At 41.6% G+C, this 144,179-nt stretch overlaps 2 protein-coding genes across 4 annotated transcripts; one reads left to right on the top strand and one right to left on the bottom strand.

Annotated features, from left to right (window-relative positions):
* Positions 1–31,348: 31,348 nt before the first annotated feature.
* On the top strand, positions 31,349–94,053 carry UXS1 (UDP-glucuronate decarboxylase 1). 2 transcript variants are annotated; one of them, XM_051638069.1, is made up of 15 exons: positions 31,349–31,531; positions 46,098–46,125; positions 48,786–48,834; positions 50,885–50,928; positions 54,750–54,810; positions 58,746–58,926; positions 71,381–71,485; positions 72,352–72,411; positions 75,010–75,131; positions 81,293–81,412; positions 86,518–86,561; positions 87,750–87,810; positions 89,240–89,297; positions 91,311–91,414; positions 93,217–94,053. In XM_051638069.1, exons 1-15 carry the CDS (start codon positions 31,435–31,437, stop codon positions 93,346–93,348), a joined length of 1,266 nt encoding a protein of 421 aa, XP_051494029.1. In that variant the 5' UTR covers positions 31,349–31,434; the 3' UTR covers positions 93,349–94,053. The 2 variants fall into 2 exon arrangements, with proteins under 2 accessions (XP_051494029.1, XP_051494038.1); XM_051638078.1 differs by lacking the exon at positions 31,349–31,531 and adding an exon at positions 32,063–32,176.
* Positions 94,054–101,755: 7,702 nt separating this feature from the next.
* On the bottom strand, positions 101,756–121,466 carry ECRG4 (ECRG4 augurin precursor). Of its 2 annotated transcripts, none has more exons than XM_051608278.1 (5): positions 121,296–121,466; positions 107,200–107,308; positions 106,429–106,476; positions 104,049–104,206; positions 101,756–102,154 (listed from the first exon to the last, which is right to left on the bottom strand). In XM_051608278.1, the coding sequence occupies exons 2-5, from the start codon at positions 107,285–107,287 to the stop codon at positions 101,993–101,995; spliced, it is 456 nt and encodes a 151-aa protein (XP_051464238.1). In that variant the 5' UTR covers positions 107,288–107,308; positions 121,296–121,466; the 3' UTR covers positions 101,756–101,992. The 2 variants fall into 2 exon arrangements, with proteins under 2 accessions (XP_051464238.1, XP_051464240.1); XM_051608280.1 differs by lacking the exon at positions 121,296–121,466 and adding an exon at positions 120,970–121,031.
* Between the last annotated feature and the right edge of the window lie 22,713 nt (positions 121,467–144,179).

A 144,179-nucleotide genomic window follows, 5' to 3' on the forward strand; every position in this document is an offset into this window, starting at 1 on the left:
GCTGAACTAACAACTCACCAAGCTTTCTTGCAACCTGAGCAGTTCCATGACTTAATGCTCCGGATTATTAGATTTCTTCTCTTGCAATATACATAATATCTGGAGACTTGAAAGGCTATGCATTCCCATATAGAAAATAAGCTCTTTTTGCAGCTTTTTTGTATATTTCTTACTTTATCTGTAACTCTGCTGAATCCAAAGGAGCAATAAATATTCTTATTTGAAAGTGGAAATGCACCCAGAAATTAATTTCTGTTCATTCTTTTCCTCCAGAGTGTCAGCAAAAGATGAATAAAATCTAATGTTTTCAGTTTGTGAAACCTGCCAAAATGGAAGATGGGAAAATATTTCAAAGCATTATCCTGTAGGATCTGAATGTCCTCTGTGTGTCACAGAATTAGTCCCTTTCCTACTGATTTTCTCTACAGGCTTTGGTACTCAAAGAATTAGGTTCATCTTCCCTTGTACCTCCAAAGTAAAGAAAATACGGAATAGCTCCAGAAAGACAGCTTATAACACCTGTGCTTCCTTAAATATATTTGCTTTCTGGATAATAATTTTTCAAAGATGGAATGCAAAATTTCACATCATACTAAAGACTTTGTGAAGCAAACACAAGTGTAAAGCTTTTAACAATTGAGAGGAATAGGAAGCAATTCTCTATGGAGAATAAGGTGTTACAGGATAAGAAAAGCTTTTATGATTCAATCCAAATCCAATCCACATCCACTTCAATTCAAACTTAACTAACATCAGTCTTTCTTCCCAGTGTTTTGCAGAGCTTTAAAAACAGAAGAATAATTTTAGTACAGAGTAAACTCTGGGACTTTGGTTTGGAATCAAAATAACATCACTTTTTAAATCAACTTTTTAACTTCATCTGTCAAAAGTGAAGTTTGCAAAGAACGTTCCTATGAAAGTCTCCATGTTGGTGCTCATGTTACCCTGTGAGACATCTGGTTCATTTGGTCACTCTGTGTGTGTCAATGTTTATGCCACAGGCAGTGTCTGTGTGTACATGCCAAAGCCAGGGCAGCCTGAGAGGGACGTCTGTCCCAGGAACACAGAAAAGGGCAAACTTATTTACAGAATAAAATCTTCCTCCTTAATCTGTGTTTGCTCAAGGGGCTCGGAAGGGAGGATTCTCCGTTTCACCTTTCATTGAAAACAGTATTTTTTTTCCAATAAGCCTATGAGGCAGAGCCACCACCCTGGCACTCTGCCCTGGCACCATGATGCCACCTTCATACAACAGTTTGTGTCTGTGCTGGGGTGCCCCAGCAAGGCCATGGACCTAAGGCCTTTCCTCAGGGGAAGAAGACATCTCAGGACCCAAGCCCCTGGTTTTCCTGTGTCAGAGATCAGGAAGGTGAACAGTTCCAAATACTTAACAAACAGGAACAAACAGGTTCCAAAGGGGAAATGCAAAGAGACAGATTTTAAAAGCAGTTTGCAAAGTCTCTCTCTTCTTACTTATTTATATCCAGGATGGCAGAGGCCAGAGATTGAAAGAGGGAAGTGTCATCAGGGAGTGACTGGAGACCAACAAATATTCTGCATTAGAAAGCAAGCAAGCCAAAACAAGGTGCTTTTTACTCTGTGAATATTCCCTGTAGGTCTCATTAACTGTTGGAAATTAAGCCAAGATATAAACATTTTCCACAGTGGCTCCTGTTGCTGGGAGCTTTCACATCGATGCCACTGTTTCTAAAGTGATTCAGAGCAACTTGCAGGCAGCAGTTGGATGAACTTTCCACTGACTGACTGCTGTCATTTTACATTTTAATTATATTCCCTGTTCTGCAGCAGTTCTCAGCCTGTGTGACCTTCCTGGTACCAAAGTGGCAGACAGAAAAACCCAGGTATGGCTTTTATGTTTGTTTTTCATGAGTTCTCATGGTGACCTTGCTCACCTTGGGGAGAAATGGGCCAAAAGTTGCTCTTTGTTGTTTCTGTTCTTTAAACTCCATCTCTGCTCACAGCTTTGGGAACTCTCAGGTTGACAGCTATTTGGCGTAGGACTGCATCATCCTTTTTTTCAGCTCAGCATTTCTGGCACTGGGGTAAGGGGATTGTTCTGCTGGAACATCTCTTCTGTTTCATATTCCATGCCTCTGAGACTCAGCTACTCAAAGGTACATCAGTAGCTACTGCAGCCCCAGCAGACACCCTGGCAGTCCCAGGATATGCCCAAACATTTTTAAAAATCCAAATAAACTACAGAAGGTGAAGACACACAAGCCAAGTTGAACAGAGATATGACTACAGGAATCTATCCTCTTATACTTTCAGTCCCCTTGCACTTACAGTATAAATACTCAACATAATCAAGGGGCAACCTGCTTACCTAAGAAAAAACTCAACAACTATGTTCTTCATGGCATTCAGCTCTTCTGTTTCTCACTGTACCCAGCATTTCTGCTCCCTAGGGAAGTTGATCATGAATAGTTTTCACCAGTGAAAACAGAAAAGCAAGATGAGGAACAAAGGCATAGAGTCACTGTGGATAAGATTAAACCAAACAAGTTAGTTGTTGATTTGCCATTTCTCAACTTGTTTCAAAAATTAGTAATATGACCAATCTACAGATTTTTAAAAGGAAATAAAATGTATCCTCTGAATTAAATGAGTGTGACAATAGCCCAATTCATACGCCATCTCTGCTGTGTCAATCTATCTATTATAACAACAGAAAAAATTATCTTTCTGAAAAATATAGTTAAGTCTATCAATGAATTTTCATCACAGAGCTCAAAGATCCTATTAAACAAGACAAAAGCTGAATCTAGAAAAGTCTGCCCTTCTTTTGATCTAGGCACCATGCTCTCATCAAGCCTAAGGAGAACTGCATGCTGCTGATAGCTTGGCTTCCTTTAAGATTTACCATTATGTCATATTGTCAATATCAGTTATTCTTCTGTGAAAGAATAATTTCACAAACTTTCTGTAATTTGCTTTTAATTTGAAAGAGGATACCTGAGTATAGCTGCAAGCAGGAGTTTAGAGCAAATACCAAAAGAAACCAACAACTTTGCCTGTGATCTCCATTAGAATTTGGTCTTGGTTTGGTCTGTTTACAGCAATGAAAAAATGAGCAGCAAGAATTTTCCTAACACCTTAAAATCTAAAAGAAGTTTGCAGTCAATTTTTTTTTTCAAGAATCTGAGTCAGAGCTTTGTAAAGCCCTATAGTGGGGCTCTAGTATGGCTTTATAAATAATAGAGCTTTAAAAGCCCTATAAGCTCCATTCTATAATAACTTGATGTTATCTCTTTCAGAACTGAACCTAATTGGATATGCCAGATGTTCCCTCAGCATTTACTCCAGCACATTTAAACAGGTAAGAAAAAAATGTGTGGTCAGCAGCTTCAAGCAAAATTAGTAAGATTACTGCAAATTTGAACATAGAGTTTAATCTGGTCACTCTTTTTGTTGCACCAATTATCAAACAGAAAAAGACCTCAGAGTCAAGTAGGAAATCCCATGTTGTGGTTGGAAGAAATCCAGGCATGTGGAGTTTACCTACATATAGCTTGTATAAAATGAAATTTAATCCATTATCACTGCCCAGCTTTGTATATACCAAACAGATGAGTTTTAAGATACCAGTCAATTCGTGGAAACCACCCATCAGTCACCTCATCCAATATGGCTATACACAGTTCCATTCTCACTACATACAGATTAATGAGAAAGGTTGCTCATTATACCCTTTGTAATTAAGTAATTCTATATAGGTTCAGGAACATATATCTTAAAATTGCAAAGTTGTAGGGCTTTGGGATTTTCTTAGGGGTTGTAGTGGAGATGGTCGTGATGAAATTCAGTGGTAAGAAAATGGATCTCACCATATATTACCTCACATAAGTAACAGGGTATTGGTAGGGAAAGCAGCCTGTGCTACCTTAATTATGAAAAACACAGTGCTGGGTACTGTGAGCTGAAAGTGAGAATCATGATTATGTAGGTTGTCACGTAGGATGATGATGCTATGCATTATGAGACAAGCTTTTTACAGATCTTGTTCCTTACAAAGCATTCTGCTTTGACTGTGAAATCTTAACTGTTCCCATTAACCATTTGTGCTAGACAGTTCATTACTTTATGGTATTACCCTAACAGCCATTCAAGACAGAAATGGCACAGGTGCTTTATTCTGTATTATAATAATCTTACCATTCCAGATGTCAAAACCAACCATTCATGTGTACAGTGAGTGATTGCAACTGATCGACTGAGGTAGGGATTTTGAAAATGAGCTCAAGACCTCAGTCAAAAATAGATTTTGATGATACGTTGGTGGTTTATAAAAAGTACTTATCAAAGCTTTCAGGATGCTGTGCAAATACCTTAGAGTAATACACATTCAAATCAACTATAAATATTTAAGTTTCACCCTACAGACAGTAATCTGATTCATTTGGAAAAATAAACAAACCAGAAATTATCATCAAGAGAAAACAAAAACATTTAGCCAAAATTCACTCTGGCACTTCTGCAACAGAATTGCATAGGATTGATTTAAGTAACTTCAGGGCAGTATGAATTACTATGTGTACCAGGCAGACTGTAGTGGCTGATGCTGAAGACTGAACACTATCTTGGGAACAGCTCGTACAGGGTTTACAGTTCCCATCTTCATGGGAACATTCTGGATTAAGAGCATGTGACACTTTTCATCCACTCTGCACTTTTATAAACTTCATGCAAGTTTTGGTCCAAGTCTGACACAAAATTTCTGCTTCCTGTGCAGCTGCTCTGATCTGCATTTTCTCTGTTGGCAAAAGGGACTGGATAGGAAATGGACAGTATCATGACAATCCTTGGACTTCCGTGAAAGATGGCATTTGGACTTATGTCTTATGCTTGTGAATGAATTAATACAGATTTCCTCCCATGATTCACAAAACAGTTTTAGTTAGGATAGCAGCATAAGCAGTGAATTTGCAAGAAGTAAGGACTGCAAAAGTCTCATATAATGAAATGCAGCAAAGTACAGCAAAATACCAGGCCATACACACTGGACATGCTAAGTGAGGTGAAAGAATAAACCTCGTAAAGCATAACCACAAACATTCTGTCTCTGATCTTGTAGAAAATTATCTCTTGCCTTCTCCCTTTGGACCTTTGTCTAGCAGTATATACTATGCAAAACTTGCAATAAAAGATACTGTACAAAAGATCATGCTCCAGTGAAGCACACAAATTTTGACATTAATAAACTATGTGAAGTGAATCAAATGGAAAACAAATTAAAACAAATTATTTCAGCACACTGATGATTTCATACATTTCCTTTGTGAATTATGCTGAGAAACCTTCGTTTGCAAATTCTATTTGTCTCTATGTTTAGATCTTTTTTTGGTTTCACCATATATGATTTTTTTCACAGGGAGAAAGAAATACGGCAACTGCATCTCTTGAGAGTTTTAATTTTGTATTGTAAGTATACATTAAACCATAACAAATTGCTGTGACATGGCTCAGAGATGTTTAATTGCACTAGAAGGTTAGAATTTTGTAACCAAGGCCATGTGTGCAGAGGTCTGCTCATTTTAGGTTCCCTGAGGGGTTGAGTACTTAATTATCCAGTCTCAGCAAGATCAGGAATAAAACCAAAATGAAATGTACAATGAGATAAATTGTAAGGTCTTCAGGCAGGTGAACTGCCACCTGAAGCTGCCTTCAAATAGAAACACAATGCTAGTCTTCCACTGTTGTATATGCGTAGAGATTAATGTTTCTAGAGTATTTCTTGCTCCCCCATGGCTCCTCTTGGTAATAGCATGTAATCAACTGTTTAAACCAGGAAAAGACCAATTTCTAGTCTGGTTGTCTAAAGCAATAAAGCTTGTGGAGTGACATTGTGTGTTTGGTGTTCCCCATAAAGGAGCAGTTTTCCTTTCCATTAGAGACCAAAAATTCCCCTTGAAGGGGTGAGGAAGCAGGGAAAAAATCATAGAATCATAGAATCATTAAGGTTGGAAGGGACCTTAGAGATCATCAAGTTCCAACCACCCTGCCATGAGCAGGGAAGCCTACCACTAGACCAGGTTGCACAAAACCTCATCCAACCTGGCCTTAAAAACCTCCAGGGATGGGGCATGTCTTCCTATTAATTCCAGGAACACTTACCTGCTTCTGGTTGCATGGCAGCTCTTGCAAATCCCAAACAACTTCTACTCAAAAACACAGGAATTAACCTGCCACTCTTCTGGGTACCATTCCCAGGCAGTAATTCCCCATCTACAAATGCCAAATCTGTACAGAAGACCCAGAAAGGCAAATGGGACAGCATCAATATGTGAAAAGTCATATGCTACCTACAAAGAAGCAATAAATAACGCTCTCAACTTTACGGTAACCTTGACTCAGTCCCTTGCCTGTTGCAAAGAAAGGAAACACCCTTTCAGCACATCACCACTCAGCCCCATTTTCTCTCTCACTTGTCTGCCCTTTTGACTTTAGTGCTGTTAGCTTTGGTAGAGGTAGGCGTTCAGATCGAGCCACCTCCATCTCCTAACATGAGCCGGAACAGCGCTGTCCCTCCCCATTCAGGAGTGGCAGCTGGCAGAGGGAATGACACGTCTGGTGACATGTAAGGCATTGAGAGGAACACACGGCTTGCTTACCCCTTTGGTCAGACCCATGTGAGAGAGGGAAGCAAGTACATTGAAGTAACTGCTCCATTACTTTGTTGCCATTCCAGCTCTGTTAAATGAAATATGCATATATACAAAAATATATTAAAAAATATCCTACAGCCACTACTGATTTATAATTACCAGATAAAGCATTCATTTGTTCATGATGTAGATAATGTATATACATGTGTGTGGTTTTTACATGCACATAGGTAAATACAATATGTAAATGAACTACGTTGTCCAATTTAGTAATTGAATTGGATTTGTCTCATTACAGAAAAAATGAGATTTGATAAGAATAGAGCACAGGAACCATTAACAATAGTAACAATACAGAATAATAGCTAAGCCTTCTGCATCTCTAGAAAACACTGATGTCAAAGTGAGCATTTGATTGCTTTCAACTAGAACTGGCTCCAACCCACACCAGTCACTTGCACTCCAAGGAGTCATGTTCTTTAAAAAAAAAATCCCCCTTATTAAAAAAAAAAATAAACAATAAATCAGATTACAACTTAGATTTAGATTTAAATTTAGATTTAGATTAGTCCAAGGAGCAAAAGTGAACAAATAGCAAAAGCCAGAGGAGACATAATGAAAATAAAGTGCAAAATACAGCAACATTCTGCTTTTCAAAAATAACACCAAAATGTTGTGTTAGACAACTAATTACCATTTCATTTTTTCCTGAAGTGTTTTCTTACTCACTTTGTCCATTTGTTCTATTTAAGTTACTACTTCAAATCCATTCAGTTATATTACTGCATTTGTAACACATATAGTAATGCGGTTGGCATTGAAGGGAAAATCATGTTTGGAATGAAAGTTTTAATAGATCCAAATATAGCATTACAGCACCACTTTTGAATCAGCAAAGGTTAATTGTCAATATAACACTGAGGTGATTAAAGGGAATAAATATGTCACGTTGACTCGGTTCAGAAAAACCAATCAAGTAAATCCCAAATTATTGCACTCATTCTAAATCAGCCTGGTTATTGAAAGTAGGTTCTTAAAACACTATGATGAAATTATCTGCTTCTATACTGGAGATTATGGTAATGTTGTTCTACAAAATTGGAATACTGAACACTCGAATAAGTTGTCAGTATGTGAAGGTATTGCACTGATTTAGCAAAATGCTTGCTAGGTTGGGAAATCCCATGTGTTTCAAGCTCTTTTTGAGGCATTTTTTTACATGAGGACAACTTACTCAATCTGCCACAGAGCTGAGTCCTAAAACTCTTGACTGTGTTTAATTTGGATGTGGATGTTGTATCACTGAACTCAACTATTTTTTCAAAGAGAATATGAAATTACACCTTGTGTTGCTGAGATGACAGAAATTGCTGTTTCCAAATATTCATATTTGGAACTTAGCAGCCGATTCTCAGGCTCTTGAACTGGCACCACACTTGCTGCTGTGTCTAAACTGAGCACCCAAAATGAGGGATGGAACTGCAGGTACATAGCCAACACCTCAATAATATCAGGGTTGTCCGAGGCACCTCTAGAATACAGTTGACTTTAACTATTGCCCCTCCCAACATTGTGAGGGTGAGCATTTCTCCCGTTGTTGGCTTGAGAGCAGCCTGGCAGAGAGGGACCTGGGGGTACTGGTTGACAACCGGTTGAACATGAGTCAGCAGTGTGCCCAGGTGGTCCGGAAGGCCAATGGCATCCTGGCTTGTATCAGGAATAGTCTGGCCAGCAGGAGCAGGAATGTAATTCTCCCCCTGTACCCAGCACTGGTGAGGCCTCACCTCAAGTGTTGCGCACAGTTCTGGGCCCCTCACTTCAAGGATATTGAGGTGCTGGAGCAGGTCCAGAGGAGAGCAACAAGGCTGGTGAAGGAACTAGAGGGAAAGTTTTCTAGGAACAGGCTGAGGGAGCTGGGGTTGTTTAGCCCAGAGAAGGGGAGACTTAGGGGGGACCTTATCACTCTTCACTCACCTTATCACCTCTTCAACTACCTGAAGGGAGGTTGTAGTCAGGTGGGGTCTGGGCTCTTTTTCTACGTAACTAGTAACAAGGCAAGAGGACATGGCCCCAAGCTGCTCCAGGGGAGATTTAGGTTGGATATCAGGAAGCTTTTCCTCACAGACAGGGTGATTAGACATTGGAATGGACTGCCCAGGGAAGTGGTGAAGGCACCATCCCTGGATGCGTTCAAGGAAAAGCTGATGTGGCACTTGGTGCCATGGTCTAGCTGGTGTGGTGGTGTTAGGCTGGACTTGATGATCTTAAAGGTCTTTTCCAGCCTTGGTGATTCTGTGATTTCTTAAGCCTGGTGGTCTGCCCTTCACATCCCCTTTGTGCAAGTAGAGGGAAAGAGGTGCTTGCAGGTGGAATACATCCACAGGTAAAAATCTTGTTCTGTGGCCTATAAGAGACACTTGGAAGAAAGACTAGAGGTTTCACTTGTGGATTGCTAAAGTTAGCTGAGAAGATTGCTGCTTTATAGGTCTAACTGGGTCTAATGTTGTTCTTTTAACTCACATTAAGAGCAGTCTGATGTCAGATCAGTGTACCCTGTAGAGGCAGGCAGTACTCTTGGGAATTCTTTTTGTTCCTTTCTGGTGCTCAGAGACATAGGCAGGCACTTGGTAAAGCCACTGGCTGGCTAAAGCTGCCATCCCAACGTCTTCACTCAGGGCTGCAGGTTCCCACTTCCCCAGAAGCAAAGCCCTAAGGACCAAACAATGGAAAGGACACAGCTCTCCTTCAATAATTCTGTATGGCTTTGTAGCCAGTATTTTTAGATTGTTCTTGCACTAAAAATAGTTAGTGTTTTGGGTTTCTTTAAGGGTTTTGTTGATGTGTTTTTTCTGCGCTCAAAACAGCAGCAGTGAATAGTTTTCTTCCAGCTTTACCACATTTCTTAATTCCTAGAGCAAGGAGGCCCCTGTGTGTCTGAAAATACACTCCTCTCTTTCCAGCTATTGCTGTCAAAACAATCTAAAACAAAATCAAAGCAGTCTTAACATTATTAGGTGCAACCTGCCTGTCATAGGGCTGTACCAGTACCTGAATCTGCCATATCTGATACCACTATATACTCATTATATACAAAACCGCAACTTTTCCATATTTACAAAATACAAGAGCTCCAGAGCATCTGAGGGAAAAGCAGTGACAAGAAATTAAAAAGCAGCCATACAACACATAATTTTAAAAGCTGGCATCCACTGCTAAAAGCAGGCCACCTCCTTCTATCCAAGAACCACCTCTTCTTGAAAAGGAATTTCTTATCTGATTCTAAAGATGTGAGGGAAGGGTTTCCCTAGAGATATTCTGAAGGGTGGAAAAGGACTAAAAATGTCCCTGGATCACTTTGTGAGGAAGCAGAAGCTCAGAAGCAATGAAGTGGTCCTGGGTGAGGAGAAGCAGATTTCTGAAAGTGGATAAAAGCAGGCTGAGCAGGTATAATGCCTCTCCCAACTATCACTCCACATCCTGTATTTTGCATTTGTCTTCTGGCAATTTGTCCAGCCCTCTCTTGAACCCATGTAAATCTCTAACACCTAATGACATTGTGCAATAACCTAAAAAGGGTAGTGTGGAACGGAGATTGAAGCAAAACCACTACAAAAGGTCTAAGAACAAATGTTACACACAAACTATAGCCATGTATGAGTGACATATTAAAAAAATCCAGTCAAGGGCAAAGATGAAGGTTTGCTGCGGTGTTACTTCAAGCCTATTAATATTTAATAACATTTCCTGAAATACGCCTTTGTTATGCTTGTCCTATACTGTAATATGTAATATGTTAAGCTCCATGAGTAATCCACTGAAAGCCCCTTTTAATAATGTTCCAAATGAATTTTTGAACATCAACTATTGCAAAATGTATTAGAAATGTAAGTCAAGAGAAGAAGGTAATTTATGAGCAAGTGGCTTCCTAATTTTGTGCCAGTCCATTTAACAGGGAAATGGGCATTTCAAAGACACAAAAGTGATAAGCAAAACCCTCCAGGAAGGATAAAAAATAAAAAAGGAAAGTGATAAATTATGTTTAGACAGCACATGGTGAACTGGAAACTGGATAACTTGTTTGGGCCGCTGGTTTGTTCCTGTGCTGGTTTGGTGGGTTTTTTGGTAGTCGGGAAGGGGCCCCATGGGTGGCTCTGGCACTAAGCTGGAACGCTCCCTCAGCTCCAAAATCAGGTGGCCAAGGTCAGAGCCATTAGAGAGACAATAGATGCCCCTCTGTGATTAACATGCAAAATAATTGGTGTAAGACCTGAGCACAGAGCAAGAAGAGCTGTGCTGGAGAGGTGGAAGGCAGTGCCAGGGAGGAGATCCTGAGATTGGTGAGGAAGAAGGGGGAAAAGGTGGCTTTGCAGAAGTCTCCTTGCAGCTCATGGGCAGATGGCAGGCTGTCCCCTTGCATTCATGGAGGAACATTGGGTTTCAATATTTGTTGACATGTATACTACATTTCCTGTCAGTTATGGCCACAAAGGAGAAGACATCTGCTGTGGGAAGTGCTTCATAGTGGAGAAAAAGTGGTGGACAATATAGAAATGAATGTATCTGTTCAACATTTGATTGTTATGCTCTCCATCATTTTCAACTGACCTCATCCATTCATTCATCCTAAAATTTGATAAGTTCTGAGAAATACAAAGCTGCAACCAGTGAAACAGATGTATGCTTCCCTGTGCTGATAAAATGTGTTAAAAAATAACCTCTGTTCTCTTTTTAAAGAACTAGCAAATGCCTCTGGTAAAGAAATTGAAATATCAAACTGATAAAGAATTGCTGTATACCACCTCATTCTGAAAAACAACAAAGTTTACTCAAGTGCCACCCAGCTGTGAATATTTCTCTAGACTGTAATGCCTGGACAAAGTCACTAAATAAGAAGTAATTGCCAAGCTGCAGTTATATGCAGCTGCTTGTGTTTTGCCTGTCTTAGAGAGAGGGTATTTCTAAATTGCCCATGAGAATATGAAGAGATTGCCTAGCAACAGCTTTTGGTACTTTCTTTGCAGCAAAACTTGGATAGGTTTGAAAGAGAACAGTTCCTCCTCTCTGGAATTCTTGCCACTAAAGACTTGCAGGATGTGTTATTTTTACTTCTTCTTGCAAAAGTTTCTAGCAGCCCATAAGATGCTGTGAGGTTAGTTATGCTGTCATAGTGAGGGTCATTTCCTGCTGATGGATTTCTTGCCACTCCTGAAGCTTCTGAATCAATATTTCCTCCCTAAAATAGTAATCTTGGATGGAAGGCAGTTGGTTCAAGAGAAACAATGGTCTTCCTGATGTAATGTGGTCTAGAATTATGAAGTGTTTTGAAGAAGCAAATGTACTTGAAATAGGTTTTCCACTTCCATTAGAGTAATGGGACTAGTGCAACACTTCAGTACATTGCCTAAGAGTTCAACATCCCCATTAGGTGCTCAGCAAATAATTCCCAGGAATGCTGGGTGGGAGAAATGAGTAGGTGAATCCTGAAGGCTTCTTTTGACTCCTTTTGCCATGCTACTTTGATGGCAATCCAGCATTCTCTATTTCATAGTAGATCTGGAACTTTTGGTAATCTTTAGGAGACTGTTCTTCCCTGTTTGATTGTCATCTGAAGCCATCAGTACTGCAATTAATCTTACTTCAGAAATTACTGCTATTCCAAAATTTTCATCTGCTCCTATGCCAGCACTCTGGAATGTTTCAGCAGAGGAGCCATTATCAAACCAGCAACATCACCATCACAACAGGAATCAGCATGTTCAATTAGTCTTAATGTACTGAATTTGTGTTCCTAATTGAATAGCCTTGCAACCCTTCCTGCAGCAGCTGTTGGCTGCAGCAAGGTCATAAACTCTTTCAGTAGTGCTGAAGAGCAGAGAGAATTGGCAACATGCAGAGTCTACTCAAAAGACTCTGTTTTCCTGAGCTTTTTTACCATAGATAGCACTGCTTTCCTAGAGTCACTCTGTCCTTCAGTGGGATTGGAGATGGGTTAATAAATGACAGTTCTTCAAAGTACACTAATTTCAAAGATAGGAAATTCAGTGACGGAAGGACTATAGGCAAAAAAAACCAAGTCTGAGATGTGTAAATCTTCAAGGTGCCAGAGGTGCAGGCAGGGATCACTTCTGAAGCTTCTAATTAGCTTTGTTAGAATTCAGTTGCCCATAAGAAATTCTTGAAAGAAGTGCAAAATAAACTAGTTAGGTCAATTAAAATATCTAAAGCAGCAGCACAGGCAGAATAATCCAGAAGAAAACATGTATCTTCTCCAGACCAATTGGACATTGGTCATCTAAACTGAGATTTGTCATAGTTAGGTAGTAATTTATTAATTCTAATTGTTCAATATATAGATATAGAAACATAGATAGAATGAAAATCATGGAACAGTGGAAGTTCACAATCCTGACACACCCATAGGTTTTAAATAGATATTTTTATAAATATGGTCTGTTTGCTGAAATGCTATATAGAAAAATAACAATAGAAAGCAGATGAATTAGCACAACTGATACTGCTGTGGTTGTGGCTATCCCTGGAAGCTGTTGCAGGATCCTGAAACTGAAGCCATCACTTAACTGGTAAAGCCTGCAGAAGGCAGCCCCTCCAGCAAAAATAATCACACCAGCTGTCTGCCAACCCCCAGACTTCAAAACCTACTAAAAAAAGAGTGCATTTTCACCAGACCAGTTCCCAGTCTGGTACACTGCAGATGTATGAAAGGCAGGATCGCTTCCCTGAGCACATGTATAGTGCCTTAGAGTACACACCTAAACCAAAACAGCTCAGTTCTCCAAAGCTAGGTAGGCCACTTATAGCCATGCTCTGTCTCCCTTCCTTGAGACCAGTACCCAGTGAATAGTCAGGAAGAACCACTATGGAAGGAACTATCCTGCTACACCCCAATCAACTTCAATGAGATGCCTGCTAATATTGATTCCTGTGCATTTTTTATCTAGGTAGAGTGATCTTTACACACAGTGACTGCCTGATAAAAGCAGATGTTGTGCTTGTTAAAAACACTTTTAGCCAGGACAGGTCCCATTCCAAAACAGATATCCTGTGGTATAAGAACAATGATGAATAGAGTCAAACTCTCCATCTAGCAAAATGCAGAAGCACACACACCACCACCATCAAACACCGAGTTCTCTCAGGGCGAAAGTACTACTGATTTTTCTTTCTGTAACTGTGAAAACCTTGAGTCTTAGGAGAATACGAAATATAAGAGGAGCAATTACTTATTCAGTGTTCAAGACTACTCTCAGAAACATTGGATACAGTGACTGTATAATTGTTCCATGTGCCATGTTTACTCATCCCAGGTCCTTTATCTTGATTGCATAGGTATTGCCCAGAAAAGGTGGTTGTGAAAAAACCTCCCAATTTCTGCTCTTGTGAATTAAGTTTCTGTACTTCAAGTAGAGGCAGCTGATGATGATCCCTTCAAGCTGGCATCATTTCTGAAGGGGAAGGTTATATTATAGGGAGGTTGATGATCTGAAAGACTTCCTCTGGGGAAAAAAAAAGCACAAACACAAAACCAAACCAAACCAAACAAACAAACAAAAAAAACAACAACCACCAAACCCCAGGATTTTAGTTTTAAATAAGTAGGTTGTAAAAAAGAAACACTTTCAGGGCTTGTTCTCCCCTGAGAGCCAGAAAAATTGCAGGGCTATAATACGACACATACCAACAAACTGGTCAAATAAAGCAAATAAGAACTTCATTTAGACTGTTTGAAACACCTCATTTGTGCAATCTGCCACTTGACTACTGCTAGTTTACATTAATTTAATTTCACTATCTGAAAGCAATGCGTGAATCACTCAACACTTCTGTTAACTAAATGCTGAACAAATCTTTCAGCAAAAGCATAAGACAACATATCTAGTCCTGATATTTCTACCATTAGAAAGAGAAACAGGTAGAAAGTCCAGGAAGTGTTGCTCATTCTCCAACTCCCTTCTTTTGTGGTTCTGCACTTTGTTTTCTTGTTGTTTTTTAAAGAAATCCCATAAACATTTTTCTCCTTTGCAGATAACTTGCAGTGAAATAGGTACATGCTGACTCACTGATCCGACACCAACTGAATTTGGACCAAGACCAGAGCACTACATTATTTTCTCTCTGTACAGCCACACAGGAGGTATTTGGCATGTTGAGACTGAGTGCCACAGTCCAATTCTGTTGATTAACCTATCTGAAACAATGGATACATCAGTTCTTTCCAGCCATTTGATTAAAACCAAATATTTTACTGTGTTCAGATCAAGTTAAAGCTGGGGGGGGGTTAAAAATTTCTTAGTTTCCCTAATCTTAAACACATTTTATTTCATAGAACCATAGAATTATTTGGCTTGGATGGGACCTTAAAGATCATAATTTCTGTGGTACAGAAAAAAACTAGGAGAAGAGAAGAGAAGAGAAGAGAAGAGAAGAGAAGAGAAGAGAAGAGAAGAGAAGAGAAGAGAAGAGAAGAGAAGAGAAGAGAAGAGAAGAGAAGAGAAGAGAAGAGAAGAGAAGAGAAGAGAGAAGAGAGCAAAAGAACTACAATGAGTTTTCATAACATGCTTATATGTGTGCTTATCACATATTCTTTTACACCCATTAATACTCTGCAAAGCACCTACAGAAGTAACAGCCTCAGTGTTTGCAAATGCATTAAATGAACATGCAGGGAAACTGAAAGTTGATACTACTAATTCTCCAGTTCCAAACCCTGTATTACTGGGCTTGTACTTTGCTGAATTTCTCCTATGTTCTGCATTTTTCATGTGTTTCTGTTCCATCTCTATGACACCGACAGAAAATACAGATGGCCAGCAGGTGACACCAATCACCTGGTTAAGTGGTGGTATAATACCAGTAAAACACATCAAAAAGGATAATATACTTACAGTGACACTTTTATGCTTAGCAACCAAAAAAAAAAAAAAAAAAAAAAGAGGCAGAGTCAGAGAAGTCAGCTCACTGCACTCTACAAAGCACTTGCTGGTTGGCAGACTGAATTCCTTAATGATGTTCATAATAAGCTCTTGCTGCCAAGTGCTTTTTCCTTTTGCTGTCAGAAGTGTGTGCATTAATAATGAGCAAGTGCTTGGAAGCTACTTACATAAAGCATTGTTTTCATGTCACTGACATAGACAGCATCTCTGGGTAGATGAGAGAGCACCTTATGAACAAGTTCATTAAGAGTCCCTTTTAAAGCACTTAGCCTGGGGCAGCATTTCTATGGACACAGTCACATTGGTCTGGATTGCAGTATCTCATGGATGAAGACCTCTAGACCTAATGTACTCTTCACACAGAATCACAGAATGTTAGGGATAGGAAGGGACCTCTGGAGATCATCTAGTCCAACCTCTCTGCCGGAGCAGATTCACACAGAGCAGGTTGTGCAGAAGGGTGTTGTCACCGTTTGACTCAGGTCCAACAACAATGCTCTCGATCCCCTCCCCCCCCCACCCAGGTAGGGAAGGAGAGAGAGAAAAAGAGAGAGACTTGGCTGGATTGAAAACTAAACTACACAGCTTTAATTAAAACACTAATGAATCATACAAGAAAATATATACAATTATATACAGATATATTCAGATATGGGCAAAAGCCTCTTGCCTCCCCCCACCCCCAGCAACTCCCACAGCACTCCCCTGAACTGGGAAGAGTCCCGAGAAATCCCGGAGCCGCTGCTGGAGAAAGCAGAGAGTTATGAGGGTCAGGAGAGCTCGAGCCTAAGGGTCGGCGGTGATGGATGGACGGAGTCCTCCCCGGATTCCGGCCATGGACGGAAGAGAGGGCGAGAAGAAGAAGGAAGCTGTCTTCTATGATCTCTGACCTTCCTTTGAGCTTACGTAGATATATGGAATGGAATATCTTTGGCCAATTTTGCTGTCTGTCAAACTCAGCCTCCCACGGGGGGGTCAGAGATCTCCCCATAGTGTCTGAGCCGGCAGAGTGAAGGTGTAACCTTGAAACCTCAGTAGTTAGAAAAACATTCCACTGTCTTATCAGCCTAGCAGAACACACAGTTGCTAGTTAAAAGAAAGCTTACTGAAGAAAAAAAAATCAGTGAAAAGAAAAATTGGCTTAATCCTGGCTCAAACCAGGACAAGTGTCCATGCAGATTTTGAGTGTCTCCAGAGACAGAGACTCCATAACCACTCCGGGCAGCCTGTTCCAGTGCTCTGCTACCCTCACAGTAAAGTTTTTCCTCTTCATGTGAATGGTATGGTATTGTACCTTCATTATGTTTGAAACTGAGTTAACTGTGCTGCTGTAGTAGTTACAAGAGCAGGGAGCTGATGTAAACATGAGAGACCCTCCAGAAAAATGTAAATACACTGAGTAAGTCAATGTCCTTGTGTAATGAGGTCCCAGAGTTAAAAGCCTCTAGGCAGATGGAGAAGGATTGCAACACGTAAGTGAGCTTTCTGGGTAGTCTTGTAAAATCTTGCAAAAATTACACTGTTTCCAGAACAAATAAGCCAAAAAAGATGCCCCTTTCCTTTTACCCATTGCCATTTCTATATTTCTGCTTTTTCCTCTGTTGCTGTGTTGCTGCTTTTTACTCTGGTCAACACCAGCTCTGTATCCAGAACATATAAAGAATATATAATTTAGAGATAATGTCTCACAGCAAAATTTCTACTGTGGAGCTGATTTGCTCACAGCAATTTGTTACTGTGATGATGTTGTCTGTGTGCGTTCTGGATATTGCCGGGAAGTTGCTAGCAGTAAAACTCTCTCTTTGTGAATAATCTTTTCTGTAAATGTAAATGCCATAACTATTGATAGATCACTAACATGTCTTCTCCAGATAAGGTCAGATGCAGATTTAGTTCTAGGTAGCTAAATTGTTTTTGAAAATGGCAATCTAGCCTTTTAAGAGTGAGCAGTACATAGCGTGTGTTAGAGTCCTCAGCTGTAGCAAGGCATTACCAATAACAAGTTTTTAAAAGTGGAAAAACCATGTAGTTGTAATGAGAATTTAAAAGGAAGAAAAGCTATAGGAAAAGCCTGAAAAGGAGAGAATATCAGTCTCAACATGGTATAGTCAAGGTCACACACTAGCTGTGCAAAAGGTCAGAAAAGACCTTTGCCGGCTGAAGTAAAGCTGCAAATATTTTCTCATGCTCGTTATCCACACTTGGCCCCCCAGCACACTGGCTCCCATGTGATTTTTTCACCTGCCTGTTAGGTAGCTGTATTCATTGAGAGCAAAGACTAGCATGACAGAAACCTGCTGAGAGAGACAAAAACAAGATCCTGGAGGTACTTCCAAACACCTTTGCATAATGTATATAGGACAAACTTTCAGACCTCCTAGGATTTCACTTTACTGGAAAGGAGCACAAAACATTGTTTTGGTAACTCAAAATAGCAGCAAAACCACACAAAAATTACCAATTGGAGCTTAAAATATATTTAAATTTTACTACTTCAACTATGGGTGAGAGGGTATATGCTGTTTTGGTTTGGGTTGGGTTTTTTTACAGGTTAGTTAGTTATAGGTGCCATTTATTTCATACAGTCCGGAATACGTCCCTCAGCTTATCATGATAAGCCCAGTAGTAACATCACTGTGCCCCTGTGAGTGTCTTTCCTGACCCCAAAGCTGAAGGTATACCCCTGTGCCTTGAGTTCTTTACATAAGATATTAGAAGAATCAGCTATCTCAGGGAAAAATCCTTCTGAACAATGAACGATAAATTTTCTCCTGTGGTCCTGGCATCAGGTATGTCATGTTCCCAGAAGATTCAAGATTTTCAAGCGGTTCCCCTATATCATACTAAGTGGTTTGCTATAATGCTGTTGGGTGGGTGAAGATTCCACTCAAATTTTTTCTATTTATTGGGTGCCACTCAATCCTGCAACACAATTATAGCTAAAGTAGGGTCACAAAAATATGATACTATTTTAAGACATGCCTACATATGAATTGCAAATACAGCTTTTAGCAAATAGGATACAACTAGCATCCAGCAAACCAGTTATTCAGTAGAAAGTACATGTCCTGGCTTGAGCTACGATGAAGCCAATTTTCTTTTTACTGATTTTTTTTCCTTCAGTAAGCTGTCTTTTAACTAGCAGCAAGTTTTCCAGCTAATGGACTGATACCACTGGAATGTTTATGCTACTGCCAGGACTTTAAGGACACTTTGTTCTGCTTAAGATAGTAAAGGAGCAGAAAAGTCATATCTGAAACCCCCCCATAGGGAGGAGTGGGCTAGATAGTGGACAGCAAATTTGGCCAGAGATATTCCATTTATTTATTTATTTATTTATTTATTTATATGCATACGTAAGAATTGGTGTAAAGTCAGGGATCATGGCAGTCAAGCACTTCTCTTCCTGCTTTTTCTTCCCTTCTCTTCCATCCATGGCTGGCATCCAGGGAGGACTCACTCTCTCCATCACTGTTGATCACCAGGCTGGTCCATTCCTGACCCTCATCACTCTCCCCTCAGCTCCTGTCTGCTCTTCTGCTCTCTCTGGCAGCACTTGGGACATGTCGGAACTGCTCACAGCTCAGGAGAGTGCTGGGGATGGGGGGAGGCAATGGGAGGTTTGCACATATTTGTATATAAATGTACATATATTCTTATCATTGGTATTTAACTAAAGCTGTTGAGTTTAGTTTTCAACCCAGAAAGTCTCCCTCCTTTTTCTCTCTCCTTTCCCTACCTGGGTGGGAAGGGGAGGGGATTGAGACCATTGTTGTCGCTGGTTTAATTGCCGATCCTGAGTCAAACAGTAACAGTACAAAAGGCTAGGTCTTCCTGGGATTCAGGTTTTTGTAGTGGGATTAGCATTTGGAATTAGTGTTTTAATGTTTATTAAAAAAATAATAATAATAAAAAAATGGGAAAAGACTGCACAGAAGAGATACAATTTCCCTTAGAACAGCCAGACAAGATTCTGCTTCAGAATTCATGGATCAGTTGCTCTCAAATCCCAGTGCAAAATTTAGTCTGGGATCTGCACCGGTTCATTTGATCACTAAACACGTGGCTTAAAACAGTTTGTAATAGATCATTCTTAATGATTCACTCTTGAAATTTACTTTCTTTGCTTTTAACTTGTATCTTCAGGAATTCTCTTGATTTCTTGTATGAGGCTCTTTACTGACTTGGCAGTGACCAACATTCATAAAAGGTATGGTTTTTTATGTGCACCTCCCATTAAATTCACAGGAACTGCTAACATTCAAAGACTGTTGAAAAGTTTACTGTGGAAGAGGGGCAACATATTGAAGAGTCTGATTGAATAGCAGCCCTTAGGTCCTGTCTTCCCTCCCCCTGAGTTAGCTTGCTCCTGTAGGACTGGAGGGAGATAGTGCTAATATAAATAAAAATTATTCTTCTATCCAAACCAAGCAGCTAGTAGGCAGATGACAAATAAGATCTTTCTTAATTTTATCAGATTGAAGTAGAATTATAGAAACTATATGATCACTTCTGCTGATGGAAGAAATTTAAAATAACATTTCTCCAGGTCTTATTTGGAAAACTGGATGGCCCAATGATAATTACCCTATTTCCATTTCTAAGTTATTGCCAGAGGAGGCTCAGCTATTGCAATCTAGCAGAAATTAACATCTCTTCAGGCTCAAGAGGCAATTAAACTACTGGAGTCTTAAAAAAAAAAAAAAATGCAGGCATGAACACTTTTTCAGTAACTAATTGTTCTAAAGGCTTTACTTACCTTCTGAAAATTGTCTCATCTGTAAACTGGGAAGGTCTTTTGCACGATGATCATGGAAGTACCATTATACATCAAAAGGATGAAAGAATTCCCCTAACTGTCTCACTTCTAGTGATTGATTTCAAATAGTAAACCTGAGCTGGTTCAAGGCAAAGTATTTACTGAGCTGTAGACTGAGGGCTTTCTCTGGCTTTACTGCAGAGCTCTACTTTTCCACACTGTCCAGGGGTATAAAAAGGAAAGGCCTTTGAGGAAGGAAGTGGATGTGAGTTTGGGGGAAAATTAACTCCTGAAAAGCTGAAGAGTTAAAAAAAAAAAAAAAGATATAATTTCAAGCAGAAGCAATACCCAGGGACAGGCTTGGTTCCGAAAGTAGCATTTCACAAAGTCATTGAAAATACAAATTAGACAGTATAAAAAGCCATAACACCAAAATACTTCTAGCACCTTCGCCCTCTCCTTTCAGCTTGCATTTTTCCTACTTGACTACTGAATATCAACAGCCTTCTGGGAAGCATTTGCAAGAGCAGTTAGTCACTTCATGCAGGTGTACAGAAAGCCTGGCCAGACCCCTGCCTCTACTCAGATGTTGTAGCCATGTCTGCATGTCTGTGTACAAGCCCCAGCTGGAAAGCCTCATTCAGGATGACCTGAGCATCCATTTGGAGCTCCTTTCCCTTGGTGGTCTAGTGACATCTACACACAGCACAAAACATGCTGGGACATGATGGCTACACTGCAAACCCAATCATTACCTTGCACCTTTCCAGGGCCCTTCTCTCCTCACTTGTTAGCACATTTATTTTGTCTGGGATAGAGTTAACTTTCTTCATAACAGCTGGTACAGTGCTGTGTTTTGGATTTGTGATTAAAACAGTGTTGATAACGTAGGGATGTCTAAGCTATTGCTGAGCAGTTCTTGTGCAGTGTCAATTCTCATGCTATCCCAACAGTGAGGAGGCTAGGGGTGCACAAGAAGCTGGGAAGGGACACACCTGGGACAGTTGGCCCCAGCTGACCAAAGGGATATTCCATACCATAAGATGTTGTGCCCAGCAATAAAAGCTGGAAGAAGGAGGTACAGGGTAATATGACCTTCATATATGATGAAGCCTGGCTTTCCTGGAGATGGCTGAACACCTGCCTCCTGATGGGAAGCAGTGAATTAATTTCTTACTTTGCTTGCACAAGCAGCTTTTGCTTTTCCTATTTCAGTGTCTTATCTCAACCCACGATTTTCCCACTTTCATCTCTCTGATTCTCTTGCCCCGTCCCATCATGGGGAAGTGAGTGAGTGGATGCATGGGGCTAAGCTGCCTGCTGGGATTAACCCAAAACAACACACTAGCTCTGTATCTCTCTCTTATATAAAGAGCCTTTCTTTTTACTCACCTATTTCCAACACCTTAGTGTAGCTGTATATAGGGAAGATGAAAATTTAGGCCTGGTGTCCACATGACTGGACTACTGTCATTACCTCCTGCTTGACTATGCACGTGGCAGCCCCCAGGTGAAGCTATGAGCATTTGAACCCATGGAGTTATCAAGCTCAGCAGTGGGAGGTACTGGATGGCACAGGAAAGCTGGGAAATGCAAATATTTTTGTGCTGTTGTATCAGTTGTTGCACTCTAATGGTGCTTTTATGTGTGGTCTAATACCAAAGCAGTGAAGAACATCAGGAATTTGGTATTAGGGTGTCCTTCAGCTCCCAGTGAAGGACAATGATTCTATAGATAGCAGCTTAACTAATTGCAGGATGCAATATAGGTATCAACTGCTGCTGCTAGAAAGAGAGATTTCTTTATTCCTGTTAATAAACTGTAACTATTTCCCAAGCCTGGAGAAGAGGAGGCTGAGGGGAGACCTCATTGCTCTCTACTACTACCTGAAAGGAGGTTGTAGTGAGGTGGGTGTTGGCCTCTTCTTCCTAGTGACCAGCAATAGGACTAGAGGAAATGAGATCAAGTTGCACCAAGGGAGGTTCAGATTGGATATTAGGAAAAATTTATTCACAGAAAGAGAAGTGAGGCATTGGAACAGGCTGCTCAGGGAGGTGGTGAAGGCACCGTCCCTGGAGGTGGTAAAAAAAATGGGTAGATGTGGTGCTAAAGGAGATGGTTTAGTGGTCACGGAGGTGCAGGGATGATGTTTGGACTTGATGATCTTGAAGATCTTTTCCAGCCTTAATGATTCTGATTCTAAACTGCATGACCATGTTGAAGTCACTGCTGAGGTCTTTAATGGCTGAGTTTTTAATACAGTTCTTGTTCAGCCATAGCTATTTCTATTCAGTGACCACACAGAGGACCTTAGCCCATGAATGTATGAGCACAGTCTTTACTAAAGCTAGACAAATCTGAAAGGTGCCACCTGTAAGAGTATTACAGATTTTATGGTCTCACAAGATTAATTTAGGTGCTGTAAAATGTAAGTCTACATGGCTGTAAATATCAAGATAAATAATATAGGTATTCATTAATTTATTTTTGGAACTTCTGTACAAGAGCACACTAATGTCTAGACAAAGCTTGCTGATGTAGTCTTTCTGTATGGTCATTTTCTTTAAAAAAGCAAAAATGGAAAATTATGCCTGTCAAATGGATTTTCTTCTGAAGTGCTCACTGACACATGACAAAACCACTCAGAAGACAATGGCCTGGCAGATGGTGTACAAAACTGGTTTTACTTGCACTTGATCTCCAGTTGGTTGGATTTGGCAAATAAAGGCTGCAGGAGATGCGTGAGTAATTGGAGTGTCTACATTCGAGAGGGTTTTGGGTGAGAGAGGGTGGGCTAAGCCAAGGCTCACTACCCCAGTGCCATTCACAGGGATGACATCCTTCCTTCTTCTCATGCAACCTCTTCTTTTTGTAAAAGCCATGGAGTACTTGGGTGTGGGATGAAAAACAGATCAGAAATCTACTTTAGATTGTTATCACCTGGCGTTGTTCTCAGCCTTTTTGAGAGAAACATGGATAATTAAAGTTTCTGCTTCAAGATATTTGGGCACAGATTCTTAGTTTCAACTGACAAGTTTCTTTTCCATTCTCCTTTCCATACTACTTTTCATCTTCTCTTGTAGATTTCTCTGTTCCTGGGGCCCCATTCACTTCTCCAAGTAAGCTGGCACTGCAGGCTTTGCTCTTAAGTTTTCTTACAACTCCAGGAACAGAAGAGCTAATGAAGCCTGGTTTCCAAGGAATTTGTTTCTTGTGGTTGGATTGTTTCATATCTGAGAAATTGTGAGCTCTGATGGAATTTCTCATAGTCACAGTGTTCAAAGGTCTTTTTCCTGCATGGAGTCTTTGCTTCTTAATAAGCTTAAGCATAACTTATATATATATTCCATCCAACTACCAAAAATAAATGTATAGTGAAATTAACATCTCTGAGATCTATGATTTTTCAGATGAAACCATCTGGTAATTAAAGAACTACTGAGGAACCAGAGAGACAGGAGAGCAGGGAGAGATACATAAAGGGACACAGGAATGTGTACACACATTTCTAGAGGTATGTACCCAGGGTAAAAAAATCACAGCCATTGCCAGCACAGACATTAGAGCGAAATACCTACTAACAACTCATCTTGCTGATGTTGCTTGATTCTTTTTATAATCTATGTGGGCACATTTGTGCTATCCAGAAGTAAATCCTGTACAAATAGGTTGGGAAATGCTTCACTGTGTAGGGTAGACAAGCTCCTGAGACACATATTTGTTGAATTTATCAGTAAGTTGAATCAACACAATTATTTTACTTTTAACAGGCACAAGAGCTTGAGATCCTGTCCCTACCTCGTCAGCCTATCATGTATGCACAGAAGAAAGGTTTCCAAACCTTTTTGATCTACAGCCTCCCCCAGACTTCAGATCTGGGTCTCCTGATAGTAGGATTACTATTTTTAAGAACCTTTTGTAGAAGGTTTCAAAGCAGTCCACGTGTTGAGACTTTGGGATCTAGGAATACTGCCCAGATGTAGTTCAGGTGGATGTTCCAGCTTTGTCTTCACAGCATTTATTTCTCAATTCACTATTCACCTTGCAGTATTGTTTCCATAGCTAAAAATAAAATAAAATAAAATAAAAATAATAAAAAAAAGGTTGCACGAGCAAGTAGGGTCATATGGTATTGTCCAGAAATGGCCTAATCAACTTAGCTTAAATTCCTAGTGTAAAACCCATGACAAAGGTAAACTTGCTTGTTTATGAAACCTTCCCATGGAAGCACTGGCATAAGACAGAAAGATGCATTTCTGATAATTATTTTTTACCTAATAATGCAAATGCCATACACATTATACACTGTCTTTTGTTGGTTGCTTTTAATTAGCAATGCAGCAATAAATCTTCAGTGCTAATAAGAGGCACAAAGTAAAAGTGTGCACAGAAGAATTGTCACAATTTTTTCTGCTAATAAGTTTCGTATTCAAAAGTTCACATTGCTTTTACATAATATGGAAATTTATAGTGTATTGCTTTTTCTAGCAGTCAGTTTACACTCTGTATAACAAGAAAATCCAAGGGTTCTTTTGTTAGGTTTGGTTGGTTGGTTGTTGGGCTCCAACACAATTTCCAAATTCACTAGGGGAATTTACTGTTTATGTAAGACCGTAATTTAACTTTGGAAGTCAGCAATGAAAGTTTATTTGGTTAAATTTCATTAGCTACTGGAAAACTTATCTGGAAATTCCTAATCCTCCTTACTTCAAAACAGAAATTTGATACTGTAAATTACCTTGACCATAGGCTATAATTCTAAAGCCTGTAATTGCAAAAGAGAGTTTGGTTACACAGTTCATTAGTGTCTTTACTCACAGGAATATTTCTATTGAGGAAACTAAAGCAAATTTATACAAAGGTAATTGCACTTGCCTGGTTTTGTATCTATTCAGCTGTATCCAGGAAAAGAACAAAGCTAAGTGAAATTTATGTGGATTGTGCTTTTGTTTGCTTTGTAAACACAGAATCACAGAATGGTTGATGTTGGCAGGCACCTCTGGAGGTTCTTCTGGTCCAAAACCCCCGCTCAGGCAGAGCCACTTAGAGCCAGTTGCCCAGAACCATGTTCAGATGGCTTTTGAGTATCTCCAGGGATGGAGACTCCACCACCTCTTCTCAGGCAACCTGTGCCAATGCCAGGTCACCCTCAGGGGAAAGAAGTGTCTCCTGACGTTCAGAGGGAACCTCTCATATTTCAGGTTGTGCCCATTGCTTCTGTTCCTGCCACTGGGAATCACTGAAAAAAAAGCCTGGTTCTGTCCTCTTAATACCCTCCCTTTTAGGTATTTCTACACCTGGATGAGATCCCTCCTGAGTCTTCTCTTCTCTGGCAGAACAGTCCCAGCTCCCTCTGCTTATCTCATAGGAGAGGTGCTTCAGTCTATTCATCATCTTAGTAGCCATTCACTGTACTTTCCCCAGTATGTTTTGTACTGAGAAGCCCAGAACTGGACCTGGCACTGCAGGTGTGGCCTCACCAGGGCTGGGTAGAGGGTAAGAATCACCTCTCTCACTTACTAGCAGCACTTCTCCTAATGCAGCCCAAGATACCATTAGCCTTCTCCATAAGGGCACATGGCTGGCTTTTGTTCAACTTGGTGTCCAGGACCTCCAAGTCCTTTCCAGCTGGTTGGCCCCCAGTATGGGAGGGTACCTTGGAGCTGTTCTTCCCCAGCTGCAAGGGTTTGCCCTTCTCCTTGTTGAACTTTGTGAGGTCTCTGTCAGTCCATTTCTCCAGCCTTTCAATGTCCCTTTGAATGGTAGCACAGCCACACCTGCCAGTTTTGTGTCATCTGCAAGCTTGCTGGAGGTACACTCTGCCCCATCATTCAGATAAGGCTGCTACATGAGGCTCTTCTGTTTGCAGCTGTCCCAGATCCCTATTCATAATGCCATGGACCATCATAGCTATGGATCACATAAACTTAATAATGCTTCTGTTATGCTTCCAGAACTGTGTGAGTGTATGTGTTTTCTCTGTCATTCATCTAACCTCTCTGACACTATAGCTAGGGAAATCTGTGGAAAAGAAATAATATCAAACATCAGTAGGAATTTGTGCATTCCAAATACATTTCAGCTGGGCTGTGATACAGACTCTTCTTAGTAGCGTCCTTCTATAAATTCAGCCACACAAGTTCTCTAACACCTTTAATTACCTTGTTTACTTTCTGCTTTATTGACAGTATTAGAGTACTTGAACAGCACTAAGAATAATTTCTGCCTCGGAGGAAAAAACACCAATAGATATAACTTGACTGCAGAGCAGATGTACTCTCCTTGCAGTCCTGCTCCTCCAGTTACCTAGAGCATCAGCCCCTTATTTACAATTAGGCTAATAATCCTCACACTGGTGTAACATAGGGACATTATCACTGAGGTGGCTTATAAACCATCTGCCTGACGCTTTCACAAGGAAAAGAGAAGCAGAACTTTTATACAGCATACTGCTAAAATGGCTAATGTCACATCCAGCTACCAGTACTGCAAGTAAAGATGCAAAAGAAATACAGCTCCTCTGTTCCTAGTGCTGCAGTGGCCAGCACAAACTTCCAGCATATGCACAAAGTGGGTTATCTTAACAAAGAGCAGTTCTCAGCCACAACATCACATGTATTTTACATGCATGTACATCCTTGGCCCACCCCAATACAGGTTTATTATTGTTCATTTTCTGGGGCAGTGATATACTGGGGAACAGAGGCATACAACTGCTCAGTACCGTATCATACAAAAAAGCTAGGGGCTTCTTTGGTACTAATTCCAGCATGATCTGGACTGAATCCAACCCAAAATAGATCCATTCAAAGTCACTACTTCCCAAGTGCTGTAGGGTAGAACGATGCCAATTAAAAAGCTCCAAAGGGCTAGGGGAAATTATGAAATGTAGAACAGCAGTGAATGAGTAACTTGCTGAGCTAGCCTAATAAACTAGCTTCTTTGATGGATGATAAAAGAACTTTGGGGGACAGTGGTTTTAACTGCTTACAAGCTTTTACAATCAGCAATTTAGCCACAATCTCTGCTATTTCATTCTGACCCAATTACCACAGAATCTTGCACAGGGCCTCCTGTGCTTTCAGAATAGATATGGCACCTTAAAATATTTCTCCAACTTTGAAAATGTACAGGGCTGTCTTCAGTTACCTAGGGGGGAAAATGTGTTATGCCAAACAAGTACTATATGTAGGTAATGCTACCAGTCAATTTAGGAATGCTGTTTGACATTTTTTTAATCTAGTCAGTATATCAATTTCAAGAGCCTGAAGCAACTTTTCTGAGGGAAGTTGTGTGCTTGATGTAAAAAGGAGCCTCAGCTTTTACAGAATGAAATCTTGGGACTACACCCACATAATACTTAGTGAAACTGGTTAACAAAACAGGTGGACTGCACTATAGTTTGAAATATAATTATTTAATTAGGTGCTATGATTGTATTCTTTGCAAATAGCTGTGTAAATAATTGAACGATTCATGTAATTTCTGCAAATCTGTATTTAAGTAGTCATTTTCATATTATGCTTTGTCACCTGCTTGTTTGTTTGTTCACATTCACTGGATGATCTGTCTCTTAATTTGTATGTTTACAAAGTCTGGGATTGTCTCAATTCTGCATTCATGGAAGACTGGGGACAGTTGTGAACCAGTTGTATTTGAAGCTGTTTATTGCTGTCACCATCCAAATAATAAATAACTGTCTGAAGCACTTAGCAGTTTCCTTTGTATTTTGAGATGTCAATGTTAAAAAAAAATGATTCTGTTCCCAGAACTGCATGTTCTCTATTCATTAGTCTTGTAAAAAACACACAAACTCTCCAACTTCTAACTTTCCCTGAAAAGAAACACTGCTAGTTTTCACTCATTTTGTCCGAGGTCCCCTTCCCACTATGATCTATCATTAAAAGTAGAATTAACAACAAAAAAAGACACATTCCAATCTTTTTAAAAATAAATAAATAAAAACACTTTTGCTATCTGTGCATCCATGAATGCCATTAGTTTCTCAGGATTATCTACAGCTTTGTAGGACTGAGTTGGTATGCCTATGCAGTACAACAGTGTTACTCCACAGAATCATCTGTAGATTTACTAGAGAAGGATAAGGGTTTCAGAACAATTTCTCCCATGCAAGCATCACTAGCTGTAGGACGCAGCTGAATGCCGAGGAACTCCATGCATAGCTGTGCAACTCTGTGTTACTTTCTTAGCTACATTCAAGCTTTTGTTTTTTTGCATTTTTTCAGTGCTTTGCAACTCATTTCCTTATCTCATCCACAGCAGCTCTCTATGCTCAGGTCCCAGTGCTCCAGGTCCACTTCTGTCTGCCCAGACCATACTTTGGAATGTCTTTTCTTGCAGAAACATGACTGGGACATAAAGTCAAGATCTTCCCTGTATTTTCACATGCCAGAAGAGTCTCTCTCATGTGGCATCATGTGGAAATCATGCAAATTGTGACAGTTTTGTTTTGGTTTGGGTTTTTTTTCCCTGCCCTTGGAATGGCAGCTCGGTAATTGCCTGGTTCGGATCAGGTATCAAGGAAAAGTTTGTTGCAGGGCTGCTGTGAATTTTAAGTTCATACTCGCCATTCAAGTAGATAGAACTGCACGTTCATATCTTAAATCATTTTTTAAAGCCATAAAAAATGCCATCATTAAAAAAAAAAATCCCACCATTTTATAGGCTGTGGCTTAGTGAAAGAAAAGAAAACTGCTCTCATAAAACACTTGGAGAACTGAAGTTGAAAACCACAGTACGGGAGACAGGGAATATTGCCTGCAAACCAACCCAGAGAGGATTGCCATTAGCTGAGCTCACGCTACCAGACAGATTCAGATAATGACCTGAAGGCAGATGGATGGCTGCTTCCTGATCTATAGCGCGCTCCTAAGAGTCAGCACTCAAAACTGTATCGTACCTCCATCTTTCTCTTGGCACATTTAGCAGCCTCTACATACTAGAACCTCTGCTGTTGTTGCCAGTCCTCGGCACGAGGTTGTGAATGTGACCAGCAATATCCTGAAATAAGTGTCCCTGTTGTTGGCCATCAGGAGGATGTGGCTGGACAACTGTATACTGCTTACAAGGTACATGGCCATAGTTACATTTGAGATAGGATGAACTTATGCTCACCCCCCTGCAGTGAAGTTAGATGTGTTCTGGCTCACTCAGAGACTGACAAGGACACAGCTGGCCCTCATGTCATGCATGACAATCAGCTGGCCCTGTAGACAGCATGGTCAGGCTGCCTCTCACAGAGTTCAAGTCCCCTCAAGTTCCCTATAGCATTCTGCTCTCTTTGCTCTCCTTTTCCCATCTTCACAGATTGCAGCCTGTCTCAGCATGCTTCTGCTGCAAAAATTGGCCTGAACAACTGAGCATGGTGCCAAGGAAGGTGTCTTACGCAGGCAGCTTGATCGAGTCAAGGATTATGCAGTCTAGCTTAGGGCAGGGCAACTTCTAAAAGTGTCTTGCCTACCCCTAAAGGCTTGTGGAATCAGTGTTGTGCATGCAGATACCATTATGAAAATCCTGACTGGAAACAATACGAGTTTGAGATGCAGGGAGGGAGTAATATTCTCTAGCTTTCATGCAGTGCTTTTCAGCTACAGTTTTTTGATGGCCAAATTTATTCCTGGTACAAAATTCAGTTACCGTTTGAGTGATTACTAAGCAGACAAATTCGGTGCTAGATTGTGTTTTAAATGGTGATAGTTTTGTTCCCTTTTCTCCACATAGCTACAAACAGTGGAATTAACAGGCAAGTAAAGTACATAAAATACAATTCAAAGGAAACAGAGGTCCAGAGGAAAGGAGTGGCCCTATAATCAAAGCACAGGGTTGGAAGATAGGAAATTTCAGTTGTCAAGGCTTCCTGAATAAAGTCACTTTGCCTCTCTGGGCAGCAGGGGGATATTCTTAATCACTCTGAACAGCATGTTACACGTTTGCCTGACTGTACTCCTCGCAATAAGGAGGCATTAACTCTTGTTAACTGTGTGGGTCTCTGTTTGACTGAGGTCAGCTCCTTGATGTAAACAAGCTGTATTTCTATACTGAAATTAAATTATCAAATCTATTAACTTAATTCAAGAACATCTGTTCTCCTCCCTGTGGGAGAGGAGTGCAGGAAAGAACATCCCTTAGAACCTGTGTGAAGGCCATACTACTTAGAGAGAAGGTTGGATTGCGGAGAGAGATTTCTCTCCAGATTAAGTGGGAGTTATTTCTACCGCCAGGAGAACGCATTTTGACACGTGAGGCAGGTGCCTACCATTCCAGGCAAATGTGAATCTGCAGTTTGCAGCAGGCCACAAGGACTTTGGACGGAAGCTTGATGCAGAAATGTAAATCATGTTAGAGTAACTCGTTACCATAAACTGAGGCAAATTAATAAACTATTACTTTAGGGGGAATTAAAAAAAAAAAAAAAAGACAAATCCCAAAATTTTTCATTTACCATGGCAAAGAGATGCGTGCAGATTCGGAAAGCAGGTTTGGTGCATGCTGATGCAAACTGAGCCCTTTGAGGGGAACGGTGCTTTCAAAACACGGGGGACCGCAGATGTCAGCGTAACACGTATCGTGTCCCCGTGTGCGCCCACGCCCGCCTGTCCTGGCAGGCACCACCAGGGGCCACCGCCGCAAGCGACCTCCGAGAGCCCAGGCCAGGGGCACGGGGAAGCCGCGGGTGCCCTTCCCTTCCCTCAGGCACGCTCCGTGCGAGGCGGGCGCCCTCCAGGCGGCCTCTAACCGAGAGCCCCTCTGCTCGTTGGGAAGGAAGGAAGGGAGCCCGGCTCGCCTGGGCGCCAACACCCGCACGCCTCACCCCCCGGCCGGGCCGCCGGCAGAGGCGGGGGCCGCCCGGCTGCTGCCGCTCCGCGCATGCGCCAGCCCCGCTCCGGCCGCCGCTGCAGCGGAGGAGAGGGAGGGAGGGAGGAGGGCAGAGCGGGGGGGCGCTGTTGCGCCTGCGCGGGCGTTTCCCGGGCAGCCCCGGGCGGGGGGAGCCGAGCCGAGCCGAGCCGAGCCGAGCCGAGCCCGGGGTGGCGTGGCCGGCCGTGCAGGCGCCCGGCGCTGTGTGCCGCTGCCGCTGGGCATGGTGAGCAAGGGGCCGCTGCTGCGCCTGCTGACCGCCATCAACCGGAGGAGGATGAAGCTGCTCGTGGGGCTTGCCTTCGTCGCCTATGTCGCCTGTGAGTGAGCGGGGGTTGGGCAGGTCCCGGCTCGGCCGTTCATTGCCCACCGCCCGGGCGCCCCCGGACCCCCGTGCCCGCCGCCGGGGTGGGGAGAAGGCAGCGGCGGCTCCTGCTCCCGCGCCCCGTCGCGCTGCCCGGTGGCGAGGCGCCGCGGCACGGCTGCTCCGGCCCTGGCGGGCAAGGGGGTTCCCCGCGGCCCCCCCGGCGTCTCCGGGCAGGGGCGCCGAGGGGTTCCCTCTTCTCCCCGCTCCGTTGAGACTTCGCCAGGTCCGTCGGGCGAGGCCGTGGCGGAGGAGGGCCAAGCCGGGGGTCCCTGTCAGGCAGCTTTTCTCTCAGGACCCCCCCGCCGTGCTCCCGGGGCGGCCGTTGGGGGCGGCCGTTGCGGGGGTGTTGGCGCGGCGGGCGGCTCCCTGTGGGGGCAGGCAGCCGCGCTTCCCCCCGGTGCCCCCGGGACGGGGCTCCCCGGGGCCGGGGCAGCCGGCCGGCCCTCGGGCCGAGCCCCGGCGGGAGGTGGGGCTGCCCGGTCCGAGCGGCTGAAGGGGAGCGGGGCGAGCGAGACGTGGCTCCAGGAGTGAGCGTTTCCGCAGCCGCTCCTCAGACCGTTCTTTGTCCGCCTTGGTTTTGACCTGGTAGCTGTATGAGGTGAGGCTGCAAGGAAGTTTTCCAGGGCAGGCCTCGCGTCTGCTTTTTTTTTTGTGAAATCCTCTGGTGTTCTTTTGGCGGCTAAATAAGTGTTTGTTTGCTTGTTTATTAGCTCAGCACGTAGCTGGAGTCTTACGAGTCTGAAGAGAGGCCCAGAGGTATTTGGGAAAATCTTAGAATAAGCACTGACAAGGGTCTTTATGATTTCAGTTAGTGGGCGTGAGTCAAATAGACCTTCAGATTTATAACACTGTTCTGTCAGCTCTCTTCCCTTTCTGGTCCGGATTTTTCTGTTGCATGCTTAATAGTTTATTTTACGTTCGCCTGTTCTGGTTTTAGGCTTCGGTAGATTTTATGTAGCTGGAACACCATAAGGAAGGATCTTTGCAGCCTTGTCAGCTTAGCTAGGAACAAGTGATTCTCTTGATGCTTCAAAACATACAAAGGTGAGCTAGCTTCAGGGATGGGTGTGCATCAGATGTCAAATTTTGCCTTTGCATTTGGGAGGGTGGAGAGGTGTAACTCAGGTATTTTGGCAGGAAGTGTGGTGTTTTCTACCCCAGAAACACGACGTTGGAATTCCCTCTGCTGCCATATGTCACTGTTTTTGCAGGACATCATTATTTAGGTACAGCTGTTATTGTTGAAGTTACATGCCAGCTCTGACTCTTAGGACAGTTTGTCCAAGTGACTTCAGGTTCTGTGCATACTGAAGCAGGACAGCTTAATGTCTGTTCTTATTTTGAAAGGGCTTGGTGTTTTGCCAAAGGTTATATTTAATTCTGAAAACAAAGTTACTAGGCTGCTGTTAAAATACTGGAATTGAATGGAAATTGTCATGGTCATTGGCACCTGGCTGTTGATTAGGTTCTACGGACAGTATTTGGTGTTTGCTGTCTAGCTTTGTGGATGAGTCTTAAGGAAGGGAAAGACTGCCACATGATTTTTGCTGTCTGGGCTGAAGTCTTTTCACTGCTTGCTTCTGGTTGTTCTTTGAGATTCAGAAAAAACAGAGGAGAGGTACTGAAGATCAATGTGGCAGAAAGTATCTTAAAAGGGAATCGGTTGGTACCTGATGGGAATATATTTTTTGCAAATCTAATGTGTCGGGTTGCTGTGCTTTTCAGTCTTTTGACTTGTAGTCAAAATTAGTGTAATCATTAATTATGGCTCTGGTGTCTTCAGTATAGTATGACATGCCAGCAAATGCCACTAGTCTAATAGATTCTGGAGTATTTTTGTTTTCTATGGAAGTGATTATGATCCCATTCCCCTATCCTAAAAGTGCACTCCTGCAATATTACCAAATCATCACTGTGCTCTGGTTGCAGTCAGATAATACCAGACTAAAATAGCATCAAATCTGAGAAAAGTGAGCTGCTGGTGTAGGTATATGTGCTGGCACTTCTTACATTCCTTCTTTCTCATGTGCTCTCCAAATGACTAAGTGTTTTCAGGCTGTACACCTCCTTTCCATGGTTTTCCATTTAATGTTAGTACATGGGGAATCAGATTAGGAGCACATTGTTTTAGGGAGTGAAATACTTGGCACGTGGATGATATTTTATAAGTAGGAGATAAGATTTTTTTGGTAGTGCCATTTTGTCAGTTTGCCTGTGAAACCCTGAGAGAGCATTTAGGGAGTATCTTTTAATAAAAAAACTTAATCCTTTGAATGAAAATTTGTTACGATTGCCTGAAAAGCTTCTTTATGAGAGTTTGCAAACTAGAGGAAGAGCTTATTACAGGTGGTTGAATGTCACTCCACTCAGGAGTCTCTGAGTGGGTCTCTTGGTAGTTTCACAGTGCAAGGTGTTCAATGGCTAAGCTGACTTAGGTATCCTTGCTCCACATCTCCCATTTCCCACCATCATCCAGGAAGTACAAGGACTTAAATTTCTGCGCTGTGCACCGGGTAATGGAACTGATCTGGACCAAGATCACCTTTCCAGGCTATAACCATTTGGCAGTGTGGTTATTCAGACTGCTGTTTTGGCCCAGCTGAGGAAGCCATGCAGTGGTGATGCTGTTGACAGCATTGCCATCACACTTTGCAGGTCTACAGTTAATGTCTCGCCTAAGGAGTCTTGTTGATGTTAGCTAAGTATGACCATGACATGAAGTGCACAGCCAGGCTCGCATTAAAGAACTCTTTTTATGGACTTCAGTGATTTCCTTCAGGGCACTTAAAGTAAGAAGGATCCTTACTTTACCTCTTGTTTTGAATTAAAGGAATGTAAATCCAATTGTTATTAATTTAAAAAAATAGTCACTTGAAACATTGTTTGTGTATAGCTTGTGTATATAAAAATGTAACCCTGAAGGAGCATTCCTATGCAGCAGGTAGTTAAAAGCTGTTCTAAAGTAAGCAAAGGTTCTCTGGCAAAAAAGTGTGAAAGGAGTGATTTTGTTCACCATTACTCAGGTGATGAACCTGGAGTTAGCGCAGCTAGTGAGCTGTCAAAATCATGCTGTAATCCAGTAGCATGCTACTCTGTTTAAAAAAATATATATTTTTCAGTATTAGCTTAGTTGACTCACTTGCAGTGCTGTCTCCTTCTGTGAACATTCTGTGGCTATACTGTGCTACATATAATGGGAAGCCTTGCCCAAAGATAGAATTTTCATTGCCTTTTTAAAGGGACAAGAGCATTTCTCTGATTTAACTCCCAGAAGGGTACTGCAGGGGTGCCAGTGCTAACCAACAGATGGGGGGGAGGGAGAGGGGGCTTGGGGCATGTGGAGGTGGACTAAAATAAATCCTTTCAGTCATAGTTTGCACTTGCATCATCTTGAAGCTGTTGTAAAACCACAGCTTAAGGACAAGAGGTGATTATAAACACAAGTGAAGTGGATTTAATAGACTTTTTTTGTCTGTAATGGGAAGTGTAGACATAGCCTAAAACAGCAACTGATGAAATAGATATTGTTAAAAAATTATCCAGTGTCACCACAGTGTAATGTATATGCAGGCTGAGAGTTCTGTTTTGTTTTTTAAAAGCCCACCTGTTTGTGGGTTGATATGTGAATATATAGACGCATTAAACTCATTTCCTTTGAAGTTTTAAATATTTTTTTCAGCTTTATATGGACATACTGGGATGCTACAATGAGGTTGTCTTTGTAGAATCAGGACCTTATTTAAATTGTTTGTAATACACAGTAAAATCGTGGAGCCAGGATTTATAGACAGAGCTTATCGATCTGTGTGGTTTGCTTTCATCTTGATGCTATTGTAAATAATTTACTGATGCCTTTGTATAATGAGGGAGTTGCATGTTATTAATGAAAATAAAGTTAAGAGCTCTATTTCTGTTACACTAGAACAGTTCTCTTTGCTCACTTGTAGATCGGACTGTTCACAGGAAGTACGTCAGTAGTGTCTCTCCTTTCCAAGGGAAAAAAGAAGACCTAATACGGTGTTGTGATGAGATCCAAGCTTAAGACCTTGTTACATTTATAATATAAATGTATATATAATATAAATATTTCATTAGCATAACTAATGAAACAATGTAAAAATAATGTCAGAGAAGTACATCCTGCGGTGTAATGGGCTGACTTCACTCAGCATTGTTAGTTTCCTTGGTTTTTATCCTTTGCTTTACAAGGTTAGCCATTTGTTTTTGTCAGATTTCCATCATCTAGGAAGAATGTAATGTGCTCTTCTCTGAATACCAAGGTGTGACTAAGCTTTTTGGTTTTACCAGCCCTTTGCACATTGCTTGTCTTGCATCTCTTCAGATCAAAGATTAAATGCTACTTAATGTTGTTTTGGATAGGCTGTTACTTTCATTTTTCATAGTAGAAAAGTAGCTGCTAATTTGGATCTGTCTTGTTGGCTCAGGCTGTCTGTCTGAAAGTTATTCAGCACTGATGTGGAGGATACCAGGTGTCTTCCTTCCTCAGCTGTTTTAGAACTTAACAGCAGGATTGACTGGCTATGGAAGAGTTAGAAATGGTCTGATGTGACATCATGCTCGCCTGCTTTTTGTGTCAGCATGCCATGGATTCTCCACCAGAAAAAAACAAACCAAAACCATTTGCTTGCTGTCTTCATGTGCTGCAGAGCTGCCTTTCGTCAGTGGGTTTATGCAAATAAGTTTACTGTCTTCAACAGCTTCCAGTTCCCTGCTCATCAGGCTTCCAGCTATACATATCTGTCACTTGTGAAAATTTGTTCATGCTTTAGTTGACTTTGTCAGGCATAGATGAACTCCAACTCTAGTCTGCTAGCCTTGATATTTTAAATCAATTTTTTAGCATCCTGAAGAAATTCACCCTTAACAGTTCCCATCTTATCTCCATTTAATGTTTGTCTTTAATATTTTATCTCCACTTTGTATTTGTCTGTTCTTTGGCATATGCAGGAGGTGGTGCTGTCATCATTCCACTCAAGGACAGACATTCTTAGAGTTGAAATTTACTTTCCCCTCTGTGTTTTTGCAAAGGTGAAATGTTTCCCTGTCATTTATAATGCTTGTTTCTTTTTTGCAAAGTTGGTTGACCAAAGCAGAGTTTAGTTGAAACTGGTAGTTTTTATCTTCTTTTTTGTGGACCCTAGGGAAGGAGAGGTGGGAGTTACTACACCGACTTAGCTGAAGAGTTTTGTAAAAGGTAACTGGGAAAAGTGGGTTTGTTTCAGTTACAGTGCTAACCATTGGAGCATGCTGTGAGTCTGCTGAAAATGATCTTAGCAGTCAACAAGCTGAAAATGCTGAAAGTTACTTATTTGGGTAATAACCCCTCATTTGATTGTCTCCCTGTTTTGGCTTATGTTACCTTGGGTAGTTTCTCCCTTTCTGGGGTTTGATGTGCGTGCTGGTGTATCATTACCTTGGGAGTGTAGGATACTCGCTGCCTCTTGAGCTTCTTGAAAAATGTGCCACAGTTCTGCTATTCATGTCTGGGGAAAAAAAAAAAAAAAGGAAGGTCGAGGGCTAAATTAAAAAAGACAGCACCCCCTCTCTCCCCCCCCTCCCCCCTTTTTTTTTTTTATGACATTTGAAAAATCAGGACTTGCTGTCTAGATTGGGGAAGGCAGGATTACTGTAAAACAACATGTTGCACCCAGGAGTGTTGAGAGAGCTGGCTGATGTTATTGCCCTACAACTATCCATCATTTTCAAAAGATCACTGCAAACAGGAGAGCTGCCTGAGGACTGGAGGAAGGCAGATGTCACTCCAGTCTTCAAAAAGGGCAAGAAGGAAGATCCAGGTAATTACAGACAAGTCAGCCTCATCTCCATTCCTGGAAAAATGATGGAGCAGCTCATTTTGGAGGTTATATCTAAGCACATGGAAGAGAAGAAGGTTATCAGGAGTAGTCAGCATGGATTTACCAAGGGGAAATCATGCTTGACTAATCTGATAGCCTTTTGTTATGTTGTGACTGAATGGGTAGATGCAGGGAGAGCAGTTAATGTAGTTTACCTTGACCTTAGCAAGGCTTTTGACACTGTCTCCCATAATGTCCTTGTGAGCAAGCTCAGAATATGTGGGATAACAGAATGGGTAATGAGATGGATTGAGAACTGGCTACACAATACAACCCAAAGAGTGGTGATCAATGGTGCAGAGTCCAGCTGGAGACCTGTAACTAGTGGAGTCCCTCAGGGATCAGTGCTGGGTCCAGTCCTGTTCAACATCCTTATCGATGACCTTGATGACAAGACAGAGTGTCTTCTCAGCAAGTTTGCTGATGACACAAAGCTGGGAGGATTGGCTGATTCACCTAAAGGCTGTGCAGCCATTCAGCGAGATTTGGACAGGCTGGAGGGCTGGGCAAAGAGGAACCTAATGAGATTCAACAAGAGCAAGTGCAGAGTCCTGCACCTGGGAAGGAACAACAAAATGCACCATTACAGGCTAAGAGGTGATCTGCTAGAGAGCAACTCTGGAGAAGGACCTTGGAGTCCTGGTAGACAACAAGTTATCCAAGGGACAACAATGTGCCCTTGTGGCCAAGAGGGCCAATGGTATCTTGGGGTGCAGTAGGAGGAGTGTGTCTAGCAGATCAAGGGAGGTTCTCCTACCCCTCTACTCAGCCCTGGTGAAACCTCACTTGGAGTATTGTGTCCAGTTTTGGGCTCCCCAGTTCACAAGGGACAGGGATCTACTTGAGAGAGTTCAGCAGAGGGCTACAAGGATGGTTAAGGGACTGGAACACCTACCTGATGAGGAAAGGCTGAGAGATCTGGGTCTTTTCAGTCTAGAGAGGAGAAGACTGAGGGGGGATCTAATTAATGTCTATAAATACATGAGGGCTGGGCATCAAGAAGGCAGGGACAAGCTCTTCACTTGTGCCCTGTGATAGGATGAGGGGCAATGGACTCAAACTTGAGCACAGGAACTTCCACCTCAACATGAGGAAGAACTTCTTTACTGTGAGGGTTACAGAGCACTGGAACAGGCTCCCCAGACAGGTTGTGAAGTCTCCTTCTCTGGAGACTTTCAAGACCTGTCTGGATGCCTTTCTGAGTGATCTTCCCTAGGGTTTTTTGGGGGGCTTTTTTTTGGGTTGTTTTTTTGTTATTGTTTTTGTCCTTCTCTGGCAGGGGGATTGGACTTGATCTCCGGAGGTCCCTTCCAACGCCTAATATTCTGTGATTCTGTGAAGTGCAAGGTCCTGCATCTGGGCTGGGGCAACCGCAGGCACAAATACAGGTTGGGTGGAGAATGAATTGAAAACAGTTTGGAGGAGAAGGACTTGGGAGTGATGGTGGATGAAAAGCTCAGTATGAGCCAGCAACATGTGCTTGCAGCCCAGAAATTCAACCGTGGCCTGGGCTGTATCAAAAGAAGTGTGGCTAGCAGGTCAAGGCAGGTGATTCTACCCCTCCAGTCCACACTCATGAGACCCCACCTGGAGTACTGTGTCCAGTTATGGAGGCCTCAACACAAGAAAGTCATAGATCTCTTGGAGCAAGTCCAGAAGAGGGCCATGAAGATGATGAGAGGGCTGGAACACCTCTCCTATGAAGACAGGCTGAGATCGTTTGGGCTATTCAGCCTGGAGAAGAGAAGGCTTTGAGGAGACCTTATAGCAGCCTTCAGGTACCTGAAGGGGACTACAGGAAAGCTGGGGAGGGACTTTTTTCCAGGTTGTGGTAGTGATAGGACAAGGGGTAATGGTTTTAAGCTGGAAGAGGGTAGATTTAGGTTGGACTTTAGGACAAAATTCTTTACTGTAAGGGTGGTGAGACACTGGCACAGATTGCCTAGGGAGGTTGTGGATACCCCCTCCCTGCAAGTGTTCATAGACAGGTTTGATGGGGCTCTGAGCAATCTGATGTAGTGGAGGGTTTCCCTGCCCATGCAGGAGGATTGGATCTAGATGATCTTTAAGGTCCCTTCCAAGCCAAATCATTCTATGATTCTATTATTTGAATTGTGTAGATAAAATTTATCTGTGTATAGATGTTAGTTCATAGCTTTTTTTATCATCTGCTGCTGTTTTAGGAAAGACAGGGTGTTCAGTTCAATTTCAATTTCTTACTTTCACATTGCCAAAACATTTTTTTCCCCATTCAGAATGTAATTTTTACATAATACTCAATTTGGGTAGAGGATAAAGTCCTTCTGTTCTCTCCCTTGGGAATTCAAACTTTTTGTAGACAGTCAACTTATTTGCAAACCACTCTGTTGTTTCAAGCCAGTAGATTCAAAGCTGTAAAGTTTCATGATGTCCGGGCACACTTGAGTATATGTGGTGATGAAAAACAAAGATCCTGTTTGACCTCATAACTGTGATGAGTTCATAGGAGAGGTGTTCTATCCCTCTGATAATTTTTGTGACCCTCCTTTGGACCTGCTCCCACAGGTCCATGTCTTTCTGGTACTGGAGACCCCAGAGCTGAACACCGTAGTCCAGGTGGGGTCTCACAAGAGCAGAGTAAAGGGGGAGACTCACCTCCCTCAACCTGTTGTTCACACTTCTTTTTATGCAGTCTGGGATATTGTTGGCTTTCTGGGCTGCAAACACACATGGCCAGCTCACATTCAACTTTCCCTGTAGCAGTATCCCCAAGTCCTTCTTTGCAGAGTGGCTCTCAGTCCATTCATAACCCAGTCTGTATTGAAACTTGTGATTGCCCTGACCTATATGCAGTACCTTGAACTTGGCCTTGTTGAAGTTTGTGAGGTTCGTATTAGCCAACTACTTAAGCCTATCGAAGTTCCTCTGAAAGGTATCCCTTCCTTAAATGGCATTACTGAGCTAGGTATTATCTGCAAACTTGCTGACAGTGTGCTCATTGCCACTGTTGTGTCCTTAATAAAGATACCGAAAAGTACCAGTCACAGTACGGCCCCTGAGGGACACCGTTTCATACCAATTGCCCTTTGGATTTTGAACCCTTGACCCAGCTTTTTGGGTTCGGCCACCTAGCCAATTCTTTATCCATTGAGTAGTACATCTGTCCAACTCTTATCTTTCCAATTTAGCAACAATAATGTCGTGTGGGAAATAATAGTTTCCTAAAGGAAGTTATAGTTGTCTTTACATTATTACATATCTAATTGAGATCTGCAAAGTGGGTGGGCATCATGATCATACTTTAAAACACCTGATTTAAAATGTATGTGATGCTGAAACCAATATTGTCACTAATAATTTCAGATTGTGTTTACAGTCAGTGACTTGTGATAGCCTATGACTTGATGTTAATGTAATTTAAAGAGACACGGAGAAGCAGGATCATCCTAGGTTAAAGGTACAAACTTCCTTTGAGATTTTCCTCCCACCTTCAGATTCTGATAGTGATATTTTTCTCATTCCCCAGCCTATTGTGGATGAGATAATTAAGGCATGCAAGGTTCCTGGAGTGCTCATCTGTGGTTTATAGAAACCTATGCAGTAAGTACTACTGCAGATGAGAGACTCAGAGGACATTCAGCTGAAAACCTACATCTTGTTCCTGTATTTTGGAGATCTAGAAAAATAACTTGCCTGCTTTCAAGTGCATCTGGTCAGAGCTAAAAGTCTGACTAGAATAATAGAAAAGATTGAAAAAGACTTCTAAGGTCATCAAGTCCAACTGTTAACCCAACACCACCACACTCGTTAAACCACATCCAGAAGTGCTGTGTCTACACATTTATTTAACACCTCCAAGGATGGTGACTCCACCACTTCCCTGGACAGCCTGTTCCAATGCTTGATGACTCTTTTAGTAAATATTTTTTTCCTGTAAATTCTTAACAACAAATTGTTTGGGATTTCTGTTCTCCTTCTTTGAGTATGCCTTAACAGATTTTGTAGTTGGTTTGGTTTTGTGGCTGGTTTTATTTACTTCATGCAGGGAGGGTTGGCTTGTGTCCAGAGGATAGCTTTTGGAGTATTCCCTTGCTGAAAATAGCTCCGTTGTTGCACTGCTTTGCATCCAGCATTATTTCAGAAAGGGTATTCTCTAGAAAAACTAGTTAGAAAAACTAACTAAACCTTTACATTTCCAGGATTATAAAGGTATTCAGTGGAAAGAAAACCATTCTTTACTCCTGTGCAATTTATTGGCTTTTGTTTAAGGCAGTTTTGACAAGTCTTTGAAATCTACAAGAATTTTACCATAAGGCTGTGTTTGCCCAATAGTTATAGCTTTATCTTTCAAGGGCTGGAGAGGAAAAAAAACAAACATCAAACAAAAAAGTGGATTGGGGTTTTCTGAAAGCCTTGAGTGATTAATGTTTAGTTGGCAAAATGTAAATACCTCTTTAAGAGTAATACTGTGATTAAGGCTTTAAGAAATAAATCTCCTCTTTTCTAAAAGTACAGCTCTTTATCACTTCATCCAAGGCATGTCATTCTTCTTCTCTGGAAGCTGCCACTTCTAAGTGTGATGTCTGTGGGAGTGATTAATGCCTCTGATGTATTTTTAATCTTCATGGTACTTGTGATTAATCCATGCAAAAATACTACTATAAAAATGTTTTTTCTCATTATTTTATGGAAGAGATCCAGTGGGAAAAAAACATCCCAGAACAGATGGAGTCAAAATAGGACTACACCTTTCTCCTACGGGCTATTAAACCAGGCTTTCATGTGTCTCAAAACAATTCAGGTATTCTCTTTTCCTTATTGGTAACTTATTCTTAAATTAATTGGTCACTGGGTGAGGTTTACAGTCTTTGAGAGAATAAACAGAGGGTCTATTTCTTCTCCCTTGTAGATGAGTATCTTAATTGTTTGATTCCAAAATCATTCTTTTGTCTTTGTAGTCCAATTAATCATGAATTCTTCCCTTGTGTCGAGTTTCACTAGAGGGCAGAGATGCCCTCTAGTTGGATGAACAGGAACTTCTTTAAAGAGTATATACTGTGTGTTGCTGTGACGGTCAAGGTGTTAAATCTTTGAGAATTGTTGTAGAACTATTATTGTGGATTAATAGCTCTTGCAATTTTTTTAAGGTTGGCTTTTACAGTCAGGTGCTCAAATTGGGGACATTAGGAGTCTGATGCTTTTGAAAACTGGGTTTGTGGGTAGTGCCTGATGCATGACCATGCTGGTATGGAAGATTTTATAACGGTCCACATGTTTGTAGCTTTTGGTGCCTGAACTTGATGGGCGAGGGTTTTTTTGATGCCTGTGAAGGGTCTTCATCTTGGATTTGAGCTTGTAATTCTGCATCATTCTGCTGGTGGACTTGGGTCCACTTCATAGAATCATAAAATGGTTTGGGTTGGCAGGGACCTTAAAGGTCATCTAGATCCAATGCCCCTGCATGGAGAAGTACACCTCCCACTAGATCAGGTTGCTCAGAGCCCCATCCAACCTGGCCTTGAACACTTTCAGGGAGGGGGGCATCCACAGGTTCTCTGGGCAACCTGTGCATGTGTCTCACCACCCTTTTGGTGAAGAATTTCCTCCTAATGTCTAACCTAAATCTCCCCTCTTTCAGTTTTAATCCATACCCTCTTCCTCTTGCTATAAGACCTAGTAAAAAGTCCCTCCTCAGCTTTCCTGTATCCCCTTCAGATATTGGAAGGCTTCTATGAGGTCTCCTTGGACCCTTCTCTCTCCAGGCTGAACAACCCCAGCTCTCTCAGCCTGTCTTCATAGGAGAGGTGCTCCAACCTTATCATCATCTTTGTGGCACGCCTCTGGACTCTCTCCAGCAGCTCCATGTCCTTCTTATGTTGAAGGCTCCAGAACTGGACACAGTGCTTCAGGTGGGGTCTCACGAGAGCAGAGTAGAGGGGGAGAATCACCTACCTTGACCTCCTGGACACACTTCTTTTGAAGCAGCCGAGGACACGTTTGGATTTCTGGACTGGAAGTGCACATTGCCAACTGGCCTTGGTATGTTTCTGTCATTCTTCCCTGAATGTCAAACTGGCCTTGGCTCATAGCCTTTAGGGCAACAAAGCAACAAGTCAAGGAAATCTTTTGTAAGCTAGAGCCATGCTGCTCATTATGCAGCTGTGTAAGCTTGCTATATAAACAACTGTGGTATGCATTTAGAAAAAAAATGCACAAAACCTTAATTCCACTGTAGGGCAAAACCTTACCTTTGATCCCCTCAACACTGAGATAACCTGTATATGAGCACACCTCCTTTGACCTGTGCATTCACATTCTTTGATAGGGCAGTATGTTCAGGTGAGTTTCTGCATCTCTCTGCATCTGAGTGAGACTTCAGGTCTTCACATCCCTCCATATGGTATTATTTATGTTGTTCAATTTGCAGTTTCATTTTTTTTTCAGTGGTATAAAATATGATTCCGAGAAGTTTAATTGAAGGTCATTTACGCCTACAGAACTGGGATATCAAGCATAGCATTTCTGGAAGTACTTTAATGCCTTTTTGAGCTCCTTATTCCCTGCCGTGGACACGCTATTAAAATGTTTTCTGTAGGAAGCCATGTTCTTGTATGCAGTGTAGATGCACTGTCTTTGTGACAGAACGGACAGGGTGGTATTTGTGGTGCAGCTGGCAACTCATTTTTTCATCAATTTCTTCTTCAGCAACGAAGCCCAGATGTTTTCTGCCACTGTGCAAACAATACGTTATGTTATTTGTATGAGTTTCTGTAGCTGAGAAAAATAACTGATAGTAATTATGGCTGAGTAATGTATAACTTGAGAATTCTGTAGTTGCCAAATGGTCATCTTCACTTCCATTGATGTTAATATAAATAATTATAAAATCTTAGCCAGAAGGTAAATAACTTGAACTTAACTTCGTGTTCAATGATGTATCTCTTTTCCCCACAGAGAATGACTTTACCTATTTAACATAAAATCCACAGTATTTTTAAAATTCAGTTGGCTTTTATTGCTTGTATGTTTTAAATGTAAAGCTTCCTTATCTTCAGAAGGTGACGGGGTTTATGGTACCACCACAGATAACACAGTGCCCTCCTACAGTTTTTTTTTTTATAGTCTATCGTGGATTCATTTTGAGTTACTCTTTGAATTACTCAGCACCACTCAGTAGTTGAGAACAATTTAGCAGCTTTGCCATCCCCCTAAAGGGTGAAACAGTGACTGTATTACTGCATCTCTGCTTGTGTGTCCTCCTGGCTCTTCTTTCCTGGGTATGTTTCCTTTCTTCTCTTGCGTGGAAGGTGGCTGTGACTACCAGCATTTTTTTTATTTCTGTAATGCCTCATTGTCTGCTTGAGATCAGGAACTAATAATCATGAAAATACATATGCAAAGCCTGAATCTAGGCAAAATACTTAATTAGCTGTTACTTGAGATCTGAAGCAGAGCTTAAAAAAGCTGAGGACACTTCAAAAGCTTTCTATATGTATATCAATATTCCATACAAGCTACTCCTCTTTCTTAAGAGCAAGTGTAATTTGGATCCTTAGTTTGAACCTTGTCTCTTAAAGATCAATTGCAGAATGATTTTCTGGTGATAATCCAAATGTATTTCCTCTGTTGCTTATTGTTGCAGAGTTCCTTATGTAAGTGTTCCATATTAACCTTGTTTGTCTTGATAATTTGAAGTTTTCAACTTTGTAGTGTAGCCTGGTTTATGGCTTCTCATTTTTTCACTTAAGACTGCATTCTGCGTCCTGATTGAAAGTCAAAAGGGAAATCAGTGGTCTGATAGTCTTTGTGTAGTCACTTAAACTCTGAATAGTTTCAGAAGTTTTTTTGCTAGTAGATTTTCTAGTGAATTGCACAGATTAATCTTTTTGTGAACACAGAGAAATGGCTGATAACAGCTGATACACGTTTGTGCTATTTTATACTTCGATTTGACTTCCTTAAAACTTTTTTTCCATACAAAGTGTGTAATAAATGATCTTTGTTTGCTTCATGAGGCATGTAGCTGCATTGCTTAGGTACCTTTTCTATCTACATCACCGTATGTGCATATTTAGAGATAATATTTACATGACAGGACTGTTGTGGCATAATCTGGACTGGTTCAGCTATTACCTGTAGTGGCCAGTCTTTTTACTTGTCAGTCTGCAGTTTTCAGTTTCTGTGATTCATGTCTACAGAACTACTTTCTTGCTCTTGGCATTTTTTTCAATATCCCTGATGAACAAGTCCAGAGCTCTGGTTTGTTCCATCTGTGTACAGTGTCGAATTATAGTTCAGAGTCTTGTTGTATGTTTTGTTTATGTAATACAGTGTGGGGAATAATGATCAGATAAGGACATCTGCTGAGTTACTGGTCAGATAATTCCGGGTGTGTACTGAAATAGTCCTTTTTTATTGAATTACTCTATTTTCCTTCTTTTTTATAGTCTCATGTAATTTTACCAGAATTCCCTTCCAAACTGTTCTAGTCACTTGATGTGTTTAAATATATATAAATATATGTATAAATGTGTAACTTATGTAGATACTTTGTGATTATACTTAATATTGTTTTAAATACCTTCTGATGATAATAGAAAAAAAATACTTCCTATACTGTTATATGACACTGTAATGTTCTCTTTTTTTTTTTTTATTTTCCAGCTGTATGGGGAAACTTTGTCAATATGAGGTAATGTATATGATTTTTGTTTTGAATGTTCTTACCTGAAATAAATTTAACTTCTCTTTTCCATTAACATGTGTCACTGTATATCAAGTAGGGAGAAAATAGAACAGCAGCTCAAACTGTTGTGTGGATGGTTGCTAAGCAGCTGATACCATTTTTTTTAAGTACAAGGTGCTTAGTCTCAAAAGGGGTTGCATGTTTGCTGCAAATCTCACCCAGGATCTTACTCTCACTTCAGCATCTGCCTGTCTTGACACAGATTCCTCTTCTGGCTTTGGAGATGTTTTCAGGCATGTTGGTTAGCATAGCTGTGCACATAAGCTTGGATTCTGCTTTTCGTCAGTACAGATCTGACCATATCTCAGTGACAATACAGGCTTAAACACTGAAGAGCAGCAGATCCTCCGCTACTTGTCATAATTATATTTCCATAGCTAAATTAGAATTGTGGTTTTGAGGATTTTTCCTCCTCCACAATTAGTTGGGAGAGAATCTGACTGTTTAACTGCTGAAAAACAAACAAAAAAATCCTGTACTGTCCTCTCAGAATTTTTGCAGTTAGAAATAGGAAGGCATGCAGAACATGCAGATTTTCACACTTCTGCTTGTATATGAGTGTTAGTCCAATGGGAAAATTCACCAGAAAGACACAACTGACAAAGAAGGTGAAGAGAGTATTGGGACAGTCTGTTTCTTAGAGGACAGAGCATTTCACCATGTTGTTTTGCTAGTGAAGGATTTTGGTAGTCTGTTGCCAGGCTTAGCAGCACAGACTCAAGAAAACTTGAGGCAAAGTAAGAAAATTACTGGCTTATCTGTGGGCTGATTCACCCGGGACAGCTAACCCTGGGATCTGTTCCTGTCCCAAGCTGTCTGCTTTAATTTTCTTGGAGTTTTCCCTCCCTTGCTACAAAGTATTCAGCTGTTAGGCAAACAGCTGCTGAGCTGCTGCAGCTTGCAAATTAAAATATTGTTTAGATTATCGTGTTATTGTGACCAGCAAACTATGGCAGTTTAGCAGCTCTTAAATAAGGAGCTGAGCATTTCCAAAGGAAGAACAGGAACCTCAGAGAGAAATTTAAGGAGGGCTGTTGGGCATGGGATCCAGTGTGTTCATTCTTTAATAATCTGTCATTAACTGTATCAGACTACTTGAGGCATTCATTATAGAGCTATCAGGGGGTGAAACTTTGTTTTTGAAGGTCTGATGTTGGTCCTCAGCCAGTAAGATTGTTTTTGTTAGGAAGAAGACCTCATTAAAAACTAAATTGCAGAGTGCCAGTCCCTAAGTTTCAGGATTTGTGAATAAACAGCAGTAGGAGAGAAACTTTTCATGTTCTGAGGGGTTTTCCAAATTTTCCTCGCTCATTTAGCACAGAGGAAAGGCTACGTGTTCCACAGATTGTTCACATAGCTTTTTGTAGATGTGTTATTTGGGAAAACATTTGAAAAATTCACAAGAATTACTTAATATTGTTTCCTTGTAGTAAATTCATACCATGTTAACTTGAGGTTCACGGGCTGTGTGTTGTAGTCTAGGAATTTACTGCACTCTGTGCTAATATGACAAAATTATTCTGATAAGTACAGTTTTTGCCTTAGTAATAGACTGACCTGACTTTTTAGTAAGAGAGTTTTACAGAGGGATATGAAAGGAATCATTGCTCTGACTTCTAGCAGTGTGGCATATGTATATCTGCTTAACAAAGGATCTTCTGTTTCCCTAGGTGTAATGACTTCAGGTCCCAAGTAAAGGAGCTCTGTTTTATTTGAAAGAACTCCATTTTATTTTGGACACCCATGAATCCTCTAGTATGCAAAAAATTACTACTGTGACATAAATAATTCCCCTTTCAGAAGATTTAATTGGAAAAAAATATGCATACTTAAGGAAAATTGCATATACTAGATGCCAGAGGTGAAATTTAAAAATTAAACACTCTATACCTGTAGAAGTTTACTCAAAGAATGAACACAGCTAATGGGGATACTTTAAACATTTAGATGCTAAATAAGATGACACAGATTTGTGCAGGAAAACAAATTCTTAGTACCATTTTCACAGTCCTTCACCCTTCAGTGTATTATAAGCTTGGCTTAATTTCAAACAAGTATCATTTGTGTGCTAAGTCAGTACTGCCACTTGTCACTTAAGACAAACTTTGGTATACGGTTTTGTCAAACCAGGGCAGGTTTCATTGTTTTTGTAAAAGTTCAGTCAAAGGTAAGACACATTTGCCTTTCTCTGTTTTTTATTGAAATTACAGTTACAGTTGTGGTATTAAGGGAAAATGTTTTGTTGGCATACTTGTAGCATACAATAAACAGAGACCTTCAAAATAGACATCTAAGGCATAATAAAGCTACATTCAAAAACATTTCTACCGTAGTGCAACTATTAGACACTTTTCTGTAATGAAGTTAATGTTTTCTGTAGAAATAATGTTTTTTGTTATCTTCATTGTTATTACTCTTTCCTGTGGTCTTAGCTCAGTTTTTGCCAAACTAGAATTAGACCATCTGCTGGAATTTGCTCTGTCTTTGAAATAATACAAACTTGGCGTTCTTGGAAGATACTCTTTTAACAGGAAAAGCATGATGCAGGTGCAGTGCAGCAACCATTGCTTAGATATGGATTATGTTTTTTCTTTTCTTATCAACAGGTCTCTTCAGGAAAATGGGGACCAGAAGGTGGAAAGTAAAATAGAGGAGGTGAGTTTGCTAATAGTTGTAGTCTGTTTTGTTTTGAGGACTCCATTTCACTCATTTCATATTGAAAGAATGTATTTAGTTCTATGTCATTACTCTCCATTCCACTAAAATAATTCAAAACATAGAGTTTGCATCTGTATATAAATTTTTGGACTATTATTCACTATAGCAGAGTTTCTGAAACAGATTTGTGACTCATCTTCTAATTTTTTCCCTCTAAAACTTTTTTCTTTTAAGTTTTCTTCTTTTCTACTGTCTCCTATGCTGCAGAGACTGTGATAAGAGTCCTCCTGAGAACTGTTTTTGTCACTGAAAGATATATACATTTTTTTCCTCTGTCACTCTCACAAAATGTCCAGCATATCTAAGTTTCATTAGCAATTTGAAACCTCCCAAAAATGTTTTGCTTTGTTCTTAACTAATGAATAAAGGTACCAGTGTTTGTGGTTGGGAATGGTGTGCAGTACCAACACTTGTAAGCAGAAGTCTTGGCACTTTCTGGAGTAGACATGAGTAATTGAACACACCAGTGGTTCTGAACTTCTACACCGGTACCTCTGAATTTTCATTTCAAACTCAGTTCATTGTGAAATATTAAGAATGTGTGCAACGAATGTTTCTCCAGATGTTTTTAGACTTTCAGTGTGATAAAAGTAAATAATTTAACAGATAAGTCTTTCAGGTCGATACCCCTGCCCCTTGTGTGTATGACTGTACTGGTCTAGTCTGGTCTGCCTAGGGTCTTATATTCCAACATGTGTATTTATAGCAGTTGTTCCTCTGGACACAGCAAGAAGCCCACTGAAATTGCTTAAAAATCAATTGGAAGATGATGTTTTAATTGTCTTTTTGCATTACTTTCTCTTTCATCCTTTACAACAAGTATTCTGAAAATTCCAGTTGCTTAAAAATGATCAAATGAATGAAATTCAGCTAGTAGATCAGAGTTACTGTAAGGTATGAAGTCGATCATTTTTTTTAAAGCTTTAGTTATACAATATCTTGAACCATCTGAATAATTTTTTCAAGAACTATTTGGTGCTCCACAGAGCTAGATATTTAATGAATATAAATTACAGTACTGTATTTTCTCTTAACATGAATATGCAGCCACTTCAGTTCATTAAGTTCCTGAATTGTCTAGCTCTAACCAGCAGTATTTATACAAAGCAGATTAATGCTGGTTGGTGATGTGTTGCTATATAGTACCATTTCAAGTGATAACCTTCTGAGAGTTTTGAGCTTTTTTATGGCCCTAGATGGTAAATTTTGTGAGAAGGTTTTAGTAAACTTAAAGAGTTCGGGGACTTGTTGAAAATTGACAGGACTGTTAGAAATTTTGGTCCTGTGATAGAGACCCTGAAACTGATGCTGGCTTAAGTGATTATCTTTTTCAAAGCAATGAAAAAGCAAACAGAAGCCTGGTTGGTGAACTATATTTTCCAATAAATTTCCTTTTAACCTTTTTTTAAAGCCTAGTTATCCTCAAATCATGATGTAAAATGTATCTTAGATTTTTGAACATGTTTCTTTAAATTGACAAACCATGTTCTGAGAGAATTACAGCCTTTGTACTGGAGCTGATGCCTCTATTTCTGTGTTTGTGTACTCTTAATTTTGTGTTTCTGCTGTCCATTGAAATGTTTGAGGTTTTACTGAATGTCCTGTTGTGCTGTGGCTTAATATAGGTTGCCTTTGACAACCTCAGACAAGTCACTTGTGACTTCACTTTGTCAAATAGGAATTAAAATATTGGATGTTCTTATAAACAAGGTTATGGTAATAATAGCCTTGAAGTGTTTTGTTTTCAGTGATAAACTAAGGGACTTCACACTCTACTAGGTGATTTGATTTTTGGTGTAAAAGGTTCTAGGACTTTTTGACATGAAAGGTGCTTTAAGATGCAAGCTTCTTGGAGTGTCTTCAATGAAGCTCTTCATAGGAGACTGTTTACCATGGGTTTTGCTCTCAAGTGACTTCCTAAATGCATGTTTTGGGATGTGGATCTTGTTCTATTCTTCAGAGATTAAATATTATTCTTTTATTTTAGGCTGTTGCACCTCTAAGGGAGAAAATCAAAGATCTAGAGAAAAGGTACGTCTTTTTTTGCTAAATTTGGGAAGCAGATAAAAAGCACAGTTTCTGTTCTCTAGTGGTCAGTTCTGTAGTTGTAGGCTTGAGATAAATGTTTTGCTTATGCTTTCAGTTGCTTTGGATTTTTGTCATATTCAAGTGAGGGTAGGGCCTTGAATGCTCCACGACATTAATGCTTAAGGTATTCAGATTGATTAATCCCACTAAAGGAAACTGGGAGTGCTAGTTTTTTGTAAAGGTCAAATCCAGTGGAGGAATTTGCTGGTTTGAGTCCTGCTGGTGAACAGATTACTACAGTTTAGTAAGTCCAACCTAGGTGTGTGCTAAAACATTGTTTTCAGCTTCGAGAGACTGAAAATATATTTTACATCACATTTCCCAGACTTGTGATCAGTACCATGGTTCAGCTAAGGTACAGTGATTTGTTTGTGAATCTTAGCCTGTTCATGTGCTTTGGATAAACCCAACTGACTCACTCTCAGGGTTTATAACGGAATGTGATGTGTTCAATTAAACTGGATCATGCAATTAAGGAAAAGCAGACAAGCTTTTTGATCAGCTGCAGATATATTTAATATATGCTGTAGTTCCACAAGCACCTTAAATTGACATAGTTATTAAAAAAAAAAAAAATCCAGGCCTGATCCATTTCTGCTTGGCTGCTTGTGTCTGTCCTGCAGCGTTTCGTTGCTTTAAAGCCAGCAGAACCATTTGAGTGCTGATAGTAAGGTGGATGTGGAAACTAGGCATTTCAGTCTCCCTTTGCAAATAATTTCCTTGATCCCCATGATGGTTGTCTTTCTGCCAGATGAGTTCTTCCATCTGAGAGTTCTCATGGGCAGATGCTTTTCATCACAAAATGAAGTCTGGAATAGGAGTGGGAATCATCAGCTCTGACAACGACACTGCTGCTTTTGACGGTGATACTGTTTCAGAGGTGGTACTGTTGATGTCCCAAGCAAACTGCTAGCCAAGAATGCTGTATTACAAAGGGCCAAGTCAACTTAGCCAAGCAGTACCAGTAAGCCTGAATGGTTAGTAATGGCATACAGGTGGCTGTGTGCTATTTCTCTGGAGAGGGACACAGAATCCTTTTGCTCTTATCCAGTGGTATGTTCAACACCTGCAGTATTTTGGTATAAAAGTTGTCAGTTCTGTTTTTTCTAATTGATTTGAAAGATTCAGTGACCTGCCACATGCAATTTATTTTGGTGATCTGATTGCTCATCTCTCAATAGAAGCATGAAATTCATGAATCGAACTAGGCAATGTATTGGCAACATGAAACCAGTTGCAGGCTGCATCACCTGTAGTAGCTGTGTGTCATACCGTACCAATTATAGCTGTCAAATTAGAGAACAAATCTTACATGTTTAGATGAAATCGTTTACATCCTGTCTTGGTTCAATTGAAATATTTAATCTTTATTGATAACCCAGTATATCTTCAGCTTCAGTTGCTGGCAATTCAGGTATTTCCTCCTGCCATTCACAGAGGGCCTTTGTGTGAGAGTATTCTGCTTGGCTCTTTTTAAATAATTATCTTTTTTCAAATGAGCAGTGGGGTTTTGGGTGGAACCATTCAGTTAAAACTTTTCCCAGGAACCATCAAAATGCCCTTTTAATTTTGAGGAGTGGTTTCAGTGTATTGATGAACCTTGTTACAAATGTCTAGCAGTGAGAAGAAAGAACTAAAATATTTCTTTACCTCTGTATGAGCTGATCTGGGAACTCTACTTTCACAGAATGTGGGCTTATGGGCTCCTTGGCCCATACAAAAATATGGGCTCTTATGGTTGTTGAGTTTTTTTCAAATAGTGTGACCACTTATCTCTCCTGGTTCAACTGCATGTGGATTGTTGCAATTAATATTTTTTAATTTTATACCTATGTAAAGTGACAGTAAATAACTACTCAATGTCAGATGCCTGAAGGCTGTTCCTGTTTGCAAAGCTTGCTCTCTGGGGTAAAGTTTGGTGGTGTTTTTACCTCATAAGCTGATAAAACCTGAAAGCAAGCACCATTGTGCTTTTGGGAAGCAGGATAGACAAGAATTCCTTAATACTGGTCTCATGACCAGAGGTTGTTTAACTGAAGCTGAAGGTTGAAAGTTTTTTTGATAATTCGCACAGCAAAACTATTGCTGTGTAAGTCATCAAAGCAAGCATTAGGTCAAGATAAACTCAACGTTGCTGCCAAAAGATGAATGTGAAAGCTAGATCAGTTCCTAACTCCTGCCTGCTATATCTAAATTAGTACTGTTGTAATGGAAGGAGCAAAAATGGTAGGGAAGTCTCTCTGACAGCATTATTACTCCATGCTGGAATAACTTGAGCTTAAAATACTGGTCTTAAAAATGGAGGAAACTAACTTTCACCTTCTACCGCGTTATTTGACACTTCACTTTTTTTAAACTACATAAGCCTCTTGTTGGTGGTGGATTTGCCTTTCTCTCACAGGAAGGCTGTTCTACATGTCTGCATTATATTTATGCACTGCTATTTCTATTGCTTCTCAGCTTAAATCAAAGAAACAGCTTTACCCTTAGTGACCCACATGGTGATTTAAGACAAGTCTAGGTATCTTCTTATTTCAGTCTTCCTGTATGGATAACACTGGAAGATTCTGCTGCCATATTCCCTTATCCAGGAAGCTGAAAATGGCTTTCACTCAGGGGTGGAAAGTTGACATGAGTACAGAAGCATCTCTGCTTTGCCTCTGGAGAATTCCTATTGAGCCAGTACTGCAAGAGGCATAGTGTCAGTTCAGTCAGAGTCTACTTGTGAATAGATGAAAATGGACCCTCAGTGTGAAGTCTTGGCATACATACCTCCTATGTGCTACATCCAATTGTATCTCCAAAATGTGGACCTACCAGAGGAGAAGAGTAACCATAGTTTGATTTCTGTCCAACGTCACACTGATAATTTGGTAAGAAAGACCTGAGCTACAATGCTAATTACTGAAATAAATATTTAAAGTCTACACCTTTCTCACCTTCCTTTGAAGGAGTTTTCTGAATGTAGAATGCATGCCAGTAGAGGGAGAAAGAAGTTAGCTCATTCCGTGTCCATGAAATCATCCAAGGTTCTAAGAATCAATATTAAGCTTGAGAGAGCACCTAGGATTTGTATCTCACATAATTTATTTTAGGATGTTTAGTTTTTACTAAGTTCCTCTAAAGAAGGTGCAAAAAAAAATGAAGTACCTTGAAGATGGTGAAAAGTGTGTCAGTTTCACTATTTCTGAGAAGAAAATTAGTTTTCGTACTAAATAAACGCTCTGGTAAAAAAAAATTTGAAGTATCTTCAAAAGACTTTCTCCAACATTCTGATTGTAAACTTTCATTGATTACTCTGAAACTCTTAAGGACAATTAAAACTTTATATCCTAAACTTCACATTGAAGCTTTAAGGAGACATGTTTGAAATCAATGCGGTAAAGCAAAGCAACTTTATTTCTTTTCCAGAAGTTTGATGAAGGTTGTTAGCTTTTTTAAACTTAAAAGTCCAGTTGCTGCTTGTGTTTTGTTGGTTTGTTCTTTTGTGATGTTGTACCTACCACCAGTTCTGCTCTTAAAATATAGAAGTCAAGTAATTCATTCTAGAAAGTCATTAGGCAGAAATTTTGAAAGCACTTTTTACAGACCAATTTTAGTATTTCTCACAGGGGTTTTACAAAGCATAGGCATTTTCTCGTGTTGAACTTGAAGAATGGGAGGTTGTCAGAGTAGTGTTTCAAATTTCAAAAGCAGGTATGTGAAAAAAGAAGCAAGGCTGAAACTTACATGGTTTTTCTTCTTTGTTTTCAAATGTTCTGTAGTTTCACCCAGAAATACCCACCAGTGAAATTTTTATCAGAAAAGGATCGTAAAAGAATCCTGGTAAGTTGGTATTTCCTCAGGGGTTGTTTTTGGGAAATTAAAAAAAAAATTAAAAATTGTGGCATGTGATCAGTCTTGTGGAATTAGACACGAGCAGGAATAAAGTAAATAAGCTTGTATGTCATGTGCTGCATGGAGTTTAGAGTAGTACTTCACTTTGTGTTGATGTTCTTGAATTCAACACATAGATAATACATTTGGGTTCTGGTTTGAAGATTTGGTTCTGGTTTGCCGTTTAAGCTTCTGCTTGTAGCACCTCAGGACTGCATTGCCAAGGGGTCTTTCACCTTGTGCTCCCAGATGGCTTAAACTTGTAGAGAATGGAAAACAGGCTATGGAGCTCTTAATATTAAATTTTTAAAACTTAACATCTTCAAAATACTGGATATTTTTATGAAGTCTGTTGCTTCAACAGTGATAGCAAGTAGTTGGAATAGACGTGGTTTTTGGTGACCTGGAGATGAATAGTGTTTCAGTGTGCAAGTACTTTGTAGAGTTTAAAATACTAAAGAGAGAGAAGGCCAAAACTATCAGTGAGTTGCTTTGTTGTTACTTCTCTGTTGTGATTGGGGACTAGTTCAGTGAGAACTCGCATGGGATTTCATAAGCCTCCTGCCCACCTGGACAGTTCCATTCTGTTAGAATGTTGCTGTCATAATCTTACAGGAAGAATGTTCTTTGAGTAGCTGAAGTCAGCTAATTGAGGACTCCTATAGACTTTGCATGACACTTGAAAGTTTCTCAGGAGTCAAAACAAGCATCAGCAAGCCGAGTGAACTTTGCTAGATGATTTGCTTCATATTTCATTTATGCTGCATCCTTTCCTGGTATCCATTCTAAATTCTGATTTTTCTCTGAATGCAGTATCCAGAGCACTGACCTGAACAAACAACAGCTCTAGCAGTTATTTTTTATTATACTGCATCTATTTGGAGATGGTTGCTAGAATGGGTGGCACTTCAGCTAGGACTGTATACTCTGGCACTTCTATCCCAAAGAGCTGAAGTCTGCATTGTGTTGTGCGGGATTTATCTACTTGCTCAGTTCTCTGCAGTGACTAGGACACAGGCTTTCATATGCAAGAGAGGGAATTCTGTTAATATTATATAGTGTTGACATTGGTCCAATCTGTTGTGTGGGTTTTTTTCTGAATAGACTATGGTAAACTAATTACAGCATATAAGCAAAAAAAAAGTAGTTATTTCCATATGGGACATTAAGTGTTTTGAATCTGGCACAGAGGAAACTACCAGTAATATTTGTGTGTTTCAGCAGAAGCAGAAGTTACCAAGCATATTTGTACTACCAAGTAATTAAATATTTGTATTAATAGTGTCTTGTTAAAGGCTGTCTACTTAAGCCCCAGGTGCTGGTGCTTCAATTCTCATGTGGAAAAGATTCGTGTACAGTTTATGATGATGTATATCAATATGTCGTTGTGATTTGCAGGAAGTCATGTTTAGAAATTAAGTATATTGACCTTGGTTTTTTGCGTGATTGTGGGAAGGTTATACAGAGAGCTTCAGTTATATATATATTTTTTTTAATATAGCCTCAAGTAATGATAAAATTAATATATAAAATTGTTTACTTTTCCAGGGGAAATTCAGCTCCTTTTCCAAGTAATTCTGTATCTAATACTTATGGAAGTAGTATGTTAAAAAAAGCTGTCATAGATTTATCATGAAAGCTACTTACAGTCTTAAAGTAATTGGAAACTTCTTTCCAGACATAATTGGCTTGTGCTCTTTTTTCCTTTTTTTTTTTTTTTTTTTAAATTGCTTGCATATAGCATAGAAGAGTTCTGTAAGCAGTGCTTGGTTTGTGTTTTTTTTCCTAAAAGAGAGATGGGGAAGAAGACACCTTCTTTTACTGCACCAAAGATATTGCAAGTATTGAGTTTGTCTTCTCTGGAATGATGGAAATAGAAATGGCAGCAGGGGATTTCCTTGGCCATCCGTTAAATGAATAAGTTCTGTTCATGAACAGGAAAGTTTGGTCCTGGTCATCACAAAAGGACAAAACCCTTGAAATATTTGGCAAGGCTGCATCTCACTTCCAAGTCAGAATAAGCTCATGGGAGAAGGTCTTCTATGCATATTCTTTTTTTCTTGGGAGGTGGTGGCACCTGGCAGAGGCCTGTTCTCACTCAGTGACTTCCCTTCTTCCATTGTTCACAGCATTTTGCCAGAAACCGCTTCTTTCCTTCTGTCTGTTCTGGGATAATGGGAGCCTTGAGTTTATTTCTTTTTTTCAAAGAGGACTTCTTCTAAATCCTCTTTCTCCTTCAGATTTGTTAAGGATGAATCACAACTTAATCACTTATTGAATATGCCACAAGGAAGTCCTGATAAACCCAAAAGAATACTAGATAGACCAATTGAATTATTATTTTATTAACTGGTACTTAAAATGTCTTTTACACACTGAGGGCCCTGAATTTTTTAAGAAGAAAAACAAGTGTGAGAATATAGGAAGTGGACATTCAAGTTTGTACAGAAGAGAACATGTAGTTGTCTTTTGTGCCTTACAGTTTTTGTTAGCTTTCTATTTGCCTTTGTCTTTCCTGTTTCTTTTTGATTGCTGTTGTTAATTTGTTTTTCATTTGTTGTTTTTTTTTAATACATTATTTTATAGTCTGGCCTTTTTCAATCGTGGATGGGGGGTAGTTTGCAGGATAAATGCTCAGACTTTGACTAGCACAAAAAGAAAGAACTTCAGGCATCTACATCCTTTTCCACACAGCACTTCAGTCATTGCAGCCCAACATCCATTCATTAGATTCCTGCTTGATGATTTCACAATGTCTTTTTGTTGTTTGGTTAGTTTTATGCAGCTGAAGAATGGAGATTAACAGTTGAATCATTTTCAAAATGTGAATATGATCACGTAGTCATCTAGTGTAGCTGATGCCATACAGGGATTTTACAATTCTCTTCATTCTTTGTGAGTGGTGATGTGTCATATCTGTGTGTGTTCTTGAAAACAACTTATGAAGTGCAGGGAGAAGAATTGCTTCCATAGATGTCTGTCTGGATGTGTCACACAACTTGCAGTTTTAATAATTGCTGCGTTGACTGCTTTGATACTGAGTTAGTGTTTTGTTTGTTTACTGTTAAAGACTGAGGTGCAGAAAGGGAAAAAATAACTTCCTTGCTTCTACATCTGCAATGGAACAAGAGTACAAGTCCTAAAGTATTTTATTTCTGCTTATTTCTTTGCAGTAAAACATCATAAAGTTCCAAGACAGGGAAATGGTGGATGTCAGGACTAATGATATGCAAGGCTGGAAACAGGATGATAGGATGTGGGCTATGTATACATTAAAACACAAAAGGAATAATTTCAGAATTATTTTGGTTTTAGCAAATGCTTCAAATGAGAACTTCAAGAACTTGTTCTCATTAAACAATACGCATCCTTCCTTCCTACTATGAAGATGAAAGAATCCGTAGTACTTCGAACACCTATCATCTCTTCCACTAAAACCAGGCAAAAGCTGGTTTTGACATTTCTGATACTATAATTCTTCAGCAAAAATAACCTGGCGTTTTGTTGTCTCTTATATGAGAAATGAGAATCGCAGTGAATTCTGCTCTTGCGTTTTTGCATCTTTTTAGACTTTGCTGTCACATAAAAGGGCACAATTCAATTTTCAGGAAAAAAGGGAAAAAGTAATCTGAAGAAGAGATTTTGTTGATGTGAATAGTTAGCTGAACCTCTAGTCCGACAGTGACGAAATGTGTCAAGCATCTCTCTTGAAATTTTAAATGTTGCAAATATTGGATAAAAATATTTAAGCATGGAAATGGAGTTGTTTCCTCTGGGGTAAGCAAAAACCTGAAAGCTACTATTCTTCTGTCTTCATGTTTGTAGACTTTGTCTGGTGTTTCTGTAAAAAGAAAAAGAAATTTATACCAACTGTCCTAACGCAGATAACTGGAGGAGCAGGGTTTGTGGGTTCTCATCTTACTGACAAACTAATGATGGATGGCCATGAGGTTACAGTTGTGGACAACTTCTTTACGGGCAGGAAAAGAAATGTGGAACACTGGATTGGTCATGAGAACTTCGAACTGATAAATCACGATGTCGTTGAGCCCCTGTACATTGAAGGTGAGTACTCCCTGCTTTAGTATCTGCACCTTGTTGCAGATCTACCCTCATTAAGTATGTATGTCTGTAAAGAAATTAAATGTATGCACTGATTTCTAGATTGGTCTAATACCTGTGTGCTTTGTTTCTTATTAGCCTGATTTTTGTGACCAGTATGGAGTTAGAGGTTCACAGTGCTTTTGACTTTGAAATCAGTTCTTGCTTTCTGAGTGGACAGGAGGAACGATTCTTTAGAACATCCTAATATGACTGATTCTGTGAGAAGTCAAGATGGCAATGACTCAGTCTGTCCCATCTTTTGTCTCGCATGCCTGTGTGCCTGCAATAGCTTTCTATACACACAGAATCTGTTGTCTAGATGTGTCACGAACTGAGAAGTTTATTAATTCAGGGCTGCATTTATGTTAAGACAGTGTCCGTATGTCCCGCAGCTGTGTATGGTGAGTGGAGAGGAGAACAAAGTCTTTCAGAGGACAAGTCAGCTCACTTTCCTTAATTGCCTTGTGTGGAAAACATTGCTGTTTAAGTGGAAGCATTCTACAGCTGTAGAACAGGAAAACAGCAGTGTTTCCCAAATTTTCAACAAATAAATGGGAAAAAACCCTAAACAAAGAAAGAAACATTTGTCTTTGAAAAAGTGAAAGTTACTCGACATCTAAACTACTGTAAACCCTAACTATTGTACCCGATTGTAAGATAGCATTAACATAGCCATATTTGAGATAGATGTATTTATACGCTTCTTTAGGAGTGTGTAAGCATTGTAGTGTATCAATGAAAATGTTACTCAATTTCACTGTGGTTCTGGTGGGTTTGCTCCATCACTCTGAAACTTTGTAGCGATGTAGCTGTTTCACTTATTTAAACACAAATAAATCTGTGATTTTGTTTTTTGTTGTTGATGAACTCTAGTGGTTGGAATTTCACAGGGAAAATCTCTAGCAATTGCATGACTTGTATTATTGCTTGTGATGAATTCCTGACAACGCTATTGACATATGCTCCTTCTCTGCTCGGTCGACTGCAACGGGCAGTTACTGCCTGTTATTTTACTTCTAACTCCTACTTCCACTGACAGGATAGTGGAACTTGGATCTTAATTGACTCAAGGTGCTGGTAGCTTACACCTCAGTCAGTTTAGTTTTTCTAATCTTGTCTAATTTTACCCTGCATTACCTTCTTTCTTTCAGACTGATTGCACTTGAGACCTTCTCAAAGAATTCTCATCATTGCTAATACTGTTGCCCAGTTAGTAGGCACTAATGAATGAGAATTCTGAGATCCTTCAGCTGCCTCTTCCATCTTCTGCATAATTAAGTCACCAGTTCCCCATTTTGTGCTAATGACAAATTACAACATGTTGTTCAGTGAGCACATTGAATGTCTTCTCATCCTCCAACAGCATCAATTAAAGCTGACATGACTAGATGTTACAATAAAATCAACTTGGATATACTGGTAAATTAACATGCTAAAATTTCATTTCAATGCAGAGTTTATGATCCCACATAAGAAAAATTGAAAAAAAACCCGACAAAACAAAGATAAGGCAGTGACGGATAGTTATTGTAAAAAATTAAAAAGCTGGTATATGGATCAGTACTTCTTAGTCCTAGTTTCTTCTTTTTACTTTGAAATAGAAATTGGAGTGACTGTCAAGTCATGACAAAGGATTTGTATCTAAAAAATTGTTGTTCATTTGCCATCCTGTTTAAACCAGGTCATATAAGGATGCTTGATACTGAAATTCCAGAGAGAGCAATCAGTAATTTATTTCTGAAGGAGACCTTATTTCTGATGTAGAAAGAACGATGTTTGCACTTTTGATATGGAAAGTGAGTTTAGTTCAGGGTGCTTAAGATTCACTGAATCTCTGGATGTTTGGGGTTTTTTTTATGTATAATCATCACTATGAAGCTAAAATCTGCTTTACCTGAATCATTATCTTTGATACATGACATGAAGTGTCAGTTGACATCCTTGGATCTTGATCTGGATTGGCCAGAAACAGTAATAGATCACCTAAACACATTTTATTTCTCAGCCCTGGGGTACCTATAGTGCTGAATGACTTTAATCTCCTCCACTAGGATTTCCTTTGCTTTAGCATTTGGAGAAGATGTCAGTAGAAAGAAAGAACATACAGCTTTCACTTAGGCTTTTTTGAACAGAAAAACAAAGGTACAAAATAGTGTTAAAAAAAAAAAAAAGTCTGGAAGTAAAGTTTTCCAAACATTGCATGATAGTTTTATTTTGTTGCAGTTGACTTCTATGTTTTTAAAGTACTTGGGATTTTTAAAGATATTTTCATTTCAGCCTAACCCTTATGTTGAGTTTTAATCCACTAATAAGGGGAGTGGTACAGGAAGACAGTGTGCTTTTCAGGAGGGTGGTACATAAAAGGATCTTATTACTGTTTTCTGTGTTATTTGCAAAAAAGCTGTAGAAATTTACCTTCACTTCTTTTCTGCCTCTAGTTCTCTACATTCTTCGAGGTTACAAGCACCCTAATATTGTTACTCGAGGGCACTGTAGCACGTGTTCCTGCAAACTTCAGTGTAAAGACACACAGTTTATTATTAGTTGTAGAATAAATAAAAAAAGCTCGATCTGGTGTTACTGTGATGTATCCCACTTCAAGGGGTAATAGATAGAATTGAATTTAAAACTACCAAATGAAATTTTATGTTAAATAAATGTAGGACAGAAGTAATTTACTTAGTTTGCATAGTGACTTGAGGGTTTATGTTGTCTTGTTTATACCCACCTTCTCATCATAATTGATTGCGGTTTTAGTTCTTATTTTTTAACACTTTTAAGCCACTGAAGTCTGTACTTCTGCTGTGAACTATTAAATATGTATTTAAAACAAAAAAATCCTGGAAACCAAGCAACAGCAAACAAACAGAAAACTACCAACAATCTCAAAAACCCAACCTCCCAGAAAAACTCCAAACCGTACACCTCACCAGACTCACAAAACCAGACACAATAAAATAAAATCTAATGTCAAGATGACGTCATGACAAACTCCTAAAAAAATAAAATAATACCTATCGCTTTTGAGGTCCTGTTATCAACTGTCATTAAGTTCACGCACCTTCTTGTCCACAGTAGCAGCAGCAGTTGAATAAAACTGGAAGACAATGTCAGACAGGCATGCACATCCCCTATCCTTCTTCCACTGGCATTTCTTCTTCTTACTTTTTCAGCAAACTTTGGAAGCCTTAAAACAATCTTTATGAGGTGATATATGCATGTTCCTTTTGCCCCCAGCCATCTCTTCGATCTGAAAGATGTCCCTCTCAGTTGACTCGTTTCGCACTTCACATTTAGGCCTTCAGTTTTGCTTTGGTTGATTGTAAGGTTTTTGGGTTTTACCACTCCTTTCACAAATTTGAAACAAAACCAAGCCTAAAAATGCCACAGGTTTCCAATGCTTTGTCAACAGCAATTCAGTTGAACAGATTTCATTTCCCTAATGACAGATGCACAATATGTTTGGAATGCTTTTACCATTATAACAAAAATGGTATAGCTTAAAGATCCTCTTCGCTTGAAAAGATGATCATGGTAGTCCTCAAGGCTTATGCTTTTAGGAGATTTTTCTTTTTCTTTCCAACTTAGATTACACTGCCCACTTTGGTTTTGAACCATAAGAGCACAGTTGCAAAGTAGGAATTTTGCTGATGGCCACCAATGCTTCACGGCTTACACAGGAACCCTTGCTAAAATGTTTCTGCAATACTTCTAAAATTGCAGTCTGTGGCAGCTGAAGATTAAATACTTTTTTTTTTTTTTTTTGGTCAGGGTACTGAAGAGTAGTTCTATTCTGATGCTCAGAGACAGACAAATATAAGTGCACTGCCTAGCTATTGAAGTGAGAAAAAAAGTTTGTAAGTGGTAGATAAAAAAAAATTATTTCATCACTTCCTTCCTGAGATGAATAGAAATAAATGATGTGAAGATGAGTTAAATAAAGTTGATTTTTATTATTATTATTTATTATTTTTCTTTATACCAGCAATGCAGTTTCTAGCAAATAATTTTTTAAATGTCAGCTGTTTTCAGTGACTGTTGCGAATGCAAAGGCAGTTTGGGTTTTATATTGGAGCCTTCTGACTTTCACTAAGGAACATTAAAAATTACAGAATAAAAACATTCTGCAAGTTGAGAGAACTGCTGCAAGCACGTGACTTACGCTGTGACAAGGAGATTGGCTTTCAGAGTTTTCATTAGGTATGAAGTTATTACTAACATGCACATATGTATAGAAAATATTATTTTTAGACCTGTAATAGATCATGGGCTTGACTGGGACTGAAAATGCTTGTGGGACTTCACTGGCTTGTGGGTCTGAGTTGACTTTAAGGCTAAAACCAGCAGTCTCACGAAATTGGCCAAAAGAATTGACTGTAGCCTTTCGTGTGAATAACAACCTTCCAGAAGTCAAGATTGTAATAACATTTTACTGGACATTGTTCTGCGGTATCCCAGAATTGTTCCATCTTCAAGTCATTTCACAGGTAACTTAAGGCACACAGCTCTTTTTTGTGTGTGTGCGTGTTAATGTGAGTGTCTTTAGTACATTGTTGTGGGTTGTTTGTTTTTTTTTTGCTTCAGTACTTTCCAACACAGATTTTTCTCCCCCTAGTCTTCATCCCCTCTGCCAGATACTTAAATATATTCAACTTGATGGTTTTAGTCCAGAGCCAAGTGCAGTGGTACCTGGGCTTCTGGTGAAGCTCTCCAAAACTGCTCCAATACGAGCAATATGGTAAATCTTTATAAAGTTATTCTAGATGTCCCCAAGTTACAGGCAATATTTTTAACATTAGAATGTTGAATTTGTATTTGAAGTCCTTTTTAGTGCAGTACAATAGTATCTTTGTTTAGTCTGTCCCAGTGAAACCAGGACAAGTACGAATGTCTCATTTCACTGTGTCAGCTTCTCTGGCCTGACCTGCAGTAATGGAGTTGGCATAGCTGTTCTTTGCAAGAAAAGTTCATATATTGAAGCTGTAGAAACTTTTTTCTATGCTTCTGATCAAAGCTTTTCTGCCTAGTAGTTCCTGACTAGCAAGTACCGTGATGGATGCAGGTGCTTAGTGGAGTTAGTGACCCATTTAGACCTTTCTAGAACCATGACACATGTTGAAGGCAGAAATTGAAGATGAAAATCAGTCCTTCATATGAATAAATGTCATTTGCTGTCATGGGAAAAGTGGTAGATTCTACCCTTACTATTCACTTAGAACAAAAACACATACAGTGATACAGCTGGGAAATGATAGGTCACATAAAGGAAGGTAGTTTTATTGCAGTATTTTGTAAAAGTTAATATTTATATTGATGATATTTGTTTAGCATTAAGGAAAACTTAAGACCAAACATTTGTGTCTGGATTTAGGCATTACAGAATCTATGCATACAAAATTAGTGAGTTTTGAGTCTTTCACATAGAAAAGGGCACAATTGGCAAATTTTAGTTGCTACTGACCTAGCAACATGTTACTGAAACTTTATGTTGATTGTATATTTCTGTATTTGTCAATGGGTACCTGATGGCTTGAATGTTCATGCCAGGTTCTATGTTTGTGGTACTTAGGGATTTTCTTTCTTTCTTTTTTTCCAGCAAAATTTTGACATGATTATTTTTTTTTAATGTTTCTTTGTTTTGTCACCAGTCTACCATCCTTTGCTAGGTAGACTACTTCTTGCTGCTGTGCTAACAGAGACTTATAGAGTTGCAGGCCCTGATATGAGTTACATACAAAACTTGCAGACCTTTATTGTTATTGTTTGTTCTTTCATGATCCTTACCTATCTACATAAAGTTTTGCACAACCTTTCATACAGTCATTTTCAGTTAATTGCACTATGGCTTAATTGCAAAGCTAGCTCAAGGCTTCTTATCAGGAACAATTAAATGTTCTGAAACTTTTTTTCTTTACCATATATAAAAGGAAGGGGTGTGGAGGTCAAGTACAAGATGTATTTGTTCCTATTCTCCAGTAGGCACTATTACAGTCACCCAAACTGTTCATCCTGTAGGATAGTTTTTCACAGTTCTGGCTTGAGGAGAGTTGCCCGCTGTATTAAATAACCAGCAGTTTTGAGCTAGAGCAGACAGGGTTGTCAGCCAAGCAAAGTAGATGGCTTTGTCCATGTGTCTGCCTGGCCTGATGACATTCTGAGACAAAAAAGCATACATTTTTTAGTTCTGACAGTTGAAAGACAGGAAGTGGAAGAGCATCCTCAGCTTGTTGTCTGAAATGTGACCAGATTCAGGAAGAAACCTTTCCCCCCTTCTGAAATCCAACACTCTAAATGTTTTGGAAAACAAGCAATGTTTTTAATTGGTGTAAAACTCAATACTCTAAAGATTCCTTCCTTGGCAGAGGGGAAAGATCCTGGAGCTGCCTTGCTGCCCGTCCCACACTATCTCACACTTGGCAAATGCCCCATCTTCCAACCATCTGCTGGCTCTGCTCTTGCTGAACCTTTTCATCACAGGGGTTTATTTTTGCCTTGGTGCATATAGGAGGAAGTGTGTTGAGGCAAACCAGACTCAGACAGTCAAGACCATGTCTCTGGCAAGGAAAACCTTTGTTGTCTCACATCTATCTCCTCTTTGTCACATTTAAAGCAATTGCCACTCAGGAAACAAAGTGAGGAAGAAGGACTTGGAGAAGAAGAAATGTTCTCTCTTTTTTCCCTTTCTCTTTTTTCCCTTTCTCTTTTTTCCCTTTCTCTTTTTTCCCTTTCTCTTTTTTCCCTTTCTCTTTTTTCCCTTTCTCTTTTTTCCCTTTCTCCTTTTTCCCTTCCTCTTTTTTCCCTTCCTCTTTTTTCCCTTCCTCTTTTTTCCCTTCCTCTTTTTTCCCTTCCTCTTTTTTCCCTTCCTCTTTTTTCCCTTCCTCTTTTTTCCCTTTCTCTTTTTTCCCTTTCTCTTTTTTCCCTTTCTCTTTTTTCCCTTTCTCTTTTTTCCCTTTCTCTTTTTTCCCTTTCTCTTTTTTCCCTTTCTCTTTTTTCCCTTTCTCTTTTTTCCCTTTCTCTTTTTTCTCTTTCTCTTTTTTCCCTTCCTCTTTTTTCCCTTCCTCTTTTTTTGTTTCTTTCTTCTCTTGTCCATTTTTCCTTTCTTTCCTTCTTTTTTCCTTTCTTTTTATTTGAGCATTGTCCATTACACTTCTTGCTTAAAAATAAATAAAGTTTATAAGGAACCTTGGGGGTTTTGTATTTTGTTTGCATTTCTTTCTAGCTAACAATTACACTGCTATTTGGATAATCCCAGGCCTCGCTGTATCTCAATGCAGCAAAAAGAAAGGTAGTTTTTTACTCTGTTCATCTGAATTGCCACGTGCTCTTAAAGGACCTGTCTGTAGGAACTGCTGTGTGTCAAAAACTTGGCAAGTATTCAAAAAACAACAAAAATTAAAGGCAGGAAAGGGTTCATTTTGGTTTTGACAGACTAGGATTGGGCAGTGAGTTACTGACACAACAATGCTTTTGGATTGACATTTTCACTCTGCAAAAATTCCATCACAGCCTGTTGAAAACTAGATTTAGAAAGGGTTGTGGAAGAATAGATAGGCAGAAAAAGCATGAAACTCGTGTCAGAGTTCAACTCTGTGTTGGCTGCAGGTGGCTTTAGCTCATACTTCGTTCATTTTTCTGAGCCACTGTGCTTCAATTACCTGCTGCCTACGAACAGCTGTCAGCAGCTTCTCTGAGCATTCCTTTTGTCAGCTTCCTGTCTACCTCTTCTTTGGTTTTGAGGCAGTACCATGTGGTGGGAAGGGGATGCTTGCATTCAGAGGCGTAACTTGAGGCAGTCTTGTGTTTAATTTATATTCATGGCTCATCTGTAGGAGGCATATCAGAGTTCAAAAGACCAATTAAACTTTTCCCCATGCTACATCTTTGCATTATTGCCCAAATGCAAGAAATCCTGTGGAATAATTAGTTTAAATTTTATTCACTACTGAAGCTTACAATATCAACAGCGACCAAATAAGGAGAAATTATTCCACATCACAATTCCTCACACAGAACAATTACCTGTTTTCATGTAACAGACAGAATCTGAAAAGTTTCATTGCATTATCGATGCAGGCTGGGCTTTGAATAGAGTCTGAGCTGGGAGCTCACTTCCTCCAGCACTCATGGTGTCAGACCATCTTTGAAGACTAAATCCATTGCTACAATAGGTCACCTACTGTGAAAAGCTCTCTTTTGATGCTGTACTGGAATTCATAGTGGATGGAAATACCGGTTTCCATTGATATGGGAGCAAACAGCAGAGCAGTCAGCTGAATGAAATTGTATGGCTCTGCAGCTTTTTATGTGTGAGAGTAAATCCTCGCCAATGTGACACATCCCAAAATTGTATCTCTAGCTTTCTGGGCTGTTTAGACTTTATGTAGACAGCTGGTCATCTCAGCTCCTGAGATTATCCACTGTAGACCACAGAGATCATAGCCACGTATAAGAAATAGATAAATTTTGTGGCATCTGCTTGATCATTATAACTGTCAAATATCATTATTCTGTCAAGACAGTAAAACTTGAAGGTGAGGGAGTCATCCAGATTGCCATAGAAACTGATCTTGTGTTTATGCTGTTAGTTAATTTTTCTGTGTGATGAGATTTGACTTGAAGTGTTTTCTCCTTATTAGGTTCACTATTGACATTGTAAGCTTAAGCAGTGAATAGAATTGAATAATAAAGTATATTGCAGGATTTCTTGTGTTGGGGCAATAATGCAAACATGAAGCACAGGGTTAACTTTGACATGCCTCCCACAGGTGAGCTAGTATGCACTCAAGAGCTATGAATTTGCTCAGTAGACTTTAAAACAACAGTTAATCTAAAAAAAAAGTGATTCTGTGTGTGAGCACACTTCACTAAGGATTCAGAAATAAAGTAGGTTGAGTATTTTACCTTGCTAATTTGCCAGTATGTTTTTACATGTTATTTGCAGAATATGTGCTTGTCTTTAAAAGGCTGTTGTTTTTTTTAGTACAAAGAGAGGCTTGTGTTTTGAAGGGTTTTAAGTATTTTTAATTTTTTCATTTCTTGAACGATTGTTGAAGATCGATAGGTATGTTCCACTTACACTGTCACCCCAACCACTCTGCTTTTTTACATTAGAGAGAGAGAAGGAAGCAAGGATTGTGTGCTTACTTTGTCAAATGAAATTCAAGAATCAGGGAAGGAAGGGAAGGGAAGGGAAGGGAAGGGAAGGGAAGGGAAGGGAAGGGAAGGGAAGGGAAGGGAAGAAGGAAGGAAACTAGTTGAGAGTAGGTAGAAACTTCTTATTTCACTTTTTTCCCCAACTGGGTGTATCTCATATACAGCCTCTGCTGTTTAAGCAAGTATAGTTATATTCAATAGAGAAAAAGACAAACTGGAGCAAGTTTGAATTTTACTTGGTAATTTGAAAGTCAAAGATGTTTCTACCCTGTTTTTGGTAGAAGAATTAAATTAAAACTGGAGGAAAAATGTTCATTACATCACAGATACTGTTAAAGTTCAACCCAATAGATGGCTAATAATAATCAATACAGTGTCAAAATGCACCTTTATTTTATATTGCTGTCATTTACTACTGCTGGTTAATTATAAAACAACTGAGAAAATAGTTAAACAAAAATGTTTGCGTGTCATTTGACCAACAGTGTTCTGTTCCTAGGGCAAGACAGCCTTATACTGTGCAATACTGTCTTCTGTCAGAATAGCAGCTAGCCTTGATTTTTCCAGATTTTTCCAGGTTCACTGCTAAGTCTTAAAAGTCCCAAACTTTCCTTCAGTAACATAAAGAAATTACTTTTCCTTTTTCCACCTTACCATTCTAATTACATCACTTTTGAATACATTTTTTGGAGGACCATTTAGGGGATTTGTTCTATTTCTTTTTAAAATGTCACTGTCTCTCACTTGATCTTATGTTTACATTTTTTGGCGTATGCTTATCCATGTTATTTTTTAAGGAGTTCTGGTTAACTGTGATTCATCATACACAGAAGACAGAGAGACATTTTTGTATTTACAATAGCTCTGTTGTGAAAGGCTTGCCAGATTGAGCTTTTTGAATATCATATGCTGCTTGTGAAAATGAATCTGTTTTTTATTGGTTTGTTTTTATTACAATTTAACAAAAAAACCTTTTTTTCCCTCTGGTGCCTCCAACCTTTGTATTCTTATCCCATGCAACGCATTTTGCAACCCTCATACAGTGAAACTGGTTTAAAATTAGGATTTGCCCAAGATTTTCATTATTACTAACGTTAATCAACTAATATCTTGGGATTCTTTTACATTCCGTGTTTCATATTCTGGTATATGGCACAGCTTATTTAGGTTTATTCCAGTTCTTTAAATTTGCTGAGGTAAGCTGAGCTCTGAAGTTCTGAAGCACAGACATAGCAATTTTTCTGATGGCCTGTTACAAAACCAAAGTTGATGAAAGTCCATGTGCTTGTTTTCCTTGTATCAAATACCATTTATGATACCTATATGTCTCTTCTGAACAACATTCATAGAAATTACTTCCATGCTTGTTCTGAAGTAGACTATTTTGTGAAAATAATAGTTGAAAACAAAGAAGTAAGCCAGACTACTGGATGAATAGACAGCAAAGCATGATTTATTTAGCTTAAGATAGAATTAAATCAAAGTAGAAGTTCAAGAGAGAAAAAAGTCCTGATTGATTATACATTTGGCATTTGGACTTTAAACCTGCTTATATATTTGGCCTTTCAACTTTAAACCTGCTACAGCCTTTATTCTTTTTTCTCTCTCTGCTCTCTTGTGCTAGGAATAATCGTTAGATGAAGAACCTCCGAATCATAGAATGGTTTGGATTGAAAGGGACCTAAATGGTCATCTAGTTTCAAGCCCCCTGCATGGGCAGGAACACCTTCTACTTGACTAGGTTCCTCAAAGCCCCACCCAGGCCAGCCTTGAACTCTTCCAGGGAAGGGGCAGCCACAGCTTCTTTGGGCAACCTGTTCCAGTGTCTCACCACCCTCACAGTGATAGATTTCTTCCTTATACCCACTCTAAATCTACCCTCTTTCCATTTGAAACCATTCCACTTGTTCTTTTGCTATGTGCCCTGGTAAAAAAATCCTTCCCCAGCTTTCCTGTATGCCCCTTCAGGTACTGAAAGGCTGCTGTAAGGTCTCCTCAGAGCCATCTCTTCTCCAGGCTGCACATGAGCTGCTGGCTCATGTTGAGATTCTCATCAACACCCCCAACTCCTTCTCCAACAGACTGCTCTCAGTCCACTGATTGCATAGCCTGTATTTGCCCTTGCCCTAACCCAAATGCAGGACCTTGCACTTGGCCTTGTTGAACTTGAGGTTCGCGCAGGTCTGAGTCTATACTCACAACAGAGGTGTAACTGTTCAGGTTTTTTGTACTAGGCCCTTTTTTTCCATTGTGTGGAATATGTATTTCCTGTGGGTGTTTTGAATCTTTAGGTTTGTTTACACTGTCATTACAGAAATGCAGGAAATTTAATTAGTTAAGATTGGGTAAGCTGTTGCCAGTAGTCAACTACGTTATTTTAAATTAGATTAGTCATCAGTATACCTTCATTGATTGCGAAGTATGGTTTACTGTGTTGGTGAATTACATGTCATAACCGGGGAGGCTTGAATCTCTGTACTGGAGAGGTTTTGTCTGGGGTTTTTTATGAAGCTAAAATGCTGTATTATCCAAAGTGCAGCATAGAACCCCAGTGCAGTAAAGGCAATAGATAAGGAGAAGAGGGACAAAAGTTACAAGCCCTGTCTTGGCATATATATTTAAAATATAAATATGATATTAATCCCATTAATATTTCTTTATCAAGTGACTTACAAATAAAAATATAATATTTGGGTTTTTTCCCAAAAGATTCCTCCTGGCTTTTAAAAATGTTTCTGCCCTCTTTGTTTGGGATTCCATTCAAGAAAAAGGTTCTGAAGCTGGTAGTCGCTTTAAAACTTGAGGGTGATAGAGTGTTGCATATACTTTTGCAGCTTCCAAACATCTCTGAAGTACTCATAACTGAAGTTTTTCAAGTGAAAAATCTCAACACCCAGACTTCTCTGTCTGTGTCAATACAGTTGATATATACTATCCTTTAGTTTTTGTTTTACTAAAAAGTGAGTCTTGCTTTGTGTTACAAAAGGTTTGCATACATACATGTTTTTTGTAGGAAGCAATATAGGAAATGCCAAGTTCCAATGTTAGGAAATGCAGAAAGAAGTACTTTTTTCTTGACCCTGATGTTTTCTCATTTAACTTGTTACATATTAATGTAACAACAACAATAAAAACAGCGATGATGATGATGATGATGATGATGATGATAATAATAATAATAATAATAATAATAATAATAATAATAATAATAATAATAATAATAATAATGCTTTCTTTCCCCCCCATCCCTGCTTTTCTGTAGTGGACCAGATCTATCATTTAGCATCTCCTGCTTCTCCTCCAAATTACATGTATAATCCTATAAAAACCTTAAAGACCAACACTATTGGGACACTGAACATGTTGGGTAAGTGAAAATTTTTTTCTTACTTAACTTTGTTAGGCATCATATAACCTCAGCAGAGTTACTGGAGGGAGAGGATGATGGAGTATGTTAGTTTAACATTTTAAAAAGCTGATTCTTTAAGAAAAATAAGGAGATTTTCCCCCTCTTTGAAGATTTTTGTACTTTTCCTTGAATTATGTCTGCAGATGAATTCTGACAATGTGCAAGCTCAGCTATCAGAGCACAAGAAATTGGAGTGTCAGTGATCATAAGAGTTATTAGGAGGCAAAATAACTGCTGCATTGACTCAGATCAGTTTCTCATCTGAATGATACTCCAGTGAGTGCCATTCAGAGAATTAAGACAGTTGTATGGCACAGATGAGAGATTTCTTTGATTTGCAATGCCAGTTTGAAGGCCAGAAAGTCGTTGCAATGGAATGCAGAATAATTGTGAGTGGTGGGTAGGATCATCCAAGCTGTTTAAGGGGCATTATAAAAGGATGAATACTGACTTTGTCCTATAATGTGTTATTCTGCATCTGCTTGTCTTTAAATTTTGGTAATCCTAATACAGTGTGTTGTTTCAAGAATCTAATTTCATAACTGGGATGGTTTATTCTTACTTGCCCTTTATTTAGGGTCTAATATATTAAGTTCTTGGATGTTGGTTCAGTGTAACTTTTAGTCCCAGAAACAAACAAATCACACGTGGGTGCTGCTCTGCCATTTCTCAGGTCTTCCAGCTTGAAAGTGAGAGCTATGGATGTGATTTACAGCTAGATTTATCTAATGAGAAAAGCCTAATTCTCTTTTAAAAAGCAGTTAATGTGACTGAAAGATTCTTGAACTTGATCTAATTATCTTCTTTCCCTGCCCAAAATTTAGGATTAGCCAAACGTGTTGGAGCACGGCTACTGCTGGCCTCTACATCAGAGGTTTATGGAGGTAAGAAGGATAAAACTGTCTAGAGCTCGTTATATGTGACTATGTAAAAAGGCGTTTACATGTGAGATAATTGATAGATTTTAATCACTGTCTTAGCTTGGTTTCTTTATCAGATGTACTTCTCACAGCTTAAAATGTTGGCATTAGTACTTGCTTTAAATCTCTAGTCAGAGTGGTGGAAGGAGGCTCCTCAGGCTTTGTAACGTTCCTGTGTCTCAGTTTATGGCTCTTTTTCAAAAGGGCTTGTGGGGGAATTTTGTACGTTGAACTCTGATTAAAATCCATATGCCAAACCTGTGAAGAAAGATAATTTCAGTGGCAAATCTGCTTCTGTCTTCCCCCGTTGTATTATTGCAATCTAGCAATCGCTCTAGTGTGAGCAGCACAGTACAAGAGACAAGGATATAACCTCCAAGCTAAGGAAATAGTGATTGTGCCTGCATGCCATTGCAATGTCTCTTAAAACATTAGGTTAGACATTAGAAAGAAATTATTTGGTGTGAGGGTGGTAAGATACTGGCACAGGTTGCCCAGGGAAGCTTTGGCTGCCCCATCACTGGAAGTGTTCAAGGCCAGGTTGGATGGGGCTTTGAGCAGCCTGGTCTAGTGGGAAGTGTCCTTGCCCATGCAGGAGGCTTGTAACTAATCTTTAAGGTTTCTTCCAACCCAAACTATTCTGTGATTCAATAAAAGAGAACCATAATATTGAGTAATGGTACTCTATCTCTTCTCCTTCCTGTTGCTGTTACTAAGAAGTGAAGTAGTGAGAGAATGACGGATAGAACTGCTAGCTGGGTGCAGCAAGAATCTGCAGTGCTTCTTGGGGTGTGTGACAGACAGTTTGGTTTGCCTACTATTTGCTGTTACGAACTCTTCCGTAATTGGTAATAGCAGTGCTGCAAGGTTAATGGAGATACGCAAGCACAGTTACCTTCTCAACATTAGTAGTCATGATAGTCTAAGCTTCAAAAAAAAACCAAAACAAAACAAACAGGCAAACAGAAAATAATCATCTCTAGCCAGATGTAAAGCTTTATGAGGAAGGACAAAAAGCATACCTCAAGGAGTACACTTTTGGTGGAATAACTTCAGTCAGGAAGATGTAAAGCAAATACCCAAGCAAGAAAACCACTAAGATGACCGTGCAACCAAGTAAGTTGCTTGAGCATGTGCATCTTTCCAGCTGCCTCCCTTTACTTTGTTTATCCACAGTCAGGTTCCACAGAGAAAAGTGGTAGCCCCAGGGACTCTTATTTAATTGAATAAGCTCCCTTCTGGAACAGGAGATGAATAGGTAAAAAAAAACAACACAAGTTTTGGAGCCTCGTTGCTCTGCTATAATCTGCCTGCTGAAGCGGGGAACTTGAAACTCCCATGATGAGGCTCTTTATTTTTGAGTAAAGCCCTTGGAGTCTACTCATACTCCAACTAAACAGACAAAATCATTTTGCTGAAAAGTAAAGGACAAAAAATAAAGTTACGAAGTGTCTTAGCTGGCTCCACAGGTGTTCTCAAAGCAGTCTTGTTCAGAGAGCTTCCAAGTGCTTCATAAGGCTGCCTCTGCCAGAAACAAGACAGAAATTGAAGTGGCCTTCCAGATCACAGCACTTCTAGTGCCTTTTTATGAGTGCTATAAGCTTTTGTAGTTGTGTAAAACCTCTGCATTTGTACTTGCTCTGTGGCTCTCATGTAGCAGCAATTTAATCTGTAATCACATCAGTAAGCAGCATAAAAACTGAAGGGTTCGTTGGAATGGGGCATCAAGGTGTTTTTAAAAATGAAACTGTAGCACTTAAAAGTTAGTAAGTAATATGTATGCGAACTTCAAACCTGGTGTGGAGGATAAGGCAGCATAGGAGCAAACTGGGGAAATGTAACAAAGTGATTGTATTGTTTCAAGCATATAGAGCAAACAAGAACACACAGAACTTCCTAGGAGATATTTTTTGTTGTTGGTTTATTTTGTAATCAAGAGACTCTGTACTGGATCAAAGCAAAGGATTTTCTAATCTGATTGTTTGTGCTCAGTGATAGCTAGTAAAAATGCTTAGGATAAAACATAGCAAGTACATTGTGGTAGAGCACTCCAATTTCTTCTCTAAGAAAAACAGTACTAAATTTTATCCATTTCTCTTCAATTATTTCTTACTTTATAAAACTGGAAGATGTTTTACTTCTTTTCTAAATACGGTAAAGTTCTGCCTACATAATCTATAGTATTTCCCCTTAATTACATTAGATGGGAGTCTTATTTGTTCCCTTGAATGTAGTCTGTCTTTGCAGGCTAGAGTTGACTTTAATCCTCTGTTCACCCACTCTTGTAGGGGAAAGCAGACGATGGCTGTTGTTTGCTTATTACTCGGTTAAACTTACTTGCGGTCTCAGATATCTTACTTCTAGTCTCATATCTTTTGTAACTGTCATTTTAATGGTTCTAGTGAAAATGTTTTTAAGGAATGATGTTGAAGCTTTTAAATGCATAGTTCGAAGAGAAGCTGCTAAACTCTATATGATACCTGTGATCTACTGAAAGATTCATTATATATAGTCACCTTTTTGATAGAAGATCGTCTAAGGTGTTGGTTTTTTTCCCGTTAGATCCTGAAGTTCACCCTCAAAATGAAGATTACTGGGGCCATGTGAATCCAATAGGTCCAAGAGCCTGCTATGATGAAGGAAAGCGGGTTGCAGAGACCATGTGCTATGCGTACATGAAGCAGGTATTAAACTTGTATCAGATTCAGTGGATTTTCTGTCACTGTAAAGGCCAGATGTGTGGCAAAACTGAAATATGTGGATTTGGGGGTAGGAGGGCAAAAAGGAATGTCTTGAGTAGGAGCTTTCATACTGTAGCTGCAAAATCTGTTTTTTTTTAATCTAAAGTTTTATTCCCACCTGTTGTGTTTTTTCAGAAGAGCAGTGTTCTTCAAGAAAATGTGCTTTAGTGTTCTTGATAGACATATTATGCCTTTCAGTAATGTAAACAGTTCTTAGATTATACTGAGGTGACCTTAATAATTTGGAAGCCAGATAACAGTGGTTTTTTAAGTTGGTCCTGTGCTGGAAGGTGCTTTATTGGTAAATGTGGAATGAGCAGAATTGAAATTAGAACATACAGGTAAAAATGAAGAAGTTCTTTAATGAGTACCCATATAGTAGCAAGGTATTTTAAATCACTTCAGAAGTCTTTTAAAATTATTGTAGGTGTAAGTACAACCCTTAATGAAAGATACTAATACTCAGCTATGTAATGCACCTTTGCAGAGAAATACAGTAACATAAGGATAAAAATGAAAATATTTTTTTTAAATTATACTTGCTAGTTCCTATGGGGTTTTAAATCCTCAAGTAGAAACTCATGATTAACTAACCCAAGAGAGACTCATTACATGCATTTGACTCTTATTTAATTGCTGTTCAGCTAGTTTCTGGGAGGCAATTTGATTAGAACATGTAGCACACTAAAAACTATTGTATCACTGATTCTTGGTGTTTACAGCCTTTGTACAGAAAGGTATAAATCAAGCAAATGTATATTCTGTAGAATTTTAAACCTTTAAATGATAAAATACTAAGGCCTTTTAAAAGCCTTTAAAACTGAATTAAACTTAAATGGTAAGACTTTAGGCATTGTATTTTGGTTCAGGGGTTGTAGTAGTTTTCTCTTGTCTCTTCTGCCAGACTGAGAAAGCAGAGGTTTGTGTCTTTTTTGTTCTCTTTTACATCATGTAAGGTGCACTGTGCGGGTACTGCACTTGTTCAGAATGATGTCTTCCAAACTTCACTGTAGCAAAATATTCCTTGTGGGTCTGGAAAATTTTTATGAGAAATTCTTGTGCTGTAGGGTATTGAATTTTTTGCAAATTTGTGGTACACACTGCAGTATGACTTTAGAATGGCAAGACTGTAGGACATTTTGAAAATCTCAAGCTGTGTCTTAAAGCCACAGGATAAGTTATGATACTATGCCATAAATGTTATGCAAGATTTACAAAGGATAGTGAAGATTTGTAAGGTGAAACTGCTGCGCATACATGGATGAAGTGAAAACTCATTATGCAAATGAGTTGTAGGGGCAGCTCTGTGAGGTATTTCTTGTGTTTTATTATGGTCTAGTCTACCCAAGCTTTTCCCACATTCAGGTGTATTCTGCAACACTGTTGAGCTAGGGTTTTTTTAGAGGAAAAATTATCTTTTGCTAGTGGAAAGGTCTGACATCTGCTATGAAGGTAAGTCTTGTGCTTTTGAGAGGGTTTTCAGACAGGAATGACCTAGCCCACAACAATTGGATGTACAGGATTTAAGGCTAAAATATTTCCCAAAGCTTCTCAACTACAATCAAAAGAAGAAACAACCAAACTTATTTCTGCTTTTCTTTTCTCATTTCTTCCAAATATTTCTATCCTCATGCACATTGTTAGGTACCTTAAACACCTAATCTTGTTTCCAAAAAAATAAATAAAAAAATAACTTCTATATTATACTTCCAGACACACTGTTTTGAATCAGTTCTTGAATAACAGTTCTTCAATCTAGTCAAAGATAACTGACTCTTAATTCACAGTTGTCAGAGTTCCTCAGTAGCCTGTCCTGACCAAGACTTTTTTGGTCCACTCTTTTCTGCTGGCAGTGTTCTTTTGTTTACATATTTTGATCCTATGAATTAAGAATTTCTTGACTTCATCTCCTCTTTACAACTGCTATCTTTGAAAAAGCCCGGCAGTACTTCCTTATCAAAGAGCCCAAGGGCAGTAGTAGCATTCAGTCATATATAAGCATCTGCTTGAAAGGAGGGGTGGGGAGTGTAATATTTGCTGGATAAATGCAGTGCTCTCATATTCAGAGCATGTACACAAGTTCACCTTCATCTTTTTTTTTCATACAAACAGTAAGACTGTAGGCTCTAGTGGTAGCAAATGGGCTACCATTTCAAATTGCCTTAGGTCTTCAAATTAAGAATTCCATTGGATGCCTTTTTAAAGCATATAGGGGTGAACTGAGGAATCATAATCAGATATTAAGTATAACCTTCTTTTAAGTGGACAAGTATGCATTACAGCATATTCTCTAATCAGGACTGTGAAGACTCAAGGTGCCAAAAAAAATCTTAATAGGCAACAAAAGAAAGGAAAGACATGTTAGAGATTACATATTTTATTAACATGAGATAATAACAACTGCAAACTGATGTTGAAATTTGTTAAATATAGAATTGCATTGCAATTGCACCATGAGATTGATTTTCTGTTTTATAGCGAGTTGTACTTTTCCCATAATCTTTAATTCACAAGTTGAGTTGGCTTCAGTAATCATAAAAAGCCTTGATGTAAAATGTAGGAGTAATGAAAACTGTTGATTGAATTGCAACTGGAAAGGCCTTGAATAATGAATAACCAGGTAGATATTGAGTAACTAGATAGAAAAAAAAATAGCTATGTTGAATTAAAGCAGTTTACTTGAATGTCTGTTGGGAGTTTGTCCTGCATTTTCTAATTATTGCTCGTTATCTTTCCTGATATTCAATATAGATTCTTTTTAAGCATGTAGCACTCCTTTTTTGGCATTGTCACCTGAAGCTTGCTAGCAGTTTGCTCAAGAAAAGATACAGAATTTATGCTTTTTGTGTGAGAATGGAATGGAATTTAATGCTGCAGGCATTCAGGCACCTTGGTCCCTGCCTCTAAGGTAGAGCTGAGATGCTACAGCCTCTCTCACTGCTGACTGAAAGACCTCAAAGAGATATTGTACCTTCTCTAGTCTGGGAAGTTAAGCTGTAAGCATGGTAATATTCCAACAATAAGATAAGGGTACTTGACACGTGCCTTGTTTGTGTTCAGGGACCAGCATTATGCTGAAGGTAGAGTCAGATGATTGTGATTGTCATTCCTAGCTTGTTTAGGAGCTTCACTTTTCATGAAATTCGTATCTTAGCATTACTATTTTTGCAAAACAGTTTTAAAACTCTGTTGATAACCAGGAATTAATCTCATTTTGTTTATACAATAGACTATATATATATATATATATATATAAAATGTATATATATATATATATATATATATATATATATATATATGTAAAAAATATCTTGGGGTAAGCCTCTGTGTAGACTATCATAGCTTAAGCATGCTATGGATCCTGGTGAACACTGTGCTGTGATTACAATTCAGGGTTTTGGGAACAATTTTAAGAGTTAGTTAATGATCTCTGAAACACATGGAAAAGAATATGAATCAGTAAGAAAGTGAGTAATAAAGCAAGGAATGCAGGCAACAATCTGAGTAATTTTAGCTGAAACATTGATAAAGACTGATACTAGATCAGTGTCCCAACAACTGTCTGGGCTTTCCTTGACAGATCTTTTGTTTTGTTGGTGAATCCAGCTGTTTGCCAAAGACCAGACAAGTGCAGCTTTCCCTTTCCTGATTTTGTATGCAGGGAGGTCTAATTCATCCTCATTGTTTCAATAGACCCACAGAGTTTCAAAAGGAGGAAGCAAATTAGTAAAAAATTAGTAAGACAGGCTTGCCTGATATATTTATGAATTACACAGCATCTGTTCAAGCTGTTTTCTATATTGATCTGTATTGATCTATTTTCTGAGGCAGTCAACACAGGGAGATAGATTTTCTTTAAAATCTTATAATACTAAAATATATATTTTTAAATTAAGTTGTTATCATAGCATAATTGATAGCTTGATACTTTCTAGACCAGGGATCGCTAGAACTAAGTGGCACAGACTCATGCTGAAAGCCATGGACAAGTGTGTTTTGCAGGGGAGACCAGATAACTGGTGCTACATTTTACTGACGACTATAGAATAGTCTGAGTGTATTATTCAGAGGACGTATCTCCATAAGCCTTAACAATCTTTCTTGCATCTTTTCTGGCTTCTATCTCCTTTTATACAGGCACGGTCTCTGAACGTGTCCATACTGGTAAATAATAGAATGAGCTGAAGTGGTTTTATACCTCACAGTGCTGCATTTTACTAGCTTGCTCCCAAGCTCTTTTTTGGATTGCTGAAGGCACTTGCTGCTTGATTAATCTGCTGCAGGAAGGCATAGTCTTAAGCCATGGGGACAGAAGCCAGTTGATCACATTTTATCTCAGCATCAGGGGTTAGTCTCAAACTCTCTTTTGTTCAGCAGTATAAATGTGGGGCAAATAATTTTTTTCTCCCTTTCCTAGGATGTAGGAAGTTTGTGTACATGACTTACTGCCTCAAATCTGGGGATGTAATTGGCTTTGCTGATGAGAAAACAGTGGAGGTAGTCAGTCATAATTAGTATGTTGTAGTACAATAGAGAGTAACAGTACATAGGTAAGAGTGCAACATAAATATTTGTAGACTTTTAATGCAAAAAGGAGTAGAGAGTACTCGATATGCAAAAAGGAACACTTCAAAGGAGGTGTTTGTGAAATGGCTAAAGTAAATTTAGGAAATTTTTTAAAATAACTAGCTCCAAAATCTCTTCCTCTGAGGAAGAGTTTTTCACTGAGTAGATACCAATTTTACAGGCACAAATTAAAATTCAGCTGCATAGAAGATAGATTTGCAGAGCTGTAGGCTGCAGGGAAAAGATTTCCTAGATCAGAGTGGTTTGGGTTGGAAGGGACCTTAAAAATCATGTAGTTCCAACCCCACTGCATGAGCAGTGAAACCTCCCACTAGGCCAGGTGGCTCAAAGCCCCATCCAACCTGCCCTTGAACACTTACAGGGAGGGGGCAACCACAGCCTTCCTGGGCAACCTGTGCCAGTGTCTCATCACCCTCACAGGAAAGAGTTTCTTCCTAATATCTTATCCAAATCTCCCCTCTTCCAGTTTAAAACCATTACCCCTCATCCTATCACTACGAGCCCTTGCAATCCTGTAGGCCCCTTCAGCTACTGGAAGGCTGCTATAAGGCCTTCCCAGTGCCTTCTCTTCTCCAGGCTGAACAACCCCAGCTCTCCCAGCTTGTCTTCATAGGAGAGGTGTTCCAGCCGTCTAAACATATTTGTGGCCCTCTACTGAACTCCCTCCAATAACTCCACATCCTTCATATGTTGATGACCCTAGTGCTGGACACAGTACTCCCAGTGGGGTCTCATGAGAGCAGAGTAGAGAGAGAGAATCCCCTCCCTTGACCTACTAGCCATGTTTCTTTTGATCCAGGACACGATTTGCTTTCCAGGCTGCAAGCAAACATTGCTGACTCATGTTGAGATTCACATCAACCAACATCCCTAAGTCATTTCCTCAGGGCTGCTCTCAATCCATTCTCTGCCCAGCCTGTATTTGTGCTTGGGACTGCCCTGACCCAGGTGCAGGACCTGGTTGAACTTAATGAAGTTTGCAGAGGCCCACCTCTTAAGCCTGTCAAGGTCCCTTGGGATGGCCTCCCTTCCCTCCAGCGTGTTGACCACACCACACAGCTTGGTGTCGTCAGCAGACTTGCTGAGGGTGCTCTCAGTGACTCTGCCCATGTCACCAACAAAGATGTTAAACAGCACCAGTCCCAGTACTGACCGTTGGGCAAAGCCACTCATCACTGGTCTCCATCTGGACATTGGAAAAGTACTGTTGAAAAATCTTAAATTACTTGTTTGAAGAATATCAAATCTGTGTGCTGAAATCATCAGCTGTTCTGGCACATATTTAGAATTTGCATTACAAATGCTGAGAACTAGTATAAATGACCTTGCTGTATGCAGTAGGGTTTCCAGTGGCATTGAGGAGAGCTTAGAAGTGTTTCATGGTGAGAAAACAATGCTTGTAAAAGCTGTAAGAGGGATTCTTAAAAAAGTTTTTGTACAGGGGAGAGTTAATTTGCACTTCCAGCAACAAAGACACTCTTATTAAGGTAGTAACAATTATTTTTTCTTTGCTACAGGAAGGAGTTGAAGTGAGGGTTGCCAGAATATTCAATACCTTTGGTCCTCGAATGCATATGAATGATGGTAGAGTTGTCAGTAATTTTATCCTGCAAGCTCTCCAGGGAGAACCATTAACAGTAAGTAATGACCTCAGTGATGTGAAGAACTGTTCATCTCTATATGCTGTCCTCATGTGTTATGAAAGATGATGGATTTTAGACAATACTGAGGTTTTTCCCCCACCTCTAAAAATCTCATCAAGCTCAAATGTATGGAATTATACATCCAAAGATGTGCTCTGTCAATGTTACTAGTGTTCGTTTCCCAGAGAGAAACAAGGCTACTAGTTTTGATCTGAGAAAGTAAGTCATCCTGAACTTGAATCTCCGTCTTTCACAGCTCTTCTATGGCGACAAGGCACAAGGCTTACAGAATTATGTGTTGATACTTACTCCTATTGAGGAACTTTCTCAGAACCCTTTTTGGAAGTTAGACATGTAAATGTCTTTTTGCAAACTTGGAGGTCAACCTAAATTTTCCACGTATAATGTAACGTTAAAGATCTTCAGGCTACATTACATATTAGGAAGTAAAGGAAATCTTCGTACTTTATGGTTATAAAACAAATGAGGAGACATCCTGAAACAGGAAGAAGTAGTTTAGAATCTAGGATCAGTTGCAAGCTCATGGAAACACAGTTTATGTGACATACAACAGAAATTTTATACAAACATTTGTTAATATTGCCTAGATTAGAAGAGTACAGTGCCAGGAAATCACTCAATGGCTTCTACTGAATAACTAAAAATGTTGCTAAAGTGCCTCCACAGGGCAGATATTTTGAGATTAACACAGCATTCCTTCTGCTGGAGACTGTAAAATCCAAGGCAAGAATTCCTCTAGGAAGTAGCAGACAATCCAAGGAGAAAAATAATGAAAATTTTGTGGCAACTCCCACTACTTGGATTCTTGTTGAGGAAAATCTGAAACTGGACAGAGCACTGAAGAGTCTAGACCAGGGAGTAAGTCATGTCCTGACAACATTAAGCTTGGTGTCCTGTGATACATCTCCCCTAACTTTACTCTTTTTCAAATAATATGCCAAATTATGGTTACCCTTTTGCCTGACATCACTGATCTGTAAGGAGTAACTGTCTGTCATGGAAAATTACTGAATATGAGAAAAGAACTATGGAGTGAGTTGTTTAGCTGACCAGGCCAAATAAAATGAATTATCAGCAATAAGCAGTAGTTGGGACCCCAAAAAAATTTAACCATTGTATCATCACAGAACTTGGCTGACAGGAATACCAAGTGCTGACCTTTTTAGAAGATGAATGTATTCAGTCTCTTGGTTCAAAACAGTTGTTCAAATGGAGTAAATAATGTCTTGCAACTACGGTCTCTTTAGTTTGAAGAAGTTGTAGCCTGTGCAAACATGACCATTGCTGCTTTTTATTATTGTAAAGGAAGGGTTTATTAAGAGGAACTGGGATGTGTGAAGAGAAATTAGGAGGAAACTGCACTGTGTTCTCCAGCCACTGCCTACACATAGGAAAGGAAGCCACATGGATGATACTTCAGAAGTCATGCATTAATGAGTTAGTTCTGTAAAACTTAGCCCACAAGCTAAAAGGAGACAAGCAGGAAGCTCTGTATAAAAGCATAAAATCTGCTTCCTGTTTGTTCTGGGAGTCCATCAGGCTGTCATGTGCTTTCCTGGAGCATTCCTCTCAGAATCAGGCATTGCGTAAACTCTTAAGCCCCTGATCTTATCCAGTGCTTACTGAAACGTGAACTCTTTCGGTTGAGGGTTGGCCTCAGAGAGCAGCACATTTACCAAGTGACAGGTGATGGCATGTGTAACCATTGTATTGTTTTTCCTAACCCCTAGGAAAAAAACATGCTTCCTATTCTGTCCTTTCAGAAAGCTTTTCTGTTGTAGCAGGTTGATGGTAAAGTGTGCATTCCTGGTTAAACTTAAGTGTTTTCACCACTTAGATACACCTACTGATTCCTTTCAAAATTTAAATATTCATGTTCTAGGGACCATAGTACTCCACACAATTAAACTGTACAAAATGTTATCTGGTGCCACTACGTACAATTTAAGTATGCTTTAATGTCTGTTTGAACTTAACTTAATTACTCTGAAGTTCCAACTTAAAACCTGAGAAAACTTTTTACTTTACCCCCCTCTTAAGATTTGGATACAAAGCTGTACAGGTGACTCTGGGAATCATATTCTCTAGAAGTTACTCTACCTACCATGTGTCCAGATAGTAATATTGAGAGCTGCATGATTTCTTTTTGTCCTGGTTTGAGCCAGGATGAAGCCAATTTTCCTTTTCACTGATTTTTTTTTCCTTCAGTGAGCTTTTTTTGAACTAGCAAGAGTGTGTCCTAGCTAAAAGCTGATAAGACAGTGGAATGTTTTTCTAACTGCTAGCTCTTCAAGGTCACACCTTCACTCTGCCAGCTCAGACACTACAGGGAGATCTATGACCCCCCCCTCCCCATAGGAGGCTGAGTTAGACAGAAAGCAAAATTGGCCAGAGATATTCCATTCCATATATCTACGTAAGCTCAGAGGAAGGTCAGAGATCACAGAAAACAACTTCCTTCCTGCTTCTTCTTCCCTTCTCTTCCGTCCACAGCCGGTGTCTGGGGAGGACTCCGTCCACCCATCACCATCGACGCTTAGGCTCGAGCTCTCCTGACCCTCATCACTCTCTGCTTGCTCCAGCAGCAGCTCCAGGATTCCTCGGGACTGTTCCAGCTCAGGGGAGTGCTGTGGAAGTTGCTGGGGCTGGGGGTGGCGAGAGGCTTTTGCTCATACCTGAACATATTTGTATATAATTGTGTATATATTTTCTTATATAATTAGTGTTTATTTAAAGCTGTGTAGTTTAGTTTTCAATCCAGCCAAGTCTCTCTCTTTTTCTCTCTCTCGTGCCCTACCTGGGTGGGAGGGGGAGGGGATCGAGAGCATTGTTGTGGAACCCGAGTCAAATGGTGACAACAATTTATTGGTGCCCAACGTGGGGCTTAATTTTAAGCCCAGATTACACATTTTCATCAATTGAGAGTGTTCAAAATTTCATCTCTGATGGGAGGAATCCCTCAGATAGCAATGGGCAATAATTCTGCTGAATTTTCTTGCGGATTGAAAACTGAACAGACACTTGCTGCAATGAATCTACTGGATCTTTTTCCAAACCTGCAATTGTACGTGTGGTTTGCAGCCGAGAGCATACTGCTCTTAGTAGCTGCTCTTGTGATTGTTTTATGGTTTACTGGCATAACTGTAGCCATAATCAACCGTATAATTACCAGCCTAGTGATCCTATGGATTATGATACTGTTCTTTATGGTACACTGTATGTGTACAATTACAGTACAAGTCTTAGTGGTACAACTCCTGAAGTGAATGGAACAGTTCATGTTGGTAATAGCAGTAGCTGGTTCAATCTTACCTCTCCATTTTCTTTTGAGCTTAATCTCCCAGCTCTTGATCTGAATAGCATTGTTGCAGTAAGGATGCTTTTGCTGAATGTTTATAATGTATTGTGGATACGTAGGGCGAGATGCTGTTCTATTCACTGCCACTCCCCCACAGGCAATGCTGCTGCCACTGCTGCTGCCATCACCATTGCTGCTGATACCACCACTCATACTGCTACAAAAACAGCTGCTTCTACAAGTGCTGCTACAAAAACAACTGCTTCTACAAAGATAAAGTCCACTCCCTTTCAAATCAGGCTAGTTCATCCTGTGACCAGGAGCAAGGCAAAGGCAAAACGCTCCCCTCTTTTTACCCACTCCCGTCTGAGATATCCAGAGTTCCTTAAAGCAATAAAGGCTGAAATTGAGGAAGCAGAGGACTGTAAATCAGTTGATGGAGCAGGTAGGTCTCAAACAGATAACAAATGAGACCACTCTCAAGCAGATAGAAAAGCAGGCCCTCCTCAATCAGATGACGACGATGACCTTGTCCAGCCTTTCTCTATGAAAGAACTGTGCCTCAAATTGGTGTCACCATTTGACTCGGGTTCCACAACAATGCTCTCGATCCCCTCCCCCTCCCACCCAGGCAGGGAACGAGAGAGAGAAAAAGAGAGAGACTTGGCTGGATTGAAAACTAAACTACACAGCTTTAATTAAACACTAATGATATAAGAAAATATATACAATTATATACAAATATGTTCAGGTATGAGCAAAAGCCTCTCGCCTCCCCCCACCCCCAGCAACTTCCACAGCATCTCCTGAGCTGGAACAGTCCCGAGGAATCCCAGAGCTGCTGCTGGAGCAAGCAGAGAGTGATGAGGGTCAGGAGAGCTCGAGCCTGAGGGTTGACGGTGATGGATGGACGGAGTCCTCCCCAGACACCAGCCGTGGACGGAAGAGAAGGGAAGAAGAAGCAGGAAGGAAGTTGTTTTCTGTGATCTCTGACCTTCCTCTGAGCTTACGTAGATATATGGAATGGAATATCTCTGGCCAGTTTTGCTGTCTGTCTAACTCAGCCATCATAGATCTCCCTGTAGTGTCTGAGCTGGCAGAGTGAAGGTGTGAGCTTGAAGAGCCAGCAGTTAGAAAAACATTGCACTGTCTTATCAGCTTTTAGCTAGAACACACTCTTGCTAGTTCAAAGAAAGCTTTCTGAGGGAAAAAAAAACAGTAAAAAGGAAAATTGGCTTCATCCTGGCTCAAACCAGGACACTTTTTTTTTTTTGTCTTGATTGGTTTAAACACTTACAATGTTATTATTTTTCTTGACAATTTTTCAGAAACCACTAACATTTGATGGCCTCTTTCAAGTTGGTTGCTCTTAATGAGCAAATACAAATTGCTCATCATAGTCACATCTTAGTGCTATGAGGTTTATTTAAATATTTGGCACTCTTTTCTGGCTAAGTGCATGCTGCAGCCTTTTTCAGTGTTTCAGGAGCAGATAAAGCATTACTCTGTCCTTAGAATGTTTCCTATATGCAGAGTTCTGGTTACAAAAATGCCTGAGGTTGTGTTTACTGGAGACACATCCAAAAGCATGAAGACCTTCAAAGAAATGATACTTTGCCAAAGGCTCTGCAAAACACATCTTTTTCCATTCTTGTAACATTGAGCTTGTCTGTTGCGTGTTTCTCCTGGGGATGTTTTTCTACAATGCTGAGGAAAACGTAATTGGGCTACAGAGTACTTTTATATTTATGTAACTTTTATAATTTTCATCTGATTTTAGGTCTATGGACCTGGAACACAGACGAGAGCTTTCCAGTATGTCAGGTAAACCTGGTTTGTACTGTCTGATAATGACTTCCCTTTATGGTTCTTTGAGCTTGGCCATTTTCATAGACATGTGCACATTCATTCAAGAAATTGTGTTCATTCTTATGGCAGCTTTACTTTCAGAAGGGAGACACTGAAGTTTTTTTAAAGTGCCAAGAAACAAAACGGTAGTTGGTTTAGAACTTTGAGTTATGTGTATTTCCCTTGAAGGGTCAGCAAGTAATGGGTAGGTAAGTTTTTAATACTGAGCAGTTGTCAGTCCTTGTTGCAATTTAATGCTATGCTGCCACCGTGTGTCGTTAGGATGTATGTGTACTCTGGACTCACATGTCCTCTTCTAGGGGAAGGAACCAGCTGAAGGGGGTATTGCTGTAGCTAATATTTGCAGTGTAGGTGAGGCTGGAATGTGCTTTCACTAGGAAAAAGTTAATCTGCTTTTCAGAATCTTCTCTTCTCTCGTGCTAGCTCAACTTCCATGCCAGGCTTCTGGGTTGTTTTAATCATTCTCCCCTTGGAAATGTTCTTTCCCTCTGCTGAAAGTAGTAACAGCAGTGACAGAAGCTACAGAAACCTTGTCAGCTCAAAGTCCTTTCCAGATTATATAGCTCATAATGAAAGGGATCTGGATTTCTATGTCCAGGGGCAAGCTGCTAAGTTTGTTGCTGGTAATTGATTCAAAATAACTTTGAGTTATTTTGCTGGGGGAAGGTAACACCAAAAATACTGTTTTTTTAAAAAAGAAGACAAAGCAACAAATTGCAAAGCAGGTGATGGTGTCATGTGCCTCTGTCTTACAACTTACTCTGTTCTGTTTGAAATGTGTTGGAAATGGGCCTCTAAATGTGCTTGGGCTCTGGAGGGAAGAGGAAGTATGAATTATTTATTAGTAAGCTGATATTTGTTTATAGTCGTTCATATACTCTAATGAACTATGGCCAGTTTATCCCAAAGATAGTCACCCTTTCAAACTGACCACCAGTTCAGTATATCTTACAGCAGGGACTGTGGAACAAGCGGCCACGAAAACATACACCCATTGAAGTGTACACTCTAAATTTCATTTCAGCATTCCTCAGCTGCCTGATCTGCTTTACTGGAGTTCTGAGACAACAGGTCTCTTTTTAGACAAGAGTGTTATGTATAGGGAAGTGGAAACTGCCTCAATGTGTTGTCCCTTTTTTATAGTGATCTTGTGAATGGCTTGGTGGCATTGATGAACAGCAATGTCAGCAGTCCTGTCAACTTGGTGAGTATGAGAGTGCTACCCTACTGTGTCTCCTGTGTAGTGGCCATCATCACCTCTGTTTTCCTCCATATCATTGATGCATGTATTTTCTTTATAGATCAGAAAATTAAGCCCCTAGGTGTTGAGAACTTGTAGTTCCAACAACAGGATACATTTTCTAGAGTTTTACATTTGTTTTAGCAAAAAGATCTATGTAATTAGAATATTAATTTTAAAACAAACAAACAAACAAAACCCCACAAAAAACTGAACCAAATATGAGCAGAAGGAGGACATGCAAAATACACCAGGAAAATTATTGAAGTCTAGTTTCACTGAAAAAAAGCACTGAAGGAATACTTAACTCTAATTAGAAATCACTTCATACTAGCCCTGCTTAAAAGCAGATGGTGGGATGGTGAATAGTATTAGATTGTATAATTTTCTATTGTCGATTAAGGTTTCTTAGAACTTAACTTTTCTAATAAGACTTTTCTTCTGTCCCACTTGTTGTCACCTTATTCTCAGCAGTGGATATAAGAATATGGAAAGGGTGGATATGCCAGGTTATTTCTGTATATACTGACTTTTGCCAAATCAGATACTCAACTCTGCAGGGCAGTTGTTCACTAGATTTTCCATTTTTGCTGTGGCCATTAATTAATATATATGTTTCTATCCAAATGCTGATATTTTTAAATGACATCACATGTCTGGTTTTTTTCTTCATAAAACCCAGTGTTTAAATTTATACATACCTAAATGTTCAGCTTTAGGTCAAACAAGTTTTAGGAAAGAAGAGTTTTGCAACAAGGAAAGCTAGAGATGAAGGGAATTGAGTCTAAAGGAGAGCTAATGCTAACACGAAGCCTTCATCGTTTTATTCAGAGATTCAAAATGTTCATGTGCAAGTTGGTTAGAAAAAGTGAGGATTAAGAAAAAGAATATTTGTATAGGAAAGCAGGTAGCCCTCATACATATTTGTAAGTAAGCTGTAGTAAATGTGAAAGCAATTGTTTACAGCTAAATTAGTTGGTTTCCTGACTTTGGATGAACTGAGAATTTATCATATCTCTTCCTTATATTGTCTGTCCTTAACTCTGGCAAATCCTTCAGTCCAGTTTTCAAAATAATGATACGGTTTTGTGGGCTGTAGAGAGGCATGTGCTTCTACCATGATTGAGCTGCATTTGCCAATTCCTTACAGACTGATTTCTTGGACTCTCCCCTACATATATTGAATTATCAAGGCAATTGTAATGGAGGGCAACTTTTCTAATGAGTATGGAGCTTGTGAAAGTTACATTTTTTTCATCAAAGCAGAAATAAGGTATAATATTCCGCTGTTTCAGAGTTGAACTTGACCCTGTTAGAATCGTCTTGTGTCAGAAAGCTACTGTATTGTGAGGTGTTTCATTGGTAATGTGACGAATATCCCTTCTATTCCTAGGGAAACCCAGAAGAGCACACTATCCTAGAATTTGCCCAGCTAATTAAAAAGCTTGTTGGTGAGTATAATATGTATTTCTTAGCAAAGCTTATGAAGGACTTACTGTCATTAGATGATTATTACTTGATTAGTTTGTGTAATGGATGGGTAATTTAATTGGTCTTTGGTTTTACTGTACTATACGAGGATTTCTTAATAACTTTATTGAAGGCATTTAATTGTATCCTGATCATATAATTAAATGTTAATAAGATAATCCAGATCCTCTCAGCTGTATATAAAATATTTCATGACCATTAATGAATACATTGTTCTTGTGTATCTTTGCAATCTATACCCATTATTTTGTATAATGTTTACGCAGTTTTTTAGCTTTGTTTTGGCACAAGGACAGTACATAAATGAAATGTAAAAAACATGAATGCAAATGTCCTGCATAACATCCTATCTAACTAGAGACACTTCAGCAAGGTGTTTCTTAAAGTCACGCAGGCTGCTCTCGTTCAACTACCAGTACCAACCTCATGCTGTGATGACTGTCTTTCTGTACTTTTCACTGATCTACCAGTGACTCTTGCAAGGGATGTCAGCACCTCCCTTATATGTGGCTGGGAAGAAAATACTGTGACTTGTGCTTCATTCTGGCTTTGATACCTGTAGCAAATCAGAGCTCTGAAGAATGGAAGTGAAGGGCTGTGCTTAGTCTTCTCGTACAGCTTCCTAGTAAGATGAAACACACCCATGTGATTAGCCAAGGGTTTTTAGTCTGTATATTCCAGCACTGCTTGTGAGGGATCTGAAAAAGACAAGTTCAAACATGCAGTACAAAAGCTGATGCATGTGATGTTACTAATAGAGGACTGTCCCCTCTGGAAAACATCTATAAATCCACAGGTCAGGGAAGGAAATTTGAAGTCACAGCACCTATCCCATCAGGCACATAGAATAATTGTTGTCTCCATTTGTCTGTTTGTTCACAAACAATCTAAAATGTTTCAGTCTGCCCCTTCCCCACCCCCCCTTCATATATTTACACACATGGATGAGATTCCTCCTGACCCTTCTCCAGGCCGAACAGTCCCAGCTCTCTCAGCCTGTTCTCATAGGAGAGGTGCTCCAGTCCCTTCATCATCTTAGTAGCCCTTCACTGTACTCTCTCCAGCCTATCCTTGTCTCTCTTGTGCTGGGGAGCCATCCAGGTGTGACCTCACCAATGCTGAGTAGAGGGTGAAGATAATCTATCTCCTTCGACCTGCTGGCAGTGCTTCTCATACTGCGGCCCAGGATGCCATTTGCGTTCTTCATGGCAGGGACACTTTGCTGGCTTATGTTCAATTTGGTGTCCACAAGGACCCTCAAGTCCTTTTCTGCCAAGTTGCTTTCCAGCTGGTTGGCCACCAACATGTAATGGTTCCTTAGGGTTGTTCCTCCCACAGTGCAGGACTTTGCACTTATCTTTGTTGATCTTCATGAGGCTCCTGTCAGTCAGCTCTTTTTTCCAGACTCCTTTATTGAGGTCTCTGTGGATGGTAGCACAGCCCTTTGGTTTATCAGCCCCTCAGTATTGACCCAGTCTTGAGCCCTGGGGTCAACCACTAGTTACCAGCCTCCAACTAGACTTCTTGTCACGTATTACCACCCTCTGGGCCTGGCCACGCAGCCACTTTTCAATCCACCTCAGTGTCTACTCATCCAGTCCTCAATAAGGGTGTTAGAAGAGACAGTGTCAAACGCCTCACTGAAGTCAGGTTAGATCATATCCAGTTTATGCCCTTGGCAACTGAGGCAGTCATTTAATCATAGAAGGTTATTAGACTGGTCAAGCATAACTTCCTTTTTGTGAATCCATGCTGAAAACTTCGTGAAATGCTTTGTGAATCCATGTGGCTGTGGGACAGCTGGTTCACCCAGCTGTTGCATACAGTGCAGCTTGTGTCTGTGGAAAGCATTTCAGTGGTAGAATTATGAAGCAGAAAGCTGCAGAAAGACCTGATGCTCCATTAGGCATGAAAAATGAAAATGCAAAGCATAGTGAATTATGGATGCTAATGCATAGTCTCTTGTTTGACAGGCAGTGGGAGTGAAATCCAGTTTCTCTCGGAAGCACAGGATGACCCTCAGAAACGAAAACCTGACATCAGAAAAGCCAAGTTATTGCTTGGCTGGGAACCTGTGGTATGTGCAGCTGTATCACTGTTGTGTGCGAAAACTCAGGGAGGCAGAGGGGGCTGGGAGAGACCCATTTGTTAATGATACATTTCAGTTATCAGAATTATCTACTTAACACAGTCTCCAGAACAGTTTAAAAGGCTGTCTCATGTGTTGCCCTAGCTCACAGTTCAAGAACTGTTGGGTAAGACTATGACCTCTGCCAAGCAGAAGAGCAGATTAGCATTAGCATTTGTAATAGAATTAAGTAGAAAAAAAAACATTTTTAGGATAGGCATTTTAACTTTTTCACATGTGTATTATGAAGTATCTACTTTTCTGTGAGCCTGGTTAATCCTTTAAAATATGTGGGACATAGTTACAGGAGCTAATGAGTTTGCTGTTGCTGCAGTCTTCAGTCCTGTTTTGCTGAGGTAACATGCATTATGGAAGGAAAAAATTGCTTTTATTTTTAGAAAATCTTTGGAGTAAGACTCCTTTTAAGATGATACGTAAAAAGTTTGTTTGGATTAAATGGGAAAATACGAGCACCAGAAAATTGTTCTGCGTTTTAGAGTTTGTTAAAAGGGAAATATGTGACACTCAGGCAAAACAGAAGCTAGCTAGAGAGTGATGACACTTTGGTTTATTTTTTTTCTGGCAGACTGAAGTAAACCAGAGTAAGAAGCCCTTATTTTGGACTAAGGATATCATATGTAGAGATGTTTAGTTTGTTCTGTGTGTTGGTAAGCTCGAAATGTTCTCAGGGTTAATCTAACATCTCGCCACCCACAATAATGTTTGTCCACCTCTAAAGTTTAGTTTGCTGTTTTTTCCTTTCTCAACCTTTTTATTTTTTTTTATGAAGTTAAATATGCAAGTTTATAACCAGGCATAGATGCTGATAAGAGCTGGTTGGTTTGGCAGTGTAAGGTCTGTTAATCCCCAGAAAGGGTGTGACTTTTCTTAGCTAGCTCCCAATTCCAGCTAACATAGTGTTTCCTATGCTTTTTTAGAATTGCAGGCAAAAATCTTTCCAGGAAACATGTGACCTTTCTTGTAAATGTGAGCCTATTAATAGAAAAAGGTGGCTCCAAACCCTTTTGAAACAATTCACAGAGCCACCAGGTATTAATTGACTATGCCTGAGAGCACAAAGATGGTGGCAAGTGTCACAATCAAAAAAGGTATAAAAGAGTTAAATTTTACACTTCTGACCATCTGTATTTGGTAGCCAGTACCAAAACTTAGTCTGGAGTAGCAGCACAGTTATGTTAACCTCCTCTATTGATGCTGGGATCAGCAAGCATGTCAGAGCATATGGCTTCTGAGAAAAGTGGATAGTGTTTCTTTCTTTACATCATGGGAGCACTGAAGAAATAAAAACTAAAAAAATGCAACCCACCACCTTTATACTTTTCTGTGATATATACCATTCTGTGAGATTATGCAAAAAGAGGATCTTTAATCATTAAAAACAGAAGGGTCTTACATTTCTGAGTGCTTATCTCTTTCAAGGTATTATGAATTAAAAGTAGAATTATGTCAGTCTGTTTTGACACTAAAGAGACCAATGAGAACCTTATGATGAGATACAGATTTGTTGGGTTTTTTGGCTTACTGCATCAGAAAAGAAATCTTGATGTTTAAGAGCTAACATTCATTAGCAATGCAGAGGTGTAACCAGTATGTGGCGCTGTTAATACTAATATTAGCTAAGAATGAGACTTCCTAGCAGTCTTTTGACAGCTGTATTAAAAAATACACTGTTGTGAAAAGAGCTGATGTGAACTTAGAGTGATATGATTCTCTCCTCACTTTGGTAACAGGTCCCATTGGAAGAAGGTTTGAATAAAGCAATTCATTACTTCCGTAAAGAACTTGAGTATCAGGCGAACAATCAGTATATTCCTAAACCTAAACCTGCAAGGATGAAAAAAGGAAGAACAAGACATAACTGAAGGCTGTTAGTTGGACAGGAAATTCCCTGCTTGACATTTGACAGATGTAATTTTTTTTTTTCTTCTTGGTTTTTTTTTTTGAGAGAGACTTTGAAACAGGTATCATGAAGAACAAACTGGAATTTCATTCTGAAGCTTGCTTTAAAGAAGTGGATGTGCCTAAAAATAACAAAAAAATATTCCCTTTCCCCTGCAAATCTTGCCTTGCACTTTTTAAATCTGTCTTTTTATGTAAAATAGAGTAGGAGCATCTTTTAGTATCTTCAAGTTTTATATCTTGCTGTGAGATCATTTTGTTGTGACTGTCCTTGACAGTTTTATTTACTGGTTTCTTTGTGAAGCTGAAGATAAACACAAATGGGATGGAAAATGCCAATTTATTTATAAAATGGGTACTATAAAATATGAGATGTTCTACTATGCATAAGAAAAAGCTAGTGGTATTGTCAGGTGATAAACACTGACACCTAAGTATAGAGGAGTTTAAAAAAAAAATCTGTATAAGAGCTTTATGTATTCTTTAAAGGAGAGATTTTTTCAAAGGTTTAGTTTTAGTTGTTCACTTGAATCTGAGATATTTTCATTGATTACTATGGATAAGGATATTTTGAATCACTACTGTGTTGTGCGTACTCTGGGAATAAAGTTAATGTATTATTGGTTACAGTGGTTGAATATGCTATTTTAATAAAATACTGAAACTTCTGTTTACTAGTTTCAGCATTTCAATGTGAGTACTTCTCTGGCATTACACAGCTGTGCATTTATTTTGTATTCATTAGAAAGTGACAGTCTGTAAATAATTGTCTCAAAGTTAATAACATTAATAACATTGATCTCTCATTGCTAGTCTCTTAACAGATAGAAAGGAAGGGCTGCAAGATGGCTGTTGAAATAGATTGGACAAAAGCACTGTGATTTATTCCAGTTCAGGTAGTTGATAGTGATGCAGGAGTACAAGATTTTCTTTAAGCAGTCAAGTCTAACTTCAGCCTCACTAACAGGAAATGTTTCTATTTTAAATAGTTACTGAATTGCCAGTAAATGCTTTCAACTTTAATAACTATACCTGTCATCTTAACAAAAACAAAGCAACCAACCAAACAAAAAATCCAATTCCCCTTATTTTTAATAGTTCTCCTTTATTTTTAAAGGCTGAGACTGGATACCTAGGACAAGAGATTAGCAGAGAGTTTTTAAAAGATATTTTGACTAAATGCCACTCAAATTTGAAAATCCTAAGTCTCATCAAGCAAAGTGATTTGACTTTATCTCATGTTCTGTTAGCACCTCTTTAAGTGGATAGGCAAAGTGGGAATTACCGGTAGGGATGACTTTGAGGCCTGCGCCCAGGGAAGACTCAGGGAGTAATGTGGTGTTTAGGCCTCCTTGTCCGACCATGCCATCCGCCAGAGCCTCCCAGTGCTTGCACAGCTTGGAGTCATATCCACTCTGTCTGGTAAAGTTCCCTAGGACTCCAGCAGTGCATGGAGCTGCTGTGTTCATTTATGTGACCTGTCTGGACTGGATCTGCAGTGATCATTTTAAGACAAAATGGCTTCTTCTTCCCTGCTCACACGGGCAGGTTTTCTTCCAGTGGAAATACGGCCATACAACTCAGATGGTGAGCCAGGGAGCATTCTCCTGTCTGGACTTGGGGGGAGAATGTAGGTGTTACACATTGCCTCCATCTTTTCACAGCTCTTGAGGTCTGCTTTTTGTTTGAAGTACAGGATCCTAGGCATTTATTCCAAATTAAGTTGACTGGAAAGTACACTGTCGTGTACTCCAAATGTGCCTATAATCTCTCATTAGTGATACACTCATGAAGTGCAGGCTCTCTCTGTACTCAAAACCACGGCTGGATGTATCTGAAAGTCATGCGCACTGCTTTAACAGTTCTGTGGTAAGAATTGTTAAATCAGCTCCCAGCACAGCTTCTTTAACCCTTAACTCTGTGTTATATTTGAGGGAAGGTGCTCTTTCTGCTTATATTTTACTTCTCATGCAAGTTGTTCCATTGGATTCCCAAGTATCTATGAAGAGGTGGTACACAAGGGTGCAGTCCTAGTCCAGCATGTGCAGCAGCCGTTGGGAATAAATGGGATCTGTGGGTGTCAGCTGTTCATTCCAGGGCTGTTTTTTGTTTAGTCCAGTGACTTCAGTGCAAAATACGTGAACTGTACTGGAAAAAGCGTGCTTCTGGAGACTAGCACAAAATGTGCATTTTCAAAAAAAAACCCCAAAAAATCCCTCAGGAAGTCTAAACATTTGGATACTACAGATATGAATGTAAAAGATTTTTAGGTTACCTCACAGCCTGACCTCCTTCATAAAAGGAGCAAATCAGAGAGAGGATAAATGTCTGGTGCCAGTGCAACCCCTCTGTGAGTACACGGTGTCCCTCCCGCTGGGCCTGAGCTGACAGACTGCCTTGATTTGCTGCTTTCCTTGTACTGTTTCTGACTTCTGCTTCAGAGGTTCCTGGTTCAGTTCCTGTATTCTTTCTAAATAGCCTTTTCCAGAAATGGCAGACGAGGCAGTTCATGTTTGAAGCCAGTGACTGGCCTTCTAGCTGATTCAAAAGGCATGAATTGAGGCTGCATCTCAAATACTGTGTTCAGTTTTGCCCCCCCTCACCCCCACTACAAGAGGGACATTGAGGTGCTGGAGCACATCCTGAGAAGAGCAACGAAGAGCAAACCCTGGTGAAGGGTCTGGAGAACAAGTCCTGTGAGGAGTGGCTGAGGGAACTGGGGTTGTTCAGTCTAGGGAAAATGAGGCTGAGGGCATCCCTTACTGCTTTCTACAGCTACCTGGAAGGAGGTTGTAGAGAGGTGGGGGTTGGTCTCTTCTCCCGAGTAACAAGCAGCAGGACAAGGGGAAACAGCCTCAAGTTGCACCAGGGAAGGTTTATATTGGATATTAGAAGAAAATTCTTCACTGATAGGGTAATTAAACACTGGAACAGGCTGCCCAGAGAGGTGGTTGAGTCACCATCCCTGGAGGTGTTTAAAAGATGTGTAGATGTAGTGCTTAGGGACATGGGTTTTAAGCAGTGGACTGGTAGAGCTAGGTTGATGGTTGGTAGAGTTAGGTTAATGGTTAGTAGATTTAGGTTATGGTTGGACGCAATTATGTTTAAGATCTTTTCCAACCAGAAAATGGTTCTGTGATTCTGTGAATTGTGGGTGTTAAAACCGTCTGCAGGTGCTTACGACTGAAATTCTGGGATAATTTCAAACTTGTTTTGGTCTGAACTGACTCTTCCAAGAAGGCAGGTGAGGGTTTGCATGTTGGTGCTGTCTGCTCCCATCTGGGGTCACACATCTTGATAGGAGAAAGAGGCACCAAGTTTGCAGGGAACCACAGATAAGAACCAGCTTCTACCTCTCCAGAAGAGCCACTTATGATGGAGGGCAGTAGAATACAGCACTGAAAGCTTGAAAACGTAGGACTTAGGAGTAAGTGAAGCTGAGATGAGTTCTCATTTCCAAGCCTGAACACAATGTATTGTAATTTTTTTTTTTTTCATGAAATTTAAGAATTGGGATTTTCTGTTGTCACCTGGTCAGGCAGGCAAGGTACAGCTAACAAGACCAGACTTGAGATGCCTGTTCAGTCACAGTGATCTGCATGAATGGCAGCTCAGCTACTGCTGGATGCAAGTACTCCTCTCTCAGTAGGGAATATGTAATGTAGCAAGAGTGAACTGGCCAGCTTGGTGCTAGTGAATGAGATCAGCCTTCTAGGAGAGGTGTGAAAGGCATCCACTGAGAGTTCCTTGAGCCTCACAACGAGGACCACTCTTGCTGCTGGAAATTGTTGCAGTGTGAGTTGGATTGTATTTTATTTTTTAAACATTATGTACTTTTGCTTTATTTCTATATATAGGCTGCCTAGAAGCTTTGTAAACCACATTGCTGGTTTACAGACAAGCTGCAGTGGGGCCTGCAGGCCTAATTTATTTTAAGTACTTCCATGAATGTATTGTCTAGAGAAGCCTCGTGTCTATCTTTAGGTTAGATTTTTTGCTATGTGGGGAAATGATGATCTTACAGTCTTCCTGTGTCTGGGGTGTTTGTAGCTTCTCTTAATCTGTGTAGACTCTGTCGGGTTCAGTAGCCAGTGAGCTCACCACCCTCTGGGCATTTATGACTGTCTCTTAGTCATCTATTTTTTCAATAAATTTTTAGAAATGTAATATATTTGAAAAGGCTTTTTTCAGTTTTGTCAGATAGGGTTGGAACTGAGTGTCAAAGCTGAGAGATCAAAGCAGGGGAGGAGGGGGAAGACACAACCACAATTGCATAAATTCATTAGCCTTAGAGGACAGGCTACAGAGGGCAAAACAGGGCTTTGATGAGTGTGATGGATTGAGCTAGTTCCCAGTCTTATTAGTATTGAGTTTAATGTTACTTGAGGCCAAGAAGTCCTCAGAGGTTGTTAGAGGCTGGTTAGGAGAACACCTGTCCACAGGAAGAAGATGCTTTGTTAATAGCAAAGGAAGTGTGTACTCAACATTGCTAGCTCTGACATCCATACGTCCTCTCCCTGAAATCGGTGGGAATGTAGCCACCACAAATCGTAGTTGCTCTGTCATGAACATTTCTCCCTGTGCTCAGAACACAAGTGGCAGGAGAAGGGAATGCTTTATTTGTAGCTCTGCCTCCTTAGAGCTACCAGGAACAGCAGCAATAGCTCTGCTGAAAATCAGGGCTCCTTTTATATGGCAGGAGGTTTCTGAATGTGATTCCCTATCAACAGGAGTCAATTTATTTTGCTGAAATAGCAATTCATATTTATTGAAAAAACAGGCTCTGGTTTTCTATTCCTTTTCCCAGCGCCTTCTTTCACTTGCCCATTCCGTAATACCAGATGTGGTAACAACTTTTTGTCCACCTTGTTTTGTTGCCATTTACAGCCTGAAAAAAGCATCAGCTGGTTCATTCTTTCTATGTTTTCACTAGTTTCTGACATGCTCTTCAGCAAGGAGAGGGATCCTCTGAATGCTATCAAAAAGCCAAGCACAGCAATCTGGGCTCTGTCCACCTCTACAGAGAAAGCTGTTTTGAGCAAGGAATCTGCTTGCTTTCACCTGGGAAAGAGTCCTGGGATAAAAGTACTCAATCCTCCATCTCCAGCGTGTTTGTGTTACACGTAAGAAATTACAGGGAATGAAGGGCCCCCACACCCTCTCAAAACAAGGGGGAAATAAATAAATAAATAAACAAATAATTTTTTTTATATATTTAAGGCTGCTGCTGAAGGCACAGGATTTGGAGAGAAAAATCTGTCCAGACTTTGGAGAGTATGTGTGACTGGCTGTGGGGGCAGGGCAGCAGTACTTCTGTGCTTTGACAGCAGGGTTACCTGGCAGGTATCATCAGCAAAGGAGGCGGGACTGTCCTGTCAGTCTGACTGATGGATTTTCCTGGCTGACACACACAAACTGGGGAACGTGGCAGTGCTGGGTCATGAAACATGAAGTGCTGGACCATGGCCAAGCTGTTCCTGTTCTCCAGGGAGGCACAATGAACAATGGCTGCTCTTCTGTCTTGGTGGCGAGGTTACGTGATGTCAGTGCTGGGGTGGCTGGGGATGGTGATGATGTGGAGAGCTCTGTGCTGTCTGCACAGCAGACTGGGAAGGCTGGGAGGGGGTGCATGGTTTTTGTCTGTGTTCTGGGACAGAAACAGTCAAAAGAAATTAACTTAGTTCATGTAGTTAACTTTGAAGCACTCCATGCATACCTGAAGAACTTTTTTTTTTACTTTTAATAGTCTTCCTCCTTTTGCCCAAATCTGTGACAGTTCATATTTGCTTGCTTTATTTTAGCTTGTTGCATGTACTTTGACATCATTGCAGCTGCCGCACTTCAAGGCAGGTGCACTTCTCTGCAAGAAGGAGGATGCCCTCTCCTCAGAGCTATTGCCTTGTGGTGGGTTGACCCCAGCAAGCAGCTAAGTACCCTCACAGCCATTCAGCCCCCTTGCCCCAAAGGGATGGGGGAGAGAATTAAAAAAAAAGCAGAAATTAGCAAAATTGAGGGGAGACCTTCATAATGCCTGTAAGTACCTAAAGGGTGGGTGCAAGGAGGATGGAGCCAGGCTCTCTTCAGTAGTTCCCAGTGACAGGACGAGGGGCAATGGGCACAAACTGGAACATAGGAAGTTCCATTTAGATATGAGGAAAAACTTCTTTACAGGGAGTGTGACAGAGCTCTGGAACAGGCTGCCCAAGGAGGTTGTGGAGTCTCCTTCTCTGGAGGTATTCAAGACCTGCCTGGATGCAGCCCTGAGTAATGTGCTCTAGGGGATCCTGCTATAGCAGGAGAGTTGGACTAGATGATCCCTAGAGGTCCCATCCAACTCTGACAATTCCATGATTCTGTGAGATAAAAACAGATTAGTAAGTGAAGAAAGAAGGAATAAACCCAAGTGAAGCAAAGGCCATTCACCATCTTCCCTAAGTAAGACTGATGCCCAGCCAGTCTCTGAGCAATGGCTACCCTGGAAGACAAAACCCCCCCCCCTTTATTCCTCTTCCCAGCTTTCAGTGTTCAGCAAGTCATTGTATTGCATGGAATTGATCAGTTTGGGTCAGCTGTCCTACCCCTGTCCCCTCTCAGAGTCTCATCTACCCCTGTCCCAGTTGCTGAGGTACAGCATGGGAAATAGGTGGTCTTGATGCTGTACACACACAGTTCAAGAACAGCAAAAACATTGGTGTTCTGTCACCTCTGGTTTAGTCACAAATCTAAAACATGGCATCATATATGTTATTAAGAAAGTTAACTCCATCCCAGCCAGACCTCAGTATGTGGTGGGAAACTTCAGCACACAACACAACACGATGGAAAAGATGTATAATTTTGTTCTCTTAGAGAATCCGGAAGAGAGAGATCTTAGAATTGGTTGTGGGCCTGCAAGGCACAGAAGGCTGCTGGGCTGAGTCAGCCTGCAGAAATGGACACGGCTTACAAAGACCTAGAGAGGGATGGTATTTATTTACAGCACTCTTTTTATTCTTCCTTAATCAGCAGGTTTGAATTCCCAGTTTTTGTAAATGCTGGGAAATGATGGAAATTGTCAGCATGGTTCAAACGTTGCCAAATTTGGTACTTTTTATTTTTTTTTATGGACACAAAATGGAAGTATTCTTCTAGGAATAAGTGTTTTCCAAATGTGCAAGAGACTACGTGCTTGACTTTGGAATAAAGGGTCCTCTACTGAGGAAACACACCAGTTTAAACCAATTAAACTGGCAAGGATTCTGCTAAGAGCAAGCCCTCCAAAACCTAGGGGAAAGCTGAGTTTCTGGAGCATGTTAGGCTAGCACGTGTCTGTGCGTGCAGAGGAGAAACAACCAACATGTTTGTTCAGTTTGGCTCCCTCAGCAAAGAGCAGTCTCCATGGAAGCCTTCCTGCAGGGAGCTGGACAGTGCTGGGCTGGCTCTCCTAGACACCAGGCCATCATGCAACAGGAGGCTGAAGTGAAAGATTAGGAAATACACTCCAAGTTAAGAAAGGAGTGTAAAGAATAGCGTTACCATGATCCATGCTTTGGAAATGTCTCGTAAGCTTTAGATGACAGACAGCTAAAGCATCCATGCTGACTTTTCTGGCTGCTATAGCTTGCAGCACTCATTTATCTTTATCCCAGTTCTTCAGCTCCTGAAGTCATGGACCCCGCCAGCCTTTCTCACCTGCCCCTATCCAATCCTCTAACCCTGTTCAAGCTTCAGCAGTGCTTTCCCCCACCAGGCTCCCTGTGAAGCCCCTGACAGCTGAAATCTCCATCCTAGGCTTAAGTCTGCATGAGGACTTTCTCTTTCCATGAGAGAGAAGCAGCAATGTAGCTGATGTTGCTGTGGTGGAATTGTTGGTCATATTTCTGGGTTTTTAACACACACAACCCCACCAACCAACCCTCCTTTAATCCACTATGCTTCATTAACAAATGCCCAGTCTCTGATATATTTGATGCTCAGCCTAATACGTACAGATGCCAGTTTAAATTTGGAACAGAAGCAACTTCATGGTGGGAAATTATGTCTGGGAACTGTGTTGGATGCTATCTGATACTAATTTCCTTTTAAATAGCTTATTTTATTTTATTCCCTGTTACAAGCTAGACTGGAAGCTCACAGCTAAGTGGAATGGACACAAAGGGGAGATAATGTTTAGGTTATTATGCCTGGGAGGGGTTGGGGCCATTCAGGTTAGATGCTCTGCATCTCGGCAATTACTTCTGAAGCAGAGTTCCTGCTTTGAGCCCTTTCCCTGGAGAGTCCTTTCATTTCACAGGCTTTGCAGGTAGGCAAGCTCCTATTCATTGAATTTAGCTTATGTGAATATCTGTGTCCTTGCCTCAACAGGAAGCAGCACTTACATTGAGAGGGATATTTTTTCTTGTTCTAGTTTATTTTATCAAAAAAGCTTTATTTCTATAAAACTTTGTGTATAGCGTACTACTAAGTAACAACGATTACAAAAAAGTCATATTGCTTTCTTCGAAGCCTGGCAGTTCCTTCACTGCCTGTTTTACATGGAGAGGAGGAAATCAGGGTCATTCTGAGGGAGGAGTCAGCCTCACCCAGTGCAGCCCCATTTGGGCTCCAGCTATAGCAGGATAAATGGCATTAGTAATCATCGTAGTTGACAGCTGCTCCATGCCTGAAGGTGTGTGGATTTCGTGGGCCAATTGGTGAATCTTCATCGTAGTGGTGTTGGTAGTATCCACCATAGTATTCATTACGAGCACGCCCGAGGTTGGTCCAGTAGGAGATGTCATCTTCAAATTTCTGCCAGTAAAAGAAAATACTTGCTTTCCAATCCTGAAACTTTATAAGGAAGAGAATGACATAGAAGCAGCGGAAGAGGAACCTTTGCCTCTTGCAGAAATTCAGATCATTTGCCTATTTGTTAAAATGAAATCTTTAGATAGGTTTTTGTGACTTACATCTACCTTCTCTATGGGCTTATAAGGGCCTCAAGTGCAGGAATTGTCCTGCCCAGTCCCACCTGGGACCCATGCCCACACCTTCTACCTATTGTAAGGTACTTAAACAGAGAGCACCTGCAACTGAAACCTTAAATATTTCTATTAGTGTTGGACTGTAAAAACATGTCAAGGTTTTGTACTTAAAAATCGAAAGGTTTGCTTCCCTGCCACCCTCATACTCTTGCATCAAAGTGGGTGCTACAGGCTTTCACTTTATGCCTTTTATTCCCATTTTGCAAGGGTAAAAATGACTGTACAGCACAACCTTCTAGCTCACAATTCTGCTCACAGCAGCAGAGGAAAAACAGTGTGCAAGGATATCAAATACTTGCCAAGTCAAAGCCTTTCCATCTGAATGACTCTTTGGAAATATTTTTTGCTGAGATTTGAAAAAAAAGTTTTGCAAAATACACAATGGGTAAGTATGGCTCCAGTCCTTTGCTGGAACAAACAGTTATCTCATTGTTAAAACCACGTCTTAATACTCAAGAAAACCTAAGTGGATTCATTGTATCCCACAACAGGCCTCATTTCAGTTTTTGAAATGCACACAGGAACTCAAAGGAAAATCATCTTATCTGCATGGTTTGTCCTTGTTACCTCCTAGTATTTGCCCCCAGCCTTTGGTTTCTGACACATAAAACTGATTTCCCTCTTTTTCCTATTGCTATTAGGGGGGAGGGAAGGGGAATATAGCCATGCTGTTAAAAAGTCTTTTTTATCTGTGTAATGTCCAGAAGCAACAAAAAAAATGTACCCTTCATTCTTTCAGTCCAAGGAAAGGATTATTTTTTTAATTGCTCCAGCTTTGAAAATGAGTGCATTCATCTTCTAAGCAATTCACACCGCATGAAGGTCCAAAATATACTCCAGCTTGGCTGTGCCAATGCAATCCCATTAAACGTATTCATGCAGCTGCCACGAGCCAAGAATTCAACGTTTATAACTATTTTTACCTCTTGTTAACGCAGAAATTATTTTGCATGTGGGACTGCAACAAAAATGCACATTTTTCACCCGATTTCAGCATCTAGTTAGCAGAGCTTTGTGTGGAGCTGGGAACTCTGGATTTACAAATTAACTGTTTTTTACCCAAAAAAAATGTATCCTCGTTTGAAGGGAGATGGGCTGCACACTGTCAAATGGGTTTTCCTTTCAGATTTACAGTCAGGGCACAGCTGCCGGTGCTTGCCATGGTCAGGAGCTGCCCACACCATGGGGGCACGTGTGTGCATTTAGGTAAGTATTGTGAGTGCAATTCCACTGAGGAACGCCAATCACGGCCAGCTTGGTGTGGGTTTCTCAGCATGTTATAAAGCAAATTGATTAGGTGGTGGCTGCCAAATTAATTTCCTGAAAGACGATTGATTTCTTTGGGTCTGGCCGCCTGCTTCTCAACGCAAACTTTGTCTGGTTGCAATTTATTAAGCTTAACTTGAAGTAGCAAGCAATGAGCTCCATGCAGGATTTTCATGTCATTTTTCTCTATTAAGAGAATAACTCGGAAGTCTCTAACGAATACGGAGCTTAATTTTCCGTGCAATATTTGCTACTTCGAAGAAAAAGAATTCACAGTGTCTGTGAACAGCAACAGGGCAGCTCCTCCCCGGGTGCTCCCTCTTGGCTGTGCATCCCTGCTCTTCAGCCGTTCAGGCTGAAGCTCCACCGCTCTCGACAGCCTCACACTCACTCACCGCCTCGTCGAATCCCAGGTACAGGAACTGCTGGTACCACTGCTGCACGTCGGGCTGGCTCCGGTCCCACAGCTGGCGCCGCTGGCGTCTCAAGCTGCTGAGGAACTCCTTGGCTGCCTTTTCTTTCACAGACACCTCGGACTTCGTGGCAACAGGGGCTGAAATTGATTCCCCCCCAAAAAAAGGCATGCCAGGAAATTTTTTGTCAGCCTGAAGCATACTGCACCTAAAAATGCTTCTCACATCATGCCATTATCCAGGAATTGTCCATGTAACAGGACTTTTCAGTTACCCTCTTTCTCTTGGATTATATAAAAGCTGTTCCAAGCTCAAAGACAGAAGCTAAGTAAGAAATTTAAATAAATAAGCCCAAACTGAATGAGAATAAACACATTTGTGTTTGTGCTTGGAGGACAGGAGACTGGCTTCTGAGTGCTGCTCCTGCAGAAATGGGAATGAAGCTGAGAGGTAAAGTTAAAAAGCCTGAAGAAGCTGGAGAAACACTGCTAACTTAGGGTGAAGGGAGAAAAGATAGATTTTTAAATCTGTTGTGTAAAAACACAGCTTTTAAACAACTAAATCCCCCTATGCCTGAAAATAAAAGCCCATCAGGCTTTCATAGCACACACTTTGGTGGGTGCAGGGGAATGCTGTTGGCCTGTCAGACTCAGATGTGCCACCCAGCCTGCCCCATGTCCAAGAGGCCAGCATTTGCTGCAGGTGCTAGAGGGATTTCCGTGCCTCTGAAAGGTACAGCTGTGAGGACTAGCTAGCCCCCTGCCATGCATGGGCATGATAAAACGTGGCAGGATGTTTGGTCTTCCTGTGAAGCAAGAAATGTGTGTAGGAGTTGGAGGAACATCTTGGTTTCAGAAGGTTCATTGGAATGAGGAAGAGACCAGGAACTTGGATGTGGATGGGAATTTTCAGAGGATGCAAGTGAAGAGTAGGGCAGCAGGGGAAGCTGGGTGGAGATGTGAAAACCACCAAAGTAGGAACTGAGCAGAGTCACAGGAGGAGGCAAAGGACTGCCAAAGGAAGGAGATGGAAGAGGCAGAAGTTATAGATGAGTTGTCACAAGAAGAGTGGGAAACAGGAGGCTGTTCTGCAGTGATGAGCTGGAAACTGGTAGCAAACACTGTGTGCTCAGTTGAGTGTTATTACTGGGAAGGGGGACAGCTGAACAAATGTCACGTGAATGAGCCTCACACAAGGGACACTGCCAGTGAGGGACCCAGAACTGTGTACTTAGCCTGCTCGCTTCAGCGCACAACTGGAAAAGGGGAGTGAGGCTGGAACTAAGGGGCTGCTTATTCCCTCCACCATCTATTCAAGGCTTTGCAGCTTCTCCTGGTCTAGGCTGCCCAAGCAGCCTCTGCCTGGGTGGTCCCTCTCATCAGGGGACCTGAACAAACAAGCCGGCCACTGCTGGGGTGCAGGGATGGCAGCTGTGGCAAGTGGTCACTCCTATCTGCTTGCAAGCACTGCAGAACAGTGAGGCAGGGAACACTCATGCAAGGCAAACAGCCGTGGATGGGGCACACATCATAGGGCTGGCAAGAATTAGTGGGTGATGCCAGGGGAAAAAAAAAAAAGAAAAAAAAAAACAAACCACGTTACAACAGACTTGCAGAAAAGGGGAGTCCCATCTTGGGGGGGGTGTACATTCTTTGCCTCAGCCATAGAGCAGGCTGAGGGGAGGCAACCAAAACTTCTAGAGTGTTTCAGTCTGCTCCACATCTGCTGCAGTGCTGCTTGTCCCCAGCCAGCTGTTTCCATCCCCTTCCCTCAACTAGCAAGCCATTGGGTGCATCTGCCCACTGCCTCTCAGCCATCATCTCTCCCACAGAGAGAGCAGTCTTCAAGGAGGAAGCACACATGGGGCCAAGAGGACAAAGGGAACAAGTCAAGGCATTCTGAGCAATTCTGCACATTTTCTCCTCCACACCTGAGCCAGCAGTATTTCCATGCATTATAATTCCTTGGAAAAGCTTGTGACTTCCCAGAATAAATCAGATGAGTGCCACGTCTGCCTTGCATATGCTAGAAGAGGTAGGTGCTATACACTGTGTGTGGAGCAAAATGCAGGCACACTGCCTGGGGCCAGGAATCCTGGTTTTCAGCAGGGCTTGTGATAAGCAGAGCATCCAGAACCAAGACCCAGATGGACATGCAGGCACAGACTCCATATGCACAGGAGTTTCTGGTGTCACACATAGCAAGAGCGGCTGTGCCCTACAGCGTTTGAAGCAGGTGCTTCTACACTGCTCCTCTGACTGCCCTCCTTGAGCTGGAGACAGTGACAACAGAATGGTGGCCTTGACAGATAGAAGCTGCCTCAAAGAAAAAATAAAGGAAAGAATTTTGCCTCTCTACTTACCTTCGTGTTTCTGAAGCATCAGCTTAAGCTTATTTTCCTTTGAAACATCTAGACAAGTCAAAATAAAATGCATACACTTACTAAGAAGGAGATAAAAAGAACAAAAAAGATTGCATCTTGAAAAACACTGGCAGCATTTTTGTCACAGCTCAAGACCACCGGGCAAAACGCTGCAGCAACTTTCTCCCTGTGCCTCCCTCTGCTCCTGTTTCCACGCTTGAGTGCAACATTCGCTGCAGGGAAGCTTTTTACACTCCAGCGTCTTCTCCCAGCCCTTCTTGGCAAAGAAACCCTGAAACTGGCCTTCCTCACCAATTAAAATAATTTGCAGCAAAAGACTTCGGCCAGTGCCAGTACCGGGGCGACACAGTGTCCAGGGCAGTACGATAACCCTGGGAAAGCCCTTCTCGCTGAGCGAGGGGCTCGTTAGCAACCGGGCTGACTGCTTCCAGATCCTCCCTTGCACCCTGTCCCAAAGCACATCGCAGCTGTCCTCCTGCTGCAGCCCTTTCCCAGAAAGCATCCAAGGCTTTAGCCCATGGCCGAGCGGCGCAACAGGAGACCCGTAAGCGCTCGGCTGCTCCTAAATGCTTCATTCACTCTAAAACAAACTCTTTAAAAAAAAGATGCTGAACTTGCACAAGTTTTGGAAAAACCAAAAGCGCTCACCCACGCGTGATGCCAGGCTTTTCCCTAGCTCCCGGGACGTGCCGGGTGAGGTTCCCCCTCCCCGCACCCCCAGCCCGGTCCTGGGCCCGGACCCTCACTCACCTGGGGCCGCGCAGAGCAGCGGGAAGAAGAGGAGGAGGGCGGCGAGGGCGGCCCGGGGGAGGGCCCGGCGGGGGCCCGGCGGCGGCATGGCTGCGGGGCGGGAGCGCACCTGGCAGGGAGGAGACCGACAGGATGGAGCCGGAGCCGGAGCAGAGGGAAGGGGCGCGGGCGGCCGGCCCACGCCGCGCCTCGGCCCGACGCCACGGGGAGGGGCGCGGAGGCGGTCGAGGGCAGCCACGGTCTGGGAGCAACCATCATCCCCTTTGTCGCGTTTCGGCAGGACAAGGCATCCCTTCTTTGTTGGACATGGCAGGGTTTGCCAGTTTCCAGCAGCGCTTCTTCCCTTCCCTTCCCTTCCCTTCCCTTCCCTTCCCTTCCCTTCCCTTCCCTTCCCTTCCCTTCCCTTCCCTTCCCTTCCCTTCCCTTCCCTTCCCTTCCCTTCCCTTCCCTTCCCTTCCCTTCCCTTCCCTTCCCTTGTTTATTTTTATTTATTTTTATTTTTTGTGGCTACACATAATCTAGTGCAGCAGGCAAAGAGTTTTTACAAGGGCATGTAGTGATAGGACAAAGGGAAACGGTTTTAAGCTGAAAGAGGGTAGGTTTTGGTTAGATTTAGGAAGGATTTTCCTGTGAAGGTGCTGAGGCACTGGCACAGGATGCCCAGGGAAGTTGTTGATGCCCTGGAGGTGTTCAAGGCCAGGTTGGATGAGACTTTGAGCAGCCTGGTCTAGTGAGAGGTGTCCCTGCCCAGGCAGGGGGAGTGGGAACCTGATGATCTTTAAAGTTCCTTCCAACCCAAACCAGGCTATCATTCTATAATAAGAACTTTAAGCAATTCATGCAGGCTTTTCTACTTTTCTTACAGGGGAATTCTAAAATAAATAAATAAGTAAGTAAATAAGTAAGTAAGTAAATAAATAAATAATTAAATAGCTGTAGCATGTTATTTCACATTTCTCTACATATTCAGCCAGTTTGTCAGTTGCTTGTAACAACAGATGGAAATTAAGAGATTGTCTTGGTGAGAAAACATATCAGATCAAACAAAGGTGGCTTAATTTAGGGTTTTTTTTTTTTCTCCCTTTCCTGCCCTCCCACCCCGAGTCCACAGAAAACCACAATGCATTTTAACTGATCAGCTTTAAAAAGTAATTCAGATTTATTTTTCTACTTATAGACGGGTTTATCTTACAGTAAGAACTCAGGGAACAAAAGCCAGACTCACAAACTGAAAATCCTTGCTCAGCAGGATCATTACTAACGGTGCTGAAATTTCCACTGCCTTTTCCTAATTCAGTTTAAGCGCCTCTCAGTGAATTCAGCTTCTCTCAGCTCCTTCCCTTGCAAATGCCAGAAACACCCCAGACTGAAGCTTAGTGAAATCCTTGCCTGTTCTCCAGCACAAACCTGTCTCTTCCCCTACAGCAGAGAACCCCAGCACTCAGGAGACCATTACAGGTGTCCTGCTGAAGCTGTGCCAGAGTACAGTGAGGGGCACGGGAGGGAATTAGAGGCAGGTGAGGGTGAAGGAGTGAGAGCCTAGATCACTCTGTAACCTATTTGTGAGATATCTGGCAAGCACTGAGCCCTCGGCTCCCTGACCCCAAGGATTGTTTCCAGATTGGTTGCAGATTAATATACACATGCACTGTATATATTGTAACTGTATATAAATATGTACATTGAATACACATGTGTATATATAAATATACGCATGTGCATGGCAAGGGAGCCGTGCAGAGGTGTGTCAGCTCCCTGTGCTGAGATGTGAAGCCTGTTGGTGTTATTTCAAGCACAACTAATTTGTGGGGGTGGGACAAGGCACTATGGCTGGCTTCACCACTCGCCATAAAAAGCAAGGCAGCACCAGGATGGGCTGGTCCCTCAGCAATTCTCCAGCCCCAGACTGAATTGTTGCTTCAGGTGACCGCCCCTGATTACCACATGCATCTCTCCCCTTGTGAAAAAAAATTCCTGGAGCTGCACCCAAAGCCTTTTCCCTGCCTCCCTCTATCCCCCAGCACCTTCAACCTACCACATAGGCCTCTCTGCTCATCCCAGTGGAAATGGCAGAAGCAACAGCATGAAAAAGTGATGCAGTCACTCCAGCCAAAGCACCCCTTGCTCTCTGCTAGAGCCAGAGCTTTGCTGTGGGGCAGCACCTTCCAGACCCCCATGGTGGAAGCACTCCCATAGGAGCTTGGTGTCTCAGCTCAGTTCCCAAGCACCTGAGAATCAAAATTAGTCTGTCCTTTCTGTCACTGCTTTTGAGTGGCTTTTCCCTATGGCCCCATGTTCCAAGTCTCAGCAGACTTAATACCGTGTGGTGCAGCAAACGTTCTTCAGAGTCAATGTGCCCTTTCATGACCACAGCACTGAGCCTCTTGACTAAAACCACTGGAGGTTTTTGCATAGCTAATTGCAGAATATAGCTACAAGGGACAGAAGTGAAGAGTACACATGTAAGGCTACATGAAACAGCCATGATGTAGATAATTTATAAAACCAGGGCAATAACTTGTGAGTATTCACACTCCACTGCTATATTGCTAATGGCAAAGGGTATTTTGTTCAGCTGGGTTTGTAGCAAGACTTGCATGGAAGCTGGGGCTCTGCAGAGCTTCAGGTACTCGGTGCCTCTGGGCCAAGGGACTACAAAGCACAAAACCTCCTCTTGATACCAATTATATCATGATGACTCAAGAAAGTGCCAAGATAAAATGCTATCTGGTGAAACCGAAAGAATGGATTTACTCAAGTGCAAGGTTATTGTAGAAAATCATTGCTCTAGTGTTGGAAGAAGTGATTGACAGAAGAATATAATGCTCAGGGTTAAACCGAGTGCAGTATCTTCCCAGAAGAGGTCACGTTCTCAGTTCAGGGGACAGAAGTATTTGACATAAAGTAAAAAAGTTGTGTAAAAATATAACACCATTTCTTTTCAAGGCAGTGGAGAAAGGTGACTGGTGTTTTCCCCAGAGTAATCTTTATTTCTGTTCCAGGTTGGTTTAAGGACTAAGGCAGTGTTGCCCTGCTCTTGTACTAAGACACTTTTTTTTTTTTTTTTTTCTGCTGAGCTTGCAACTGCTGCATCATTATTGGAAGTATTTACTTTGAAGGCATGATGTCATTCAGTTAAAGGTCTTTCATCACCACTACCACTGACAATGGTAGACTCTCAGTGTCAAAACTTATAGGATCATAGAATCATAGAACTATTCAGGTTGGAAAAGACCCTTGAGATCACTGAGTCCAACATCATCCCTACCCTACAAACTTCTCCCCTAAACCATATCCACCAACACCACATCCAAACGACCCTTAAACACATCCAGGGATGGCGACTCAACCACCTCCCTGGGCAGCCTATTCCAGTGTCTAATCACTCTTTCTGTGAAAAAAAAATTCCTAATGTCCAGTCTAAACCTCCCCTGTTGCAGCTTGAAGCCATTTCAACTTTGTTGAAAGATGTTAATTTATGTCATCAGAATGACTGTTCTCCAGACAGCTCCAGGATGAGGAGCTGTGAGCAGTGTGTAAAACTCCATCAAGCCCCTTAGTGTAATGGGGGCAGCAAACTGGAGGGATGCCATGGGCAGGACAGCAGAGTTTCAGGGATGGTGTGTTTCACTGCTTCCTCAGAATGGGGCTGAGCCATGCTCTTGCAAGCCTGAGTGCTGAGGCAGAAATTTGGGATCAATCCAACAGAATCCCACTCTGAGCCTGACCTTGAAATACAACAGGAGCTTCAGGCAAGTAGCTCACTGGAGCCTGAGAAATCCCAAACACTGAGCCTACTGCCAGCCAGTGTTCTCTTCAGGGCCTGCAGGACTTTCTGTACATTTTTTAGGGTAAGCAGAGAAGATTCCAGCTGATTTTTTAAACAGTTCTGCAAGTTGCTGCATGTTTGGTGACTGCTCAGGCAACCCCGTTTCCCCTGTGTGGTCTCCAAGACTATGCTTAGTGGTTTCAAGCCCAGTGGCTTCTAAAACTGCTTAAAGTGGCATGGGCATGTGTGGCTGTTTAACTAATCTGAAGAAAATGGGGGGGGGAAAACCTTGACCCTGAAGCACCACTTAATTTTTAACTGTCTGAATTCCTTTATTATTGTTGTATAATTTTGCCTACAATTAAGTACGGAGGGACTGCTCAATAGCAGAGACATCTCTGCTTTTGCATCTCATCACAGTAGCTGTTGAGACAACTGTGTTGTATTTATTAAAATGTAAGAGATAGTATCAGTAGGGGCCATTCAAGGATATTCAGTAATTCAAAGCACAAAAAAAATCATGTTAAAAAAAGGTTGATCTTAGTTTCTTCTTCCTTCACTAGGCTTCATGTTTTCAAGCATTTAAACACAATAATGTTCTTAAATGGTGTCTAGATGAAATGCTTAAATAATCACACGACTCCCTGACCTGGATTTTCAAGGAAAAAAAACCCAACAAATATAATAAGACATGATTAAATAGTAGGGCCTGGCATCAGTTTACCAACTTAGCACACAAATACATAATTTGGAAATTAGCCAGGGATGACATTTCATCTTCTGCAAAGAAGCACCATGAAGATTTTAATGAGCCACTAAGAACTCCTGTTTGATCAAGAATGTGGAAGAATTGAACAGTGTCCCAAGCACCCAGGAAAGGGTTATTTTTCTGTTAATGAGGTTTTTACAAAATCTCCCAACCAATTTACAACGTGCCCTGCTCCCTAGCCGTAGGACAGAGGCACTTGGCACTCTAGATTGTTTTCTGCAGCCTGTTCCAAGAAAACCACAGGAGTCATGTTTTTCTTCTAAACAGAAGGAAAAACATCTAAGTCATCAGTCAGTTCCTTCCAAACCTTTGTGAGTTTCATACTATTTTTTTCCACTGTTCTAGAGTCCTCCTGGTAGTGACAAGACCAGCCCCAAATCCCAGGTCAAGCACCTCTGGATTAGGGAAAGTTTTTTTTTGTGTCTGGCTGAGTCTCATTGGCCTCAACACATGGTTTGGGAAACATTTAATCCATTGTGTCTCACCTGGTAGCACCATTACTTTGGTCCATGTTATTAATAAATATTAATGATTACACTTTCCATAGAAAATAGCTACAAAATCAGTTGTGGTTTTCCCCCGCCTCTGCTTGGCTAATGCTGCTATGTTTTGCAGCTTAGGGATGACCCTGTCAGAAAAGAAATGTTGTCTGTTGGTCTGTCCATCCTCCTCCTTTCATCACCTGACAGTACTTTGCTGCCCTCAGTACAGAATTAAGCTTATTGCTCTGGTGATCAGCACAGAGACAAGCAGGTGTGCTCAGCAGTGTTATCTGATTATGGCTGCTTCCTTTCCATAGAGGAATACAAAAAATTTCTCTCAAAGAAATCTTTCTCCCTTTTCTCTTCCACTGCTTCCAAGATATTTTTTGGATAACCCTGGAAGTATATGGCAAGTCTGTGAGCCAGGTCTAACAGGAAGAGAGATGGAAAGGGTCTGTAGTATGTTAAAATGTCTCTTTTTTACCACAGCCTGTTATCAGCTGATTCATTGGCCCACCTCTCAAACCTATCAAGGTCCCTCTGGATGGCATCGTTTCCTTCCAGCGTGTCGACCACACAGCTTGGTGCCATCAGCAAACTTGCTGAGGGTGCACGCAGTTCTACTGTCCATGTCACCAACAAAGATGTAAAACAGCACCAGGCCCGTACTGACCCTTGAGGAACGTGCCTCCCCTCATCACCTTCAGCCCTAAACCCCTTTGCAAAATAGCACACGAGTCTCTTCCTTTGCAAAGAGTGTCACCAGAGAAGCCAGCCTTTCCAGCGCACGGTTCAGTACCTTATGATGAATCCAGCACAAACTGGAGGATGGTGGGAAACCAGGTTGTCCTTCCCAAGGCAGCTGCCTTACCCTCAGAGCTTAAGTCAATGTAGTGGCTTGCTACCACCAAGATGAGGAAGCATCTCTGTCCCGTGCTACCTGGTCCTTCCCCTCTCTTACCAATGCTGGCTCTCATAATTTTCTGAGCCAATTCAGTCTGCAAAAAAAGCAGACGCAGTTTACTTTGCTGTGTTAGTTACCTTCAGGACTAGTGAGTTATGATGGCTCAGGTAGGTGGTTTGCAAGAGTTGGGGCCAAGTATGAAGGCAGTGAGAGAGGATGGTCAGGGAGGAAGGGACACCTGGCTGCTACCAACTGGCTGCCAGACACTTCTCACCGGTGTCTCTCCACAGAGAGGAGTCAACTGCACACTGATCAGCAGGTGACGCTCATTCAGCACCACAAAGAGAACCTTGGGGAGCAGCAGCTCTGCTCATGGTGCTCTGATTATTCTTTATAAGTTTTGTAAGTGCATTTGTTTAACATTACTTTAAGAAAATATCTCATCTTTGATTGAGCTGCCTTTATCTCATTGTTAATTTTTCAAGTTGCAAATTGTGTGACTCATACACTTGAAGTCCTCTATATATACACAGTGTCCTTGTAAAAATCAGAGTGCCATGAGCAGAGCTGCCTGCTCCCCGAGGTTCTCTTCATGGTGCTGAAAGAGTGTCACTTGCCCATCCATGTACAGTTGTCCTGGTGGAACACCAGCAGTGTAGAAGTGTCTGGCAGCCAGCTGGCAGCATTCAGTTGGCCTAAACCCTGGCCAGAAGGAGAAACGGGGCGAAACATGAAACAGAACTTCTTCATTTTGCTGGAGGCAGGTAGTATGTCTAATCCACCCCAAGGAGTATCTGGGGGTCAGGCTCATGCAAAACTTGGTAAGCACTGGCCCAGGAGCAGGTCACTGCAGAGAGAAGGGTGATCTGAGTCCACACTGACACCACCCCACTGAGTGCCCCAATCTGATTGCTTCCTCCTGTCTTGTGTTTGAGGCTTGGTAACACCTAAAACTGGTCTCTGCAAGCCAAATCAGTGCCTTCATGACCCCTTATTGATGACTTGCATACCTGTTAATTTTGGGCATGCTCCAGCATGGACTTCTGCCTGCATAGGGAAGTTTACTAACAAAACAAGTTTTCTTGCTGAGGAACAAAGGGCTTCAAACAGTGACAGCTTAGCTCTACCCAAGGTTTCCTTCCCTCTGCCTCAGTCCTCTCTACCCCAGCAGCCTGAGGCAATGCACAACAGCCTGGGTGGCAGGGCAAGCCCTGCACATCTCCACTGCAACTTCACCAGCCTGGACATAAATTTCAGGGATGTGCAGGGACACAGCACACACCTACTGAGTATGTGCTTCAAAACTATTCTTTTAAATTTGAAACAGTACAAGGCAGGAGCATTTTTCTGAAGAAGGAAAAGAGGTGCATCCTGCTGCCACCCCTTATTCAGTTTGAAGCCACTGTTTCAAAGCACAGGAGCTGGAACATTGCCTGAAGCCTGTCTGGTGTTTTTAGCATAAACAAAATGACCTGCTCTCCCCGGCCTGCCTTTTCAGGCAGCTAGGAATTGCACAGGCTGAAATTTTCAGCAGTACTGCCAGCCTGCCTGAGGCAGGACCCCAGGATGTGAAATGTCAGCTCAATTGGCTGAAATATGTCCAAGTCACCCGCAGCAGAGGGCAGGTGATTGCTTTCTCGAGTCAAACATGAGCCTTTGGTGCCTTACTAACAGGCACTGTGTCCCAGCTAACAGCACACCTCTCAGGTTATCAGAGCAGAAACCTGACTTGTCTTCCTGACATTATCACATGTGACCTTACACTTCTCTTGATCTTCTTTGTGGCTGCTCTTGCTGGCTCTGCTTTGAATCTGAGCTTTCCAGTTTCGCCAGTGCCCTGCCTAAGCCCTGCCTGTGATCAAGCCTGTGCCTCCGTTCATTTGATGTCAGATTGCCTTCCTGATTTACTGTTTGGTTTGTTTCCAGGAGAGAGCACTTTCTGTAGGCTGCCCGTGCTGCTGCTGAGTAAGAGACCATGAGATCTCTTACCAGTTGTACTCTGGGCTGCTTCAAAGGAAGCATGACAGCAAGTCAAGGGAGGTGATTCTCCCCCTCTACTCCACACTGGTGAGACCCCACCTGGAGTATGATGTCCAGTTTTGGAGGCCCAAACACAAGAAGGATATGGAGCTGTTGTAGCAAGTCCATCAGAGGGCCACAAAGATGATCAGAGGGCTGGAGCACCTCTCCTATGAAGACAGGCTGAGAGAGATGGGGTTGTTCAGCCTGGAGAAGAGAAGGCTCCAGGGAGAATTTATAGTGGCCTTCCAGTACCTGAAGGGGTCTACAGGAAAGCTGGGGAGGGGTTTTTTACAAAGGCTTGTAGTGATAGAACAAGGAGAAGTTATTTTAAGCTGAAAGAGCATGTTAGCTGCAAGATTGCGTATCAGGAAGGAATTAATCACTGTGAGGGTGGTGAGACACTGCAACAGGTTGCCCAAAGAAGTTTTAGCTGCTCTTTCCTTCCATGGAAGTGTTCAAGGCCAGGATGGACAGAGCTCTGAGCAACCTGGTCTAGTGGGAGGTGTCTCTGCCTATGCAGGGGGATTGGAAATAGATGATCTTTAAGGTCTCTTCCAACCAGAATCATTCTGTGGTTCTGTGATTCTTGCTGTATGAAGTCTCACTGTGCTGGCTGTGCTTGGGTGCCTGAAAGTTCAGAGGGTGTTCATGCCAACGTGGCACTACAACAGCTGCAATGTATGGAGATTTTAACAGGAGATTTTTTTGCCTGTTGTGATCACTTAGGTGTCCAACCTGCAAGTATTCATGCATACACATATTTTTAATTGTAAGAGCCTTACAGAATCACATTTCTCTCAGAAATATTAAATCCCAGCCTGTTGCTGCTGGGGTTGTGTTCAGCGGGTGGCAGCAGGGAATGTCATGGGGCTTTGATCCTGAAACTTGACACGAGGCCTGACCCAGCTCACAACCAGGCCTATTAGCTCTGTCTGTGCTAGTAGGGCTGCGTGTTGTCTGAACTCAAGCTGGCTCTCCTCCACTCAAGCAGAAGAACCTACCCACATTTATTCATGTAGACAGATCTCTGAAGTCCCTGCTAGCTCCTCCAGGCATCCGCGTAATTTCTCTAACACCCTGGAGTTCCTGCTATTGGGAATGTCTGAAGCTCAGAGGAGCTAATAAGCTGCCATCCATCTCCAGCATGTCTCTTCCTCGTAATAAAAAATGTCCTGGCCGACAAGACAGCCCTGTTTTAGGCCAGATCACTCAATTTTGGGACAGACCAGGTATACAAATTAACAACAAAATCCAATCTGCTTCAGAAATGGGAAATCTGAGGCTGCAATTCTTCAAGGTTAGGTGAGCAATTTAATTGCTCTGCTACCAAAACCAACACAAAAGTCTTTCACCTCTTCCTTGCTTAGGATCTGCCAATATAAACTTCTGTCTTATTTTTTTTGTCTTTTTTTTAAAATGAAGTCTGCCTTTTTCACAAAACTGCAGTTTATTTTTCCTTTAAAAAGCATTTTCCTGATGTAACACCTCTTCAAACCCTGCACTGCAGAGCTGTAGTGCACATCCCAGAGTGGTGACTGCCTTTCTATTAAGTAATGTTTCCACCTAATGACCACAGTGGAAAGGTGCTTTCACTTGGTAAATATCAAGAAATGGGGCAGTGGCTGTAAGTCTAATACATATTAGCTGACCATTATTTGGAGCTGGGAAGGACCTGAGCAGGGTAATTGTACAGTGACACTCTGGTGGTACTGGTTTTTTTTCTCTCCCATGTGTGTCCGGGTTAGTGTTTAGCTGTACAGGAGGCAGGAAACATGCAGGCAAACCTTTGAGGACTTCTTGTATCCTACAGAAGCAGCACAAACACAGTAATAACTATATGATAGAGCAGGAGAGGCTGTGCAGTAGTATAAGATTATTTATTTTATCTAAAGTAATGACTGGGTTAGGAGTAGCTTCTCAAAGTTCATAATTTTATTTTTTTATGGTGACTGACGCAGATGTAGCAACAGTGTGCAACATGCAGTATAACTTTGCTGTTGGTAATTACTTATTAATCAGAGATGGTAAGGCAGAATCACAGAATACTAGGTTGGAAGAGATCTGAAGGATCATCTGGTCCAACCTTTCATGGCATGGTCCAACCTTTCTAGACAAGATGGCTCAGCATGCTCTCCAACTGAAACTTAAAAGTGTCTAATGTTGGGGAATCAACCACTTCTCTGGGGAGACTATTCAAATGGCTGATTGTGACAGGTTGAAACAGAGCTATTGAGAAGGCTTGCTGCCTTTTGAGGAGGCTTGCTGCCTTTTTTTCCAAGGAAAAGAACACTGGGGGAGCACAGATCAGTCATACTTTTTCAGAGACCTAGCCTCGCCCTCTGCTGAGCAAATTTTAAGCACCTGGACAATAAGAACCCTGGTCCAGTTGGTTCAAATGTAACACTTGCCCTTGGGTTTAATGAACTCAACATTTTACCCTTAATTGTTTCATTTGAAATTTTTGTCATGGGGTTTGGGTTGGCCACCTCATTGAGAAACTGTGCTTACACTAAAATAAAAACAAAATGAAACAAAAAGCCCCAACCCACTATAACCAAATCACTGCATCATTACAAAGCCACTAAAAATGCCTATGGAAAAGCTTTTCCATAGTACAAATTTTATATGACTTACTAATTTATTTTGTACAAGCCATACTGAAAATTTTAGAGAGGAACAACAGAAATACACAGAACAAAGACAAGAGATATTGTGGGGAACGGTAGCCCCCCAATACCGGCCCGCGACAGACACATAGTAGAAAGAAGACAGAAACACATAGCAGAGAAAGGGCTTTTTCTTTTCATCTGGAAAAGTGGAGCATATACTGTACGTTATTTATTTCAGTAAAGAAGCCAAACCCCTCAAACCTCCACTACTGTCACCATTCTGATACAATTCTCATCAAACGTACAGTCTCAATATGTGAAACAATCCATCAGTCTCCCCTAGCCAGGGAGAGATTCTGCTGCCCAAGGCACAGATTGATTTCCCTGTGAGTGCACACACAACTCCAGGCTAGGCTGAAAGAGAAACAAAGTAAAACAAAGGCTGATAGAATACCTTCATTTTAGTTTCATTACGGACAAATTCCACCTCTTCTTATTTCATCAGAGGTTTCTCTCCCATATTCCTCTCTGGTTGCTGCTTAAACATCATATAATTTCATTTAAAAATAAGCTCTCACACACAGAGAACTAAACTCTTTTATGTAAATAAACAATATCAATCAGGAATATTATACAAAATCTAAGCACATTCTCTGCATAGCAGTATATTGGAAAACATACCTGCCTTTTCCATTCCCAAACTATGCAAGTAGCTTCAGGAATAAATTACCCAAAATGATCTGAAGCTGAGTATGTGACAAGAACAATTACAGTTATGAAACACGTATATTTTGTTCACTAATATTTGAAGTCTGTGCACAGGCGAAGCCTCCCTTCTGGAGTGCTTATAATCCAATTGGATGTGCAGCAGGCTCAGCTTTTAACTTTGGAGGAAAAAATATCAGATGAGTGTTAACAAGCACGTGGAAGGTGCGAGACATTTTTCTTGGACAACACCGGAACAACTTTAGAACGACTGTCTTGGACAATGTGCAGCTTTCTTAATCAAGGGGAGGGTTTTTAATTTTTTTTTTTCTTCCTAAAAGACAGTCTTGTCAAAAGTGCTCTTCTTGATCCTGAAGCATAAGTCTATACAGGGATGTCAGAGGATCTGAATTATGCAGGTGGTCAGCCCAGAGTGATGTCTCCTAGCCTTAAGATCAATGCATCTCTTTCAGACGTGAAAGGAAGGAAAAGACAGGTGGTAGCACAGAGTTTGTACATTTACAAATTCCTTATGAAATGGATTGCTCCAAATTTCTACAAAAATGTCAGCTGAAGTTGAAATTTCCTTCAACCTGAGTGTTACCATTATTCCATCCATTGCACAACAGTGGCTTCAGGGAATTCCTGAAAAAGGACGACAGATGACGACAGTGCTATGAGGAGCAGAAGGGCTGCAGGTAAGCAGCGAAGCAGGCAAAGGGTGGCAGAGTATCAGACTGAAAAGTCCAAGGGGCAGAACCAGGACCCTATTCTGCAAGGCCTTGGCAAATTACATCTACTCTCAGAAGTCAAAGATTTCTGTTTGTGCCTCCTGTTGAGGATGAAAGCTGCATAGCAAGTGGTAAGAGCATCCTCTGTGAGCACAGCCTTCACAAAGCAGAGTAACAAAGACTTGCATTTTCCCATCACTACAGTGAGACCCAGCCCTCAAAATGGCTGACTGCCATAGGGCCAGACTGACATAAGGGCTTATCTGCCCTATAAATGAAAATCCAGGTTTCATCCATGCTCAGTTAACGGTTCAGATGCCTTAAAGGCATCCCATCTGTGTCTATCATCAGAGAGCTCCTCATCTCTGCACAACTGCATCAGCATTCACAGGGAGTGAAGCCATATTAGAAAAAAAGACATTGAGTACGACACCTTTAAACAATACCCACATGGATTTATTACAGAGTGTTAGTGTGTTGCAACATCCAAATGAACACTTAGGAAAGAAGCCCCAGAAAATATCAGCCATTCCACACTTACCTTCAAACAACCTTTCTGTACATCATTAAGTCTCGCCTATAGTAAGTTAAGCTAAACACAGCATGCATTCCTGTATTTCAGCCTGTGCTAAATAAATGGTTTTCCCCTATTGTTTTTTAAATGGCAGATATTTCACTTTGAATCATCCTGCACTAGCATAGGTCATTCTGTTGTTACCTTAAAATTCTGCATGTATACCTGAATGCACATGGATAAACTGCAATGTTTGAACATTCAGACAACTGAATAGACCCTGCATGCCAATTTTTTTTAGAAACACTATCTGTCCATCACTGTCCCCTGCACATCTTAAGAGATGATGTTCTTCCACCATACTCTTAAATTAAGAACTTCCCTAAGAGAGCTAGATACCTAAAAGTGTCCAGAGTCTGACTTATTCAGGAGAGCTCCCCTCTCTATTAGGCATTTGTATGAAGCCAAGAATAGAGCTTGGCCTAAACCAAACCAAACCAAAACAAAACAAACAACTTTGGTGGGTTTTGGTAAGATTTCAGTTCAAGGAGCTCAGAAGAAATCCATGCCTGATTTAACCACATGCCTCCAAACAGCAAACACAAAGCAGGCAGTCTTACCCCAGGTCCCCCTGCCCAGCCTGCCAGCCCAGCATCTTCCTGCAGGGCTGCATTACTCAGGGATCTGGCAAATTGTCACTTCTAGCCATTTTTACCAGTCGAGCTGGAGGGATGCTGTGGCTGGGCTAGGACACATAGGCCCTGAGGGCACTGTAGCTATACCTGCACTGCTGTCCCAACAAAGTATAGCTTTTGCAGACCTGGCTTAAATCCTCAGGCTATTTGGACTATGAGCCACTAAAAACCAGTCTTAGCAGGGGAGGCAACCTGGCTGTTACAAACATATTAACTGATGAACATATTTGAGGATTTAAAGTACACTGCAGCCACTGCCTTCAGCTTGCATCCAGGAATCCCTGTGAAGCTGAGCTGCTCAATCGTCAAGCTCGTTTCTGTTAAAAATGCTTTCCCTTTGTTCCCCAAACACGGCAGTCCTATTTGCACCTATAAATTACTTTTTAGTCCTCTTGTATAGCAGCATGAAAGGCAAATTTTGACATGCAATCTGGCACATCTAGAAAAGTACACACACTGTAACGCATCTGTGCTACAAACTGCAGCTTTCCTAAAAGTAGTGATTTTTAGTTGCTTCCTCATTGGTCAGCTGCAAGGAAGAAAACATTAAGAAACAAAAAATAGCATTACCAGAGACTCTGCTAATATTCCTCTGTGTCCACTCACTGTCTTTACTCCCAGTATTTTGAGCCGTTTCCTCCTCTATGGAGTGTGCATTCTCTCTCCCCTGCACACACACGGGTGTGCACAGAAGGACAGAGAGCGTCCTTCCAGCAAGCAAGATCCCCTGCATGAGGCTACAGACCCCTGAAGGCTAAAACATTTCTTTATGACACTCTGCAGTTGTAGTTAGGGCAGGAGTAAGAAGGCACAACATTTTGTTTTCTAAAAAATGCTGACTTTTTTTTTTTACATTTCTCCCCTTTCTCCAGCAAACAAATATTTTATCAGTTTACCTTTCAAATAATATGCTTCCTGCCTCCTTCCCAGCCAGAAGAAGTGACCGTTCTTGCCAGAGAACAAGTTTCTCTTTATTTCAGCATGCCTTGCCTCCTGCAAGCAGGGCAAGAAGCAGCCAAGGCTGAGTGAGGGGACTGCTGGGGATGCCGGGCGTGAAAGGCGCGTTGATTCTGCCTCTCCTGAATCCCAACCCCTTGGCTGCAGGCATCTGCTGAGCTCTTCCCAGAGAATCACATTTCTGCTTAATCAGGCCGGCTGCCTGCAGAAAGATGATTGCAAGCAGATGTACCCATGTTCTCATCCGAAAGGAATTCGGGCTTTTTCGTTGGCTGGACAAGCGACCAGCACCCAGGAGTATTTCACGGCTCTTTAATTTCTTGCAGGTGTTGGGAGCCAGTATTTGATGGTGGGGCAGAGCAGAGACCCAGCATGCAGGAGGTGTGTGTGTGGGGATGGATGGCACACCTGGGGTCAGAAGGAGAAGGCACGACCAGCAGGCTCAACTTACTGCAGGAAACAAGGCTCCATAAAGACCTGTTGGTTAATGCTCAAAACCTCACAAGGCTGCAGCAGCAGCAAAACCATGTTTTAATCCAGGCACAGTGGATTTTCCACTTCTTGTTATGGATAATCCAGGAGGAAAAAAAACAGGATGGATATAAGTAATATCAAAATAATTGCTCTGAATCTGTAACTGGTCAGGGACCGACAACAAGCATGGCATCTGCATATTAAAAAGCTCTAGTTTTCAGTGGGACATCCACTTTGCAAATGGCCCAAGGAATTCGCAATTAGTTTAAAGAAACTTTTCATGCAGTTACAGACGTATTTTGAAGGCACATTATGTATTTTTCACACCAGAACAGCTAAGACAAAATACATATTCAGGCATTCAGGAGAAATGGATGTATCCTTTGGATTGTACCTCAGGATGTCTGGCCAAACGTCAGTAAATATTTGTGGCCATGGCACACATCTGTGCATACAGTGGTGAAGCAGCTGTATACAATCTGTAAGGGCTTGGATACTGCACATGGAGCTCACCTAAAGGCAACCAGCCACACATCCACATTCATGTAGGAGAACAAAGGAGCAGAGCTGTATCTGCTTGAAAGTAACATTATCAGGCACACCTCAAAAATAGCACTACTGCAGCTTGCTGTTTACTGTGCAAAACACAATCCACTTAATGCAGGCATCTAAACCCAAAGGAACAGGATCTGAAAGCCTCCAAAAGCTTTTCTTGTTCTTTGTTGAGTCCACAGAAAATATCAGCGCTTTCTTGAAGGCTCCTGACCTCTTAGAAAACTAAAATTTAAGTTCAAGACTGATGCCTGAGGCTTCAATACAGGGAACACTTTTTAACACCGGAGAGGAGGCAAGCAATCCTTGCCCTGCTTCTTCCCACACAGCTGTTTCTGCCAACACCATTCTTCATACAGCCATGCAGTGATCCAGATCAGGGAAGCAGTTTTGGCTACAAGTACCCCAAGGGAAAAAAGTGGAACAACTTCCCTGTGACTTCACCTGAACTCCTGATCCACCATGACTGAGCTGCAGCACAGCAGAGAGGAGGGCAGCAGGCAGGGGCGAGGACCAAGTTAGATGACACTGAACCACTCTGATGTTTCATCATCGTGAGCACACTCTTTTCCCCTCATCTCTTCCTGGAGCCACTCTCACTGGAGCCACCTTGGCTCTGATGGCACGTCCATTCACCCAGCCAGTTTAGCTCACTCAGCTGACAGAAGACTAACCCAGCAGCAATAGAGATGTTCTGCTCTGCTTGCTGGCATTGTGAGCCAAGTGCAGTGATATGCCCAACAAGCATATGACCTGGCAGAACGTTATCCCTGGTGACAGTGGCAATTTAGGAATCATTGCCACCCAACATGGTGGTATAGCCATGGTGGCAGCTAATAATGGTGGTATCAGGCAGACTGGATTTCATCCCTGCTTTAATTGTGGGGTGGCAGCAGCCAAACATTTTGTAATAATGGCTGCAAAAACACATAAGGTGGTACAATGCTGTCTGCTTCCTTGAGAAGCTCTCATGACTCATCTGCCTGGTTTGCCAGAAAATGAGGAAGCCTCTGCAGGGACACCTGCTTAAAAGCCACTTTGTCCCAGCCCCTCCAGTATCTTGTCCTGCAAGGACTTTACAATCATAGAATCATTTTGGTTGGAAAAGCACTACAAGATCATCAGGTCCAACCATCCACCCAGTACTGCCAAGTCCACCGCTAAAGCATGTCCCTAAACACCACAGCTACGTGTTTTTTAAATACCTCCAGGGATGGAGACTCAACCATTTCCTTAAGCAGCCCATTATGATGCTTGACAACCCTTTTGATTTAGAAAATTTCCCTTATATCCAATCTGAACCTCCCCTGTTGCCACTTGCGGCCATTTCCTGTTGTCCTATCCCTGGACTTCCGTCCTGCCGAAAGGTCTTGTCTCTTGTAAGGGAGTCATTTCACTAGAGCAGGTGAAGAACTGTCAATCAGAGCATTTTCAGGACAGAAATCCAGTCCTCCTAAGGCTTTTGGGCTGGGAGAAGGAGAGACAAATCTGCCACTGGTAACAAGTCTTACAGCAACGGGAACAAAAATGGACTCTGGTGGCTTGGTTACTTTTTATCAGCTTGCTAACTCTGACTTTTTTTTCTTTATTTATTTTTTTACAAGAATAATCATAGAATGATAGAATGGTTGGGGTTGGAAGGGACCTTAAAGATCATCTAGTTCCAACCCCTCTGCATGGGCAGGGACACCTTCCACGAGATCAGGCTGAAGATAGAGCATGTCTCCAAGCATTAATCTTGAAAGTTTGTGTCTAGTCTGCACGCACATGCCTTGCTGGGTCTTTAGAGACTGAAGCACGTGTTGAGGGGTTTCTCTTTCCATGCCTTATGGCAGCATGCACAGAGATGCTTAGGTGTGGCCCCACAACTGGGGCTCCAGGCACCAGAGAGCAGGGGACACTGAGGTCACCCAGCCCTTTACCATAGGCTCTCATGGATAACTGGTTAGGCTGATGTGCCTGAAGGCCTCTCGTGGGGTAGCTTTGCTGCTCTCCCCTCCTGGCCACTGTGTCCCATGGCACCGTCCACCAGCCAGAAGAGCCTGATGGTGTCTTAGAATGGCATGGCCAGGGGGGCAGTGGGATGGCTTGTGGGGGGCAGCTAAACTGGAAAAACATTGTAGCAAAGTACGTGAGTGAGAACCATCCTGGCATGTGGTATGACCCAGGCTCTCTTTCCACAGGCTGCATTGGCCTGCCTGAACATTTGGCACATGGGTCATTATCACAAGCCATATATCAGATGGAAAGCTAATTCCCTGCCTGTCTGGATGAAACACAGACAAGCAGCAACTCTGGGAGAAACCCAGAATCTGAAATTTCAGCCAAAGTGAAAACCTGAATAAAATAATTTCTTTGTTACAGGAAGCCGCCTTTCTTATAAGTTCATAGACTCATAGAATGGTTTATGTTGGAAGCGACCTTAAAGATCACCTAGTTCCAACCCCCCTGCATGGGCAGGGACATCCCGACTAGACTAGGTTGCTCAGAGCCACATTAAACCCACCGTTGAACACTTGCAGGGAAGGGGCAGCCACAACTTCCCTGAGCACTCTGTGCCAGTGTCTCACCCTCAGGCTAAAGATTTGCTTCCTTTCTTTCTAACCTAAATCTGCCCTCTTCCACTTCAAAGCCATTAGCCCTTGTCCTGTCACTACAAGCCCCTGTAAAAAGCCCCTCCCCAGCTTTCCTGTAGCCCCTTCAGGTACTGGAAGGCTGCTATGAAGTCTCCCGAGAGCCCTCTCTTCTCCAGGCTGAACAGCCCAAACTCTCTCAGCTTGTCTTCATAGGGGAGGTGCTCCAGCCCTCTGATCATCTTTGTGGCTCTCCTCTGGATTTGCTCCAGGAGCTCCATGTCCTCCTTGTGTTGGGGACTCCAGAACTGGACACAGTGCTCCAGGTGGGGTCTCACCAGTGTGGAGTAGAGGCAGAGAATCACTCCCTCTGCATTTTTGATAATCAAAACTTCCCTGCATAGGTCCAGTGTCCAGGAAAATAGCCCTTAAGCAATGCTGAATTCAGAAGCATAAATATTTAAGCTCTACAACCAGCACCCCAGATGTATAGATATATTTGTAATAGCTAACACAATAAGGATTATGAAAACAGTCGTGAGACAAATAAAGTAAGACTGGGTGAGAATTTTTCTTTGGTAGATAGCCTTTTGTTATTAAACTGCTAACTGGAGCAGAAAGCTACTGCTGGACAGATGCAAAGTGGAGAAAAAAAACTAAAAAGGAAAAAAGGCTGACGACTCATTAGTCTGAATTACTGGAAAATTGGCAGCAAACTGACAGGTAGCTTCCAGCAAATTTCTACATCAAGATTTAGCAGAATCTTCCTAACTAAAGCTTTGAGATGAATTGTATGCTGATCACTAAGAAAGGCTTAGATATTAGCCTGAGGAACCTTCGATATTTAGAAATCTGATGATGCAACTGTGATGGGGAAATGTCAGCAGAAGGTGGCTGTTTTTAGCACCAAGGGAGATGGACAAGAAGGGAAAGAACACAAATCCTGTTAATGAGGGTATTTTATTTCTTGTCTCTTGACCCATATTATTTAAATAGCATGTCAGCAGAAATCAGGAAAAGAGGCAGTTTCTTTTTTTACAGTTGTGATTTTGATTTGTGTTGCCTATAAGAGCAGTAAACAAATCCTGCAGCTACTGAACTACACAGTAACTAAATCAGCTATTTTGGATAAATTCTTCCTGTTCTCCTCTGGACTCTGACTCTTTTGGCTGCTGCCCCTGCCTCCTCACATTCCAGCTATGGCTCTGTTTATACGGCTGCATTTCACAGTACCAGCAACTCAGGCTGGAACACATTTCAACTGTCCTTCCTTACGCTAATGGACCACACTATGAATGGCCCCTTCTTGTGAGGATAAACATGAGCTCTCAGAGCTGAGCAGCATTCTGTGGAAGGCACTGGCATACAGGTACTCTGTTGCCAGCTTTATTCCATAAAAAACTACAGCAGCATATTTTTTTGGGGGGAGGAAAATCTGCAACACCCCTTGTCCCTCTTAGATGACTGAATTCCATCAAAATCCTCCTGCCCTTCAGACTTCAATACTTGTCTGAAACAGATGGCCCCATAAATAATACATCCTAGGAAACCCGATCAGCCACCCCTGGGATACGCTTGAGCGCCTGTCTCTCATCATATCATCACGAGATAAGCTCTGGGAATTCTTTTAATTTAATCCTTTTAACAGGTCATGTGCGCAAGAAGCGGTGACTGAGAAACTAGAGGCATTTGATTGGGCTAAACAGTGGGTAGTCTGGAGTTGGCAGGTCCCTGCTCTCTGCTTTTGGAGGCTTTTGCCACCATTCTCAGCAGCTGATCCCTTGCTGTCCAAGCTGGAGGCAAGGGAGCCCAAGGCTGATGTGGTTAAACGTGACCAAGCTGGGAAAGAGGGCCTTCAGACAGGGTATCTGAGTAGCCTCATCACATGTGGCCAGGGGCCTCAACAGGAAAAACTGTCCTTTGAGCACTGAGGTGCTTGCTGCCTTCTCCAGGAGTTGCAAATGTCATATTTATTTTTAGGGTGTAACACAGAAATCTGCAACTTCCGTTTTCTTTGTCTTTAGTACTCCCTGCTTTTTCAAATTACTGGGTTTTAGCAGCTGCCCAGAGAGATCCCACAGAATTTATTCTCACCCTCACCCAAGCTCACTCCAGGCACCTGGGTAGAAACACCAAGTACCACTAATGAAATTGGTCCTTCTTACAGTCACCCCGTGGTGACACCAGCCTCATGGCTTCCTGTCCTCCTCCTCTCCCTCCTCTGAAATGCTGAAAAATTTAACTCCAATCACAATCTCCTCAGGAGCATCTTGTGCCCATTGCTCCTGGTCTTTTCCATGCAACTTCTTGTAAATAGGGAGTCTCCATCTTCCTGGTGGCCACCCTTTAAGTACTGGAACATTGTAATAAGGTCTCCCTGAAGCCTTCTTTTCTCAAGGCTGAACAAACCCAGTTTTCTCAGCCTCTCCTCATATGGCAGGTCCTCCAGTCCTCTGATCATCTTGTGGCCCTTCTCTGCACCCTCTCCAGCCTGTCTGCATCCTTTCTGTAGAGCAGGGACCAAAACTAACTGCAGTACTCCAGGTGGGGTCTGACAAGTGCCAAGTAGAGTGGGATGATGACTTCTTTATCTCTGCTGATGATGCCCTTGTTGATGCAGCAGCCCAGCAGCCTACTGGCTTTATTTGCCACTGCAGCAGCACACTGTTCACTCATGTTGAGCCTGTTATCCACCAAGACCCCCAGGTCCTTTTCCACAGGGCTGCTCTCCAGCCAGGTGGATCCCAGTCTGAACTGCACTCCTGGGTTATGCTTTCCCAGGTGCAAGACCTTATACTTCTCCCTGTTGAACTTCATAAGGTTTCTGCTAGCCTGCTCCCCCTGCCTGTCCAGGTCATCCTGGAGGGCGGCTCTCCTTTCTGGAGTGTCAACCTCTCCACTGGGTGTCATCAGCAAACTTCATCAGGGTGCTCTTGATTCCAGCATCCAGGTCCCTTATGAAGATGTTAAACAGCATTGGGCCCAATATCAATCCCTGGGGGACCCCACTTGTGACCAGTTGCCAGTTTGAGGAGGAACTATTTGCTATCACCCGCTAGGTACAGTCTGTCAGCCAGTTCTCCACCCACCACACAGACCACTTTTCAAGGCCATAACAAGTCATTTTCTCCAGGAGGAAGCTGTGGAGGACTGTATCAAAAGCCTCGGAGAAGTCCAGGTAGATGATGTCCACCGCTCACTCTGCATCAGCTGAGTGGTTACTTTGTTGTAGAAGGTGATCAGGTTTGTTAAGCATGATTTACCCCTGGTAAATCCATGTTGGCTTTTTCTAATCTCGTGCTTCAATTGACTTGTGACTGTCCCCAGGAGGATTTGCTCCATGACTTTCCCAGGGACTGAAGTGAGGCTAATGGGTCTATAATTACCTGCGTCTTCTTTTGACCCTTCTTATAGATTGGGGCTGACATTAGTCTTCCTCCAGTAGGGGAAGCTCAGTGGAAGCTCTGGCCAGGTTTGTGCATGTATCCACAAGGATGGATGTGCAGGATGAAGCTGGGGGGGTAAGCACAACTATAGGTATGGGACATTGAGGTGAGCACAGGGATTATGCACTGCCACTTGAGCCGGCATCAGAGTGCCAACTGTGTCCTAGGCTGCATCAAAAGAAGCATGGCCAGCAGGCCAAGTGAGGTGGTTCTCCTCCTTTACTTGGCTCTTGTGAGACCCCACCTGGAGTATTGTGTCCAGTTCTGGAGCCCCCAGCACGAGAAGGACATGGAGCTCCTGGAGGAAATCCAGTGGAGGGCCACAAAGATCATCAGAGGGCTCGAGCACTTCTCCTATGAAGACAGGCTGAGACAGTTTGGGCTGTTAAGCCTGGAGAAGAGAAGGCTCTCGGGAGACTTCATAGCAGCCTTCCAGTATGTGAAGGGGCCACAGGAAAGCTGGGGAGGGGCTTTTTACAGGGGCTTGTAGTGATAGGACCAGGGGGCTTTGAAGTGGAAGAGGGCAGATTTAAGTTAGCAAGAAAGGAAGCAAATCTTTAGCCTGAGGGTGAGACACTGGCACAGAGTGCTCAGGGAAGTTGTGGCTGCCCCTTCCCTGCAAGTGTTTAAGAGCAGGTTGGATGTGGCTCTGAGCAACCCGGTCTAATGGGAGGTGTCCCTGTCCACGCAGGGGGTTTGAATTAGATGATCTTTAAGGTCCTTTCTAACTCAAACCATTCTATGACAATTCTATTATTCTATTATTACTTTTCATGCCTCCATGTCTGTCATGGCCATAGCCTGGCCCCTGTGGCCACACAGGCTGCAGTGGGCAAGCTCGAAGACCTATTTTTCAAAAGCTTTGAAACTACTCTACTGTGTTAAATAATGGGACTGGAAAGGAAAATCTGGGCTGAAGTCCTTATCTGGAAATGCCTGCAGGGTGCAAATATTTTAAAGTAGCACTGCTGAAACAAATGGTTTTTAAATCATAACAAATCATATCTTGCATTTCTGCAATGCCTTTCATCCTATGTTCTCTTCACAAACATAAACACACCAAGTTCAACAACACATCTGGCAAAGTATTGTGCTGTATGGGAGCTTTCATATCCCAGTTCAGTAGACGAGCAGACATGTGGGGTGGGTGGTGACCCACCACTCCATGACAGACAGGATATCTGCAGCAGAAGTTGGAGCCATTCTATGATATGATTCTATTATATGATATTTGACCAAGACGATCTGATCACCAGCCTTGTGCTCAAGTTAAGAGATATCTTTCCCTGGTAGCCCTGCATATTTATTTGCCAAGAGACTGGGTCACAGAACCAAAAAATAAAATTTTGAGGAGGGGAGACTACAGGGGACAAAGAAAACTCAACTTTTCCAGCAAACCTTTCTGAGCTACTCAATGTATTGGCAACACAGAGATGTCACCCCATTTAGGTTTCTGTCTCCTGCATGCCCGGTTGGTATCCTACTGGAAACCAATTATCAAGAGACACATTTACTGTGTGGCGAATCAGAATTTGTTATTATCACCACCCCATTAATTTCCACATACATCTGCTGGAGTACTTGTTTCTGCCTGTGTCTCACATTTATCTTCATCTAATCCACTTTTTATTGCCCTTGTCTTAATGCCAGCAACTATCATGAGGCGCTGTAAACACTTGTGAGTTAACCATTTGCAATCGCCAGCTCTTCAAACCCCACATTACACCAGTCGTTGGAGTTTAGTGAGGTTAAGTTCTGTGATATGGTGATTATGCAACTACATGATAAAAAAAGTCATAAGCAAGCACCCCAAGCCAGCCCCAGAGCACCCCAGGGGCTGGAGGGGAGAGGAAGTTTGGAATTTTCAAAGTCGTCCCAGAACTAAGGAGCCCAGTTCCTCCTGGATGTCAGCAGAGCTGGTCTATGCTCGGCCCACGCCAGCTTCATGTAGAAAGCTCAGCCTAAATGCTTTGTTAAGCAAATAAGTCAAGAGGTTCTGCACGTCCTGAGCTTTCTTCAGGTCCGTCGCCGGTTTAAACGTGCCCTGGCGGTCCCCACCCTGCTGGCTGCTGCCCTTCTCAGGCAGCAGGAAGGCAGAGTGCTGCTGGCTGGTATGAAACCTCAGCCTCAGCAGCCTTTCATCTCCTGTCTCTCGGCCACTCTCCAAATAGGGCACTTCCCTGGTGAAGGGGAAACATTGCTGAAAAGGCAATGCATCCTGCTCGCAGACAAACGGGCTTCCTCTCCACGCCTACTGCCTGCAGGACACCTCAGGTTAAAATGTTTTCTGCTGAATCAAAAAGAATTTCTCCCATACTATTTGACAGCTTCTTTTCCTCTGTCAAATGTAATGAGCTTCCCCTAATTAAAGGGCTGCAGCCAGGCTCAGCAGGAAGCCTCAGTCCTCAAGCTTTTAATTTCTGTTCAGTGTTCAGGCAGCTGAAGGCCAGGAAGCCCATGGTGAGCCTCTCCAGAGCACTGCATTGCCTTCCCATGTCCTTTTTGGAGACACAAGCAAAGCCTGGGCTCCATCCAGGTGAGGGTGGGCACCAGAATGCAGCATGTCTCAGGATCTGCAGGACACCAAGCTAGCAGGTGGTCTGTGCTCAACATGGTGGACACCAACAGATGGTACTCAAAGGCTTCTTCTGGTCTAATTTGATATCTAGTAATGGGCTAAACAAAATGCAAAAGAGGTCTTGACAGCATTTCCCAGCAAAAAAAAATGATTGCCTCAGTGTGCTGTGACCTGTCCTGTTAGGATCTATTGTGCCTAGCTGGAGTTACACTTCTTCTCTCTGCCTTCATCAGATATATGTATCTAGTAGTCATTTATTGACAGGACAAAAATATCCCCCCAGAGCCCCTCGGACAACTGTGGGAAGCCTGGATGCAGGGAAGTTCATTGCACTAATGGCCTTAGCAGCACTACCCAGCTGCAGAGCACTGCCCAGCCCCTCCATGGACAGGAGAATCCTATTTTCATCTGTGCAGCCATCCACAGCAGCACAAATGATATGCATGTGTCCACATCAGAATTTCCTCTGCCCCAGTTTCCCCTCTGCACCTGATCCCCTGTAGCTTCAACTCTCTTGCCTACTCGCCCCTCCACGATTTTGTACAAATTAGACAAAGTTCATTTTAAAAGAGCAGCATTTTGTAAGGGTCATGTGTTATCAGAAGCTGACAGAGGACCCTTGTGTAGTTGTGAAAGGAGTCCACCTCCCCCCACCCAGGTATTCTGACAGCCCATTAGCTTTAGCAGTAGGAAGTTGCATCTCGTGTCAAGGTCGAATTATCTGACTTCAATTTCTACCCACAGGATCTCATTATCCTCTGGTCTGCAACTTCGTACCACCACACCACGCCCTTATCAGCTACATTTTTCTGTGCCTAAGAACATTAAGTCACGGCTCAGCTTCCTCCTCAGTAAGAAAGCCAGCCTGTATACCTGAAGTCACACCTGGGAAGCCTTGGTCTCCAGGCTGACCATGACTGTCCTCCTGTGAGGTTCCCCAGTATTTCTTCATCCTCTGTGCAGTATGGACCCCATAACTGGGCACCTCACTCCAGAAGTGGTCTCACCCTTGCTGCACAGAGGCATGGCAACGTGCCTGCTGCTGTTTGGTGCCCCTCTTCTTGTGCAGCGTTCCCCTGGGAAGTCGTGTTGAGGAAGTTATTCATAAACATTCTCCTGTCTTCTGAGACAGAATCTCCCATCTTACAGGTACTACTTATATTTGCCAAGCCACAATTTGCCTCTGTTTTAGAAATAGCTGTATGTATTTTGGATAGTAATTATTAACCAGACGTTATTCTTTCTCAGTAATCTGTCATTATCACAGTAGCTTCATCCACTAAGTTTCCCACCAGACATTTTATTTTATAGTGTATGTTGGTTGTAACACCTAATGATTTAAATATTAGATGAAATTCTGCTGGTTAAAATTTTTTATTTATTCTTTTTTTCCACAGGTCTTCTTGAATATAGTTAAATATGTGTCTCTTCCTCTTAATCTGTTTCTGATAGTGGATTGGACTATGATGCTTGCTGTCATAATGATGCTCCAGGCTCTTGTAGTGTAGAAGACAAGATGACTGTTGATCTCCATGTCAAAGGTAAATCCCAGAAGCTTATTTAGAAGCAATTTATCTTCTAAAGTTAAAGTTTAATTACTAAAGTACCTGAACATTTACCTGGTTAATTAGACAGGATCAGCAAAATCTCATTCAGATGCAGTGGTTTCCTTATTTACATTTAAACATGGATATGTTTCAGCTTCAATGGAATCTGCTGTGAACCTTCATATCGAAGTCAGCAGAAGTGCCTGCAGCCTTTTTTCTCTTCTCACTTGCTTTCTTCTTCCTTTTTTTTTTTTTTTTAATTTCCAGCTTTGTTCAGTGTTGATTACCTAGTGGTATCCTGCTTCACTCCAAATGCTTAGTCCTATCTGAAACTCACTGAAGCTGATGAAAGCCCTTCCATTGGTCTCAGAAGGCCCTACATGAGGCTCATAATCTATGCATTACCTCAGCTGTAAGTATCTGAGATATGTAAAGAATATAATCCCTTTCTATCATGTCTTCTTTTTGTTCCTTTTTTTTTTCAAACATGCCATACAAGCTGTTAATGGAGCAAATGACATGGAAACATAATCTGTATTCCTGCAGGTTTTGTGGCTGTGCTTGCTGCTTATTCCTTATCACCCAAAGTGATAAAGCTGTGTTGGTGATACCATAATTGAGTTTAGTGGAGGTGATTTATCAGGTTGCTAACAGAGAATGACCATTTTCAGAGCAGGGGGGTGGGTATGGGCAAACAAGCAGCAGGAGAATATCAACTTTTCAGAAACAAGAGTCTTGGATATTATGCAAGTTGTTGTGCTAATGAAAACCAAGGGAAAATAATCATAGTCACAACAGTTTTGCTTACAGAGCAGATGATAGCTTATCTGAGGAAGAAGGATTTCAAAGTTCTTCCTGAAATGTCACCTGGGTTTCATTATCTCTCCGATAACACCTAGCATGTAGGATCTGTTTTTCAGTCCTTGCTGTTAACAGATTAGGAATAAGTCTATAATTCTTCATTAAGCAAAGAAAATGTGGAAGAGTCCCATACTTGAGCACAGGAATAACAAACATACATTAGTGTTTCTTTCATGGGAAATAATATTTTTTCCAAAAAGCCAAAGCAAAGTCCCAATGGGCTCAAAAGAAAGGCTTGATTTCAAGAGTCTGAACAAAGATTTTGTTTACTTTATTTTCCTATTCTTACTTTTATCAAGTGTTATCTAATATTTGCATTGTAGTAACACTCAAAAACCCCAGACTCAGGGTTCCATCATGCTGAGCTCCAGATAAACATCCATGAAGACACCAGGTTTTGTATGTGAATGTACACACCTAAATGGCTGCTGGAGCTTGTAAAATGGCAGAACCCCAGAGCCATCTTCAGGGGCCTCAGGCCTGGTGGCTTCCACTGTGCCAGGGCTGAGGGGAAAAGTCACGTCTCCTGGCAGGGTCTGCTGTGGAGACCATGTCCACCAGCACCTCCTGAAGGTGACACCAACCTGAAAAGGGGGCAGGTGGTCAGACGTTCAATACCTGCGGCCATGTGTTTGGTGAAACTGCATCTCAGCAGTTAATCAGTGAGCCATTGAGTTTAAAATTCAGCTGCTGAACAGCTTAGGAGGAAGTGCTGGGACCTTGGCACTGATAGCTGAGCAAGGCTCCAAATTGAGAGCTCACAGAGTTTCTGGACACTGGTGTCTATGTACTGTGCTTGCCTTCAGAGCTCACCAACTTCCTCACCAAGGACGAAATAAATCCATTATCATAATAGGTTCAATCTTTTTTGGCTGGGGAGCCATGGTTTTGAAGAAATGATCCTTTTTGTGTAATCCATTGTTCTGTTCTCCTCTCTAACAGTAGAGAAAATGTGAAACAGCCTTATATAGAACTTCTAATTTTGATAAATTCATCATCTCCCTGCAGAGTGATTGATTACAGGGGACGCTGGGAAACGCACTTGCACGTTTCAGAATGTCTCAGATTCATTAGTTATTCCACTTGAGTCACAAGTTAGTGAGCAAGACAATAAAAATGCCTTTGGTATAACCCTTTTCAGTGTCTGTGTTTTCAAATAGGCAGCTTACAACTTACCATTCCCTCCTCTTCAGTTGTTTGTTTTATTTTTCATACAAAAGAGAATGTTTCTATTCTTTTCTATTAAACAAAAAGATGAGGATAAAGTTCCAGGGTTAAAACATGTCTCCCAGCATCTTCTTATCTCCACAAAACAGTTGTTACTTCCTAAATCTTCTATTTCCCATTATCCTGTGTGTATTAGTTGCTGCTTTTTCTATCAAGAATTCTCTTAGGCAGGCCTCTAAAATTGCTGTAGCAACATTTTGCCTCATATTTTCTTCTCTCTTTTGGTAGGCAAGAGTAGTTCGTTGCTTATAACTCATTGCAGAAGCCAAGCAGGGCTGATCACCAGGGATCAGTGTGGATCCTTCCTCTCCCCTGGGCCCTTGCAGGAGCTACCTTGAGAAGCCTGCGCTGTGGTCCCCTCTTGGTTTCAGAAAACCCACCAGGATGCTCAGAGGTGCTGGGGGTGTGGTGCTGAAGGTACATCTGATCTGTCATGTTTAATGCTGCATTCAGATCCTTTGGCCATGTGAAGTCATGATGAAGCCTTGAAGAGCTGCTTGGGTTCCTCTGCCTCAGCCCCTGCATGTCCTCTGATCATTTGCTCTTCAGTTCCCATGCCAGGGCAAAGCCTCCTAGCTAGGACAGTAATTCAGCCATGCAGGTTTGTTAAACGTCTGTGGTGTGAGGATGCTCCCCACACAGCCTCTACAGTCCACTGTCTGAGAAACTGCAATCCCACCTGAGGAAACAGATACAACAAACAGATGAGCAGGTGTGAGGCAGTGAAGCAAAGAAAGAAGAACTGTGCAGAAGTCTCCAAAATCCCAGAAGTAAAACAGGTGTGAAGGACTTGTCGCACAGGTTTGGCCAAATTCTGCAGCAAACCACTACACTGAATAAGGAGCGGACTTGGTCCACAGGACTGTGGTGGCTGCCAAAAGTCTTTTCTGTTGGTTCTTGAACTATTGTTTCATGATTAAAGCATCCAAACACCTCAGGCAAGTTTAACACTGTGATTCGCACAGGGATGTCATTGGTGCACACAGAAAGAGAAAGCCTTTCTCCAAAAAGAAATTCAGAAGAAGAGTATAGAAGTCAAAGTCAAAGGGCTTCAAGTAACTGAAGACTGTGGACTTCAGGCATTAGGCTGCTCCCCCTCAGCTCCTTCTTCTGAGTAACTCAAGACTTTTGGAGATGATTATAGGAGTCTTACCCCCAACCCAGGCCTGAAAGCAAGTAAAGTCAGGGCAATAGTCCAAACTCTGCTACAAGCTCAGCCTAAACAACTAGAAGCAGTAATGCAACTGGAAGAAGCTTGTTGAGTCATTAAATCCAATCTTTGGCAGTCACAGGCAACCTCATAACAGAAGGATCCACACCCCTTCTTTGCTTTGCCACAAAAAACTTCATTAATCCATGACAAACTCACGATCTGTGGTGCTAAAACAAAGCACACAACAGCCACCTCAAAGGACCATAAAAAGGTAACAAAAAGGGTTCTAATGTCCTAGGACTATGCCAAAGTAAGAAATCTGCCAGGGTAAAAACCCCAGATGATCTTCCAGGGTGGGCTGCACCCTGTGTTCCTTTCAAAAGCAAAATTCCCATTGTTTCTAGATTTTATTCTTATTTCTAACCTGGTGATCAGTTCTGAGTCTGAGGACGAGAGAGATGGTCCAGCCACTCATGAGGTTGCTCAGTCCTACACAGAGAAGCTTTGCCTCCTCTCCATCTTCTCCCCTCCTGCTGTAGCCAATCTCTGACCTCCAGAAGGAGGAGAAACACCAAGCATGGTGTCTTGTTCAAACCTTCCCTGCTCCCCACAACTAAACTGAGCATCAAGGGAAGACATGATATGCCCTGGGTCCTACAAAGGACCATCAGGAGCATGGAATTAATTAGTCTTTATCCCAGTGTGGAAGGAGTCACAATCAACAGGGCATTTTGCCAGAATATCTGGCTGAGGATCTAGTTGCATTTTCATGATTAACCCTGATTTGGAAGTTTTAAGTCCTAAGCCATTTCTGATCTTCTCATATTGAAACAGAAAAGTTCTGGGAAGTCATGCTAGCAAGGGACATGGTAGGTAGGAGGCCTATTGCCTGCCAAATTAATTTATTCAGGGAAACAGAGTTTAAATGAGAGTTTAAGAAAATAAAATCAGGGCATCTTTAAGTTCCTCAGCTCCTGTTGTTATTTTCCTGCATGATGTAATGTTCTATTTTTGAGATGATAAACACTTCCACGGCAACAATTTTGATATCACAAACAGAAAATTATTCCAGAAGAGAGTCAGATAAGGCAGGAGAAGATGACCTCTTTAAAATTAATAATATTAATCCTTTTCTACAAATACCTTTGGTGACAAAAAGCCAGAAGAGAAGACATACAAAAATGAACTGATATACAAGTCCCAGAACTGTCATCAAAGCCTATGGCTTGTTTTAAAGCCTTCAAACAAGACATGAATTGGTCTTTTACCCTGCAGCTATTGCTGTGCTGTTCCCTTTACCCCCACCTCCCCCAAAAAATAAAATAATAATTAAAAAAAAATTTGTCCTCTTTCTACTGTGGAATTCTGACCAGAACACCAGAATGTAGTCATAAGCACCACAACAGTGCAGTTCCCACAGAAGACAAGGTCAGAGTTTGACCCTTCACTTTATTTTTAAACACACTTTTTCACATTTGAACATGTCAGTAATAGTAGTTTAAGAAAAAAAAAAAAAAAAAAAAAAAGTCCAGATGCTTGATGACATTTCAGCAAGGAATCAGTTGATTCTGCTTCCAGTTGATGCATTTGATGTCCATACTGCAGTGGTAGCTTTCTTTCAGAGGGATGAGCATACCACCATAGATGATACATTATTTCATTAAGGTGAAATGAATGTCTCAGAAAACAGCAGAACGGAAAGAAAAGGAAAAAGAAAAACTCCAGCTATGAATTTAGGGCAAATTTATGATCTACCTCTAGTCAAGAGAATAGATAAGACAGATCAGGGAGAACAGGAGGATGCTACATACAGTTCCGAAGGTGGGCAAGAGAAAACTTTCATTGAAGTGTCTTGAAAGACTTTGGAAAGAAAAGCTTCTTAAACATCAAAAGACAAAGGACACCCATCAGGCTCAGCAAGTTAGTCTTTGAAATGCAGTTCCAACTTCCAAATCAGCAAAACACATATGGATTTAAGTATAGCAGCACAATGTTCTCTCATACTTCTGAAGTTATTTTCACAAATGAGACTACATGCCCCTATTAACAAAATACCTTTTTCTGCAGTCTGTGTGTCCAAAAATAAACCAGTAAAGCTGAAAATCCTCATGTTGAGAGAATTTAAGAGGACTGCCTAAGCTGTCTATTTAAAATCTTCCCCAAAGTCGGTTGCATCCAGTTGCTTACATATGCTAGTGCTCACCTAATCGCTGCAGGTAGCAACCCAACTGCAGTCCCTAATTCAGACACTTTTGCAGCCCAGATTGAGTACATCAGGTTGGATGTGGAGCCTGTTGCTTTTGTTGTCCTGTCAGGAGGTTATTTTTGCTCTGAAATGGCCGAGCCCAGCTAGAGGAGCAGGGGCAGGAGTGCCACGGTGCTGGTTTTCCTGCTCAGCTGCCTGCTGAGTGTATAGCAACCAAACAAGCCACAGATTTTAAACAACCGCACCCATCCAGGCACACACACATCTGTATTATTTGCTTCCATGAGATAAAAGGAGAGATAGAATATACAGTTTCATCTCCAGCTTGCACAAGATGATTGCAGACAACTTGGAGGACAACAGGACAGCTTGAAGTGATGAAGTGTATTTTCCAAAGGTGCTGCAATACAGCCAGCAGAAAGAAAACCGCGCTGAACTATGTAAGAGGAGCTGGACAAATATATTGTAACATAAATATATTACTGGATAAATGCCATTTCTGAGAGACTTCCCCTCAGTTCATCAGGGGTTTGCCAGCAGCCCTGTGCCGTATATGAGGCGATGAAGAGTGATGCTTTCTCAGACCACCCTGAGGGATGAGATGAGTGTGGTCACCTTGCCCTTCTAGGGCAACTTGTCAAGGAAAAACTGCCACAAAACCAAGGGAACAAGGCACAGAAGACCTTTCTCTAGTAAAAAAAAAAAACCAACAACCACCCAAAAAACCACTAAAAATCCCCCATTTTGTTCTGGTCCTGCTAAGGAAACCTGAACAAGGGAGAGACAGAAGGAAGATACTTAACTATTTAAAATTAATTATTCAGACATTAATTTTTGAGACTTGCACCATATGGCTGGAAAACTTTTCAGGGGGAAAAAAAAAAGTTCCCCTGGGACTGAATTTCCTTTTGATAGAAACTGGAGCAAGGGTGTGCTCACTGGGGGCCTTTAAACACTCCTTGTTAAAGCAGATGCCTGGCTGCTTACCTGTGGCAATGACACATGGCTCTTCCTTTCATTAGTGATTTGGTTTACTTTTGAGCAGTTGGGTTTACAGCTCTTCAAGGACTTTTTAAAAGGGTGACTTGTCAGTTCTCTTCCTATATACTGCTCTTTCAAGCAATGACTAGACAGCATGCAAACCACATGCTAAATAATACTTGAAAGCAGGTCCTCTTTGGCACCCTTGTACTTGGGAGGCAGCTCTGTGCCAAGGTGACCTCCCCGAGGTGTTCTGGAAAGAAAGAGGCCAAGAAAGGTGGCAGTCACCACAATGTTGGCACCTAAAACGTGTGCCAGGCCCGAGTCCCAGTTTCCTGGCTGGGAGAGCTGTTGCCTCACGTCAGACTCCAGTCAAAGTTGGAAGCAAGGGCACTAGGCAGACTGGCAAGGGGGGGTATTCAGGTCAGGTTTATAGGGAGCTTGAGACTGAATTTCTTGCAGTAAAACACAAGCAGTCCAGGCAAGATGGATCCAAGGATTCAGGATCAGGGAGAGTCTTGACCTTCTCTCACCTCCACATTGGGCATCATAAAATCATAGGATGCTTTGGGTTGGAAGGGGCTTTTAAAGGTCTTCTAGGCCAACCCCCCTGCAGTGATCAGGGACCTCTTTAACTAGATCAAGTTGTTCAGAGCCCCATCAAACCTGATCTTTAATGTGTCCAGGGATGGGGCCTCCACCACCTCTCTGGGCAACCTGTTCCAGTGTTTCACCACCCTCATTGTAAAGAAATTCCTCCTAATGTCTAATCTAAATCTACCCTGCTCTAGTTTAAGATCCGTGCTCCTCATCCTATCACTACATGCCCTTGTAAACAGTCTTTTCCCAGCTTTCCTGGAGGCCCCAGGGGCCTAGAGATCAGGCAGCACATTGACAGCAGGGGGTCCCTTTTACTCCATCCCTCGGCATGCACGGTGTATGTGGAGGGCTGCAGCAGGACACACCGAGGGAGCTGGGCAGAACAAAACCACACCTGCTTGGGGGTTTTGGCTTGGACATCATACTGATATTCTATCAGCTCCACAATAGTGATAGGACAAGGGGTAGTGGTTTAATCTGAAAGAAGGGAGATTTAACTTAGACATCAGGAATAAATTCTTCACCCTGAAGGTAGTAAAGCACTGGAGTAGGCTGTCCAGGGAGGCTGTGGAAGCCCCCTCACTGGAGGTGTTGAAGGGCAGGTTGGATGAGGCTTTGTGCAGCCTGGTCTAGTTTGAGGTGTCCCTGCTCATAGCAGGGCGGTTGGAACCTGATGATCTTTAAGGTCCCTTTCAGCCTTAACCATTCTATGATTTTACAATTCTATGATTTGGCTAGCTCCTGGGAGACAAAGGATGAGACCTGTGGAGGAGAGATGGGTTCTGTCACTGACTCCTGGCAATGAATAGGTTGACACCAAGTGACGGACAAGGTCATTTACTGCTTTAATCCCGAAGCGTCAGGGTCCTGTTCAGGCAAAGGGATTAGAGAGTAACAGAGGGAAAAACAGCTTCGGGAGAAGGCTGTAAGGACTGGGATCAGTGCCAGGGAAGAGGCTACGGCCCCTGCATGTCAGTGATACACAGTGGGGGAAGCACAGGAGCACCCCAGCAGCTGTAACACACAGGTCTGGCAGTTGATGGAGAGACCAGCTACTGGGAAGTAGCTGCTTCAACCCCTGGAGGGGCTTCTCACCTCCCACACAGTGCTCTTTGGCCTTCCTGCTGGCATGTCTAGAGAGGCTCACGTAGCTGAGAGCAAGCTAATGATTTTCCAAAGACAGAAAATCCTGGGGTGGAGGAGGGTGACATGGAGCCCTCTGGCCACATTATGTGATTGTGCCCCAATATTTTAAAAAGCAAAGATAGATGAGAGGTCTTAGCCCAGGTCACACTATCCTAATGTGATCTCTCTGGGATGGCAATTAACCAGGAATTGGTGCACACACACACACACACAGAAAAAAAAAAAAAGCCAGAAGAGGAGTGGGATGGGAAAGCATCCCTGCAGCCCCTGATCTAGCCCCGTTTTATGTTCCCCCTTCCTGGATGTAGGACTTGCAGCCATGCCAGCTCTCCTGCTGTTGCCCTGAACCCTGGACATGCAGGGGGCTGAGCTACTCCATGTTGGCCACACTCGCCAGCAGTTCCCCCCTGCTAACTGTAGGAGCCTGGAGGATTTCATAGCAGTGTTACATCTTTTGGCTGTCTTCCCTTAGCCCAGCCTGCTGCTGCTTTTTAAGGCAGTTTCTGAAAGGAGGGCCTGTCCCCCAGGATGGCTGATGCTTTCCCAGGAGCCCAGGAGAGCTGATGTGACTGCTTGGCTGCTGCATCCTTTCAGTATGGGCACAACCCCAAGCACAGGGACACGTGGCAAGTTGTGGGGACTGGATTATTTTCTTTTGTTTAGTGTTTATCTTATACAAAGCTGTACCCACACTGCTGCAGACCTTAAAGGGGTGGACATGTTCCATAAGTCGATGCTTAGCTCTCTACTGCTGCCCCAAAACTCTGATCTTGCCCCTCTCTCCAGCCATGAAACCACAGTGCCTCTTGTCTGGGTTTGCTTTGGGAAGCTGAGCCTCTGAAATACAAATGCATGTATTTCCCCACCTTCCTTCTTCTCCCCTTCTCAACAGGCTCAGCTGAACTGCTCGTACAACAGATGGCACCTCTGGAAGCCGGGCATTTGCGCACCTTTCTTGGCTTTTTGCTTTTCTCCTGAGATAACTTCATTCCTCTCCCCGTACCAAGGCACCTCTGCTTCGTTGTCACCGAACTGCAGGCAGAACTGGACTCTCCAAAACAATGATTGCAGGTTACGAAGTAATTGTTTTATTCAACACGTGGTGATCAGGCAGCTGTCACCCTCTCTCTCCCTGCGGCAGATGACAGATGTACCTGTGCCCCCAGCGCCATCAGGTCCTGCCAGTGCCTGTATCCACCACTGAGAGTCCCTCAGGTGACAGTTTCCATGTGCTTCTGCTTCTGTCAGCAAGCACCATTAAGGTTGCTTTTGCTGCTCCTTCCCTTCACTCGGCTCTGCCTGTCTGCCCTTGTGTATTTGCTGTCTAGGACTACCCCCACTGCCCCAGATGGCAAACTGTGTTAGTATGGATCCAGCTGCAAGCAAACCCCAGTGCTGCCAAACCTGTAGCATGGCCTTTGGCACTTACCTGGATTATTATAAGCTATTAGTCAAGTACCTGAAAGTACTGGGCTATGTAGAAGGAGCATAGCTTTGTTTTCTATTTGCTTTTTCTCTTCTGCAAGCTTTCTGTTACAGCAGCCAAATGCCAAACTCCTGCCCCTGCACTTAATTTTCAGTATGGATGACTAGCAAGCAAGAAGCTAGATTGGAAACCCTTCTTCTCTGCCTCATCTGGTAAACATTATCAGCTAGGGGTCTGTGAGCTTTGATTCAGGTCAGCTGGCATCAAAGGAGGCTCAGGAGTGTTTGCTTTCAATTCCAAGGGTGAACAAAATAATCTGTTCTAAAGCTCAGGCCTCTGCCTGCCCTGCATCAGGGGTCACTTTGTGTGGGGGGAAGAGGAGAGAGAAGTGGTGTGCTGAGCAAGTCTCTGCTTTATTCTTCTGTGTAACAGCCAGCATCAGCAGACCTCCAAAAGAGGGAGGTAACCATGCTACCACTTGTTCAAATATTTTGACTAATAAAGGCGTAAGTTTAATATATCTCCTGGACAAGGAAGACTTACTCCAATTCAGTATTTTCCCCTTTGAGCCTGGAGTAGCTGCGACCAATGGATAATGATCTGAGAGCAGGGGCAAAGGGGAGATGGGGATCAAGATTTAGTTTTTCTAAAAGGTTTATTTCAGTTTTGGTTTTGGACATGACAATCACTGTTGCCAGCTCTTCCCTGTCTGCTGCCTCCTTAAATCAACAGTGGTAATGTGCAAAGCTGGAAAAAGCATTCACTTTCCCAGCTCAGCCTCCATCTTGCCCCAGACATTTACCTTCCTGATTAGGCAAATGCTGCATCTGCAAATGCTAATGGTCTTCATGCTTATTCTTTCCTTCTGGTAATTTCCTTACATTTCAGATTTATTTTGTGCAAAAGGAATTATTCATCCTCATAATCAGCTGCACTCTCTCCAAGGCACCGCTGAATGGGCTGTAACCCTTCACTCCTGATAGAGAAGAAGCAGGGTCTTGCAAGGACAGCAGGCTGTGACTCTAGTGATCCAGGTTTGCTTCTCCAGTGTCCTTTTGCCTCACCTGTGGAGAACTGACCAGAAAAGTGGTCAGATCCCAGTGTGATCCATGCAGTTGTCAACAGTAAATAATAATTATTATTATTTTTATTCTTCTTTCTTCTTCTAATTATTATTATTGTTATTAGTATTAATTACTTTATTACTATTGCAATTGCCTTAATTTTGCTCTTTTCTTCTCTAGCCAAGTGACTACTGAAGCAAAGTGGAGAAGCTTCAATAGGAAGGTGTGAGAGACACCCCCAGAGAGTCCAAGGGAGAGAGGAGAAATCTAACCTGTATCTACCACATTCTGCATTAATGCTGGCACCTTCTGGGCAGAGGGGGCCCTCTTCTTCCTCCTGCTGTACTTTTTGAGAAAGGCTTGGTAAATGCATTTAATCCAACACATCCACCTCAGGCATTGCAAAGGGACCCCGAGCACCCAGTGCCTGATCCTGCTGGGGAACAGGGCTCACAACAAGGTGCTGCTGGTACACTGAGTGTGAATCCTGCTCAGAGAAGCCATGGAATAAAATCTGCTGGGGAAAGGCTGAGGGAGCTGGGTCTCTTTAGCTTGGAGGAGACTGAGGGGCAACCTCATCAGTGTTTACAAATATGTAAAGGGCAAGTGTCAGGAGGACAGAGCCAGGCTCTTCTCAGTGATGTCCAGTGATAGGACAAGGGGCAATGGGTGCAAGCTGGAGCGTAAGAGGTTCCACATAAACATGTGGAAAACCTTTTTCACTGTGAGGGTGACAGAACAGTGGAACAGGCTGCCCAGAGAGGTTGTGATCTCCTTCTCTGGAGACATTCAAAACCCACCTGGGCACATTCCCATGTAACCTATTCTAGGGGATTCTGCTCAGTCAGGGGGGGTTGGACTAGATGATCTTTCGAGGTCACTTCCAACCCCTAACATTCTGTAGTTCTGTCATTCTGTGATACTTCTACAGAGCCAGCAGTTTCCCATGCTTATGAGTTTTCTGTAAACTTTCTGAATGTCACCCCAAA

Source organism: Apus apus, chromosome 1 (genome assembly GCF_020740795.1).
Source record: "Apus apus isolate bApuApu2 chromosome 1, bApuApu2.pri.cur, whole genome shotgun sequence".
Taxonomy (NCBI): domain Eukaryota; kingdom Metazoa; phylum Chordata; class Aves; order Apodiformes; family Apodidae; genus Apus; species Apus apus.

What these genes read in the sequence shown, in the direction of transcription:
- UXS1 (XM_051638069.1), top strand. Translation starts at nt 31,435, where the DNA reads ATGGTGAGCAAGGGGCCGCTGCTGCGCCTGCTGACCGCCATCAACCGG. An exon ending in TACATCAGAGGTTTATGGAG is followed by an intron (nt 72,412 to 75,009) that starts GTAAGAAGGATA and finishes TTTTCCCGTTAG; the next exon opens with ATCCTGAAGTTCACCCTCAA. An exon ending in GCTAATTAAAAAGCTTGTTG is followed by an intron (nt 89,298 to 91,310) that starts GTGAGTATAATA and finishes CTTGTTTGACAG; the next exon opens with GCAGTGGGAGTGAAATCCAG.
- ECRG4 (XM_051608278.1), bottom strand. Translation starts at nt 107,287, where the DNA reads ATGCCGCCGCCGGGCCCCCGCCGGGCCCTCCCCCGGGCCGCCCTCGCC. An exon ending in GCTGCTCTGCGCGGCCCCAG is followed by an intron (nt 106,477 to 107,199) that starts GTGAGTGAGGGT and finishes TGACTTGTCTAG; the next exon opens with ATGTTTCAAAGGAAAATAAG. An exon ending in ACCTGGGATTCGACGAGGCG is followed by an intron (nt 102,155 to 104,048) that starts GTGAGTGAGTGT and finishes TTTTACTGGCAG; the next exon opens with AAATTTGAAGATGACATCTC.